The 143,846-nt window shown below is 47.9% G+C and overlaps 2 protein-coding genes across 7 annotated transcripts; one reads left to right on the forward strand and one right to left on the reverse strand.

Annotated features, from left to right (window-relative positions):
- Positions 1 to 20,678: 20,678 nt before the first annotated feature.
- Positions 20,679 to 69,614, reverse strand: IKBKB (inhibitor of nuclear factor kappa B kinase subunit beta). 5 transcript variants are annotated; one of them, XM_057537256.1, is made up of 22 exons: positions 69,501 to 69,614; positions 68,791 to 68,913; positions 58,257 to 58,351; positions 55,130 to 55,247; positions 52,712 to 52,781; positions 40,772 to 40,860; positions 39,652 to 39,741; positions 37,417 to 37,541; positions 34,100 to 34,207; positions 32,809 to 32,938; positions 32,332 to 32,526; positions 31,587 to 31,701; positions 30,835 to 30,958; positions 30,117 to 30,274; positions 29,903 to 29,964; positions 28,793 to 28,902; positions 27,398 to 27,447; positions 27,212 to 27,311; positions 26,872 to 27,019; positions 24,844 to 24,971; positions 22,599 to 22,689; positions 20,679 to 21,560 (listed from the first exon to the last, which is right to left on the reverse strand). In XM_057537256.1, exons 2-22 carry the CDS (start codon positions 68,893 to 68,895, stop codon positions 21,495 to 21,497), a joined length of 2,277 nt encoding a protein of 758 aa, XP_057393239.1. In that variant the 5' UTR covers positions 68,896 to 68,913; positions 69,501 to 69,614; the 3' UTR covers positions 20,679 to 21,494. The 5 variants fall into 5 exon arrangements, 4 of the variants coding, with proteins under 4 accessions (XP_057393239.1, XP_057393238.1, XP_057393240.1 ...); XM_057537255.1 differs by lacking the exon at positions 69,501 to 69,614 and adding an exon at positions 69,035 to 69,234; XM_057537257.1 differs by lacking the exon at positions 69,501 to 69,614 and adding an exon at positions 69,035 to 69,233 and having other exon boundaries at positions 30,123 to 30,274.
- Positions 69,615 to 120,115: 50,501 nt separating this feature from the next.
- PLAT (plasminogen activator, tissue type) lies at positions 120,116 to 143,282 on the forward strand. 2 transcript variants are annotated; one of them, XM_007182103.2, is made up of 15 exons: positions 120,158 to 120,229; positions 122,699 to 122,913; positions 130,981 to 131,078; positions 132,214 to 132,262; positions 133,860 to 133,997; positions 134,353 to 134,463; positions 134,774 to 134,948; positions 135,618 to 135,709; positions 136,902 to 137,076; positions 137,517 to 137,602; positions 138,477 to 138,672; positions 138,765 to 138,901; positions 139,039 to 139,179; positions 140,043 to 140,209; positions 142,450 to 143,282. In XM_007182103.2, the coding sequence occupies exons 3-15, from the start codon at positions 131,004 to 131,006 to the stop codon at positions 142,606 to 142,608; spliced, it is 1,701 nt and encodes a 566-aa protein (XP_007182165.2). In that variant the 5' UTR covers positions 120,158 to 120,229; positions 122,699 to 122,913; positions 130,981 to 131,003; the 3' UTR covers positions 142,609 to 143,282. The 2 variants fall into 2 exon arrangements, with proteins under 2 accessions (XP_007182164.2, XP_007182165.2); XM_007182102.2 differs by lacking the exon at positions 122,699 to 122,913 and having other exon boundaries at positions 120,116 to 120,229.
- The last annotated feature ends 564 nt before the right edge of the window (positions 143,283 to 143,846 follow it).

Here is a 143,846-nt window from a genome sequence, read left to right on the forward strand (position 1 = left end):
GGCCGCGATAGTGAGAGGCCCGCGCACCGTGATGAAGAGTGGCCCCCACTTGCCACAACTAGAGAAAGCCCTCGCACAGAAATGAAGACCTAACACAGCCATAAATTAATAAATAAATTAAAAAAAAAATCTTCTAACAAACAAAAGTCCAGGACCAGATGGCTTCACAGGTGAATTCTATCAAACATTTACAGAAGGGCTAACACCCATCCTTCTCAAACTCTTCCAAAAAATTGCAGAGGGAGGAACACTCCCAAATTTGTTCTACAAGGCCACCATCACCCTGATACCAAAACTAGGCAAAGATATCACAAAAAAAGAAAATTACAGACCAATATCACTGATGAATATACAGGCAAAAATCCTCAACAAAATACTAGCAAACAGAATCCAACAACACATTAAAAGGATCATGCACCATGATCAAGTGGGATTTATCCCAGGAATGCAAGGATTCGTCAATATATGCAAATCAATCAATGTGATACACAATATTAACAAATTAAGGAATAAAAATTATATGATCATCTTGATAGATGCAGAAAAAGCTTTTGACAAAATTCAACACCAATTTATGATAAAAACTCTCCAGAAAATGGGCATAGAGGGAAACTGCCTCAACATAATAAAGGCCATATATGACAAAATCCACAGCAAACATCATTCTCAATGGTGAAAAACTGAAAGCATTTCCACTAAGATCAGGAACAAGACGAGGAGGTCCACTCTTGCCACTCTTGCTCAACATAGTTTTGGAAGTCCTAGCCATGGCAATCAGAGAAGAAAAAGAAATAAAAGGAATACAAATTGGAAAAGAAGAAGTAAAACTGTCACTGTTTGCCAATGACATGATACTATACATAGAAAATCCTAAAGATGCCACCAGAAAACTACTAGAACTAATCAATGAATTCGGTAAAGTTGCAGGATACAAAATTATTGCACAGGAATCTCTTGCATTCCTATACACTAACAAGGAAAAATCAGAAAGAGAAATTAAGGAAACAATCTCATTTACCATTGCAACAAAAAGAATAAAATACCTAGGAATAAACCTACCTAAGGAGGCAAAAGACCTATACTCAGAAAACTATAAAACACTGATGAAAGAAATCAAAGATGACATAAACAGATGGAGAAATATACCATGTTCTTGGACAGGAAGAATCAATATTGTGAAAATGACTATACTACCCAAAGCAATCTACAGATTGAATGCAATCCTTATCAAATAACCAATGGCATTCTTCACAGAATTAGAACAAAAAATTTTACAATTTGTATGGAAACAGAAAAGACCTCAAATAGCCAAAGCAATCTTGAGAAAGAAAAACGGAGCTGGAGGAATAAGGCTCCCCAACTTCAAACTATACTACAAAGCTACAGTAATCAAGACAGTATGGTATTGGCACAAAAACAGAAATATAGATCAATGGTACAGGATAGAAAGCCCAGAGATAAACCCACGCACCTATGGTCACCTAATTTATGACAAAGTAGTCAAGAACATACAATGGAGAAAAGACAGCCTCTTCAATAAGTGGTGCTGGGAAAACTGGACAGCTACATGTAAAAAATTGAAATTAGAACACTTCCTAACACCACACACAAAAATAAACTCAAAATGGATTAAAGACCTAAATGTAAGGCCAGACACTATAAAACTCTTAGAGGAAAACATAGGAAAAACACTCTTTGACATAAACCACAGCAAGATCTTTTTTGACCCACCTCCTAGAGTAATGAAAATAAAAACAAAAATAAACAAATGGAACCTAATGAAACTTCAAAGCTTTTGCACAGCAAAGGAAACCATAAACAAGACGAAAAGACAACCCTCAGAACGGGAGAAAATCTTTGCAAACGAAGCAACAGACAAAGGATTAATCTCCAAAATATACAAACAACTCATGTAGCTCAATATCAAAAAACACCAAACAACCCAATTAAAAAATGGGTGGAAGACCTAAGTAGACACTTCACCAAAGAAGACATACAGACGGCCAAGAGGTGCGTGATAAGCTGCTCAACATCACTAATTATTAAAGAACTGCAAATCAAAAGTACTATGAGTTATCACCTCACACCAGTCAGAATGGCCATCATCAAAAAATCTACAAACAATAAACACTGGAGAGGGTGTGGAGAAAAGGGAACCCTCATGCATTGTTGGTGGGAATGTAAATTGATACAGCCACTGTGGAGAACAGTATGGAGGTCCCTTAAAAAACTAAATAGAACTACCATGTGACACAGCAATCCCACTACTGGGCATATACCCTGAGAAAACCATAATTTAAAAGGACACATGTACCTCAATGCTCATTGCAACACTATTTACAATAGCCAGGACATGGAAACAACCTAAATGTCCAATGACAGATGAATGGATAAAGAAGATGTGGTACATATATACAATGGAATGTTACTCAGCCATAAAAAGGAATGAAATTGGGTCATCTGTAGTGAGGTGGATGGATCTAGAGTCTGTCATACACAGTGAAGTAAGTCATAAAGAGAAAAACAATTATTGTATATTAACGCATATATATGGAATCTAGAAAAATGGTACAGATGAACCTATTTGCAGGGCAGGAATAGAGACGTAGATGTAGTGAAGGGACGTGTGGACACAGGGTGGGAAGGGGAGGGTGGGACGAATTGGGAGATTAGGATTGACATATATGCACTATCATGCATAAAATAGCTAGCTAGTGGGAACCTGCTATAAAGCACAGGAAGCTCAGCTCGGTGCTCTGTGATGACCTAGAGGGGTGGGATGGGGTGGGGGTAGGAGGGAGGTCCAAGAGGAGGGGATACAGGTATACTTATAGCTGATTCACTTAATTGTACAGCAGAAACTAACACAACATGGTAAAGCAATTATACTCCAATAAAAAATAATAATTAAAAGAAAAAAAGAAGAAGAAACACCAGAGTCAAGCTCAAGGAAAAGCTCTCCAGAGAAGTGCCCCTTGAGCTGAGCTTTAAGGAAGGAGTTGAAAGGGGGGCAGTTGGGCAAGGTGGCGGCAGGGGAGGAGGATGGAGGAGGGAGGAAGGATGGGCCTCCAAAGGACATGTCTGAAGGCCCAAGGCTAGAAATAGCTTCTTTTAGAGAAGTTCAAGTAATTCTTTAAAAAAAAAAAAAAAAGCAATGATTTTTTTTTTTTTTTTTTTTTTTGGCTGCGTTGGGTCTTTGTTGCTGTGCGTGGGCTATTTCTAGGTGCGGCGAGCGGGGGCTACTCTTTGTTGCGGTGCGCGGGCTTCTCATTGCAGTGGCTTCTCTTGTTGCGGAGCACGGGCTCTAGAGCGCAGGCTCAGTAGTTGTGGTGCACAGGCTCAGCTGCTCTGTGGCATGTGGGATCTGCCTGGACCAGGGCTCGAACCCGTGTCCCTGCATTGGCAGGCGGATTCTTAACCACTGCACCACCAGGGAAGTCCCAAGTAATTCTTTAAAGCAGCTACAAAGGGTAAAGATGAAAAATAAAGGAATAGTGGGAAATACAGCTTAAGAAGCAGGAAGAAGTTATATCTTGAAAGGCCTTGTGTGCTGAATTTGAACTTTGTCCTGAAAGCTATGGGAAGCTCTTGAAAGATTTTAAGTAGGAAATAGATGATACAATTTGCTTTTTAGAAAGATCATTTTATCAGTAATGTTGAGGACACATAGGAGGGTTGAGTAGATTGTAGGGAAACCAGTTAGAAGACTACTGCAGTAGTGCCTGATAGAGGTGATGAGAGTCTGAATTTAGGCAGTGAGAGTGGCTGTAGAAATGAAATTGAGGGAGGACAGGGAGCGAGGGAGGGACTGATACAAGAGATAATAAAAAGAGACTTGGGAGAAACTGATGACTAATTGAGTGTGAGGGATGAGTGAGAATGAGGAATAGAGAAAGATTCCCAGGCTTCTAGGTTAGGTATCTGGAGATTGGATGATGCCATCTACTGAGAGAGAAGCCAGAATTGGAACAGAAAGACGATGTGTTTGGTTTGGGACATATTTAATTTGGTGTGTCTATGAGACATCCAAGTGCAGATGTCAGATAAATAGATATCTGGGTCTGGAGTTCAGCAGTGATAAGGGTTGAAGATAAAGACTTAGAAGTCACCAGAATAAAAGTGGTAGCTGAAGCCCTGGGTTAAGGAGAGTGCTTAGTTAAAAAACAAATTAGGGAACACCAACTTAGCAGGCCATCAGAAGAAGAGGAAGCCTTGAAAGATATTAAGAAGGAATGTCCAGAAAGGCAGAAGGAAAACATAATGGTAAGCACCATTTTGGGGGATACCTATTGTCTTCTAGTGAATGGCCTGGGACCTTTATATACATCATTTCACTGAATTCTTATGGCAACCCTAGAAGGTAGATGTTTTCAAACAGAAAAACTTAAGTTCTGAGAAGTTAAGTAATTTGACAAGAGTATGTTTGGCCTCTGGAGTCAGATGAAACCTAGATTGAAATCCCACCTCCCAGTAGCTATGGGATGTGCGCAAATTTGTAATCTCTCTGAGTCTCGATTTCCTTGTCCACATAGGATACAAATAGAACCTACCTCTGAGGACTGTTGTGAAGATTAGATGCGATAGCATATGTAACGTGCCTGGCACTGAGAGGGTACTCGATACCTGATAGTTACTATCCTTATTAATAACTATAACCACATATAACTATGTTAACAAGTTACTGTCTCTTCTTTAGCTCCAAATTCTCACCTAAGGTCCTTAGTGTACAACTGAGACCTGAGCCAGGTGAAACTATTATAAGGCTTTGCTAAAGACTTAGGCATAGCTGGATGGGAATGAACACAGAGAGCAACGTAATGCTTGATAATCTGAAAGTGTATCACTTCATCTTAGGATCCCCTACAGGGGGGTACTGCCTTCCTGCCTAGCCCTTGGGAGAAGCCATTTTTCCATACCACCAGGGAGCATCATCAAATAGTCAGTACACCTAAAAGCCCAGCAAGAGTGTGGTCCCACAGGAAGTCAGGAGTTCTCACCCAAGTCTAAGACCCACCTTCCAAGATCTTGACATCGGTCTGAGGAACTGCCCCTTCCAGATGATTGATGCAGGGATGCTCACTGTCTTCAGAGAAGATCATGTCTACCTTGACGAGGATGGCCTTACACTATGGCCTCAACAGTAGAGCCTTATTTGAACACAACAGAATAAGCCCAATGAGGGTTATACCCTTTTCATAATTCCTAGAAAAGATGAGATTCCTTATACAAACTCTTCTTAATCTTTCAAAACCCTTCTACGCAAAAGTCACTCTGAAAAGTGAGTCTGGATAAAGCCAGAAACTGACTATAGTCCAAGTACAAGAACAAGACATATAGCAAAAGGGACCTACCAGATTCAAAGTAAGAAAAATGTTTTGTCAGTATAATCGAGAAAGAACCATAAATGTATGTCTTAAAAATTAAAAGATGTAAGTAGATATAGAAATGAATAAATTATTGATTAGTGTTCAAAAAATTGTAGAAATAAAATATATTGGAAAAAATGGCCTAAGTTACAATAGAACAAAACAACAAACTGTCTAGAAATTTTTTTAATGCACAACATCTACATGGGGAAAATATTTAAGTTATTTAAAGCTTTACGGAAGACCCGAATAAATGGACAGATACAATACATGGATGAATCTCACAGCCATAAGTTGAGGGAAAGAAGTCAGACACCAAAGAGTATATACTATGTGACCATATATATATGTGACTACAAATATATACGTATATACTATGTGACCACATTTATGTGAAGTGCAAACAGGCAGAACTAATCTACAGTGAGAGAGGTCAGAACACTGGTTCTTTTTGGTGAGGGGGGTAATTGCCTGGGAGGGAAGGTCCAGAGGGTGTTAAGTTGCAGGAGTGGTGGCTCAGACCCCTTCAACACTAACCGATGTTGCTTCCTCTTCCTCTTTCTCAATCCATGCCTATGGTCTCTTGGGGGTGCTCTTTATGGCCAGTGGACTAAAGAAGAAAATACTGAAGCCTGGTTTGTGGATGGCTCTGCATGACATGCTGATACCACCTGGAAGTAAATAGCTGCAGCACTACAGCCCCACTTGGGTAGCTCAGAAGCACAGAAGCGAAGGCCAAGCCTCTCAGTGGGCATTACAATTCTGAGCATTACAATTCTTGCCCATTTTGTCTGGAATAAGAAATGGCCAGAAGTATGGATCTACTCTGATTCCTGGGCTATCACTCATGGGTGGCTGGATGATAAGGGACGTGGAAGGAGTGGGCAAGGGGGGTTGGAGGAGAGGCACGTGGATGAACCTCCCAGGATGGGCAGAGACTGAAGATGCTTGTGTCTCCTGTAAACGCCCACAAAGGACATCCACCGCAGGGAGCCTGTTAATAACAAGGCGGGCAAAATTACATGGTAAGTGGATGCTGGTCAGTTTCTCTGCCCGGCCACCACACTGTTTGTTCAATAGTATGACCTTCCTCTGACCAAGGCAGAGCTGGATAATGCTGCTGTTAACCGGCCAGCAGAGACTCCCACGAGCCCCCAGCGTGGCACTGTTCCCAGGGAGACAAGCCAGCCAAATGACGGCAGCTTGATTATAGTGGAAGAGGCAGAGATTCATCCTGGGCATCATTCCACTGGAACAGCTCCGCATTCGGGATATGGACTTGCTCTCCCCATCTGCCTCTGTCAGCACCACCGTCTGCGGACCCACAGAACCACACTCCCTACAGCACTGCTTCTGATGAAGGAGCTCATTTCACAGCAAAGGAAGTGCAGCCACATACTCTATCGTCCAGAAGTGGCTGGGAAAACAGAAATTGGAGGGGCTTAATGAAGACACAGTTTCAGTACCAGTTGGGACACAACATCCTGAAAGGATGGGATTCTGCCTTATAGGATACAGTTTATGCATTGAATCAAAGGACATTATATGATGCTACCTCTGCCATAGTGAGAATGCATGGGTCTGGGATTGAAAGGGTGAAGGGAGAGACTTTGCTCACTATATATACAAAAAAAAGCCTTGCAGAATTTTTGCTTCCCACACTGACAGTCTTGAGCTCTGCTGGTCTGGAGGTCTTAGTGCCCAAGGAGGGAACACTTCAACCAGCAGCGTTCCATTGAATTGGAGCATGAGACTGCCACCTGCCCATTCTGGGTTCCTGATGCCACTGAGCCAACAGGCCAGGAAAGTGTTTACTCTACTGATTAGAAGGATTGATCCTGATTGCCAGGAAGAAATTGAGTTGCTGCTATACAATCGGGGCAGTGAGAACTGTGTCTGGAACCCAGGGGTTTCTCTGGAGCGTCTCTTGGCACTTTTATGTGCAATAGTTAAGATTAATGTAAAATTACAGCAAAAAAAAAAAAAAAAAGGCTGTATGATTTTGGATTTGGATTTTTTAGGAATGAAGATTTGGATCACAGCACCTGGCAAAGAATCCCGACCAGCTGAGGCTCTGGCTGAGGGAAATATGGAACGTGTAGTGGGGAAAGAAAGCCATCTGGTCAATTCCAGCCTCATGGAAGACAAAGGTATCAAGTACAGAAACAAGGACACAGGGGCTGTGTGCATTTTCTCTTTGCTTGTTACGTGTGTGCTTATTTGTACATGCAATCCATTTTCTTCTCTCTCCTTCTTCCCAATATTATTTCATATACAGGTTGTTGGAAATAAAACTTTATAATTTAGTGTGACTGAATTTGGGGAGTCATTCATATAGCTGGTGATGGATACAGTGACTGTATCTCTTGATTTGGTGGGAAGGGTGAGAACATTTTCACTTCCGTGCAGAATGGTCATATCTTGTTAGGTGGAAACAGTTGTTTTGTTGTTGGAAGGAAGTTTAAGTGTATGTGGGAGGACAGATATGGAAGCTGATGGCCAAAGGGCTGGACTCTGCATCACCGGCTTATTGCGTGTTCATCCCAAATCCACCCTTCATGGTCCTGTTTTTGATGCTGGAACGTCTCCGCCTTGCCGGCTGGCCCGGTTATCAGCTTTGTCACCGGGAACACTGGAGGGACACGGAGGAGGAGGGGCTCTTCCTGCTGTTTGGATGTGCTCCTACTGGGGGCCCACGCCCGGAGGCAGTTTCTCAGTGAGTTGTGTGCGGTGATCCACGCAGGAATGCCACATCCCGTGAGAGCCAGCATCATTCCAACAAACTGGGAGACAGTCTGTGATGGGAAAAATCTGACTGCTGCCCTCACCCCACAGCCAGCTCTTCCTGGAGAGGGAGAGCCACTTCTGAGAGACGTCCTGGGCCCCAAAAGAAGATCACATTTAATTTAAGCTGATTACAGCCCCAGTTTCCTCATGGATAAAATGAGGATAATGATAGCACTTAACCACATCAGAATTGTGAGGGCTACCAAGGGCTGTATTTTAACAACCTAAACCCACTGAATTGTAAGAAACACCATGATTTTATGTACCGGTAAGAAAAAATTGCCGTCAACTAAACTTTGGCACCACGTCTTAGCAGTAATCGCCATGACAAATGAATGAGTCACACCAGCCTCTTGTTGCTTTGAGTTTTTTCAGCTACCCTGAGGGACCTGGCAGTTTCTCTTGCCTTCCGTTGCATTGCTTGGCATGCGAGATAGACTTTTGTCCTTTGGCTTGTGTTTCAGTGACAGACAGTCTTGCCTTTTTGTAGGTATATTCTGTTCTTATGACCCATTAGAATTTGGTAGAATTATGGTCATATCTCCACATGAAATATTTATTTGACCCATATCAGATTTATGCTCACTGCTGTTCCTATGCGTTTCTGCGTACACAATACACTTCTGTGTCAAGTTGAATCAAAGGGTAATCTTTCTGAGACTTCCCTGGCGGTCCAGTGGTTAGGACTCCGCGTTTCCACTGTGGGGGGCGCGGGTTCGATCCATGGTTGAGGAACTAAGATCCCTCATGCCATGTGGCGAGGCCAAAGGAAAAAAAAAAGAAAAAGGGTAATCTTTCTGAAGAGATTTTTAAAGGCAATTAGATTCAACGTGGGTAGTACCAAGTGTACATGGCTCAACTGAATGACAGCTATGACCAAGTTCACACACGCAAATGACAACTGTAAGTCAACAACCATAACTGTGACATGACATTGATCCAAAAACATGTCCCACGTTGAAAAAATTACACACTTTTTATCGCTGATGAAACATATTATTTCAAGTAAAGTTAGTTCAGTGCCCGGCATATTTCAACCAGTCTACACATGCTGGTCCTGCTCCAGATACATCTTTCAAAGACAGTGTTTTCCTTCTAGAATGCACTGTCCAATATAGTAGTCACTGGCTGCACATGGCTATTCACATTGAAAATGAAATTAAATAAAAAGTAAGAAGAAAAATCTAGTTCCTCAGTTGCACTCACCACATTTCAAGTCTCAGCTGCCCCCTACCTGGACAGTGCAGATTAGATGGCTCTTGTTGCCACACGAAGTTCTATTGAGGAGCACTTTTCTAGAAACTTCTATTAATACGGACATATATATATATAATTTTTGGGGGGGGATAAAATTGAAACTTTATTCTTCATAACATATGCAGATATTATTTTAAATTAAATGCTAAATATAGAAAGCTTCTAAAAGTAAATGTAGATTATGAAAATATCTTCAGCAACTTGGAATAGGCAAAAATGCATATCTTTGTTTTTAACAATTTTTAATCTCACTGAGATTGGCGTCAAGATGACACGGGGTGAGGAGGGTAAAGAGGATGCTACCTATTATTTATTAATCAGAATGGGTATAGAAGAAAAGGATAAGATAAAACCAGCATTGCTAACTAGAAAACAGATTGTCAGTTTGTATTGAGCACTTCTTTTTTTTTGAAGTATAGTTGACTTACAATATTATATTAGTTTCAAGTGTACAACATAGTGATTCACAATTTTTAAAGATTAAACTCCATTTAAAGTAATTACAAATCACGGCCATATTTTCCTGTGCTGTGCAATAGATCCTTGTAGCTTATTTATTTTATACATAATAGTTTGTACCTTTTAATCCCCTAACCCCCATCACATTCCCCCCCTCACCGTCCCTCTCCCCTCCCCCCTCCCCGTAACCATTGGGTTGTTCTCTATATCTGTGAGTCTGTTTCTGTTTTGTTATGTACATTCTGTTTCTGTTTCTGTTTTGTTTTGTACATTTGTTTCTGTTTGTTTCTGTTTCTCTTTTGTTATGTACATTCGTTTGTTTTGTTTTTAGATTCCACATATAAGTGATAACACAGAGTGTTTGTCTTTCTCTGTCTGACTTATTTCACTAAGCATAATGCCCTCCTGGTCAATCCATGTTGCTGCAATAGACATACACTTCTTATATACACAGAATATATTTCTAAGTGTCCATGTCACTCACATTCTTTCCATTTCTACCATTACCTTCTCTCTGCCCACACCTTCCTCTTCTCCCCAAGCCCCAGCCCAACACCCATCCACAAAACTGGGCTTCTACCTCCGGGGATTTTTTGCTCTTTTTTAAAAAAACTTTTAATTTTAAAATAACTATAGATTCACAGGAAGTTCCAAACAATTACAGATTTACAAGAAGTTGCAAATACACTATAGAGAGGTCCCACACACCCTGCACCTAGTTTTTCTCAATGGTTACACCCTGCACCTAGTTTTTCTCAATGGTTACATCTTGTAAAAACCAGGTAACTGACACTGATTCAATGTGTGCGTATAGCTCTGTGTCATCACAGGCAGATTTGTGTAACCACCACCAGAATCAGGATACAGAACCATTCTATTACCAGAAATATCTCCCTCGGGTTATCCCTTAAACACCCCCCCTCCACCCCTCCAGCATTACTAATTCCAGGAAATCACTAATTTCCCTTTATTCTCCAACTCATAACATAGTCATTTTGAGAACATTATATAAATGGAACTGCACAGTATGTGACCATTTGAGACTGGCTTTTTTTTTTACTCAGCATAATGTCCTTGAGGTCTATCCAAATTGTTGAATGTGTCAGTAGTTTGTGTCTTTTTATTGCTGAGTAGTACTCCACGCTATGATGTATCACAGTCAGTTTAACTGTTCACCGGTTGTGCGAAATGTTGCTTCCAGTTTTTGGCTCTTAAAAATAAAGCTGCAATGAACACCTTTCTGTGTGGACGTAAGATTTCATTTCTCTAGGATAAATGCCAGGAATGTGATTGCTGAGTCATATGGTATCTATTTAGTTTTTTTAAGAAACTGCCAAACTATTCCAGGGCACCACTTTATACACCATGAGCAATGTCTGAGTGAATCAGCTCCCCACAGGTTCACTAACACTTGATATTGTCACCATTTTAAAATTTACTTCCTTTGTAAGTGATAATGATATTGTATCACTAATTATTTTAGTTTGAATTTCTATTGAACATCTTTTTACATGATTGCCACCTGTGCATCCTTTTTTCGTGAGATCTCTCTCCATGGCTTTTGTCCATTTTCTAATCAGATTGTTAGTAAAAAAAAAAAAAAAAAAGTTAAGTTTTGAGAATGCTTTATATGTTTTAGATGAATCCTTTGTCAGATATATGGTTTGCAAATATTTTCTCCAAATCTAGAGCTTGTCTTTTCATTCTCTTAAGTATCTTTCACAGGGTAAAAGTTTTCAATTTTGATGACGTCTACTTTATTGATTTTTAAAATTTTTCAGGCCATGATTTTGATATAATGTCTGAAAACTTCACCAAGCTCTACACCCTGAAGATTTTCTGTATTTTTCCTAAAAGTTTTATAGTTTTACATTTTACACTTAAATCTATGATCCATTTTGAGATATTTTTTATATAAAGTGTGAGACAGGTCAATTTTTTTTTTTTTTGCTAATGGATATCCAACCATTTGTTGAAAAGACTAGCCTTCCTCCATTGAATTACTTTTGCACCTTTGTCAAAAATCTGTTGGTTGTACCTGTGTGGGTCTATTTCCGGTTCCTCTTTTCTGTTCAGTTGATCTGTGTGTCTACTCCTCTAACCACTAGAATGTCTTGAAACTGGTAGAGTCATTAATCCAGTTCACTCTTCTCTTTCGGAATTATTTTAGCTATTTAGCTCCTTTGTCTCTTCATATAAATTTGAGAATAATCTTGCCTATATCTACCAAAAGTATTGCTTGGATTCTGATAAAAATCGTGTTAAACCTGACTATCAACTTGGGGAGAACTGATACTTTAAAATGTTGAGTCATCCAATCCACAAACATGGTCTTTCTCTCCATTTATTTAGTTCTTTGGATTCTTTCATCCGCATTTTATAGTTTTCAGCATACAGGTCCTATACATGTTTTGTTAGGTTTACACCTAAGTTTTTTTTTTTTTTTTGCCTTTGGATCCATTTTTATTTTATGATTTTCAAATTTCTTATTATTCTCATTTTTTTATACAATTTTAAAGGTTACACTACATCTACAGTTATTACAAAGTATTGGCTCTATTCCCCGTGTTGCACACACACCCTTGTAGCCTGTCTAACCCCCAGTAGTTTGTACCTACCACTCCCCCTCCTCTATGTTGCCCCTCCCCACTGCCCCCCTCACTGGTAACCACCAGTTTGTTCTCTACGTCTGTGAGTCTGCTTCTTTTTTGTTATATTCACTAGTTTGTTGTATTTTTAGATTCCACATATAAGTGATATCATACAGTATTTGTCTTTCTCTGTCTGACTTATTTCACTAAGCATAATGCCCTCCAAGTTCATCCATGTTGCTGCAAATGGCAAAATTTCACTCTTTTTTTCTATGGCTGAGTAGTATTCCATTGTATAGATGTACCACATCTTCTTTATCCACTCATCTGTTGATGGACACTTAGGTTGCTTCCATATCTTGGCTATCGTAAATAATGCTGCTACAAATAGTGGCGTGAATGTATCTTTTCATTTCCTTCAGATAAACACCCAGGAGTGGAACTGCTGGATCATATGGTAATTCTATTTTTAGGTTTTTGATGAATCTCTATACTGTTTTCCACAGTGGTTGCACCAATTTACATTCCCACCAACAGTGTGCAAGTGTTCCCTTTTCTCCACATCCTTGCCAACATTTGTTATTTATGTTCTTTTTGATGATAGCCATCCTGACAGGTGTGAGGTAGTATCTCATTGTGGTTCTGATTTGCATTTCCCTGATGATTAGCGATGTCGAGCATCTTTTCATGTGCCTGTTGGCCAACTGCATTTCCTCTTTGGAAAAATGTCTATTCAGTTCTTCTGCCCATTTTTTAATCAGGTTGTTTGTTTTTTTTATATTGAGTTGTATGAGTTGTTTATATATATTGGATATTAATACACCTAAGTATTAATTTGGTTTTGAGTAATTATAAATGCTAGTGTATTTCTAATTTGGGGTTTCATGTGCTCATCTAGTATAGAATTTTGAATGTTTATCTTTGTATTCTGTGACTTTGCTTAAGTCACTTTTTAGTTTTAGGAGAGCTTTTGTAGATTCTTTGGGATTTCTACATAAACCATCATGTCATCTGCAAATAGGGACAGTTTTATCTCTTCATTTCCCATCCCTATGTCTTTTCTTTCCTTTTCTTGCCTTATTGTGCTAACACTTCTACTACTATGTTGAACAGCAGGGGTGAGAGAGGACATCCCTGCTTTATTTGAAATGTAAGGGGAAAGCACTCAGTCTTTCACCATTAAGTAAAGTGGTTGCTGCTGGGTTTTTGTAGATGACTATTTATTCAGTTGAGGAAGTTTCCTTCTATTTCCATTTTTCTGAGCCTTTTATCTTGAATGGGTGTTAAATACTGTACAGAGTTTTTCTGCATCAACTGATACGATTGTGTGATTTTTCTTCTTTAGCCTCTTAATATGTGATTACACTGATGGATTTCCAAATATTGAACCAGCTTTGTATCCATGGAAAAAAAACCCACACTTGGTCACGGGTTATAACACTGCTGAATTTTCATTAATATTCTGTTAAGGATTTTTGCATCTATATTCATGAGGATGTTTATGTGTTAACTTTCATTTTCTGTACTGTTTTTGTCTAGTTTGGTACCATGTTAACAGTGCCTTCACAAAGTGAATTGGGAAGTATTTCCTCCTATTCTATTTTCTGCAAGAGATAGCGTAGCATGTGTTAATTCTTTCATTGTTTGGTAGAACTTGACAATGTAACCATCTGGGCCTGGAGATCTCTTTTTCAGGGATTTTTAAATTACAAATTCAATTTCCTTCATGGCTATGAGGCTATTCAAATTATTTCATATTTGATGAGTTGCAGTAGCTTGTGCTTTTCAAGGAATTGGTTCATTTAATCTAAGCTGTCACATTTATTGCATAGAGTTGTTCACAGTATTCCTTTCCTATTCTTTTGATATCTGCAACATTGATAATATCATCTTGTTTTATTCCTGATATTGATAATTTGTGTCTTCTCTCTTTGATCTTAACAGAGAAGCAGCTCATTGTTTTATTGATTTTGTTTTCCTTTTTGTCAATGCCTTTGATTTCTGGTCTTGTCTTTCTTGTTTTGTTCCTTCTGCTTGCTTTTGATTATTTTGCTCTTCTTTTTTTTAAGTCCTTGAGGTCATTTGGTGTTATAAATTTCTCTTTCAATTGGTTTAGTCATATCCCACAAATTTTGATATGTTGTATTTTTATTTTCATTCAGTTCAATGTATTCTTAAAATTTCCTGTGAGACTTCCTCTTTGGTCCATGAGCTATTTAGAAGCATGTTTTTTAGTTTGCATATGTTTGGGATTTTCCTGCTATATTTCTGTTACTCATTCCTGGCGTGATTCCACTGTGGTCAGAGAACACACTCTGTATTACCAATTTTTGTAAGTTTTTTGAGGTTTGTCTTATGAGCCAGGATTTGGTCTATCTTAGTATATGTTCCATGGGTGCTTGAAAGGAATATGTATTCTGTTGTTGTTGGGGGAAGGCTCTATAAATGTTGATGAGATCCTGTCGGGTGATGGTGCTGTTGAGTTCTTCTATATCCTTTATATATTGCTGATTTTATACAGTTGTTCTATGAATTGTTAACATCCCCAACTATACTTGTGGACTTGTCTTTTCCACCTTGCAGCTCTGTCAGTTTTTGCTTCCTATATTTTGCATCTCTGTTGTTTGGTGCATATAGATTTAGGATTGTTATGTCTTTTCATGGACTGCTGCAATTTATTACTATGATGTTCTTCCCTGTCACTGGTAATTTTCTTAGCTCTGAAGTATAATTTATCTGATATTAATATAGTCACTCCTGCATTTTTTGATTAATGTTTGCATGGTATATCTCTTCCATCCTTTTACTTTCAACCTGCTTTGATCATTATATTTGAAATGAGATTCTTGTAGACAGCATATATTGGGGTCTCTTTCAGATCCACTCTGCCAATATCTCTTTTAATTGCTGCATTTCAGTCCATTTACATTTAATATAATTATTGATGTGTTAAGTCTCAAGTCTCCCATTTCATTTTTTGTTGCTTTCTGTTTTTTCTCTGTGCATCTAGCTTCTCTTTTTCTTTTTTCTCCGTTTCTGTAAGTTACTTGAACATTTTTTAGGATTCCATTTCAATTTATTTATGGTGTTTTTGAGTGTACCTCCTTGTATACCTTTTCCAGGTTGCTCTAGGTATTCTATTATATATGCATATCTTATCACAGTTTGATACCTGAGCCTAAAGTGTTAATTTATGAATTCCCTCTGAATTCAAGTGAAGTATAGGAACCTTGCCTCTCTTTGTATCTTTTACTCTATCCCAATTATAGTAAAATTGTCTTAAATACTTCCTGTACATACACTGAGAACTATATCAAACCATGTTATAATTTCTGCTTCAACCACCAACATAACTTAGAAAACTCCAGAAAAGAAAGTCTATTACATTTATCCATATTTTTAGTCTTTCTTTTATTCTTCCTAACTTACCGAAGTTCCAAGAATGCTTCTTTTATCCTTTTCACTCTGTTTAGAGAGCTTCCTTTAGCCATTCTTTTAGGGTGTGTCTACTGGCTACAAATTCTCTTCATTTTCTTTGATTTGAGAATGTCGTGACTTCCCCCTTCATTCAGAAGACATTCCTGAATATGCCTCTAGTATATTTTAGCTGGACACAGGATTTTGGGTTGACAGTTCTTTTCTACCAGAATCTGAAAAATGTGCCACTTCTTCTGACTTCCATGGTTTCTGATGAGAAATCTGCTATCATTCAAATAGTTTCCCACCCCCCATAACTAAGGTGTATCTCTTGTAGTTTTACACATTTTTTCCCCTTTATCTTCAGCTTTTAGGGGTTTGACTGTATGTGTCTTCATATACATTTCTTTCTTTGTGACAGTTTATCCTGTTTGGGGTTTGCTCAGCTTCTTGAATATACAGGTTTATATTTTTTGCCAAATTTGAAGGATTTACACGTATTCGTTCTTTGAATACTTTTCAGCTACACCTCTTTTCTGCTCTCCTTTTTGGGACTTAGATGACATAAATATTAGCTCTTTTGTTATAGCCCCACAGGCCTTTGAGGCTCTGTTGTTGTTTTTTCCCAATGTTTTCTCTCTGTTGTTCTGAGAAATTTCTATCGTTCTATTTTCAAGTTCACTGATTTGTTCCCCTCCATTCTGCTACTGAGCCTATCCACTGATATTTTTACTTCATTTATTTTACTTCATGTATTTTTCAGTCCTAAAATTTCCACTTGGTTCTTCTTTACATCTTCTGTTTCTTTGCTGAGACTTTCTATTTTTTGTTTGTTTGTTTCAAGCTAGTTCATAATTATTGTTTGAAGCATGTTTAAATGATGGCTGCTTTGAAATCCTTTTCAGATAATTCCAAATCTCTGCCACTTGGGTGCCTGTGTCTGTTGGGTTACCTTTTCTCAGTTGAGGTTTCCTAACTCTTGGTATGATGAGTGATTTTGGAATAAGACCTGGACATCTGAGTCTCAGGTTATGAGACTCTGGCTTTCATTTAATTCCTGTCTTAGCAGGCCTCCTCTGATACCCAGTGGGGGAAGCAGGGTGCTGTCTCATCACCACCAAGTGGGAGTGGAAGCCCAGGCTTCCCGAGTGGGAAGGGCTCTTCCTCACTGTTGGGTGGCAATAGGAGTCCCACCTCCCCAGTAGGTCTGCTGTCACCTGGGGGCAGGAAAGCCTCGTTCCTGCTGGGCATTCCCCACGTGGTCTCCCCTGATACCAGCAGGAGAGGCCTTGTTACTGTCCAGCATCAATGAAAGTCCCAGTTCCTCACCCCATCCCTCCAGTGGGGCACTTAATTATATGGCCTGATGTGTGTGGAAGTTTAAGTTTCCCCCTTGGTCTTTGCAAGCAGAGGTGGGGCAGTATGTTTTGTGATGTTCGGCTGCCATAGAGTGGTTATCGTTTACATTTCTCCTGTTTTGCGAGGCTGCCCCGTCCTGACCCTTCACCTGATGTAGTGAGTTGGGTGCACACCCCTAAAGGCATGTCCATGTCCTAGTTCCCAGAACCTGTGAACATTACCTTATACGGCAAAATATGTGATTCAGTTAAGGACTTTGAGAGGAGGAACTCACCCTAGGTTATCTGGATTGGCTCTAAATCTAATGACAAGTGTCCTTATAAGAGATGCACAGGGGAGATTTGACGGATAGAAGAAAAGGCAATATGATCACATTGGCAGAAACTGAATAGATGTAGCCACAAGCCAAGGACCACCTGGAGCCGCCAGAAGCTGGAAAAGGAAAGGAACATATCTCCCCTACAACTTCTGGAGGGAGCACAGTCCTGCCAGCATCCTGATTTCAGAGTTCTGGCCTCCAGAACGGTGAGAGAACACATTTCTCTTGTTTTAAGCCACCCAGTTTGTGGCAACTTGTTATAGTTTGGTACTGGAAAGTGAGGTGCTACTGTTAAAAAACTCTAAAACTGTGGAAATGGTTTTCAAATTATATAATGGTTAGATGCTAGAAGAATTCTGAGATGCATGAGAGAAAAAGCCTAGGTTGCCTTAAACAGACTATTGGTATAAATGAGTGTTAAAGAAATTGATGATGAGGGCTCAGAAAGTGAGAAGCATGGTAGAAAAAGTTTCTAGTGTCTCAGAGAATACATACATTGTCATGAACAGAATGTTGGTAAATGCGAATGTTACTTGGCTCTGCCATTGTGTTCTACCATTATGTGGACAGCAGAACTTGTGAGCAATGAACTTGAGTATTTTACTGCAGAGATTTCCAAGCAAAGTGTTGAAGGTGCAGTGTGATTTCTCCTTGCTGCTTATAGTAAAATGCAAGACAAAAGAAATAAATTGAAGAAAGAACTGTTAAGAAGAAAAGCAGCAGCATTTGATGATTTAGGAGATTCTCCATCTATCCATATTGCAAAGGATGCTAAAATTAAAAAACTCACTGTTGGAGAGAAGTCCAAGAGTGCAGCTGGACAACCTTTTGCTGAAGAGATTATTTGTGTGACTCACAGACCCACTCACTCATCTCAGCAGAAGCCAGGAACAGAAGTGGAGTTCTGTGGAGTTAAAGAAAGACCTGTGGATCTTTTGTTAACGGTGTGGACTCCCATGACATACACAGGAGACCCACAAGATTATTAAGAATGTTATATCAGCAGAAACAAGCTTGGTCTGAAAAGGACAGAGGGAGGATGGAATAAGTCTATTGGACTTCTAAAACTCAAGAGCTAGGAAATGGTTGACAGAGTTACTTGGTTGTAAACATGTGCTAGCTGTCAAGACAAAGGAGGAATGACTCTGAGGGCAGAGCCATGGGTGCAAAGGAAGAGACTGGAAGAGCAGTTACAGAGGCAGTGGGTGCAGAGGCAGAGGCCTATGAAGCTGCCTTGGGTTTGGTGGACAGAGCCTCAAGTGACAGAAAATGATTCTCAGGACTTGAAACCTAATGGAATTTACCCTGGTAGATTTCAAACTTGCTTCAGGCTAGTGACTCCTTTACTCCTTCCAATTTCTCCCCTTTGGAATGGGAATGTCTATCACATGCCTATCTCGCCATTGTATTTTGGAAGCAGATAAACTGTTTTCTAGTTTCACAGGCCCACAGATGGAGGGATTTTGTCACAGGATGGATCATGCCCAGAGCCTGCCAAACCTGATGTAGATGATGAGATTCAAGACTTCTGAGCTGATGATATTTAGATTTTGGTCTTAGTGTTGATTCTGTAGTGGGTTGAGACTTTTCGGGATGGGGTGAGTGTATTTTGCATGTGGGACGAATGTGAATTTTGGGGGGCTAGATGGTGGACCGTAGTGGGTTCAATGGTGGCCCCCCAGGAAGAAATGTCCACATCCTAATCCCCAGAATCTATAAATATCGCCTTATATTGTAAAACATGAGATCGAATTAAGGGTCTTGATCAAATTATGTGCCTCTTAGGCACTTATCTTGGATTATCCAGCTCAGCCCTAAATTCAATCACGAGGGTTTTTTATGAAAGGTACACAGGGGAGATTTGACAGATAGAAAAAGAGGTGGCAATGTGACCACAGAGGCAGAGATGCAGTCACTAAGTCAAGGATCTCCTGGACCCACCAGAAGCTGGAAGAAGCAAGGAACAGAATCTCCCCTAGGGACTTTGGAGGACTTGATCTCAGACTTCAGCCTCCAGACCTGTGAGAATAAATGTCTGTTTTAAGCCACGTAGTTTGTGGTGATTTGTTACAGCAGACCTAGGAATCTAACACAGTTGGAGAGCAGCTTCTTTGTTTGTGCCATTGGTCGGCATCTCCAGCCTCCGTCAGGGACACAGGAGGCAAGAGGAAAACCCAGGGAACTCACCACCACCTCACCGCTCAGGGCCAAGGTCCCTAGCTGGTCTGCCTCCTTCTCACTACCTCTTGGGGGTCTTCTTATCTTTGTTTACAAATAACGTCCAAGGATCTCAGCTTTACTAGCAGGAGGAATAGGAAAAAAGTACATCTGCTCCACCTTTTGGAAGTGGAAGTCTTACCTCCAGAATTTTCACTTTTTCAACCAATTAGCATATTCCAGTTACATCACTCGTTTTAAACATTAGCTTTGGTGATGTCCTTCCTTGCTCAAAATTCTTCAGTGGCTCCCAAATGCCTATAAAATCAGCCCCTGACTCTTAACTCCACATTCATTCCCTCCCTAATCTGACCCCGTCCCAGCCTACCTTTCTGGTAATAATGTCCCACTGTGCTCCTCACCGGTGTTTCCAAAATCACGCTTTATCAAACTCAGTTCTTTGGGACGTTAATCAATGTTACATGCACCCGGGAGAAAAAAAAAAGGCTCTACTGTCAAATGAGTTGGGTAAACAGTGGATTTAGGCAGATTTAAGCCAGTTTTTTATTATAGATCTTTCAGATTCTTTAATAAACCAGTGCACAAGGTGAATCTCCAAGAGGCAGTTAAAGCATGAAGCGTTTCCCAAACTTCCCTGACACAGAACCCACTGTACCGCCTCCATGGAAGGCACTCTGTGAAACTCTTCTCGTCCCACTTTCTTCTCCAACCAAACTTGCCTGTTTGTTATCATGTGAACTCACTTTGCTTTCCTGCTGTTAAAGGAAGGAGCAGCTTTTGTGAAACGTCAAAGAGGCAGTGCTGGTGCTCTGGCACTGTTTGATCAGGCACCCTTCAATTTCATAAAACTTTCCATTAAAGTTGGACTTTGAGTTCAGAAGTCCCAACCAGAGGTATTATAAAAATAGACTGTGGGATTTGAGTCATGCTACAACATAGAGAATCTGCTTTTTAAATATAAATCCATTTAATAATACCGTTGGATGATACGAGGGATGGGAACTGCCCCGTCCACCCCGCCACACCCATGGACAGGGGGTGTGGGCACAGGGGTCAGCAAGCTGGTGGTTGACAGACACCTTCCTCTTCTTTCCCTCTTCTCCATGGCAGCTGGCTCCCGGGGACTCTTTGGGACCCACAGGAAGGGAGATGCTCTCCCCTCCTGGCACCAGCGACTCACTCTGGCTGGAGAGACTCCGGACGGGGAAAGCAGCACTCACCCAACCTGGCCCAAGGTCGTAGGCAGAAGGAAAACGTTAGCAGCCGTGAAATCAGAAGAGGAGGGAGGACCGGGCCGGGCCGAAGCCACGGTTTCGAGAGAAGCCGGATCCCGATGAAACCTTAGCTGTGAAGACAGGTGGATGAGGCCTCTGGAGATCAGGAGGGGTCAGGAGAGCACAGCTAGCACCAAGTGCCGTTCACACTTCGTCCTGAAAGTCAGTTAGACGTGCGGCCAGTGGTCTGTGCAGCCAGCGTACTTGGAGCACTTGTCTCCGCGCAGAGGCAGCGGCCGCCGTGGCTCTATCTCCCCAGACGCCGCGCTCGGCATCCACGTCTGCTGGGCCTCTGTGGCGGAGGACGTCCGGCGTGCAGACGAGCTGCTGGCACTGCCACGGAGGGCTGCACCCTCGGTCCACGGCGGCGGTCACGGCTGCTGGGGAAGCGAGGTCTCCATCTGGGTGCCGAGGACACCGGGCGCGATGCAGCGGGGCCCCGGGGGCCTCGGGCCGGGCAGCCCAGCGGGGTCGGGGCCGCCCACCATCAGGAGGCCCGCTGCAGGCTGTGCGGCTCTTCCTCCCCCGACTGCAACCAGCTCCAGTCTAGAGACTGAAAGTCAACGGGCACGTTAAAGACACCGAGGCCACCCAGACATCCGCCTTCTTCGGGAGGCAACCAGCACCGTTTAGAAGGAAATTAAATGCCTCTCATTAAGACATTCTTGTTTCTGCAGGGTACCCCTGAGCTAGAGCTACGTCTGCAAAACCGTGCTGGAGCTTTTCTTCGGATGGGCTTGGAGCCCTGAGATTCCGGGAAGGCGATTCAAGTATTATTACTGCAGCTCCCAGCACCGACTCATGCTCACTGCGGGCAGCTGGTACCCTGGGCTAATCTCAGCTCTCGACCTCCAACCTCGCCAGGTGAAATGGCCTGGTCAGACTTCCTTTTCCTCTGACAGAAGTGCAAATGGGCAGTGAAAGGATCGGAATATACACGGCTCGGAGGAGGAAGAACAGCAAGAAGAGACACAGAGAGCCCCAAACCAGAGAAGGACACTTGAATAAATAAGAAGTGATTACAACGACCAGTATCCCCTCCGATTCTTCCCCAAAATAAGAAGTTCCGGAGACGCTAGCATGTGACTGTATCGGCAGGAAAAGGCCAAAGAGCCAAGCGAATGATTTAGCATCCTCTCAGCAACTTCAGCTTTGTCTTAACGTACCTGCATCTGGACTCGTTTTTCTTTAGGTCAGCTTCCCTACAACTAGGACTGCTAAGCCCCGAGTCCCTGAGAGGCGGGGTGGTGACGGGCTCTTGCTCTGTTCCCGGAGCCCAGCACTGCACCACACACACAGACGCCCGGCAATTGTACAGAAGGTGCAGCAGGGGAGAGGCCTTCTCACAGTGATGCTACCTTCCTCGTAAGGATCAAGTATAGTGAGGATGAAATGAGATAAAGCACATAAAGTACCTGCACACATTCAACAGTCATCAGCATTGTTACCATGGGGAATAAGAAGTATGCACTAGAAAATCCTAAGCGTACACTGAGATCGAGGAAGCACGGCATCGCCTTTCGATCTGCTTTTTCTCGTTTGCTGCAGAAAGAAAGGACATGGAGCAGCGGGGGTTCCCACGGGCCATTACCCTTAAGCTCTGGTCCTGCTCCTTCATGGTGTCCTGTAGGGCGTTTTCCAGCTGGGCGCACAGGGTGTGTGCTTCAGCCACGAGGTCTTCACTAAGAAAAATGATTGAATTATTAGAACGTGGTCAATGTTAACTTTTCAAAAGTGTTTGCAAATATGCTAAAGAGCTTCTGGAAAGATTTTAAAAATTAAATAATTATTCTGAGGCTGAGTGTCTTAAAACACCATGTTATTGCCTAAGTGATTTCATCCATCTAGTTGAGTGCTGTTACAGAAGCTCGAATCCAGCTACGAGCACCGCTGTTCACAACGTGGAAAAGCAGCGATCCGGCTTAATACCAAAGCTCTTTCTGACTTAACTAGATTCTCTCCAAACTGCCACAATCTGAAGATCTCTCCCAAATCACCTGTTTTCCACTTTTTGAATTGGACAAAAATATACACACCATGCAATTTCCTCAGGTGTCCCCAGCTCGCTGAGATCTGGGGGAAGCAAGTTGTGGGAACTGATTTGTTTACTGCGCTCTCTCCTTCTCTCTGATGAGAAATGCACGTGTCCCCCTGAGAACCGGCCGCGGTGAGAAACAGGAGAGCAGAGCGAGCCGTCTGTCCTTTCTAACCTTGGCTTGAGGGCGTGGAGACACAGACAGCGGCCTGGGCCCCCGGGATGACTTCTCCAGAGCTTTGAGGATCTCATGGAAAGAGAGTGACAAATCCAGGAGGAAGGGCCCTCGATCCCCTCCTCTCACTGTGAAGGGGGCACTGATGGAAGGAACAGAGCACAGCGCTGCCCAGACTCATCCATGGGCTACTAACCAGGCTCCAGGCTCCGGGCCGGCCCCAGAGGCCCCGTGAGAGGCGCGGGACCTGGTTACCATCCTCAAGGAGCTAACAGTAAGCTGGCGAGAGAATTAAGAATCCAAAACAGGGACTTCCCTGGAGGTCCAGTGGTTAGGACTCTGCGCTTTCACTGTTGAGGACCCGGGTTCAATCCTTGGTCAGGGAACTAAGATCCCGCCAGCCAAGCGGCAAAAAAAATAAAAAATTAAAAAAAATTAAACATAAAAAATCCAAAACAGTACAGGCTACAAACCCCCCAAGTACAGGAACAGGATTTTTAAAAACACCTGTATTGAGATAAATTTACAAACCATAAAGTTCACCCATTTAAGGTGCACAATTCCATAGTTCGAGTACATTTATGGAGTTGTGCAACCATCCTGGTCATCCAGTTTTGGAACGTTTTCATCACCCAAGAAGAAACCTTGTACCTGTCGTCAGTCACTCCCCATTCCTGCCCTGCGCCCTGCCCTCGGCAATCATTAATCTGTTTTCTCTTCTATAGATCTGCCCACAGGAACCGATTTTAACCATGTCCAGGAGGAGAAGGATCCCTGTGCTCGTGTGTCAGGGCCGGGGAGGAGGTGGGCGCAGAGGGAGGATGGCTCTGGGGAAAGGTGTCAGCGGAGCCGAGGTTCTGGAACTTCAGGGTGCGGGAGGGTCAGCCAGGGCTGGTTCAACAGGACTGCTCGGCCCCACCCCGAGCTCCTGATCCCGAATCTGCATTTCTGGCAAGTACCCAGAACCGCCGATGCTGCTGGTCTGGACCAGACTTTAAGACCCCTGACGGCAGAGCCAGAGTCTGCCTGGGAGCAGTGGGTCAGAATGGGGAGGTGGCGTGAAGGCCTGAGAAGGCTCAGGCTTGGACCCCGAGGCAGCAGGAAGCCGTGGCTGGTCCCTAAATAACTTGAGGAATAACTCGATCAAAATGGTCTCCTGTGAAGACTGATTTGACCAGAGGAGCCTGGAGGCAGCACTAGGGGGGAAGCAGGGAGGGAAAAGTTCACCAGAAGGGCTCTGGGGCTCTGCTCCCAGCTCTGCGGCAGGGGTGCAGGTGATGAGTGGGGCAGGGAGAGGCCACGGGAGGGACCAGTGACACTCGACTCAGGCGTGGAGGCCAGGGCACGCCCTCAGGGACCTGGTTCTACGAGCAGACCGCGATGGGTGGACTCGCGGGAAGCGGGGAATGGCCAGCACTTCCAAGGCTCCCGTCCAGCAACGAGCAACCTGACCTCAGACGAGGAAGCCTTAGTCAGCAAGTCAGGAGGAGCTCTGAGAGCAGAACGCCACATCTGTCCCCACAGCACCCGGCAAAGGGAACAAACACCGAGGAACACGCACAGACCCGCCGACGGGTGACCGACGCGCCCTGACTCCTGCACTGGGCGCGGTGAACGGGGACGCACCTCTTCTTGACGGCCTCGGGTAAGCTGTCAGGGGCTGAGCAAGGCTGCGACAGCAGCTGGCTGGGCTGACTCAGGCGGGACGTGTTCATGCTGTCCGGGCTTCCGCTGACGGGACCTCGGACCTTGCTCTAGATGATAAAACCAGGAAGAGAGTCAGCAGTTTTGGAGCAAACAGATGTTTCAAATTTTGCATTCACACCAGGGTATTTTCTTTTTTTCAAGTTTTTTTTTTCTTCGATGTGGACCCTTTCTAAAGTCTATATTGAATTTGTTACAATATTGCTTCTGTTTTTTATGTTTTGGTTTTTTGGCTGAGAGGCATGTGGGATTTTCGCTCCCCGACGAGGGATCAACCCACACCCCTGCATTGGAAGGTGAAGTCTTTAACCACTGGACCGCCAGGGAAGTCCCAGTCACCACACCAGGGTATTTTCTCATGAGACAACTGGCCATGAGACACAGGCTCTTCCTGGAGAGATAGGTCAACATCGCTATTCGATGGTTTGCATTTCAGTTTAGAAACTGTTTCTGTATCTATAGGTGTGCTTTTTGGTAAAAGTTTCTAGGGGCTTCCCTGGCGGCGCAGTGGTTAACAATTCGCCTGCCAATGCAGGGGACATGGGTTTGATCCCTGGTCCGGGAAGATCCCACATGCTGCGGGGCAACTAAGCCTGTGCGCCACAAACACTGAGCCTGCGCTCTAGAGCCCTCGAGCCACAACTACTGAGCCCACGTGCCACAACTACTGAGCCCACGTGCCACAACTACTGAGCCCACGTGCCACAACTACTGAGCCCACGTGCCACAACTACTGAAGCCCCTGCGCCTAGAGCCTGTGCACCACAACAAAGAGTAGCCCCTGCTCGCCGCAACTAGAGAAAGCCCGCGCACAGCAACAAAGACCCAACACAGCCAAAAATAAATAAATAAATAAATAAATAAATAAATTTATATTAAAAAAAGATTCTAAATACAGAGAGATCTGAGGGCTCTATTTCATTAGTCGGGTCGCTTAACAAACTCTTACAAGGAAATTAGAAGGAAGGTGTGTTTACTCTTTCCAAGTAGAAGACAGACACACAACGGTCCTAAGTGACTTTCTGTGACTTGCACCATCCGCGGGACAGAAGGAGACCAAGGTGTTCTGACGCCCCAGGCTGCGGCGGCCACTCCACCTTATGCAGCCGTGCGCCCCTGATCCGTGACCAAGTCGCTCTGCTGTCACCTCCTCAACTTCCCTGCAGCCCTCACGGCGGCGGGGTCTGTCCCACCAGCTCGCTTCCAAGACACGGCTTCTACCCGGCTCGTCTCCCTTCTCTGTCCGGGGCTCTCTTTTGTGCTGAGGGTTCTCTCTGAGCAGCACTCAGTGGGATCGCAGCGACGCTGAGACGGCGGGCACAGAAAGTGCGGGCTGAGTGCTGCACGGCACAGGCACGGCTCCGGCCACATGGGCACGCACCGCGGGGGCTGCATGCAGATCTCCAGGAACCTGGGCGTGTGACCTCGCCTGGAAAAAGGATCTTTGCATGTGTAGCTAAGGAGCCTGTGATGAGGTCACCCTGGACTATCTGGGTGGGACCTGAATCCAGCGACAAGTGTTTTTACAAGAGATACTCAGAAAAGAGACGCAGAGAAGAGGGTCACGTGGAGACAGAGGCAGAGACGGGAGGGATGCTGCCACAAGCCAAGGAGTACTGGGAGCCGCCGAAATCGAAGACGAGGCGAGGAAGGAGGAGGGATTCTCCCCTCCAGCCTCCAGAGGGAGCCCGGCCCCGCCAACACCTTGAGGGCGGCCTTCTGGCCTCCAGGACCGTGAGAATAACTGTGATGATTTATCACAGCCGCCACACGCACAAGTAACACAAGGACACAGGCACCCACCTCGCCCCTCCCCACTCACACCAAGTCACGGAGCAGAGAAGTAGAAAGTGAGCGGCAGCAGCGGAGCGCTGGCGGGGGCCCCGCGGTCCCCACGCCAGGTGTGTGGGCGGGGGCCGGCAGCACAGGGCCCGGCCGAGGGTCACTCACACAAGCGATCTTCAGGAGGTTCCAGAGCTCCTTCTGCCGCTTCTCCTGCAGCCGAACCACAGTCCTCTCATCCTCGCTCATTAAGCTCACCACCTCTTCCACCTTGGGCAGCAGCTCCAGAGCCTTCTGCTTGCAGACCACAGTCTTGCTGTGAAGAACAAACGTGACAAGCTCCAGCGGCACGTGGGTCGCAGGAAGCAGGACGCAGCCCCGGCAGTTAAGGCTCCGCTCGGCCGCTGCAGGTGGAGGTCCCGCGGGGCTCAGGTGAGTGGGCGAGGCCTCACACACAGCCCGCCGCCCCTCCTCGCTCCGCCCCGCCGGAGGGAAGGCGGCCTGATACCTGAGCTGCGTATAGATCACTCGCACTTTCTTCTCAAAGCCTTGGATTGCCTGCAGGAGCAGCCGTACCATTTCCTGACTGTCGCCATCGGTTCGCTGGTCTGCAAAGAGGGACGGTGTCGCACGGTCCGCGGGGGGCTGGCCTAGGTGCCCGGGTAGCGAGGGACCCGGGAGGTGGCCCACTCACCTCGGGGCTTCTCCCTCAGCCTCCGGTAAAGCTCCCGCGCCTGCTCTTCTCTGAAACACACGAGACAGCAGCTTCGTCAGCATCGAGCAGAGGTCAACAAGCTCACCTGAAGCGCCGGGGCCAACTCCTGCCGGCAGCACTACTGATTTCTAGAAGCCAGACGGGCAGCACATCCCGACTGGAGCAAACGATCGTTCCTGGTGATGTTACAGGTGACATCCATGACAAGGGAAGGCTCGCCTCATTATCAAAACTCAAACACCTCCAAGGCCTAGTGAGAATCTTCAGGACAGGAGTCTCCTCTGAATTCCCTGCCCGCCCGGCTCCTGCCACCGGGACTCTGGGTGCGGTCTGTTGCTGGACCTGAGCCCGGAGAACGCGGCCCCCAAAAACTCAAGCCCAGGAGCAGACACAGACGCCCTCCCAGTGCCCCTAACACAGTGAGACGGGCTGATATTTTCAGGGGTGACTTTCGTTTGAAAACCAGAGGAGAATAAAGGGTTAAATGACTTGAGAAAATATGGACTACAAATAACTAAATTTCTGATGTTCGGCATCTGGTCCTAAGAATCCTAGTAGAAGCGTCAGAGGACACGGCTGAGCCCCAAGGAGGTAGCTCCTGAGGGGCCCCGAGGCTCACCTGCCCCTCCTGTCCGCTCCCAGGGCTGCAGGCGGGGCTGCTCTGCCTAGGCACCCCCCTGCCCTCCCCCCGCCCCCGGAGCCAAGGCCAAGTTCCTGATCAAGACTCAGATGAAGTTTCCACATCCCACCTTCTAAGACTTGCCAGGCTCCTCCCCTGTTCTACTTTCTGCTCCTCGGGCCACGCCGAGTGAGGATGGGCTGGGCGGCCCTGGCGTCTAATCTGATACTTTGGTCAAGCAAAGGCTCCTGGGACGGCAGCCTCTGTAGTTCACGAGCCACCACTGGGGGCATTATCTGAACTGGTCCCCGTAACTGTGAGGTCAGACAGCGCTTCCCTATCCTGTGAGGCTCAGAGTGACGGAGGTGTGTCCGTGCTCATCTCTGCACGTGCCGAGATGACCCCCCAGGGGCCGAGCTCCGGGGGGGAGTGGGCCCATGGGGCTCCACTGGGACCGCACTCGAACCAGCCCGACACACACACTCATGCCCACACAAAGAGAGAGAGACACACACACACACATTCCCATACAGGCTCACTCTCACACAACACACACACACACACACGCTCCCATACAGACTCACTCTCACACAACACGCACTCACACATATACATGCACACACACTCACATACAGACTCACTCTCACACAACACGCACTCACACACACATACACACACACACACGCTCACATACAGACTCACTCTCACACAACACGCACTCACACACATATACACGCGCGCACACACACACTCACAGGTCGTCCAGCGTCCCGCCCTGCTTCCGGCCCATGGGGCTGCGCTGCAGGTCCACGATGTCCGTCTGCAGCGCCATCATCCGCTCCACCAGGTGCTTCACCTCGTTCTCCTGAAGGAAGAGCGGTGCTGAGGCCAAGGACGCAGCGAGAAACTCCTGGGACACGGGGTTCTCGGGGGAGCCCTCCGGCCCCGCCGCAGACCCTCAGCCGACCAGCCGGAAGGGACACGGACTTGGAGCCCTGCAGTCGGATCTGGGGTCGGCCACCTGCCAGCTGCGTGGCCCTCAGGCAGGTCACCTGACCTTGCGCTGCAGTTTCCTCCACCGTGAACTAGGCTCTCAAAGGGCTGCGTTAGGGTGAGAGGAGACAGAGCAGGTGGGGGCCTGGCCTGGTCCTGGCGTGGAGAAGCGGCCGGGGCACCTTCTCTTCTCCAGATTCGTCCGCTATCTCAGGGATTACACCCACGAGTGCCCAGACTGGGGGTGCGCCCGTGTCCCCGTGGTTGAACAAGGTACTGCCGACGGGCACCCACCTTTAAGAAGGCACGTCGGCACTGATTTATCGGAACAGATGTTAAGACTCGGAGGTGAAACTCCCTGCCCAAGTTCACAGGGAAAATGGTGACAAAGCCCAGGAAAAAGCCTTGGAGTCCACAGTCTTCCATTTGTGTGAGGTCTGCCACGTCACACCCTGGCCTCATAATCGACACTTTTCAGTGGCATCTGATTTACACTGTCCTAAGACTTGCCCCTTAGACCCATTCTTTCCTGGGGATTTCATGTCCCAAGGAGGTTAGGACAACCTCCGACAAGACGGCGTGTTGCTCCTTCATCCAAGGCCCCTTCTCGTGGAAAGAGGACACTTCACGTCGTAATCCTGACTCCAATCTGTGCAGGTCCCGGACCTGCCACGGCAGGGCCCCCTGCACTGTCCCCCACCCCCTGCCTCTCCCCCTCTTTCCAGCAAGTCCTAGCTGAGGGCAGAGAGCTGGGAGAGGAAAATTTCATTTTCGACATACAAGCTCAACCGAGCGCGCAGAGAGAAAGGGGAGGACGGCAGTGAAGAGCCTCGCGCCCTCGGCCGGGCTGGGGACCCCAGGGCGCCTCCTACCCGTCCACAGAGCTCCACGGCCTGCTCCATCTCCCTCCAGGCCAGCAGCAGCTTGTCTGACGCTGGAAAAAAATGGAAGGAAAATAAATTAAAAGCAAAACGAAAACATCCCCAAACCAAAACAGAAAACAAGCGATTCAGTGGCAAGGGGACAAAAGACACCTCGGAAAGAAGAGGAAAGGGACGCTCTCTCGAGACTCATCGCAAAGCGTACACTCACTGATCCCAAATTCCTTCTGTTCACTGTACTTCTCCAGGTCAATCTGGATGCTGGTTTTAAAGAAATCCAGCTTGGCCTTGAGCTGCTGAGACATAGAGGCCATGGAATTCTTCATCTTGGACAGGCAGCTGTTGTTCCGGAGCAGATTCATCCTGCAGGGGCCCCGAGAAACAGAACTGTGGGGCGTCTCTGGCGTCCAAGTACCATTTCCCGGACAATAACAAAACCACCTTGAACACCACGGCAGGCCCCTGCTATAATTAGCATAACCACAACAAGAGCAGCCACCTATAACCGTAACAACAATCTCCTGGCCCTCGGCAATGGCTGAGGTTCTGCTCCCAAACTGGAATTGGGCCAAGTACCACACGAAGCGACCCAAAACCAGCCACAACCCGGGGAAAGAGTCAGCCCGGCCTGGCAGGACGGTCAGGGGAGGGCGGCCAACCCACGCCGCAGCGAGCCCTTCCGCGGTCCCGGTGCTGCCCTCCGTCCGGCAGCCCCACCCTGTCCACGCCCCTGCGCCGCCCGCCCGCCGACCACACCGGCCTGGTCGGGTCTGACGGAGCCTCCCTCCATGCCACCCTTCCAGACTAGCGTTCCCCTGCTCGCTCTCCCAGCGGCCACCCCCGGGCCCTCGCCTCTGCCACCGTCCTGCGGCCGGGCCACCGGGCAGCTCTGAGCAAGCGAAGGCGAACCGCCGGGCACGTACATGGCGGCGCGCTGGCCCTGCTGCAGGCGGCCGCAGTCCTCCTTCAGGGCCTGGACGCTGTGCCAGACCTGACCCCACACCTTCCTCAGCTGGAAGAACGGGAGGCTCCTCTTGGGCTCTTGCACTGCCAGAGACACACACGACCGTCAGGGAGCGGCGCCTGCGACGGACCGCCTCCTGCCCGCGGGGCTCGCAGGCACGTCTACACTGCTCCGTTGTGTAATGCTCTGCTGCTGCACAACCGTGTCGGGTGCCGGGCCTGGTTACGGTTGCAGACGTTTTTGTGCCCTGGTAGAGCACAGGCACGTCAAAAGTTACAGACGCACAGAACACCCCAGAAGGTTGACCCAGGAGTCAGGCAGCAGTGGTTCCCCTGGGGAGCCGGGGAGCCAGAGGCACTTACTGCCTACCGTACAATCTTTTTGACTTTTTGGTATCGCGTGCACGTATCGATTGTTAAAATATGAAGACGACTTCAAAAATCAAGAAAATGGTCACGTGGGTCAAGTTCAGTGGCCTGTGGGCAGTACTGTCTGTCCTCTGTTTAAATGAGGTTGACATTAATTGAAGATGGATGTCCTTTCCTCTCTTCACCTGGGCTACTCCTCGCGGGTGCAAATGAGGAAGGCTGCCTGAGGGCCGGAGGGACTCATCTTCTCAGGGGGGACCCCTCCCTCGGTCCAGGGCTCTCCCTCCAGCCTCGTCCCAAGCACTGTAAGTAATTATCTTTTAAAAGATCACGCTGTTCTTACGGATACAGCTGACGCTTTCAGGCTGGGGCCGTGGGGAGATCTGGGTCTCATAGGCGACCCTGCTGTTGTCAAAGAGGAAAACGAGATCCATGTCCAGGGTGCGGCCCTCGTTCAGCTGCAAAGGGACAAGAGCAAAATGAGGCCTCGTGGACCCAGCCCCTCCTTTTCTCAAGCAACAACGGGGGGAGTCTCCAGAGGGTCCCGACAGCACCGTCCTCAGAGAGCAGGTGCCGGGCGCCCACCGAGCCTTTCCTAGGGGCCGCGGCCTCTGCTTCCCTTGGCTGTTCCTTTTACACTTATTCCCAAATGCAAACCTTATCTACAACTTACTCTGTTCTGTTTTATTCTCTGATTGTCTTTATTGTGCAACTTAGATGGTTTGCTTTACTGTCCAGTGACTCTCTCTCCTGCGTTAACTTTCCAGCTCTTTCTGTGCAGCTATCAGCACGGTTCTGCACACACGAGGTGTGTCAAAAATAGTTTTGGTTGACTCGGAAAAATGAAGCATCACTTTAGCAGCAAAGGCAAAAGAAAGGCACTCCCAGTGGTCTGGAAGGAACAGGTGAAGCATGGGGTGACTCAGATCTCCTATCAGGTTCACGGGATCTCGCATTCCAACCTCAAAACAGGCAGGCGCCTGCCCTGCGTGGTAACAGACTGCCTGGCACGACGGAGTGGGATGGGATGGGCGAGCAGCTTCCCGGGGTCGGGTGGGGCTGGGGCGCCTGCAGGAGGCCAGTCTCACCTTGCCGTCGGAGGTGCACTGAGCGGCAGGCTTGTCGGGGGTCAAGGCCAGACCCGCTTCCTGCAGCAGCTCCTGGTCCTCCTCGGGGATGCCTGTGTCCTGCTGGATCCGGGCCTTCAAGCTAGGCAGACTCTCGTCCTCTGCCACGGGGTAGGTGTGAATGGTGCCCGTGACCATGTTCAAGACGTGAACCAGCTGCGACACAAGCCAGGACAAACCACTTGACGGACTCCCGCCTGCTGGCCCGGATCCTCTGCCACTCCCCACACCTCCCAGCCTCCCAGAGGCCCGGCCTGGGGAGGAAGGCCAGCGCTGGGCCACACACAGGAGGCGTCTTCCCACTCCTGTCCGGCCACAGCTACGACCTCGTGACCCACGTCGGTCAGCGAGGGGTCCCATCACCCTCTCAGGCGGAGACGCCCTCACGGGAGCCTGCGTTTGCCCACCGGTCGGGCAGCCCACGGCCCGCAGGCTCACCTTCAAGTTTAAGATGTCGTCCAGGGCCCGGAAGCAGCCGTTGGGCCCGTAGACGGGGTCGGTGCCCCTCTGCCGGGGATGCCACATTAGCATCAGCTGCAGCCACTTCTCCAGCCGCTGGGCCAGGACGCTGAGAAGAGGGGGCCGTGCGTGCGTGTGTGTGCGTGCGCGCGTGCGTGCGGGCCCAGAGCCAGCCTCAAGGCCCCGCGTGGACGCTGAAAGGCACTCACACCTCACACGCACGTGACCATCACGCAGACGGGGCCAAAGCGATCCCTGAGGATGGACTAACCTGAGGAAAGACGAGCCTTTCCAACAAAACGACTCACTCAGGCGCTCACCCCCCCCGCCCCCGGATCCGCGCCAACACCCTCACAGCAGGGCTGTCTCGGCAGGTGGCTGTGCAAGAACCTCAGGGAGCTTTCTATGTGCTTCCCAGGCCCGCCCCACCTCAGGAGAACCGCCCACACGATCCAGACCTCTCGCTGCCGATTCGCTTTGTCGGTCGCCCCGGGGACCCCTCGCGGGGTCCACACGACAAAGTTCTCACTTCTCCCAGCCCGGCGGGGCCCCGCCGGCACCCTCAGTGGCCCTCGCCGCGCCCCCAAGAAAGCCCTGCAGAGGCCAGCACCGCTACGAGCTGCCGCTCCTGGGCCCCCCCACCCCCCATCTTTCCCATGTCTGTCCTGCACGTCTTTCCAGATCCTTCCAGAAAGTTCCAGCCCGCCCAGTCATCCCGCGCAGCTAGTCCACTCGGTACCTCTCTCCCCGTCCTCCAAACACTCATGGTCACTGTGCTCCGTGCTCCTCAGCTGTGTGTAGCCGCCTGGCAGCTTTCCTCTGTACTAGCCCCCAGTTCTGATAGGATTACCTGACTGCTCACATTCTGGCTCTAAGACCAGACGGCAGTGCCGTTCACACCGAAAAGGTTTGTTTGTTGACAGTAACACACGATTAGGCTGCAGGCAAAGAGAAATAAAGCGTAATCCCCTGGCCGTCAAAGGCTTACAGCTGACCAGAAGGTAAACCCTCTGCAAAACCAAATGTCACGCGAGGTAGAAGCTTCTTGGAGTGATGAGAAGTACAGACAGATTGCTGTGTGAATTCGGGAAGGAGATGACTTCTAGATGGGGTCGGGGGGAAGGCGTTCTAAGTTTAACACTGAGACGGATTATGCCAGGTGCTGGCCACAGCAGGACGTCCCCACATCAGAGCTACCAGGACGTCGGCTCTGACCTCCACTTCTAAAAAAGGACGGACACGACGCGGAGGGGAAGGCCTGGGGCCGTACCTGTTGAGGTTGCTCGGTTGGGGTAACGAGCTGGAGAACTTCACGGCTCCGTTCAGGTCCTCACTCACCACGATGTCCATCTCACTCTTCTGCCGGACTTTGGAGTGCCTGCGGACGCAGGGCCTGGTCCGTCACGCCGCTCGTGATGACCCTGCGTCACCCAGCAGCCAACAGCCCCTCTACACCGGTAGCCTTCCACTTGACAACCGGACGGGATGCCCCCGGGTCGCTAGCTAACCCCTTGGGATGCCGGCCAGTGCGTCTGCGTCCTGCTAGGATGCTTCTCTGAGCGTTTAAGGCCGTCAGCACTGCCCGGTGAGTGTGACTGACCTTCAGGCTTGTCCTGCTGACTCCTGGCCTCACCCTGGCTCATCCTTATCTTTCTTCTACTTTTCATCGAACACCAAACTCTCACGGTTTGGTAGAGGATGAAATTAGGGCGTGCACACCAAGATTGCTGCACAAGGATCCTGTTCCCGTGAAACCTGCAGGCACCACACGCTTCCCTCTTAACGCGTGTGGCTAAGCGTTACTTCTGATGGTGAATGAACGGTTACATTTCCCAACCTAGAGACCCTTTTGATGTATCTGAAATAGTATTTGAAGGAAGCAAATTTTTACACTGGTTTCAAATCTTCTCGGGGACAAGGGTGATGACGTAAGTCTGAATAATGCTTCATAGATAACCAAGCACTGACTGCGAACACGCCCTTCTCTGCCTGATGACCCCATGTGGTAGACGGTTTTCAGCCAACCATTCAGCGGTGAGGAAGTGAAGATCAGGGGACCTGCCCAAGGTCACACCACCGGGGACTCAGATCCAAAGTCTGGTGCCCCTTCTACCCTGTCTAAATGCCTACATCCTTCCTTTTCAAAAACACGTAAGAAATTCAAATGAAAAATGCTTTAGCCCTGAAGCCTCACTGGCAAGGGGTGAACCGGACCATGTGGAGCACACGTAGCCTGGAAGAGCTGGGGTCCAGCTGGAACCTGCCTGCTCTAAGTCAGGCTGTCATTACACACAATGGGATGGTCCTCTGATAGAAACTCGGTCTGTCAACGGGAAACTATATAGATAAAGAAAAGGACACAGTAAGTGAAATGCTTACTGCTTAGGCCAGTCCTAAAATGCACTTCACAGTAGCTCAGTGTAGGATAATAAAGCTCAAATTGCATTTGTCCTGAAGTTACTATCTACCTGCCACCTGAGATGAGAGTGAAATTGCTAAAGCTGCCTGAGGCATTACAAGGCAGACAAGACAGGCATGTCTCACAGCTACTGGGTTTCAGAGATGTCCGCCTGCAAGTGGTCACCCGGCCTCCCGGCTCTGTACAGGAGGCTGGCTCTGAAGACAAAAAACTTACTATGAAGATGCCAGGCCATTAGGGATAGCTTCAAATAGCATTTCTTCTTCTAGTTCTAATGGACTTTAACTCATCTTGTTATAAATAATGGAAACGCTCGACATTTGAACTGAAAAAAATGCAGTAATTCCTTGGTTAGTTAAAAACGCTATAGATGTACAGACATTTAAAGTTTTTGTCGTGATGGTTACATGATAAGGTGTGACTCTCATGTAATGAGCTAATTCAACACTCCAGAACCCAGCTCAGGAGCGCTGCCTCTCCTAAAGTCAGTCCCCACAGGAGGGCACTCTCTGCCATGTCACCAGGCTCCTCAGGAGCTGGGACCGTGCCAGGCTCATCTCTTCCAGTGTCTGGCATGTGAATGGTGACTGAACTGGACCGCGTCACACAAAACTACTCTTCTGGAATTGATTTCAAAGGCTACATCTTACTCTTATAAATAAACAATCTCATGATGTAAGTACCTGTCCCTTGAAAAAGTCAATGTTTTCGCTACTTCCAGAAAGATACTGAGAAACGTGACAACAGCCATTGTGGACCCACAAAGGGGCAGCTTCGTACGTTCCTGGTGGAAACGTTATTTATACAAACTTTTTGTGGAGCAATTTGTTAGTGCACATGGAAGACCTTTAAAATGCGGATAATCTTTGATCTGTTGATCCCATTTCTAGGAATTTATCCCAGGGAAATAACTGCGGACGTACAAGGATTTCCCTACAATGATGTTATTCTTGGTGTTATTTTAAGAAGTAAAAATTATAAACCACTGATTCTTCCAGTAATGGGGAGCAGGTTAAACCAACTACAGTGGAACAGCAAACAGATGTGACAAAGACCATGGAAGAACAGAAAGCATTTTCAGTAGCAAGTCTGAAAGGCAGGTTCTATGAGAGTATGCATGGTAACCTACTTTGTTTTTTAAATAAACACAGGCACAATGAAGAATCTGGAGACACAGAGACATGTTCACAGCAGTCGGAGGAAATTCTCAGTGTAAAAATCCTGGAAGAGCACGTACAGGGCAGTGTGCGTATTACACTGTCACTGAGGTAAAATGTGGTGGCATACATAAATGAGTTAACAAACAGGTACATGCCCATTTGCTTGTACACGTACAAGACATCCTCAGAGGTGGACCCAAAATCAACGGGACCAGATGCCTGTGGGGAGGAACCATGACTTTTCACTTTTATGCTCTGAAGTTTGAACCACATGAACTTACCACTGCTCCAAAAAATAAAAACTGGAGATAAAAAAATAATGTTGAACAACAGTAGCATCATTTCAATTAGTGTGTGGTCTCTCAACCTAACTGATTTAGGGGGGTGTTAGTTTTTAAATGATGCATTTCAGTAATGGTTAACTTTTATGTATGCAATGAACCACACGTTAGTATTATAATCAGAAAAGAAGTTTCAAAATATAAAGTAATTTTTAAAAACTTAATTGTATCCTTTGACTTGTTTTATTAGAAAATCTCTTTTTGGAAATGTATTCAGTTCACATTTTAAGCCACTTTTTGATGCTTTTAAAAACAGTAAAATTTGTCAACAATAAATTTTCATGTAAATACAGCTCATAATTTGTCATGTGAACATGCTGTTTACTAATGCACAGTGTTTTCGGTGTAAGCGTACACTACACACACACTCTGTAAACACAATGACCTCCTGCCCTGCACAGAGCAGGCATTTACACAGTACTGGATTTAAAGCTGTTAAGGTTCAGAACCCAGGTTGACACTTAACAACCTTCCATCTTTCCAGGCTTTTGGAGCTCAGACTGCCCACGTGCCAGGTCTTAATGGGACTTCCTCTGGGCAACAGGTTACAGGTGTCTCAGGCCCAGCCTGGGGCGCCCAGTGAGACAGGACAGGCGAGGTGACATCTGACAAAGACAGGGGGATACCGCCCCTTCGGGTGGGCGGCCCGCCCCGAGCCCTCACTCACCACTGCACGGGCTGCCAGTTGGGCAGGAAGGGCCGGAAGCCCGTGATACACTCGAAGGCCAAGGTGCCGAAGCTCCAGTAGTCCACGGTCACCGTGTACTTCTGCTGCTCCAGCAGCTCAGGGGCCTGCGGTGACAATGGCGGGACATACCTGAGCTGCTCCCCATCCGAGGGTCTACCACGGAGCGGGGCACCCAGCCTCTCATCGTGCCCCGTGCTCCCTGGGCCCCGCTCCAGGTGAGGAGGAGACCACGTGTTCAGCAGGTGGTACCTAGGATCTCTCTGGACCTCATTCAGTCCCGGTGCTGAAACAATGGCCTGGGGGTATTTCAGGTGAACCGGAGTGCAGCGTGTACCCTTTTCCCAGCACTGTGCAGGGAGGGGAAGACAGGGCACGGACAACAAAGGGGAGTGACCCCGGCCATGCACACCTGTTCACAGCACACGCACTGCATGTCAGCCAGTCCCCTAAAGTGGCGAGGTCCACAGCATGCGGTCGGACAGCGGGACGGGTTGTTGCAGTCAGGTAGGAAAGGCCAGATGCGTGGCTGCTGCCCAAGCAGAGAGGCGGGGACGACCGAGGGAAGCTTCCCAGCGCAGGTGGGACAGAACGGCTCAGAGTGCCTCAGGGCAGACAGCGCAGGGAGGACCATGACAAGCGAAGGCGTGGAGGCAGGACTGCGCCCGGGCTGGCTGGGGGCATGACACTCATGAAGGACCACGGAGTCCCAACCAAGAGGAAACACGTGGGGACGCACAGGTCAGCCTCTGTGTCCGGTTACGGACAGAAGCTTTAGGCCCGCAAGTGAACAATTTGGCCGAGCACCCTTGTCAGAGCCTGGGGTCCTCACTAACTGCTGCTGAGCTGACGAGGGGTCCAGAGGACGCCGGGCAGGAGCTACAGGGTCACGTGATGTGGACACACGTGCTGAGTCACAGCCTCGAGTTCCCGCTCTGAATCCCCTACTCCCCAGGGCAGGTGATAAACCGGCAGGCCACTGCCCGGTTGTGGGGTTAGTGCAAAGTATGGATACACTCAAAAGGACCTCAATAATGGCTTTCTCTCTTTCTATATAAGAACCACGTAGGATAATTAAGCTCGTCGAGCCCAGGTGGCTTTCAACCTTTTTTTTGTTTTTCTTTTTTAAATTGTAGACTCCTTTAATCAACATGTACTGGCTATCATCTGCAAACAATCTACTACCGAGTCCTGCTGGGTCTCTTCCAGGCATTTCTTGAACCATCCTCTACATCCTCAAGGCCCTCCACCAGCTCGGACCAGCTCAGCACAACAGCCTCCTTACCACTCCCCCACTACCTGCAATTCACCCTCCACGCGGTACCAAGCATGGTCTCTTCAAAAGGTAAACCCGATCCCTCTCACACTTAAAAACCTTCCATGTCTCTCCAGAGGTTTCAGGATAAAGTTTAAAATCTCTAACCCAGCCAGCAAGGCTGTGAATAATCTGTCCTCTATCTCTCTCTCCAGCCTCAACTCGAGATACCCTCTTCCTTCTTCTCTGGTTCCTGCCACACCTTCTGGTCTCCCATGTCCTATCCCTTTACCTGGAACTTCCTCTCTCTCCCCCTCCCCCAGTCCCCCTTTCCCCCCCTCATCCTTCAGGTCCCAGACCAGGCTAGGTCTTCCTAAAATATTTTCTCATAACACCCTGCACTTTCCCTTTACAGTACTTAACACAATTGTAATTTCTTCATTATTTGTGTTATCAGGGTGATGCCTGCTTTCCTCCTAAACTCTAAAACTACACTTGACCAATATTTCTTGGATGAATGAGTGACAAATAGAACCGCAGTATTAAGACCAAATAACAAAAAGAAAGGGTGGGAGCTCGAAGCTCAGCCCTCTCCTCCATGGCCCCTGACATGCTGCGTGGAAACTGAGGCCCCCTGCAGACCAGCAAGAACCTGGTTTAAACTCTTTGTCCTCAGATAAAATACTGCAGCATGAGAGGTTATGGGACTCGTGCGAGGGCCCAGGAGCAGAGTCCTTTTGATATGAGAAGACGACCACGTCCCTCCGTAAGGCCTCTGCTGGCAAAACGTGCTGACTTGAATGGATTATGATTCTGACCTCATACAACAGTTCCTAGGCATCCAGGAAACATCCAAAGAGCCAGCAAACTTAGATGGCAGAAGGCAAGGATGGAGGAAGAGAGCCACAGACACGGCCATCAGACAGAAACTGACACACAAACATGGAAACCCCGTCTCTTACCAGGTACTGCAGGGTCCCCACAAATGAAGTGCACAGACTGCCCTGGTCCAGCTCCTTGGCATATCCTAGGTCAATAATTTTGTGTATTAACTGAAAAAAAAGGGAGGAGGAGAAACCTGATGGTTATGAGAGTGCACTGTCCTTCACAAATTCTGAATGTCTCTGTTAGAGCAGAGGATGTTTCTGAATTCCCAATCCTAAGACCCTAAGTTCCAAAGGACCACCAAATACACAGGAGAATGCCCTAGACATGGTAGATTTGGGCAAAAGGAAACAATGTAAAAACGCCAGGCACATGTTCCCCCTTGCTCTGCGACCAACTGCCAGAGGAAGGTCAAAATTAGCAGACCACGCACCAGCCCTCAGGATTGCTAAACCTAGACGCAAAGGAGGACCAGGCCAGTTCCTTCTCAGTAAATACCTTTAATTCTCAAATCTTAGAACTGGCAGGAATGAGCGTGAACTGGGCCAAAGGTGAGAGCTAGGACAGGCATGGGTCACGCCTAGGATGCTGGAGGAAGCTGCGTGGAAGAGGTCAGACGGTCCGGGAGCTGAGTTACTGCATTCCACTCCGCTGAGCCCCTGCCCGTCACCCAGCTGAACAAACAAGGCCAGGAAGAGCACAGGGCCGAGCCCTGAGGGGAGGTTACCCCACACCTGAGCAGGGGGCCCCGGAGAAGGTCCCTGAGAGCTCTGGGGAAACTGCAGGCTGGACCAGGCCCCATGGGCAGGTGCCAGCTCCAAATGCCTCCTCTCGGCCACGTCCAGAACCAACTTATAGATGGTCTCCCTGTCAGCTTCAAAAGCTGAGGCTCTCAAACAGATGGAAAACAAAAAGTCCACTTCCAAGAAGTGCAAGTCCCAAAGGCTGGGGGTGTCAGCTGGAAGACAAACATTATTTTTCTTATCAGATTCCTGCAACTTGGATGACTAACAATGTGGTCCATTCAAACTTGCCTCAATCTGCAAGCGAGAACTTTTCGCTGAATTTCGTTCCAAATCAAAAAGCCTTCCCAGAGGATCAAAGCAAATATGTGAGCAAAGAAACGCAAACACACAAAGCGGGTTCCTCCCCCGCCCAGCTGCCACCCGCCCTCCCCAGGCCCTGGAGGTCACTCACTCTCTGCTCCCCTTGCTGCAGGACGATGTTTTCTGGCTTTAGATCCCGGTGGATGATCCTGTTTTCGTGAAGGTATCGAAGTGCAGAGGCTGACAGGGTGGAAAGGGGAGTGAGTTTTCGTTAAGCCTGGACAATGCTTTTCACTTGGCATCGCCTACCCAGTGAAAGATGATTACCGCGTGCCCCCGACACACACCCTGACGCGGTGCAGGGGATCGCAGTGGAGGGATGGGGTCCGGCACACAACCCTCCGGTGAAGGGAAGGGGACCCGGCTAGGTGAGCAGAACTTGGACCAGCACCAGAATCTGCCTCGTTCACGCAAAGAACTCTGAACCTTCCACCCACGAGGTCACCAACTCCAGTCTTGAGCGGCGGTTCTCAAGCTGCACTGCCTGGGCCTGCAGCGTGCACACTTGTTAGAAATGCAAAACCCTTGGGTCCCAACCCAGACGAAGTGAATCAGAAACCTGGGGTTACCCCACAATGTGTGTTTCACCAGGCCCTCCAGCTGATGCTGATAAAGACTGAGAAGGGGAACTTCTCTGGTCTAGAGGCTCAAAAAAAATCTAAATTCTGCTGGGCAGGTAAGGGAGAAGGGCCCCCTGGACAGAGAGCACTTGGTCATCTGATGTAGAGTCCGCAGGGCAGAGGTGGCCCCAAGGAAGAAGCGGGGGGCTCTGGAAGGAGAGAATGGGGGCGCCTTCAATACCTCTGACAGTCCAACGCGTGCCCGTTACGCGCCCCGTTCTCTGCTGGGTTCTGGGGGACATGAAATCAGGGAGGACACGGTCCCCAACTTTACAGGGCTCAGAATCTAGCTGGCAAGGAAGGAGCCTGCACAACCTGGCTGTGAAGTCACTTGATACCACGGCTTCTGCCGTGAAGAGCAAACATGACGATGCGACTGACCCAGGACGGCCAAGGCTAAGACTCCAAGCAGGACGTGATTTTTACCCCTAAGAGAGGTTTAATAACTTCAACAGAAGTCCTAACAACCTGTACTACAAAAGAAGAAAATGAAGAAGTATTGGAAAGAGATAAAATCACCTTTATTTGGAAATGATCTGACTATATGCCAGGAAGACTCAACAGACTGAAAACTGGGAAAAATTTAGTAAGTTGTCTGGAAGCAAAACAAGTATATACAAATCAATAGTTTTTCTCCCTGTCATAGATCCAGTTGAAAGGAAAAAGAAAATAAAATCCCATTCACATTAGCAACAAAAATTCTAAAACACCACGCGATAAATTCAGCAAAAAAAGTAGTGTCATATGAGGAAAACTATATGGCATAAAGAAAAGCAATACAAATAACATAAAGAGGTTTTAAAAATTTATGGCAACTACGGAAAAGAGTACGGAGGCTCCTTAAAAACCTAAAAATAGAGTTACCATGTGATCCAGCAGTCCCACTCCTGGGCACTTACCCGGAAAAGACGAAAACTCTAATTCAAAAAGATTCATGCACCCCAGGGGACTTCCCTGGTGGCGCAGTGGTTAAGACTCCGTGCTCCCAATGCAGGGGGCCCGGGTTCGATCCCTGGTCAGAGAACTAGATCCCACATGCATGCTGCAACTAAGAGTTCACATGCCACAACTAAGGAGCCGGCGAGCCGCAACTAGAGTCCACCTGCTGCAACTAAGACCCGGTGCAACCAAATAAATTTAAAAACAAACAAAAAGATACATGCACCCCAATGTTCACAGCAGCTTATATACAATAGCCAAGACATGGAAGTAACCTAAGTGTCCACTGACAGACGAATGGATGAAAAAGATATGGTACATATATACAATGAATATTATTCAGACATAGAAAAGAATGAAATAACACCATTTGCAGCCACATGGATGGAACCAGAGATTATCACAATAAGTGAAGTAAGTAGAAAGATAAAGAGAAAGATAAATATCATATGATATCACTTATATGTGGAATGTAAAAACTTATTTACAAAACAGAAATTGACTCACAGACATGGAAAAGAAATGGTTACCAAAGGGAAAGGCAGGGGAGGGATAAATTAGGAGGTTGGGATTAATAGATACACACTACTATATATAAAACAGATAAACAACAAGGACCTACTGTATAGCACTGGGAACTCTATTCAGTATCCTGTAATAAACTACAGTGGAAAAGAATCTGAAAAAGAATGTGTGTGTATATATATATATATATATATATATATATATATACACACACACACACATACACACACACACACACGCATGTATGTATAACTGAATCACTTTGCTGTACACTTGAAATACTATAAATCAACTACATTTCAATTAAACAAAAAAGAAAGAAAGCTTTATGGCAAAAGACACTATACACAAAGCAAAAGACCAAAAAAAGGGAAAAAAATATCTGCAGCACATATGCCAAAAAGCATATACCTAACAGACAAAAGCTACTACAAATCAGTAAAAAAGCAACCCAGATGTTAGGGTAGCAAGAAAACTTTTGTTTTTCCTTTTTTGAACCTCTATTTTTCAAAATCATAATGTTACGTTACTTTTCTAATGAAAAAAAATACATAGCTTTTTACTTTAAAGGAACATATAAAAAACAAAGAGGTGGGTTAGACAGGTGGCTCCAAGGTTTTTGGATTCAGACCAGTAAAACTAAGAATAAAAACTGAGGATGGGGTCCAAGAGAAGATTACTATATTTCTATTTTGCCAGGTTAAGTTCATCTAAAAATAATAAATATTATCTACTATCAACGTAATTTAGTAATTAATAATTTAAAAAAGGAAAGACCATTTTAACACATACACACAAAGAAAGCAACCCAGTAGAAAAAAGGGCAAAGAACACGTGAAGCGGTAACTTACAGGAGTAGAAATGAAATGCAAACCGTGAACAATTATGCAATTATGCACAAAGTCGCTCAAGCTTACTGGCCATCCACAAAGTGCACATTAAAACAACACTGAGGGACTTCTCTGGTGGCGCAGTGGTTAAGAATCCACCTGCCAATGCAGGGGACACGGGTTTGATCCCTGGTCCGGGAAGATCCCACATGCCGCAGAGCAACTAAGCCCGTGTGCCACAACTACTGGGCCTGCGCTCTAGAGCCCGCAAGCCACAACTACTGAGCCCACGGGCAACAACTACTGAAGCCCACGCGCCTAGAGCCCATGCTCCGCAACAAGAGAAGCCCCTGCTCGCTGCAACTAGAGAAAGCCTGTGCACAGCAACGAAGACCCAAAGCAGCCAAAAAAAAATACATTAAAAAAAAAAGCCATAATGAAATGCCTTTCACCTCTTCAGCTGGCAGGAATTTTAGATGAGAGATAAAAGGCACTCCCTACGTTGCTGGAAGGAGTAATAACTGCTGTGCAATTGGGGGAAAGAAATATGGCAAAAGCTATTAAATTTTTAGACATACATATCATTTGACCCTTCATTTCCGCCTCTGGTAATCCAGCTTACAAAATCAAAAGCACTATCACGTACAAACACGGATGTGGACTGCATAGTGTGGAGTGAAATAATTAGAAACTAATGGAAAGTCATCAATCAGGGAACGGCTGAACAAATTATCGGAGATCCATAATATAACAGGCAATTATCAAAAATTATTTAGGTTTATACTACCCAGCTCAGAGGGATATCAATGATGTAATGGTATGAACCTTTTTTTTATTAGGAAAAAAAAAAAGGTAAAAAGCAAAAGTGATCACAACACTAAGAGAGGTTTACTAACGGGTCCTCGGCCAGGGCACAGCAGGGAGGGAGCAAGAGAGAAGCCCTCCGCAGAAACCAAGGGATCAGATATGCTGTGTAAAGACTTTCATGCTGAATGTTTCCTGTAAACACTGGAGAAAGTCTAACTGAGAGTTAAACACCCAACTTCAGGGACTTCCCTGGTGGGTCAGTGGTTAAGAATCTGCCTGCCAATGCAGGGGACACAGGTTCGATCCCTGGTCCGGGAAGATCCCACATGCCGCAAAGCAACTAAGCCCGTGCACCACAACTACTGAGCCTGCGAGCCACAACTACTGAGCCCACATGCCACAAGTACTGAAGCCCACGTGCCTGGAGCCCATGCTCTGCAACAAGAGAAGCCACTGCAATGAGAAGCCTGCACACCACAACGAAGAGTAGCCCCTGCTCGCCGCAACTAGAGAAAGCCTGCGTGCAGCAATGAAGACCCAATGCAGCCAAAAATAAATAAATTAAATAAATTAATTTAAAAATAAATAAACACCCAAATTCCATCTTCTCGGGGGTGTTCCATCTGCACATTAAGTCAAATCGCAAAACCTCTCCTTAAATCTGCCCTTTTAAACCCAGCCTTTGACCACAGAGTTTCAACATTTCACACCTGTTCCCTCTTTTCTTTTCTTTCATAACTGGGTACAGTGATTGGCTTAGGTCCAACAAACGTCCAAATGAAGGAACATACTCGCTGCTTTCCAAGTGTGCCCCCCAAATCCCCACAAACCTTGTTCTCGGTTACGGTAATTTTTGAAAGACATGCTTCTTACCAGTACTTTCATTTTTATTTTACTAATCTTTATTAAAGAATCAAAGCAACGTGTAATAACAAGTACTAATAATGGCACAGACACGACATTGCACACAGGGTGCTGCTACTGCTGCATGTGAACGAGTGGCCGGCGGGAGCACCATGTGAGAAGACCGGGCCTGCCTGCTCAGTGACTGAGTCACAAAGGCCTGCTTGGGTATGTGACACAGTGTCGGGGTGTAATACATGAAGGCGTGGGTCAGTTTGTTCAAGAGCAGGATATATGAACGTTGACACTCACTGTATTTAGAGCAAGTAGAAACACAGACTAAGGCAAGGCCTCTGAAGCTAGATGTGAACCTCTCAGAGCCAGTGACACGGGGCACGAGCAGGGGAGGTGTCCCAAGAAGCCCCCAGGGAGAGCATCCAGATCACACGGAGAGGGCTGCTCTCGACACTACAAAGATTGAGAGTTGTCACCAGGTCTTTAGGGAGGACGGAGGGCAAGCTGGTGACCAAGCCAGTGATACCTATTAACAGCTGTCTCTTGTTATGCTTAAGCAACTGCACATGAAAAACTTGAGTCCTCATTTCAGGGGAGTCATTTATTCTCAAATGCTTTTTTGTCAACTTAATAAAGCCCGGAATTAAAAAATCCTATAGGTGTTGTTATACACGGTTTCTTGGACTGAGTGAAAACGGTCAAAACCTTGATGGGCAGGAGCTCTTAGACAGCTCCCCTTACGGCATCAGTCCTTAATAGGCTTAGTTCAGTCTGACGGTGCCTTGTTTTACACAACGGTACCTCAGGAGAGTGTCACGAATCGGAATTGTCTCAAGCCAAGAGTATCTAATTTGATTTCAGTTGGATGGAACATAAGAATTTGAGATGAAGACCAATACCTTTGTGTCTGAAAGTTTCTTAAAAATCGAAGCCCCTAACAATAGAGGTACTACAAGTGTACAGAAACGGAAAAGCACACCACAAAGCAGAAAAGCCTGCAGGTTAATTTCTCATGTTCCAGTGACAGAAAAGTGTTGCCAGGCAGTACTCCGTGTGAACTTGTACACCACGCAGTGGCACTTCCTCGGACAGACGCTGCTCAGAGGGGTCCGCACCTGCCCCCTCCTGCTGTCCTCGTCAGGAACAGCACCCAGGTCTGGACCCCAGCTTTCCCTCAGCTCAAGAGGGAGACACAAACATTAAAACTGAAGACTGCGGCACTCCTGGAGTTCTTACTGATGAGTCAGAATCCCAAACCACACTCCACAAATTAGGGAACAGACAGGACCAGCTAGACTCCCGTGTCGAGAAGCAGCTGTGTAAGGATCGTGTCCATGAAGCCCACTGACCATACCCTGAACTGAAAGAGATTACTAAGCTCTCTTGAGAATACTGTTGCTCGGGATACAGTCCCGAGCAACGATGGAAGAAATGGAAAGATAAATGGACCAGAGAGCTGACGCAGAGATCAGAAGGGAAAGAAAAGACAGTTACCAGTTGGTGGTCTGAGTCGCCAGTGCGGGGGAAGGGCAAGAGGACGTTCGTTCACGCAATAAAAACTGGCCGCGCGCCTACTATGTGCCAGTCGCTGTGGTGTCACTGGGCTTTCCAAGCGAGACAGGCCGGGAGGCCAGGTGCAGACACGTGGAGATTTTAGTCCAGCGAATGGTTTCTTGGTTAAAAGAGTCCCTATGGGGGCTTCCCTGGTGGCGCAGTGGTTAAGAATCTGCCTGCCAATGCAGGGCACACGGGTTCGAGCCCTGGTCTGGGAAGATCCCACATGCCACGGAGCAACTGGGCCCGTGCGCCACAACTACTGAGCCTGCGCATCTGGAGCCTGTGCTCCGCAACAAGAGAGGCCGCGATAGTGAGAGGCCCGCGCACCGCGATGAGGAGTGGTCCCCGCTTGCCGCAACTAGAGAAAGCCCTCGCACAGAAACGAAGACCGAACACAGCCATAAATAAAATAAATAAATAAATAAATAAATAAAAATTTTTTTAAAAAAATTAAAAAAAAAAAAAGAGTCCCTATGACTCATCAGCAAGGTAGCAAGGCAGTCACACCAAGTGCTGAGAGAAAAGTGCAAAATCATTCTCTCATTCATTCAACCATCCTCAGGAAGTGTCTTCATACATAAGTGTGCCAGGTGTTGTCGAAAACGTGCCACTGGATCGAACCGTTTTCGTCACTTACTGCACAAACTGTCTGGTAGGTGGGCCCCAAACCCAGAAGTCAGTCCCTACTGTCAAGCACAGGCAGAGGTCACATAACAACAGCAGGGAAACCAAGTCCTGAGTGGAGGAGGCCACGAGGGCAGAAGAATCCCGAGAGGGAGACCACTGTGCGCGCCAGGCCAGGGCGGTCCCCACGGAGGGTCAGGTCGAAAGCGCAGGGTCGTGGGGAGCGGCCAGAGCAGCATTCTAGAAAGGAGCGTGTGGACAAAGGCTCGCAGGGGGACCGACAAGTGGGTTCTGAGGTTGGCTAGAGTGGATCAGGAGAGATGCGAGGCTGTGAGGTTTGGCCTTGATCTAGTGGTGGATTATGACGAAAGCATCCTTTCAGAAGCATGAAAGATGGATTAGTAAAACGGGATCAGGACTCCAGGTAAGTGATGTGCTGCGACACTGAATGAGCGGAGGTGGTGGGAACAGAAAGGGAAAGTGGGATGCTCAGCACGAAGGAAAGGATGGAGGCCCTTTAAGTGGGACGGTGCGGAGCAGGAGGAGGGCAGGTTCTAAGAAGAGACGAGATTCGAGGTCGGCACCCGTGTCGGGTAGCTGGCAGAAAGACAGGGCCAGTGACACAAGAAAGAGGACGTCAGGAAGGGATCAGCTTTAAGGAAAACGTCTAGGACTTCAATTTGGAAGTGACTTGGGGAGAAATATTGTGTAGACGTGGATATGGAGCTGAGGGTGGAGGTCAGCGTTCAACATCCAGACTTCGGAAAAGATTTGGTGGATAAAGATGTCGTGAGGATGGCCCGGCACACAGAATACTGGAAGCAGTGGGCGGTCACCCAGGTGCAGAGAGGGACACACAGGCTGGGGCAGGAATAGACAGACAGCATCAAGACAAGGTTCCAGGCAGAAGACGATGCGTGAGGAGCGCGGGAAGCAGTCAGGCTGGGGCAGTGCAGCGGATGTCAAAGACATGCTGGGCAACCTTTCTGAAAATCAGAACCTGAACCACGAAAAAGCAATATTCAGAGTCAGAAGGGCCCCTAGGGGTCACCCAGCCCAAATGCCTCATTTAAAGTTGAAGACGCGCAGGCCCAGAAAGTCACCTTGGTTTTCCGGAGAGGAAAGGCCCTCGTCAGAGGCAGCAGAGCTGGAGAGGCAGCGAGGCCAGGACTGAGAGCAGCTGTCTTCTCTTTTATTATGATCACATTCATTAATCTGGTTATTTACGCCTTTCCATGTATTTTATATACAAATGACCTGGATTGCTGAGACCAGGTAGTCATCTTTTATTATAATCAGCAGTGCAGTCAGAATGTAAGTATTCAACAGAATAAGCAAGGAAATCCACAATTACATAAACACAAAGCAGAGAGCCCAGTGTTCTGATTCCCTAAAGCCCTGAGTTCCCTCTGGAACCCCCTCCCTGTCCTGTAAGGCGGAAGGGCTGGACGCCTGCCAGGAGCAGCTCTAACAGGGACGGAGATGGTGACTCAGAGAACGGAGCACAGACAAAACAGGGAGAGGGGGCCCTGAATGCTTAGAGGACAGGACGGTCGGCCACCACGGTACCCCGGCCACCTGGAGAGTCAAGATGGGTGCAGAGCTAAGATCCGGAAAGGCCATGGTGATCGCTCACCGTCCTGCCCAGCTGGCCTGGGTGTGGGCAGGTCCCCGCTCTTTGGGCAGCAGAGACCTGGGCCTCCAGAGTGCACAGGGGTTTGCTGTCAGCTGGCAGAGGGAAACACATGGCAACGTTTTCCAAAGGATGATGAGCACACTGCTTAAATAGAGTCCACTGAGATACAACTTCCTGGAGCTATTTTAGGGTCGCTTTATGTGGAAGACAGATCGCTTCCAGCTGCCTCTGCCACCTGTCCCCAGACCTCTTACTAGCCTGAGAGCAATGTTCTAACAGGCCTGTCCGTCCTGGCACAGGAAACGGGCTCACCCACGTGCTTGCCGGGCGTCTGCTCCCTCACTCATGCGTACTCTGCAAGATCTTCCTGGGCAACGTAAAGCTCACTGGAAAAAACCCTGCCTACATCTATCATCCTGACGCTGCTGTGAGTGGGCATCTCTGGGAGGCCAGTGACACCGAAGAGGTTAAAGGCAAGTAGGTGTCACCCAGAGGAGAAGGTCGTGAATCTGACCTGGCAGGCAAGGGTGGGGCTCTGCCCTTATCTGAAGTCAACCTGGCAGGGACCAGCAGGGCAGCTCCACAAAGGGGACGTGCGGCCGGCCCTTGGGACAAACTGGAACAAAACAGGCTCAGGAAATGTTCCAGAATACAAAAGAGTTATGTTAGATGAACTCCCAGAAAAACTTTTGGACTCGGGCTCTGTGACGACATCCGTGCAAAATAAATAAACTTCATGGATCTCATACACAAATCAGAAAAGGGACTGAAAGTACCACACAGGCTTATCAGCTACCTCCACCGAAGCCCCCGAATCAGGGGGCCTGATGGCATCCCGGAGGCAGCCACTTCCGGGAAGGGACGTCTCAGAAGACAGCCACCCGCCTGGCTCACTGGATCCCAGCCTCAGGTCACAACCCAAAGGAGGGCGACGGAGGTTTTCTAAAAGGGGTGCTACGAACCCAAACCCGGGAGGAAGGACAGGAGGAAGGGGCGAGCACGTGCTGACTGCACGTTAACACGGCAAGCAGAGCACGTGCTGGGATTACGTGTCCCACCTCCCTCACTCCACCCTCCTCTAACGGTTCTCACGTGGTGAGTTATGTTCCCACCTCACAGCAAATAAAGCTGCTGCCCTTAAGAATTAAATAACGTGCCCTAGGTCACACCGCCAACAGGGGGAAGCGCTGGTATTTGACTTGGGAGTGTTAATTTAATTATATGTGGACAGCGGTTCTTTTTTTTTTTTTTTTTTTTAATTATTTATTTATTTATTTATTTTTGGCTGTGTTGGGTCTTCGTTTCTGTGCGAGGGCTTTCTCTAGTTGTGGCGAGCGGGGGCCACTCTTCATCGCGGTGCGCGGGCCTCTCACTATCGCGGCCTCTCTTGTTGCGGAGCAGAGGCTCCAGACGCGCAGGCTCAGTAGTTGTGGCTCACGGACCCAGTTGCTCCGCGGCATGTGGGATTTCCCCAGACCAGGGCTCGAACCCGTGTCCTCTGCATTGGCAGGCAGATTCTCAACCACTGCGCCACCAGGGAAGCCCAGCGGTTCTTTTCAATTAAAAAAAGAGGTCCTTATTCTAATTTCCTTTGGGATTTATTTCATTCGTTTGACAAATATTTACAAAGAAGCTGCTACATAAGGTACTACTGCTGTTCCAGATGCCAGAGACACAGCAGTGACTAAGTCTCGGCCTTCACGGACTTAAGTCTAGTTGACTAGTACTTCAAAGCCTCATTATTTCCAACCTGGGGCCACAGAGAGGAAAGATAGGGAATCAGCGACCTAAGGACCTTTGATACTCATCCACCGACAGGAGAACAGAGCCACATAAGCACGTGGAGTGAACCTGTCTCCTGTCTTCATGACTGTGATTTACATGTAACTTACACACAGACACCTTGAATGCATCACACGAAAGCTACCGCAGGAGGCCAAGGTAACTGGATGTGACACGTGCCCACACCAAGGGACACGTGACCAGCAGAGGCTCCATGAATGTCACCACAGTCACCCGAGGCAGTAGAAGGCTGCATGAGGAAGTAGACAGTTTCGTGTGCTTGAGCCAATAACTTAAAGACTTTCTTAATAACGATCTCCTGAATGCACAAATAATCTAATGAGGGGAAGCACGATATTGGAGGGAATAATGTACAAAAAAATGACTTGAAGCAGCTCTAACCAGAGAGAAACAAAATCAAAGTTGCCCATGAAGAGCAAAAGAATATTCCCCAACCTTCTAACCTGCCTTCAACCCGACGGAGAATAAACTGATGACGTGGCCACCGGGGCAAAAAGCAGGTAAACGTGTAAGCACAGCGTGGACGGGCCAGGGTGGGGCAAGGTGTCGAGGGGACAGGTGGGATCTCGGCCGAAGGCCTGGACGCCCTAGGGAATCAGAGAGGGCACCTCCCACACACCCACACGAGGGAAGCAGTCTGGCCAGTGACGGACGGCCGTGCTGGTCACGTAAAACCGCTGCGACGTTTTCACGCTGCGCACCTGAAACTTACACGTGTCACCTGTCAGTTATACCTCAGTAGAGCTGGAAAAAACCCCCAAACTGGCGCCAGGTCGACTTGCCCTCACCGTGAACCCCATCCACAGGACAGGGACACCGGCTACAGGGGGAGAGGGGATTTTCTATGTCCCACCGCTCGGATCCTAACCTTAAGCATGTCATCCCTCGGTTCCGCTCACTTCCTTCTTGCCCAGAGTGAGAGGGAGGCAGGCCCGGAGCCGCGGGGACCAGAGGCCCCCTGCCCTCCCAGGCCAAGCGTCAGCTAACACAGCTTTACAGACGTGGCGAGACGGTAACAACTGGTGAACCTGGGTGACGGGTGTGTGGGTTTCACTACTCTTCCGACTTTCCTATATGTTTGATATTTTCCTAAAAAGAAAGTTTGAACGCATAGAAGGAAAAAAGAAAAATACAGCTTCGAAGAGGTTGTGGTGGCAGAGGGGTGAAAATGATGTCATTCCCCAAATCTGGGGGCAAAGGCTCAGTGATGAACTCTGGGTACCTCTAAACTTTAGATCCTTGCACTACCAACCTTGGAGGTTTACCCCTAAATAATAGCAGGTGCCAGGGTGGAGGAGACTGGATCTGACCCCTGCAGGCTGAGGTCAGGCTCCCGCTCCCCAGGCCAGCCGGGCCACCAGCCAGGCCTTCTCCGAGGGCCATGGACACCCTCCTCGGAGGACACCAAGGGCACCAAAGGGATAAACAAGGCCCGTTTTTCCTAAGCCTGCGGCCAGCAAAAGAACCGCCAGTGTGGAAGTGGAAAAATTCATTGCCAAGGGATGAAATTCATTCAAAGGACAGATAACCTACTCCATCACTGGCTGTTCTGGGAAAGTAGTGAGTGGAGCTTTTAATGGGAAAGGAAATCTGTTACCCTATATACACCATCATTCACTTCATGACTTAGTCCGGAAGGAAGGGAAATCTATTTGAGTTCAGCGCCGGCCCGACTAGGCCCTACTGACATCCCCACCGTCCCCAGTCCTCCACCACCGTCTGCCCCCGACAACCCCACCTCCGTAGAGACCGGAGGACCAGTCATCTCCCCTCCTCGCCCCCAGAGGCCTCTCCCCGGAGGGCACGGCCTGACTTCCAGGGCTGGGATTTACCGATGTCGCTCAGCAAGGTGAGGATGGCTCCTTCCCGCAGGCCACAGCAGTTCTCAAACTGGTTCAGGTACTGTCAAGAAGGGGAAAGAGGCGTCAGGGGGAGCGGTCACCAGCCACCAATGCGCCCACAAGTGTCCTTCACCAGCCGAGGCCGTCTGAGCACTCCCCGGGCCCTGGGCCTTGGGGACCTGGGCGGACAGCCAGCCCAGGCAGGACGGGCAGGGTCGGCCCAGGCGGGGAAGGAGGAAGCACCTGAGAGCTCCTAGAAGCGCTCCCGTGTGTAACCCTGAGTCATGCTCAGAGTCTCACCTGTGCCGGTCCCAGGGGAAGCAGGCCCATCTGAGCTCAGCCACAGTTGGTCCACTGCTCCCGAGCCCAAAGGAGCCACTGAACACCTCCCTCCGACCCCTTCCCCGACGCGGCCTTGCTGTGGGGTGGGGATGACAGCAGGGACCGGGCAGGGAGCACTTAGTACATGCCGGGCACCCGGCAGAGCTGCGTGGACGGGCTCAGTGCAGCCTCACCTGCCCCGTCTCACTTCACCCTCCCTCCCGCCCACCCCCCCACCCCAGGCCAGCACTGGCGGCATTTCCACTTCACAGGTGAGGGTGCTGGACGGGAGGGGTTCAGCCATCCGTCTGCCACCACGGCCGCTGCGCGGCAGAGCTGCCATAGGACACAGGTCCACCTGAGGCTCGTGCCCAAACGCTCAGCCCCTGTGCCCTCCTGGCCCTGGCAAGCCTGTCGAGGGGCTCCGTCTGCTGCTGGAAGCCGGCCTCAACTTCAGGAAGTAACTTCCCGACAGGGTGCCCCGTCGTTAACTCACACCCACCCCCACGAACGTCCGCCAGCCGTTCCCTGCGACAGGCACACACACGGCACTCCTTCAGTCAGCTCTGGCTTTTACCCTCGCTCCCGTGCTGGCCAAACTTGTCTCCCCAGACCAGGTGCGGATTCTGAACTTTCTAGAGGTGGGAAAGACGAGCCACCTCATTTGGAGAACAAAGAGGACAGACCGCGGGCACCGGGGCAGCAGCGCCCTCCTCCCAGGTCCCCTGGTGACCGCGTGGGCCAAGGCCCCGTGGGGTACAATCGTTTCCCACGTCCCCTGCACCATCCTGCACCCCGTGCCAGGTCAATCACACCAAAGTCTGTGTCAGCTTCTTCCCTGGCCAACTGGCTCCCTGCTGCCTACAAGATGATGTCCGAAATCCTCTGCCTCTGTAAGCTGGTCACCTCCCACCCCTCCCACGCTGCCCTCTAAGGACTGTCCACTCAACTACAATGACACAGCTTTATCTCACTAAATAGCTGCAGTTAGGAATCAGCTGTCAAAGGTTAGGAAGATAAAGAGGAAAATGGAAGCGTTGTCAAGTTCCCCATTTGTCATCGGTTATCAGTCCCCGGCCTGGGGGTTGCCGACGACTGTGCTCACATCCTGCCCTGAACCCCAGGACGAGCCCATCTCCCAGGACGGGAGAGCCACCCGGGCACACCAGCCCTCATGGAGAGCCTCCTTTGGAGAGGGAAGGCAGGAGGGGCCGGAAGAGTGCTGGGAAAGCACGCGATGCCGGGTCCCGGAAAGTGCTGAGTACGGATGGAAGAACCGCCTGGCTATCCTGACCGTGCCCCCGAACAATGCAGACCTTTGTCCAGAGCACGAGGTGAGGGGGGTGGAGACGAACAGGCAACCTCTCTTCAATACAAAGCCAGCTTCTGCCCAGAGCTTTCACGGTCCTCGTGCGCTGGGCGCTATTCCCTTCACAGACGGAGGGGGGCCCGCGGCTGGGACCCACCGGCCGTGACCCAGCCTCTGCCGCTGCAGCTGTGTGAGGCCCGGACACCCACGTGGGCCCTCGGGGCCGCGGGGCCCACCATTCACACGGGATCCCATCCGTTTTACCCACGTCACGGGCTGCTGAGAATCACACGAGGCCACGTGTAAGAGCGGGTCGTGACACTGTTCCGGAGATCGCTGGGGAGGGGGACACACAACGGTCCCCGACACCCACCCTGCAGCGTGCGTTCTGGCAAAGGGACATAGTGGACGTGGCGGGAAGAAAGGGAGAGGAGCCCAGAAGCTGAGTCAGTGGGGCTCTAGGTCCCCAGCCCGGCTGGCCCGAGCCAGTCCCTTCCTGCCCCACTCCAGGACCCCGGGCGGCCACATCTGGGAGAAGCCCTCCGAACCGGGACAGTGGCCACGACGACACCCAAGGGCTCAAGTGGCCCCAGCGTGCCGAGGGAGGAAGGCCCGTCCTGGAGTCTGTCCGGCCTCTCCCTGCGCTCGGACCTGGTGGGTCTTCCGCGACACGTCAGGGACAGCTGCACAGGGTGCACGGCAAGCCCCTCCCTGCCCTCCGTGCACCCGCGACCCCGCCCCAGGCTCCCGAGCGCCCTGCCCGGCCCCCGCAGCCTCACCTTCCGCAGGTCCCCTCCCTGGCAGTACTCCATGGCCAGCAGGGGCAGGTCGTTGGGAGCCAGGCTCTGCATGCCCTCGGGGACGTCCCGGGCGGCCACCACGTTGGGGTGGTTCAGCCTGGGGGGAGGGAACCAGTGAGGGAGGGCCGGGCTCCGGCTCCACCCCAGCCCCCCACGGCCTGCAGGCGCTGAGGGCCCTGGAGGGTGAGCGGCGGGGAGACGCGGGGCTCACCACTCGCCCAGGGCCCGGCAGCGCTACTGTAGCACCGTAGCCCCGGCTCTGGGCGCCCCGTGCAGAGCTCCGCTCTCTTCAGAGGGCCCCCGGCAAGTCCTCCCTGTATCTCCACACTGCTCTGAGGCAGAGAGAGCAGGGGGACTTCGGATCTCACACCACTGGGTGGGGATGGGGTGTGTGGTGTGTGTGTGTGGTGTGTGTGTCTGTGTGTGGGGTGTGTGTTGGGGGGGTGTGGGGGTGTGTGTGTGTGGGTGTGTGTGTCTGTGTGTGGGGTGTGTGTGTGGTGTGTGTGTCTGTGTGGGGGGTGTGTGTGGGGGGGTGCGTGTGTGTGTGTGTCTGTGTGTGTGTGCGGGGGGGAGGTGTGTGTCTGTGTGTGGGGGTGTGTGTGTGTGGTGTGTGTGTGGCGTGTGCGGTGTGTGTATCTGTGTGTGGGGTGTGTGTGGGGGGGGTGTGTGTCTGTGTGGTGTGTGAGGTGTGTGTGTGGGGTGTGTGGTGTGTGCGGTGTGTGTGTCTGTGGGGGGGTGTGTGTGTGGGGGGGGTGTGTGTCTGTGTGGTGTGTGGGGTGTGTGTGTGGGGTCTGTGTGTGGGGGGGGTGTGTTTGGGGTATGTGTGTGTGTGGGGTGTGTGTCTGTGTGTGGTGTGTGTGTGGGGTGTGTGTGTGTGGTGTGTGTGTGTGTCTGTGTGTAGGGTGTGTGTGTGTGTGTGCGGGGGGGAGGTGTGTGTCTATGTGTGTGGTGTGTGTGGGGTGTGTGTGGGTGTGTCTGTGTGGGGTGTGGGGTGTGTGTGTGTGTGCGGGGGGGAGGTGTGTGTGTGTGTGTGCGGGGGGGAGGTGTGTGTGTGTGTGCGGGGGGGAGGTGTGTGTCTGTGTGTGGGTGTGTGTGTGTGGTGTGTGCGGTGTGTGTGTCTGTGTGTGGGGTATGTGTGTGGGGGTGTGTGTGTGTGTCTGTGTGGGGGGTGTGTGTGTGGGGGTGTGTGTGGGGGGTGTGTGTGGGGGGTGTGTGTGTTTGGGGTATGTGTGTGTGGGGGGTGTGTGTGTGGGGTGTGTGTGTGGGGGGGTGTGTGTGTGGTGTGTGTGTGTCTGTGTGTGGGGGGTGTGTGGGGGGGTGCGTGTGTGTCTGTGTCTGTGTGTGTGTGCGGGGGGGAGGTGTGTGGCGGTGTGTGTGTCTGTGTGTGGGTGTGTGTGTGTGTGTCTGTGTGGTGTGTGGGGTGTGTGGGGGGTGTGTGTGTGTCTGTGTGTGTGCGGGGGGGAGGTGTGTGTCTGTGTGTGGGGTGTGTGGGGGTGTGTGTGTGGGGGGGTGTGTTTGGGGTGTGTGTGTGATGTGTGTGTCTGTGTGTGGTGTGTGTGATGTGTGTGTCTGTGTGTGGTGTGTGTGTGGGGGGGGTGTGTGTGGTGTGTGTGTGTGTGTGGGGGGGAGGTGTGTGTCTGTGTGTGTGGTGTGTGCGGTGTGTGTGGGGTGTGTGTGGGTGTGTCTGTGTGGGGCGTGGGGTGTGTGTGTGTGTGGGTGTGTGTCTGTGTGTGTGTGCGGGGGGAGGTGTGTGTGTGTGGGGGGGGGTGTGTCTGTGTGTGTGTGCGGGGGGAGGTGTGTGTGTGGGGGGGTGTGTGTGTGGTGTGTGTGGTGTGTGTGTCTGTGTGTGGGGTATGTGTGTGGGGGGGTGTGTGTGTGTCTGTGTGGGGTGTGTGTGTGTGGGGGTGTGTGGGGGGGGTGTGTGTTTGGGATATGTGTGTGTGGGGGGGGTGTGTCTGTGTGTGGTGTGTGTGTGGGGGGGGTGTGTGTGTGGTGTGTGTGTGTCTGTGTGGGGGGGGTGTGTGGGGGGTGCGTGTGTGTCTGTGTCTGTGTGTGTGTGCGGGGGGGAGGTGTGTGTCTGTGTGTGGTGTGTGTGTGCGGTGTGTGTGTCTGTGTGTGGGGTGTGTGTAGGGGTGTGTGTGGGGGTGTGTGTGTGTCTGTGTGTGTGTGGGGGGGAGGTGTGTGTCTGTGTGTGGGGGTGTGTGTGGGGGGTGTGTGTGGGGGGGGTGTGTGTGTGGGGTGTGTGTGTGTGGGTGTGTGTGGGGGGTGTGTGTGTGGGGGGGTGTGTTTGGGGTATGTGTGTGGAGGGTGTGTGTGTGGTGTGTGTGTGATGTGTGTCTGTGTGTGGTGTGTGTGATGTGTGTGTCTGTGTGTGGTGTGTGTGGGGGGGGTGTGTGTGTGGGGTGTGTGTGTTTGGGGTATGTGTGTGTGGGGGTGTGTGTCTGTGTGTGGTGTGTGTGTGTGGGGTGTGTGTGGTGTGTGTGATGTGTGTGTCTGTGTGTGGTGTGTGTGTGGTGTGTGTGTGATGTGTGGGGTGTGTGGTGTGTGGGGGGGTGTGTGTGGTGTGTGTGGTGTGTGCGCGCGCACGTGCACCTGTAAACAAGGGGACGCCTCCCCTTTCCCTGAGCTCCAGCAGGGAGCCCCTGTTTGGGGCCCGACGGTCTGTGAGCTTCCCCACGTGCCTTCCTGGCTGGGAGGGCACCCTGGAGGAACGGACAGCAACAGGCTCAGGGCACGGGAGACTCACATACCAGCTCGGAACTGGAAACACTGGAGAAAAAAGGACTTTTGCCAACAAAGGAAAATTCACTGTGATGGCTATTTTAAATAATTTAACCTAACAAAGAAAACCCCCAAGAGCCCTTGGCAAGGCCCAGTGGTGGGCTGTAACTGCCACTCCTCCAGAAGCCACCCTTCTGGACAGTTTGGCTGGGGTCCTTATTGAGGGGCTGGGATGCACGGCTCTTTCCCAGACAGAACTGGGGCTGTTGCTCCACATCCCAAAGCTCGGCCGCCTAGCTCCCTCCAGAGTCATTCCACGTCCCAGGCCCCCGGCCCTGCGGTCCCGCACCCCGCACCCGGGCCCGCTCGTGCCCCAGGCTCTCACCTCCTCATGATCTGGATCTCCAGGCACCAGCGCTCGCGGTTCCGGGGACTAAGCTCCTGCCGGCACTGCTTGATAGCGATCTGCTCGCCCGTTTCCTGCAGAGGACACGTACGGGAGGATCAGAGAAAGCCGAGGGTCAAATCCGAAGTTGTCTCCCTAGGACCTGGAGCACAGACCGCCATCACCTCCAGGCTCCCAAGGTCCGCATGGGTGCCCACTTGAACAGATGTCCCCCAGTCACCTCCAGCCCGTCACGCGGGTCCCCACCAGCCCCACCTCCCAGCCTGCCCCCTCCCCTCATCTCTATCCATCCCAAGTCTGCACCGAGGCCTTGCTCCGTCCCCACCTCCTCCACGAGACCTCTGCCGGCCACTCCTGCCCCAGAGGGTCCTCACTCCTCAGACCCCAACGCTGCTGGACGTGACCTCCGACCCATGCAAAGGGCACTCCCCTGCACTTCAACCTAACAGTTAATGCCCTGGCTTCAGGCTTCATGCTTCTCCCTGTGGGGGGTTCCTCTCTCCAGAGAGAATGCAAGCCTGGTATAGGAGATGGAACACAGGCTGATTCAAATCCCGATGCAGCCATGTACCAGCTCTGTGACCCTTGGCAGACCACGAGGTCTGGCTCAGTGTCTTCATCTGTAAAATGGGAACATTGACACCCACCTTTCAGGGCTGTCATGGAGCTAAGCCCCTAGCAGTGTCCAGCCCTTACGGGTGCTCAGTAACACTCTTGGGGACAGACCCATGTCACACAGGCACTCCTGGCACGTAAAACCCTTCCAGGCTGGGCTCTAACCTGCCTTTCCATCATCCCCCATCGACTCCACCCCAGGCGTCTGATGCCAAGTCTAGGTCAGACCACCGGCCCGGTCCTGTGCTCTAGGGTCTCTGCTCTGGCTCGTGCAGATGCCCAGGCACCGGCCCCCCCACTCCTTCATTGTACTTACCTACCAAAGACTTACTTTCCGTAGGGTCACAGGGTTATTTTCTCTTTTCTCTGTTAAACTATAGGCCTGTCCCTCCTCGTGCGTTTAACCTCTAATGCAGTACCTGGCACAGTACCCTCGATGCAGGCTCCGTGAACGAAGGCAATCACTACAATTCTCGTGAATGAGCAACTGCCTGGGCCCCGAGAATTAACTCTTCCCTTCCCCCAGGTGTCTAGACAGAACCCAGGACAGTGCTCGGCCGCCACCTCCTGGCCCATGGGGCTCCCAGGACGGCCGAGGGTCAGCAGCTGCCCTGGCCACGGCTCTGTGGCAGCAGCCTGGGTGCTGGCCCTGCCATCAGCGAGCAAGCCGACCCCCACCCCTACCCCGCGACCCCTACACGCCTGCGGCGAGACCCCTTCCCCCAACAGCCCGCGTGCCACGAGCCCTGGAACAAGCCCCAGCCGGTGGGACGGGCGGAGTGTAAATCCAGCAAGAAAAGGCTTCAGAACGGTACCAAAATCCTACTGGTGCCCAACTGAAGGATGGGTGTCCTACTGGCCCTGTCGGACCATTTTCTCTGTTTATGAAAATGCATACTGTAAGGTATCATAAGCTCTGTAAGTGCAGGAGTTCATTCGGTACAGAACGGGACTTCACAGAGGCATGTCGAGGACGTGGCAAGGTCCCCAGGAACACATGCTTCCCAAGGGCGGCAGAAGCGCACCGCGGTCACACGTCCACCAAACTAGCCACTATCCCTGTGAACAAGGACCCACCCGGGAGGAAAAGGAAAATGGGAGTCCCGGACGGAGACAGACGGTGTCCACTAAGACCCCTGACTCGCTGGTCAACAGACCCGTCCCTAAAACCGACATTCAAGAACAAAAGCTTCCGGGAGAAGGCGGAGGCATCTTTTGACCGTGATGGCTCCAAGGCCCAAAGCAGGTACTTGCCACACCTCCAGGGCACTCTCAGAAGTGGCTTTTATCAAATCCCCACGTGGCTGTGGGTAAGCCTCTGTCATGCAGTCACCTCACGTGCTTTTTTTTTTTTTCAACAGCTCTACTGAGCTATAATTCACATACCATTCAATTCAACCGTTTAAAGCACACATGTGGGGACTTACTTCCCTGCTGACACAGTGGTTAAGAATCCGCCTGCCAATGCAGGGGACGTGGGTTCGAGCCCTGGTCCGGGAAGATCCCACATGCCGCGGAGCAACTAAGCCCGTGAGCCACAACTACTGAGCCTGCGCTCTAGAGCCCACGAGTCACAACTACTGAGCCCGCGTGCCGCAACTACTGAAGCCCGCGCGCCTAGAGCCGGTGCTCCACAACAAGAGAAGCCACCGCAATGAGAAGCCCGCGCACCGCAACGAAGAGTAGCCCCTGCTCGATGCAACTAGAGAAAGCCCGTGTGCAGCAACGAAGACCCAGCGCAGCCAAAAATAAATAAATAAAGCCTGCACGTTAATGGCTGGGGGACATTCAGAGTAACGTGGCCAAAGCCACCGTCGGTCTTAGAACACGCACATCATCCCCCCAAGAAACCCCACACCCGTCAGCCGTCACTTCCCGTTTCTCCCCAATGCCCTCCAGCGCTAGGCAACCACCCATCTACACTCTGTCTCTACAGATTTAGCTGTTCGGACATTTCATCCAAGTGCGGTCACACAAGGTGTGGCCTTTCGTGACGGCCTCTCACCCAGCACAGTGCCCCCAGGCTCACCCTGCGGTGGCCCACGCCTGCCTCTGCGCCAGCGCTCCCTAGTGCCAGGCAGGCACTGATGGCCAGGCTGCGCCACATCGGTCACTTACTTTGCTCTCAGATTCCTGATCTCTGGCCTGGATTCAGAAGCCCTATTGAAGAAGAGCTGACCTCTTTCAAAAACTGTCAGTCCTGTTGCTCTTGAACCCATCAGTACAGCCGGACGAGTGAACTTGGGTGGACGTTCAGCTAATACTTGTCAAGAGTTACGGTGTGTGTCAAGAGACCACTATTTCTTTAATCGATGTACAAACAGACTTGAGGTACATCTCACAAGACGTTCCATCCTCTACAGCATGAACTTCCCGATTCCTCTGCTCTCGAACTGATTTGAATCTGCTTTCGAGTTTCACTTCCCACTAAGCGTTCAGACTAGAACGTTTTCACCCAGTTCTCTGGTAACTTCACCAACAGCTGCTCTGACATGTGTCTAGATGCTTGTTTCCAGGTGGGCGGGATCGCACAGGGACCCAGGCTGGGATGCCGAGATCTACCAATGAGAGAAGACTGACGGCCAGGCTGTAAAAGGAGGTGACGCTGCTGGGAGCGTCCACTCAAGCGTGTGACGTTGTGACGGACAGTGTTTTATGCAACAGTTTCGAAGAAGATACTGCCACGCATGGTGTGTTACCTCAGAATGTCTCTGAGAGTTTAAAAATCTGCACCTATTTTAACTTCAATACACAGAACAGTGTATTCGTTTTCTATTGCTGCTACAACAAATTGCCACCAGCTTACTGGCTTAAAACAACACAAATTTATTTCGTGATAGTTCTGGAGGTCAGAAGTCTGGCAAGCAGCTCACTGGACTAAAATCAAGATGTGGGCAGGCCGTGTCCCTTTCCGGAGAATGCACATCCTCACCCACCCCAGCTTCTAGAGGCTGCATTCATCCCTTGGCTCATGGCCCCTTCCTGCAGCTCAAAGCCATCAGTGACCAGCTGAGTCTTTGTGGTTGCATCACTCTGACACTGACTCTCCGGCCTCCCTCTTCCACTTTTAATGACCCTTGTGGTTACAGTGGGTCCACCCAGATCACCCAGGATAATCTTCCCATTTAAGTCAGCTGATCAGCAACCTTAATTCCCTCTGCCACGTAACCTAACATACTCACAGGCTCAAGGGGTTAGGACGCAGACATTTTGGGAGGCGTCATTATTCTCCCAAGCATAAACAGTATGCTTCCTTCATAAAGATAACAGATAAATCAAACCCAAAGGGTAGACTTATTAAGTGACTTAGAAAATATTTTATAGACTCTACCTGTATATGCTGGGTGATTGTAGATAACTGTAGTCTTTTGCCCAACACAAACACCAGAGCTAACACACAGCCATCACCTGGCCCATCCCAGAATCCACAAATAGATTCTGATGTTGAAGACTGATCCGATATTGGTCTCAACAGCCAAACCAAACCTAAAGAGCCAACTTAACGATATGAACATGGAACACATCACAGACTAAGTGGGCACAGACACCAACACTGACTCCGGACAGCTCAGCTTCGTCCTGCAGCGGCAGGGGAAATCCTGACTTCCTAGGCCTGAGTGTCCCATACAGACACAGAGACACAACTTTTCTTACCCGGTGGCCCTCTAGCAAGTACTCTAAAACATTCCCGTTTTTCCATGAGTAATGTTTCATTTGAAACAGAAACCCAAAGAGAATGACCTTCCATTGCTAAAAGCATACTGGCTCTGGAAAGCGAAATTCAATTCATTGTAAACAGACTACGAAGAAGTTTTTGAAACTCGGGGGGCAGGGGGCTTGGTTCTCCAGCAGCAATGCCACTCGAGGGCACAGATGACTTTCTCCACTTGGCTCGGAACCCTCCCACTCTCAGCTCAGTTCTCTGGAAACCCAGACTCGGCCCAAACCATCTCAGTATCCAGCTCCTAGTAAGTTGGGGCAAAATTTAAAAGTGATGTGTACTTTGATAAAATGGAGAAAGGGGCCCAAAGTGGTACCTACATCAAAGGCAGTTGATTATGAAGGTCCTTCGAGTGTCTGCAACTCTGCCTTTTGTACAGGAAAACACGAACCTCGCGTATAAACGTGGGTATACTCTGAAGTGAGGGCGGCAGGGGGCATGCATCCTCAGACTTCTGAGACCGTCGGATGGTGTTCTTCTAACGACAAGGGGACATGCACAGGAAGCCAAGAGGTCCCTCCACACCCTCAGGTCAGAAAGCCGACTCTTGTTACCACGGCAACCACCCAACAGGCCTCTGTGGTCCAAGAGGGGGGTCAGAAATACCTTCCTTTTTCCTTCTCAGGTCCTCCCTCCAAGATGAGTGTTTCAGGAAGGAGGTGCGGAGCTGGGCCCAGAGAGATCCTAGGGACAGAACCCAGGCCTGAGAGTCAGAAGGCCGAGGTCTGGCCGCAGCTTCACCCCTGACTCAACGCCGGTGACCAGTCTACGCCGAGACGGCTGACTCCACCCCATTCCCTTCGGAGTCAACACCTAACGGGCACGTCGGCCTCCAAACCCACCCACAGGGGCTCAGGGGTGAAGCAGGTCAGAGATCATGATCCCTGTACTCCGCCTGGCAAATGTGCGACCTTGAGCCCATTGGGCCTCTGGGTCTTTATCCACAAGGTAGAGGCGACCCTACCTCTGCCGGTGCTGTCAGTTAAATGAGACGCAGCATCTGATCCTTGAGGGCCTGGAGCACATTCGCGCAGCACCGTTCCCTTCCTAGGCGCGTGTAGATGGTGCTCTCCCCGTCCCACCACCTGCACTCCACCTCCCGTGAAACCCTGCTTTGACAAGCCTCCGGTCACCTCCGGGCATCGACGAGACAGCATGGGTAAAGCACCCAGCACAACTGGCAATGACATTCCCGATAAACAGGAGCCGTGATTACTTCCTCACGATTTGGTGCTCATATTTACACTCACTTGATACGTTCCTGAGGATTCACTTTATCCCCTCGACTAGAGCACAGTACGTCAGGGTCACCTCCTTTTTTCCCTGACGGACCCCTGATGGCCTCAGGCCCGTGCTCAAAGTCTTTAAGACCTGAAGACACACAGACAGGCTAAAGTGAGCTTAGTGTCGTCCAGTGAGGGGACAAGTAGAGCCAGCGCCACTTCTAGAGGGATAACCGGTGTGTCCTCAGGGACCAGGGCAGCAACTCCCAGCCTTTCCCATCACAGTGCACAGAGTAAGTATGTGGTATCTGTGAGGTACCCTGGGACGTGTCCAGAGGCTTCCAGGGCATAGCAGCGCCACATCTGGCCCAGACATGCTGAGAGCAGAGGGGATCGATATTGCAGCTTCTTTCAAATCCATGTGGGAGGCTGTGGCCCAGAGCCCTGAAGCTGCCGACACCAGAGCCAGGACTTGAGCCCAGGCTGTGTGACTGCAAGTCCTGAGTTTTCTCCCCCTCGCTCCCGAAGGGGGCTGCAGCTGAGGTCACTGAGGTCCCCTCCTCTTCTTCTTCTTCCTTTGTGTTTGACAAACACCTTATTGAAAATATCAGCCCATCTAGAAAGTACTGACCCTTGGGCTGAAGATTTAAGGGAGTATCCACACAGCAAGGATTGTCAAGGCCCATGCTTGGTAAGAGAACCAAAAAACTCATGGAGACGGGTAGGGTCATTTGTTGCACTGCCCTTCCTCCCTGGGAAATATTCACTTTAGGGTTCTCTGTTTAGCAAGGAAGACTTATACATTTTGTCATCCAAAGGGGGCTTTTTCCTTTAGTCCTTCAACTGAGCCTGTTCCGGGGTGTCCCTGACCTTGGATCCCCACCTTGGAGAAGCCACAAGCCAGTGGAGGAGGCATGAGGCTGGGATTCAAACAGATGTAGGTTCAGAAGATTCCAGCTCCTTTACTTACTAGCTTAGCCTCTCTGGGTAAGGGGTTAACCTCTCTATGCTTCAGTTTCCTCAGTTATAAAATGGGAGTAAAGACAACAGTACTTCCATTTACGGTGGTTGAGCAGACTGGAGATAAAGCATGTGAAACACCTCGCCCATGCTGGCGTACAGGACGTGCTCAATAAATGATGGGTCTGGACTTCCCTCACGGCGCAGTGGTGAAGAATCCACCTGCCAGTGCAGGAGACACGGGTTCAAGCCCTGGCCCGGGAAGATCTCACATGCCGCGGAGCAACTAAGCCCGTGCCCCACAACTACTGAGCCTGCGCTCTAGAGCCCGCGAGCCGCAACTACTGAGCCCGCGTGCCGCAACTACTGAAGCCCACGCACCTAGAGCCTGTGCTCCGCAACAAGAGAAGCCACCGCAATGAGAAACCGGCGCACGGCAACGAAGAGCAGCCCCTGCTCGCCACAACTAGAGAAAGCCCGCGTGCAGCAATGAAGACCCAATGCAGCCAAAAATAAAAATTAATTAATTAATTAATTTTAAAAATACTGAGGAAAAAAAAAATGATGGGTCTGATCATTAGTCTGACTCATCTGACTGAGGACACCACTGCTTAGGCTCCTTCATGCTTCTCCTACGACGAAGGACAAATACTCTCTCTTGCAGACAAGGTACATGGCGTATTAGGAAAACGTACATGGTTGCCATGTCGAACATAAGCAATTACTCTGCTCGACTGGAGTTAAGCCACCACCACCCTATGCCAGCTGCTCTCCTCCAGAGGTTCTGAAAGCAGGGGTGTCCCCCCGGAGAACACGCTCGTGTTCTGACCCCGAACACCGATTAAAGACCCTCCCCTAAGCACCCAGAGCAGCCCAGGGATTTCCCCAAGGGGGGGACGCCCGGAGGACCTGGAGTGCTTCCTGGACGGAGCCAGGCCCCGAGCCAGTGCTCACGACACACCTGGGAACGCTGGACACCTCTCCCCCAGCCCCTCACCGTCCACTCCACCCCTGTGTCCTGCCAATGTCACCCTGAAAAGCTCTTAAATCTGCCCACTTCCCCCCACGTCCACCACCATCAGCCCAGTCCAATCTTGCACCCGGACTGCTCCGGAAACCTCTTACTTAACTGGTCTCCCCAACAGACGGGGCAGTGCCAGTGGGGTCCCCGTACCGGCTCCCGAGAGCTGACTGCTAATACTCAGGAATCCGGTGAGAAAGGAGGTTAAACCGCCAGCAGCAAGAAACAAGTCGCAGTGGGAGCCGTCACGCTGCAGGAATCAGGGATTTTTTTTGGAGAGCTGACTTCCCAGCCCAGCACTGCCTGGGCCCCACCAAGTGTTCCTGCAGCCCGAGCGGGGCTCCCTGCAGCACCCCTTCCCCTCGCAGCCCTTCCGCTCACATCCACCTGCCATGACCTACCCCTCCCAACCCCCCCGGCAGGGGCTCCGAACAGGCCGCGCCCTGGGCCTGGAACCCTCCTCCCGCCTTCTCTGCCCAGCTAGCTTCCACCATCCCTCAGGTCTCCCATCCAGCGCTGCCTCCTTGGGGCAGCCTTCCAGACCCCGTGACGGACCCCGGCCTCCGGTACAAGGTCTCACTGCACCGGGCCCCTCTCCTGGGTCGCAGTGATCAAAGCTGGGAGCTTACATTTATAACACTTGATGAATGGCTCTTTCCCTTTTCCAGAAAGGTCTTTAGCCAAGAGTGGATGACCCTGTGCACCTAACACACCTGTAACACCAGGAGAGTCTCTGGGTGGGGAGTGAAAGAAGCCCAAAGCCGGGCAGAGCCCAGGCCGATGGGAACACTCCTAGGCAGAAAACCACACCGCGCGAGGCTGCCCGAACAAGCGAGGCTGCAGGGTTCAGTGAGAACCAGCTCCCGCGGGACGAGGGGTCCTGCCGGCTCTGTGGGAGGTGGTCCACACGGGGTCCTGGAGGCAGGGGCAGAGTGCACACAAAGATGTCCAGGAGAGAGGGGCTCGTCCCGCACAGGGCTCAGCTGGGAGCCGATGGGGGAGAGGCGGGGAGTGGAGGGGCCGCAAATGGGAGAACGAGAGCTCGGCCTTTGGCTTTCTAAAAATTAAGGTTTCTGAACAGGAGAAGATACTGGAAAGTAGCAATTCTAGAAAACAAGTCCATACACACACACACACACACACACACACACACTCTTGGGCTCGCAGCTATAAAGCCAGAAACAAACTCCATCTGACAAGCAGATCCCAAGCCCAGAGAGCAGATGGAGGCCACTTGGGGTGAGAGACGGCAGACACGCGGCACAGCCTGATAGAACTCTTCCTGCAGGAAACCAAGATGTCTCCAGTTCAGCTGCAGCGGGACACTTGCTGTAGTCAAGACTCCAGAAGCCCTGGCCTGTCTGGAAGCAGCCCGGCCCAGGTCTGCGTGGGGCTGTGGAAGGATCTGACTCTCCTGTCCTGATGCCAGGCCCCTGGCTGCACCCCCTGCCCCCCTCCCCTAGCCCCGTCCCAGCTACAGGGTTTGCTGGAATTGGCGTCTCCTGGGTGAGTGTGAGAATGACCAGATGCAGGACTGTCCTCTGCCCTCCGGCTCTGGCTCTCACATTCCTCCAGGGGCTGCCCCATCCACTCAGAGCTGACAGGGTTCAGGGCAGGGCCTAAAGTGTCCTCCAGTTGATACAGGAGGGTGGCTGTCTGAGACGGCCCTCTGCCGTGGCTGGCCGGGAGCCTGCATGACCCTCCCTGCCGGCTGCAGCCAGGCTCCTGGGAAGCGGTACGAAATTTTCCATCTCTTGAGTCCAAAAAGATGCTCGTGGCCCTTGATTAAGAAGTAGGAGGCTTCTTCCCTCCGGGGCTCTGGGGTGTCTGAATTTTGGGTCAAGAAGCTAGTATTATCTATTTGGTGAGAGGGGCTTTCCTCGAGCAATGGTCTCCAAATTGGGTATATGTAGGGGTTTCCCAAGACTGGAATCCAAAAAATAAACACGAAATGAAGCTTTCCTGCTATTAACCGTACAGCACTGTCCTCAGAGCATCTGTCAGGTCACATGCCGCTTCTGACACTCGAGGGATCCCAAGGAAAATGGGCATTCCACAGGCAGGGGATGGAGGACGTGCTGCAGGTTCCGTGTGCCCCACTTTGGTAGAATTATGGATGGTATTATCTGATTTTAACAAAATAACTCTCATAAAATGGACGAATGGCTGAAAGACACTGCTGTGGAGAATTTCAGTGCATGTAACACCGGTACACACAAACAGTAATATGGAAGACCTAACGCTTGTGGGGTGAGAAACTCACGTCAGACACATAAGGAATAAAAACAACGGGGATCACTTTGTTATACAGCAGAAACTAACACACAATCGTGAAGCAATCATACTCCAATAAAGATGTTTAAAACAAAACAATGAAGATCTAGCAGAGCTAAAAAGAAATCGGTCCAAAGAATTCAAAACTATAAAAATTATTTGAAATAACGGATGTTCACCCACCATCCTTAACGATAATTCTCACTTTCGTGTGTCTCTGTATAATTCGTGCTGTGAAGTATTGCAAACAATACTGGGAAGACATCGTAATTGGTAAGTACTTCAAATATTTTTTAAATTAACTTTTCAAACATTTAAAAATATTTTATTATTTTCACACTTTAGATTTTTCTATTTTTGCACGTTTCATAACGTGTAATAGATTACTACACAATGTATTAGTAGGTGTTAGTCTAAGGTTAGCATAGATATATAAGTTTCAATATATATAACTGAAGCTGACAGCTTAAACTTTTTTTTTTACTATTTATTTAGGTGACACAGTCAATAAAGCTTGGAGACCACTAACCTAGAGTCAGCTTAGGGGCCCGGAGGCCCCGTCTCTCACTCTCCCCCAAGAAGCCCATGGCCAAGGTGAGCCCCGTTCACCCAGGGAGCGCAGGGTCACACAGAGGCAGTGAGGGGGGAGCCTGCCCCCAACCCCGCCCCCCCAGCTCTTCCCAGCGGCACCGGGCCTACCTGATTGTGCCATCGGATGACGTTCCCAAATCCCCCGGTCCCAAGCCGTTCTTTCATTTCCCAGGCCCCGCATGTCTGGGTTGGCAGGGAAGGTGACCAGCTCATACTGATGTCCTGCTAACTCTGTAAGCAATTCGGCGGTGGGGGACAAAAGGCGGAGGTTAAGGGAGAATGGAACGCAAGGAGATGGACAGGAGATACTACAGCCCTTCCATGTGAAAGAAAAATCGGAAGTGGTTTTCACCTCGTACATAACCCAGGTTGCTTGGTTTGGTTTTGGTTTTGGTAGCCAACTCCGGCCTTTCGCAGCCCCTCCACCGACCCCCCCCCGCTCCCCAATTTGTATGGAAGCAGCAGGGAGGAGAGTCCCTCAAAGGACAGGGCGCCCCACTGCCCAGGACCTGCAAGGGGATCCCCAGCCGGGACCCCGCCCGGGCGCCCTGCCCGCTGGCCGGGGCGCCTCCCCTCCCAGCTCCTCGCTGTCCCTGCGTCACCGCGGCGCGGACGAATCACCGCCCCGTCCCGGGCCCCCGCCTCGCGGCCGCCACCCGGCACCACCCCGCCGGGGCCGGGCTCCGGGGCCTCCCAGCTCCCCCCGCCCAGGAACCCCTGACTCAGGACCCGTCACGGGCGTCTCCGCGAGCCTCGGAGAGGAGGGGTGCGAGCCCGCCGGGCAGGTGACACCGGGGGCGCCCGCCCGAGGGACTCACCTGGCGGCGGGGAGCGGGCGCCACCCAGACGACATTAAAGTGCGGGAATCTCAAAACCGCCAGCCGAGCGCCACTTCCTCAAACACTTCCTACTCTGACGTCACGGAGCACGTGGGCTGCAGCCTTAAAGGGACTGCGTGGCCCAGGCCCCGCCCCGTTCCGCCCGGTGACCAGCCCTGAGAAAAGCCAGAGCCCTTTTTAGACTTAGCGACTTCGACCCGAGCGGCTTCTGGGACAGGGAAGATGGGGATTTCCTCACCTGGCACCCCTGGAGTCAGCCTGACACGCTTCCTAGACTTTGAAGTGGGGGAATTTCCCGGCCCCTGCTAGGACTGGTTTAGGGACAGTTTACAAGAATTGCCCTGGGCCTCCTGTTCTCGGGCTGCGCTCCCTCCCCTCGTCTGGAGGCTCCTTGGCTCATATCGAGAATGATAAGTCACACCTGTCGTTCCTAGGAGGAGTGACAACCCCCGTTTCCTCCTTAAAAAAATAAGGTCAAGGGAAAGAATCCAGTAGCGTAACGCAGAACTGCAGGTTCAGCCCCAGTGACTAACACAAAACTGCAGGTTCAGCCCCAGTGACGTCTGGAAATTGTGAGAACAGCTGTTAATTGGTCATCTCCTACCTACTTAGCGTCATAATTAGGTTTTTACTATTCACTTTCTCAGTTCGAGGGCCTCATGTTAGCAGACAAAGGAGAGGCCTGTGTGTGTTGGTATATTTACTCAAGCAGGAAAAAAAGTATTAAAGGCAACCTGAAGATAATAGCTCACTTTATAGAGTGCTTACTGAGTGCCTGGCACTGTCTAAATTCTGTACTTGGATTTCCTCATCCAATTGTCAAGACCATCCTACAAATTGGACAGTACTGCATTATTATCCCCATTTTACAGATGAGAAAACTGACGCACAGAGCGAAAAATCTTTATCCCAAAGTCACAGCCTTATAAGAGGATGATGATCTGATGTTTAAACCCCAGCAGCTGGTTCTTGGGTGCAAGCTCTTAAAAGTAGCATACTAGTAAGTTCAGAAGGGAGCAAACTGGACTTTGAATCCGGGTACTGTTATTGAGAACCTCTGAGAATTTAGGGCAAGTTATTGATACTTAGACCATTCTAAGCAGCCATTTCTTTTCTTTAAAATGTAGGCAATATTAATGGATGGACTTGGAGGGTATTATGCTAAGTGAAATAAGTCAGACAGAGAAAGACAAACACTGTGTGATATCACTTATATGTGGAATGTAAAAAATACAACAAACTAGTGAATATAACAAAAAGAAGCAGACTCACAGATATAGAGAACAAACAAGGGGCTACCAGTGGGGAGATGGAAAGGGGGAGGGGCACGAAAGGGGTAGGGAATTAAGAGGTACAAACTACAATGTATTAAATAAATAAGCTACAAGGATACATTGTACAGCACAGGGAGTAGAGCCAATATTTTCTAATAACTATAAATGGAGTATATTCTATAAAAAAATTTGAATCACTATGTTGTACACTTGAAACTAATTATATTGTAAATCAACTATACCTCAATTTTTTTTAAAAGGTAGGCAATATAAGGGTGAATTGCATGAAATTATCATTTTTTAAAATAAAACAAAACCAGTTGAAACATCAGCAACAAAGATTAGCAGTTTCATCTGGTTCAGCCTAAAAGCAGCAGGAGGTAAGAGGGCACACAAGTCAGAGACAGGAGGGCTGGGAGGGCGAGGGTGTTGTGAAGGACAGGTGATAAGATGGTAAGAGCCGTGCCTGACACAGAGGACGCTCCTGCCTGGACAGAGCCTGAGGCTGAAGTTTACTCTTAGGAACAGACGTCAACCCAAGCAGACGGGTCAGTGTGCCCAGGGCTGCCCTAGCCACGCCAGGATGCTCAATTTCTCCACTTATCCTATTGCTTCTGCTAAACAGCACGCTGGGCCTCAAAGCAGGAAGAGAAAAGAACATGAGTAAACAGTTGTAAAACACTTAGAATAGTGCCTGACATATTCTAAGTGCAGTGTAAGTGTCTCTCTTTTTTTTTTTTTTTTTAATATTTGGCTGCGTTGGGCCTTTGTTGCTGCGCGCGGGCTCTCTCTAGTTGCGGTGAGCGGGGGCTACTCTTTGTTGTGGTGCGCGGGCTTCTCATTGCAATGGCTCCTCGTTGCGGAGCATGGGCTCTAGGCACGCGGGCTTCAGTAGTTGTGGCACGCGGGCTCAGTAGTTGTGGTATGCGGGCCTCAGTAGTTGTGGCTCGTGGGCTCTAGAACGTAGGCTCAGTAGTTGTGGGGCACGGGCTTAGTTGCTCCGCGGCATGTGGGATCTTCCCAGACCAGGGCTCGAACCCGTGTCCCCTGCATTGGCAGGTCTTAACCACTGTGCCACCAGGGAAGTCCTAAGAGTCTCTTTAATAATCAATTTTTAAAATAAATTTATTTTCATAAATAAAATTTTACTGAGTTCCTACAGGTGCTGGGCCCTCTCTAGAGTATGTTTCCTGTATGACATCACAAAAGGTTTCTCTTTAATCCTGTCACCACTGAAAATCACTGTCCCTGAGAAACTTAGTGAGACATCCACAGATATGCCAAAGGTTCACTCTGCACCACTATAATTTAAGAATTCTCATTTGCTCAGCTAAAAATACCTTGGCTTTCAACTGAATATAAATCTCTCTGATAAGTCACATATTACTGGATTTTTTAAAAAAAAATTAATGATGGCCCAGGAAGGAGTCTCTGGGTTTTATCATGTCCTGAGATGTTTATCATGTTAAGTCCCTTTTTCCCTCCAGATAAGACACGTCCACTGCCTACGTCTGGTCTTTATCCTGTTCTAGAGATGACTGAGCAGATTTTTTACAAAAAATATTTTCAGATGCAGCAGAAAAGTCTTCCTTTTCCTTCCTGTTTTGAGGCTGAATGTGCTATTTAGGGTAATCCAGAAACACTGAGCAGCCTGAGTGCCCCACACAGCCCTGGGTACCACTGGTCCAGGGTATCCAACTCTCATTAGAGGCACCTAGAATCTTACTGGAGGTGTACGACTCACTGAGGGTCCCCAAGTGATGAGAGATGGGACCAGGCAATACAGTGTCCAGTGCTAATTTGTTCTGCTGTAGAGGCGGTATGGTGTTGGTGATAAGGATAACGTTTCCAATGGGGTTATTGTAAAATAAAAGTCTTCTTCACAGGGTAAGTAAAAAATAACTATCCTCTTGCCCGATCTTTGAGAACAAAACAGCACTGAGCTCCTCTGAGTGAGAAAAGGATTGTTTTCTGAGCAATCTGGGAGCTGAGTCATAGTAAGAGAAGCCAGCTTAAAAGATAGGAAAGCGATAAAACAGACCACTCGGAAGAGGGAGGATTTCCCCAGGCCCCCAGCCCCAGAGTCAGCTCTGGTTCAGTGATTTCAGCAACTCTTTCACTATCCTTCCAAGTTTGTTTTACCCCAGCCCTGCAGGGAGAGAGCTCTGCAAGTCAGGACCTGCTCCTTCAACAAACAAAAAAAATCTTTTGTCGCAAAAGTTGGAAAACTTGCAGTTGGAGGACGTAAAGAAATCCGCCTTTCTTCTAGGGGAGATCGTGGGAGGTGGGAGTGGGCTGGTGGAGACTGATGGTGAGAATGCACTTCAGCCCAGACCCTACACGGCTCAGCGCAGAGCTGGCTGCAGTGAGGAAGGGAAGAAAATGTAGCTAACTTCTCCCTCTGTGAATGAGACCTGGGCCAGTCTGGCCATCGTGCTTCAAACCTTGGGTGAAACACGGAAAGCTGGGGATTTGGGGCCCTGAGTCCCCCTCCTGAGAGGGATTATAGCTGGGGGAGGAAATCAGCTTGTAAGCTCCTTTCATTTGTACATGCACATGTTTTTATTCCAGTAAATTCAAATTAAAGAGGAAGGCGTTGCTAAAGCACAGCCGCCCATCCCTTGGCCGTGGTGGTGGGGAAACCGTGGATGTGGGCTGGGTGTGTGTGCTCGTACCTTAGGATGTTTCTTAGCTCACCTTAGTTCTGAGCTCTTACCTGTGCTCTATGGGAGCAGAGATTTTATTCCCTGCTGTATTCCTAGTGCTTGGAACATCACAGGTGCTCAGTAAGAATTTACTGAATGAATGGGTGAATTGGCCAAGGCAAAGACTTGGTGATACTGCACCCTTTAGCATTTGGTTATAGGTGGTCTCTGGAGTCTGAGAGATGTGGTTCTAATCCTGGCTCTGCGTTTTCTTGGCTTTGTGAACAGGCAGTTCACTGGACCTCACTGAGCCTTAGTTTTCTCATCTCTAAATTGGGGGCTAATAATCATTAAAAAGTCTACAAATAATAAATGCTGGAGAGGATATGGAGAAAAGGGAACCCTCTTAGACTGTTGGTGGGAATGTAAATTGATACAGCCACTATGGAGAGCAGTATGGAGGTTCCCTAAAAAAGTAAAAATAGAGTTACCATATGATCCTGCAATCCCACTCCTGGGCATATATCTGGAGAAAACTATAATTCGAAAAGATACATGCATCCCTATGTTCATAGCAGCACTGTTCACAGTAGCCAGGACATAGAAACACCCTAAATGTCCATTGACAGATGAATGGATAAAGAAGATGTGGTACATATATACAATGGAATACTACTCAGACATTAAGAAGAATGAAATAATGCCATTTGCAGCAACATGGATGGACCTAGAGATTATCATACTGCGTGAACTAAGTCAGAGAAAGACAAATACCATATGATATCACTTATATGTGGAATCTAAAATATGACACAAATGGACTTATCTATGAAACAGAAATAGACTCAAAGACATAGAGAACAGACTTGTGGTTGCCAAGGGGGAGGGGGGTTGGGGAGGGATGGAGTGGGAGTTTGGGATTAGCAGATGCAAACTATTATATAGAGAATGGATAAACAATAAGGTCCTACTGTATAGCACAGGAAACTAATATCCTGTGATAAACCATAATGGAAAAGAATATGAAAAAGAATATATATATATATATATGAGTCTGTATAACTGAGTCACTTTGTTATACAGCAGAAATTAATACAACATTGTAAATCAACTTATACTTCAATAAAATTAAAAAAAATAAATTGGAGGCTAATAAAACCTACTCCTCATGGTTATATGGTTTAAGTGAGATAAGAACTATAAAGTGCCTAGTACAGAGCTTGGTGCTTATTAAAACCTGTTTGAATAGTAGTTATTAATACTTTTTTGTGTTTTTTTGTCTTTCTTTTTCGGCTACGTTGGGTCTTCATTGCTGCGCACGGACTTTCTCTAGTTGTGGCAAGTGGGGTCTCTACTCTTCATTGCGGTGTGTGGGCTTCTCATTGCAGTGGCTTCTTTTGTTGCAGAGCATGGGGTCTAGGGTGTGCAGGCTCAGTAGTTGTGGCTCGCGGGCTCTAGAGCGCGGGCTCAGTAGTTGTGGCGCACGGGCTTAGTTGCTCCGCAGCACATGGGACCTTCCCAGACCAGGGCTCGAACCCGTGTCCCTGCGTTGGCAGGTGGATTCTTAACCATTGCACCACCAGGGAAGTCCTAATACTGTTAGTTTTTAAATGCAATAATCCAGAATTCAGCTGAGATCCTCGTCCCTTGTGATTCAAGTTAAATGAGCTCCAGCCGGCCCCCACTTAACGGTGAAAGGCCCTGTGTCCATTCACCTGTCACGTCTCTCCAAGAATTTGATGTAAGAAGTGGTGGTGTTAAAAGATAGTATGCTTTGCAGCCTCCTCTGATTCTGAGCTCCTGCTTTTGCTGAATTCTTGACTGTCCTTTCTAAATCGGTCTTCCTCTCCACCACAGCCAGCGATTTTGTCACCACACTCTCTTCTAGTCCTTAAGAGCCATTATCACTAATTTTTTTAAAAAGACTTCAGGGTTTTTTTTAACACAATTGTGTATTTATTTATTTATTTATTATTTATTTATTTTTGCCTGCATTGTGTCTTTTTTGCTGCACGCAGGCTTTCTCTAGTTGCAGCGTGGGCTTCTCATTGCGGTGGCTTCTCTTGTTGAGGAGCACGGGCTCTAGGCGCGCGGGCTTCCGTAGTTGTGGCTGGCGGGCTCTAGAGCGCAGGCTCAGTAGTTGTGGCGCACGGGCTTAGTTGCTCCGCGGCATGTGGGATCTTCCCGGACCAGGGCTCGAACCCGTGTCCCCTGCATTGGCAGGTGGGTTCTTAACCACTGCGCCACCTGGGAAACCCCATCAGGATTTAAATTAAATCCTTTTGCCCCCCTGGGTTTGTGGATCCAGTTCTCTGCCCACACCTGGAAGACAGCCTTTCAGCTCGAATTCACCCAAATCATCATTCGCAGGACTCGTATTTACAGACTTCGCCAAAGGTTTGCAGAGATGGAGACATTTACATCCCAGCACCACAGGCGATTTGAAATAAGCATCAGACAGCTTCTCTTGAGCAGTTTCCATTCCCACCACCTGGCCCAGCTTCCCCCATCTCCATCTCCCACCTGCCCTGGCTGCCCAGCTCCAGGCCTCCTGCTCCTGGACAAAGAGCCAGATCCCTCTGACATCTCGGGCAGAGCAGCCCACCCTTCTCGGCCACAGCCCCGTCCTCAGTTAGGTCCCCAACAGAGCACAGCCAGGGGCCCTCAGGCGGCCAGCACAGCTTCTAAACTAGATTCAGATCCGAACGCCTTAGGCTGAGGCCTCAAGCCTGTCACCCGGAAAGGGCCCACCCACTCACCAGCTGCTGCTCTCAGGCTGCCATCACCTCCTCCAGACGCTCCGTCACCCCCTGGAGGCCTCCCCTTCACGACAAAAATCCTGGGCTGAACGAGGGGACGTCTACACTCTAATTTCTTTCTCTGTCCCTGCAGAGCCACTACCCTCTAAGAAAAAGGGAACTGCAGTGATTCGATAGGAATTCTGCCTCCCCTTAGAAGACAGAAACACCGACAGACCATTTTGGGTCCTAAGTAATAAAAATTTTCCCCTCTCTGCTACTGCTACCTGCCAGTCTGGATCAATTCACACTGATCTGGTGGGTGGGTCTGTGAAGTGGGCAAAAAAATGGCAGGACCCGGAGGGATGGTTCTTAGGAGAAAAAATTGTAGACCCTATTCATTTTATTACCAGAGGATGTCAGATCACTTAAACACATAGATAATCTTTCTACTTCCTTTTGGTCATTAAAAAAAATTAGGTTTATAGAGATACCATTTACATACCATAAAATGTACCAATTTTTTTTTTTAAAGGATTTTCTTTTTTATTTATTTATTTATTTATTTATTTATTTATTTATTTTTTGTCTGTATTGGGTCTTCGGTTCGTGCGAGGGCTTTCTCCAGTTGCGGCAAGCGGGGGCCACTCTTCATCGCGGTGCGGGGACCGCTCTTCATCGCGGTGCGCGGGCCTTTCTCTATCGCGGCCCCTCCCGTTGCGGGGCACAGGCTCCAGACGCGCAGGCTCAGCAATTGTGGCCCACGGGCCCAGCCGCTCCGCGGCATGTGGGATCCCCCCAGACCAGGGCTCGAACTCGTGTCCCCTGCATTAGCAGGCAGATTCTCAACCACTGCGCCACCAGGGAAGCCCCAAAATGTACCAATTTTAAGTGTACAATTTAAGGAGTTATTTTACAACTGTGTGTAACCCAATAACTCTCATGAGAATCACCCCGTAGAACATCTCCATCACCCCAAAGTTTGCCTCCCCTGGGGCCCCTTGCCGTCCACGCCTCCCCGGCTCCAGGCCCAGCACCCCGGCCAGCACTGGTGCAGTCACTGCAGTTACTCAGTTTGGCCCATGTTCATGTAACTTCCTCGCAGCTACCACTTCTAGACAACTGTTAAGGTGTGGCCAGCCTGCTGAGTTGGGCTGGATTTCTCCTGCTGAGAAGTCAGAAGCTGGAGATGACCAAGTGGACACACTGGGAAGGGCCCGGGTCAGCGGCTCCAGACCCGGCTGAGTCAGCCACGTGGGGAAGAAGGGCTCACCACTGAGCCGCCTGAGCCAGGAATGAGGAACAGAGAGAAAAGGGAAAGGCCGGGTAACTCCAGAGGGAGGAGGCGGAAGGCCACAGGGCCACAGAGATGGGAACTTTAATTAAAGGCCTGCACTGTGTTGCAATTCAACTGTCAGACCCCAATCCACCCCAAGCCCAGGCTGCTGTCAGCACTTCCCCTGGTCAAGGGTGTTTGTCCCACCTGCCTGCCCCGTCCCAACTTCTCCTTTCTTCAGGAGGCTGCGGGCGACTCCGGGCGGCCAGATCTCCAAATAGGTAAAGCGGATCTCCATCTCGCCACCCATTTCCTGCCTCCGGACTGGGGCCTCTCTCTGTCTGAAGACATCTTACCCAACTCCTCTGTCCCCTGGGCCTCTGTCTCCAGCTTCATGCCCTTTTCTGTGAGTGGGACCCTTTGCAGTGGCATTTGAATTTTTTTTTTTCCACCGCGCCCCCGGGGCATTTGAATTTTAACTGGAAAAAGAAAAGGAAGTAAAATCACATGTCTTGAACAACTTTTACCAGAGGGAAAGAAAAATTCAAACAGTAACAAACAAAATTAAAAGTAAAAATTCTCTCTCCAGGTCTTAATTCCCAGTCTGTCCCCCAAGAGCCAACACATCAATATTTCTTTTATGTCCTTTGTAGGGGGAAGAGGAGATACTGTCTTTTTCTTTTTTTTTTAATTTTTTTGATGGGGACCATTTTTAAAGTCTTTATTGAATTTGTTACAATACTGCTTCCGGTTTTTTTATGTTTTAGTGTTTTAGCTGCCAGGTATGTGGGATCTTACGTCCCCGACCAGGGATCAAACCCTCACCCCCTGCATTGGAAGGCGAAGTCTTAACCACTGGACCACCAAGGAAGTCCCGGGGATATTGTCTTAAAGCAGCATAACATATGCATGGCTCTGTACCTTCCCTTTATCACTGTATAATCCGTCTTGGAACTCTTTCCATGTCAGCATATATATTAATTTTGATATAATTTCAAACTTGCAGAAAACCTGCAAGAATAGTAGAAGGAATTCCTGTACACCCATGAGCCAGATTCACCAATTATCGATATTTCACCCCTTTTGCTTTATCTGTCTACCCACCTACATATTACTTTTCTTTTTTTTAAGTTGAAGTGTAGTTGATTTACAATGTTGTGTTAATTTCTGCTGTACAGCAAAGTGACTGAGTTATACATATATATATACATTCTTTTTTATATTCTTTTCTATTAGGTTTATCATAGGATATTGAATACAGTTCCCTGTGCTGTACAGAAGGACCTTGTTGTTTATCCATCCTATATATACTAGTTTGCATCTGCTAATCCCAACCTCCCATTCCAACCTTCCCTCAAACCCCTCCCCCTTAGCAACTGCCAGTCTGTTCTCTATGTCCTTGAGTCTGTTTCTGTTTCACAGATAGGTTCATTTGTATCATATTTTAGATTCCACATATAAGTGATACATATGGCATTTGTCTTTCTCTTTCTGATTTACTTCATTTAGTATGATAATCTCTAGGCCCAACAATGTTGCTGCAAATGGCATTATTTTGTTCTTTTTTAATGGCTGAGTAATATTCCATTGTATAGATGTACCACATCTTCTTTATCCATTCATCTGTCGATGGACATTTAGGTTGCTCCATGTCTTAGCTATTGTGAATAGTGCTGCTACCTATTACTTATCTGAACCATTTCAGAGAGACGTTAGAGACAGTCTACCTCTTTACACAGTTTACCTCTAGACTGCGGGATCTTAGCTCCCCGACCAGGGATCGAACTCCCACCCCCTGCACTGGAAGGTGAAGTCCTAACCACTGGACCACCAGGGAAGTCCCCTTCGATGATGTTGTAACTCTATCGTTCCTTACAGTTGGTATTCTACTGTAAAGAACTTGGTTTTTTAGCTGGCATTCTACTGTAAAGAAGAGCTTTCCCTTCTCCACCATTTATTTATGTATTTGTTTTGTTTATATTAGTATAAACCTTTGGATTCTTGTTTTATTCAATGAGTTGTAATCCAATGCTATTACTTTTATTAATTTTGATACTTAAATTATTTCAAATGGCCAGTGGAAGCCACTTCACGTTGGCTCCTTTGTCCGTTTGATGGGGTCTCATCATTCTTTGAGCCCTTCCTTATATTCTGGTAACATTCTGGCAACAAGGTGTTCCAGGATTATCTCACACTTTCTACACCACCGTCCTGGAATCAGCCTTTTCTCCAAGGAATCCTGGTTCCTTTTAGTGGAAAATGTTATTTGGAAACCAAGATCAGGGTGCTGGCAGCACATACATTTTCACCTAATCGATTTATCAGCTGGATATGATTCTATTGTATGTATGTAACATGATTTATAACCAGTCACCTGTTCATGAACATTTGTAGCGTTATCAGTTTTAGCTATCACAAAAGTGCGCTGCTGTGAATACTCTTGGCTTACATTTGGGAATATACCTGTAGAGCAGATTTCTAGCAGTGAAATGCTCGAGCAGGTTTATGCATTCAAAAATTTGATAAGATTACTCAGCCATAAAAAGGAACGAAATTGGGTCATTTGTAGAGACGTGGATGCATCTAGAGACTGTCATACAGAGTGAAGTAAGTCAGAAAGAGAAAAACAAATATCGTATATCGATGCATATATGTGGAACCTAGAAAACGGTACAGATGAACCAGTTTGCGGAGCAGAAATAGAGACACAGATGTAGAGAACAAAAGTATGGACATTAAGGGGGGAAAGTGGCGGGGGGAGGGTGGTGGTGTGATGAATTGGGCGATTGGGATTGACATGTATACACTGATGTGTATAAAATGGATGACTAATAAGAAAAAAAAATTTTTTAATGCAATATAAGCAGAAGGATTAAATTAGAAACAAGCATTCCAAGGATTAAGAAAACAAGTAAATTGAATTGCTCAGAGCGGTCATAAGTAAGGGAATAGAACTTAAAAACTAAAAATAATAAATGAAGGACCAGGCTAAATTTGAATTGATAATTTGTATATTTAATCATATGAAAATATGAACATTACCCTACCCACAAGGTTAACTAGAGGTTTAAAGTATGTTAAATTCACCCATATAATACCCCAGAATCTTTGTTATAGAAAAGTCATAAAAAGGCAAGCGTGAGAGTCAGAGATGGTATGTGCCAGGATTTATTCAATTTATTTTAAGCTAAATTCTTTCTATTTTTAGATTACATACAATATCACAGTTAAATACATAGGGATGAGTGGTACAATTGAGTAGGGTAAATAAAGACGAAAACTTAAGAAGAAAATACGGATAGAAAACATGTTATATGATCAGATTCTAAACATGGAATCAGCTGGGCATATTGATCCTTTATTAGGTCCTTGAGGCTACTAGGGATTTATAGATGGTTTCTGTCTCTAAAGTTTACACAGAATTCCCTATTCTTTTAAAATCACCACTTTCACTCAAACCACAGACTGCAATTTCAGTAAGTGCTGAACTTCACTATTTTGAGATCATTTAAAAACTTTAAGATTTCCTCAAATTGTCCAGTGTCTCCACAGTCTGCTGCTCTCTAGAAAATACTTCTCACAAACACACACTAGATCTTTTAGCTTAATCACTGAAGAAGCTACACACCTACTTCTCATGAAAAATGGATTTGTTTGTTCTATTAGCAAGATCAGCAGAGCAGTGATGTGCTCTGCACGGGGGCAGGGGACAAATCTACACCCACTTGGTGTTTGTCACGGTGAGAGAAGGTTGAGGTCAGTGGCTCCAGTAAGTAAGTATCTTTAATTTCACATGTACACTAAAAAACCAAGTTAGTCAGATTCCACTGAATAAAACATATCCGACTAACATGTATGAAAATTTCAAAAATGCTTAGGGATAAATGGCCAAGCAACCATTAAAACTAGCACGTTATTTACAATAAATGTATAATTATAAATCTTATTGATACAGATTCACTTAAAGATTCACATTTGAAAATTTAGAGCAGCTTTATAAGGTTTGCCAAGGCTTCTTCAATAAAGGTGGCATTTAAATGGAAAACAAATGTGATAAGGAATATGAAAAAGAACGCACGTATATGTATAACCGAATCACTTTTCTGTACAGCAGAAATTAACACAACATTTAAAATCAAATATACTTCAATAAAATAAATTTTTTTAAAAATGTGATAGGTATTTTCAATTATCCCTTGAAAAGATTAGAAAAGTACACTGATTCACTCCACATCAACGATGGAGTGTCTATTTATCCAAATCTTGCTAACTCTAAATACTATCAAAAATTTTCAATTTTGTCAATTTGATTATGGTTTTAAATGGATTTCTTGTGTTACAAGTGATATTGACTATCTTTCATTGGTTTATTGGCCATTTGTATTTCATGCTGCCTGGTCAAATCCTTTTCCCATAAATAGACATTCTCTTTATTCTTACTGATATATACCTTCCTTATAAATGAAGACATTAGCCTTTTGACAAATTTTTTCCCAATTTATTTTCTGACACTGCTTGTTGTGATTTTTTAAAAAACATTTCTGAGAGCCAATTTGTTGACATTTTGTGGCTTCTAGGCTTTATATTCTGATTAGACAAGCCTTCCCTACTACAAGATTATCAATGAACATCACTCAGATGTTCTCTTTATACTTTTGTGGTTTCTTTTTTTAGGTTTAATAGTCTATTTAGAATTTCCTTTTGTGTAAAGAATGAGGTAGGGATTCAGCACTATTTCCCCCCCACAAGAGGCTAGTTCCAGCCGTTTATTTAAACATCCATCTTATTTCTCACTACACTGAAGTTCACCTTTATCAGAAACTTCATCCTCATTCGTTTTGAATCTATTTCTGAACTCTATTTTGTGTCATTCAGCTCTCTTTTATTCTCCAGGGAGGAAAAACTATTTTAATGATTGTACTTTATACTGTCTGAATATCTGGAAGATGACACATGATCTCATTTAAACCTCAAAATAACTCAGAGAGAAAAACGTTTCTCCCATCATTGCTAGTGAGGAAATGGAAAAGAGGACAGGCAGCTTGCTCCAGGCTGCAGAGAAGTTACTAGGACCCCAGGACCCACCCTAACTTCTCCATCGCTCTCCGGGGCTTTTTTGAATGTGAGGTCTTCCAGCACGGCTTAGTTGGTTCTGATGTCCTGCTAGGGCTCAGAAGAGTCATTGGCTTTACCCTGTCACAATCAAAGGTCTTGCAGTTCATCTTAGATAGTCCCAGTTAATAGAAATATTCCTTGCTCTATGTAACAGATGTTTCCGAAAGGTCATATTAACCAATTTTTACAAAGTAAATCCTTTTTCAGATGAACCAGAGGAGGGTCTCTGTTGAAAGAAACTTCAGCGATCTAGCACAGCAGAGTCCTCTTGCAACTGTAAAATTTTCTCCTTCACTGATCTTTTTGTGATTCATATTTGGAGCAGATATTCGGACCTCTTAAAAAGAAGCATACCTGCCCTCTTAGAGTCCAGTAGCGTATGGCAAGTGTGCCTGAACCAGAGATATTGATGAAAGGAGCAATGAGGTTGGACCCCAAGGTAAAGATGAGTGTTTCCTGGAGAACACCCTTCTTCTTTGTCAGCATCTGAAATTCACTGAAGGGTTGCCTGTGAAAATGACCAGCAAGCTAATGAGAGTATGGTGTAAGAAACCAGTTCATCTTCCTTAGACAGGAAACTTGAAATCGCTTTGTAAGGACAGTCAAAGGGCGGAAAAGCTGCTGAAGAAACTGTTTTCCACTGGCTCTCCTGCTGAGATGAGTGGTTTTCTGCACCAAGATCAAGAAGGTATCTATCTAGTTGTTTCCTGATACCGCAGAGCTAAATTTTAGTGAGTATCACCTCATGCCTGATCTGTGCTAGGGGTTTTATAAATCTCATTAGATCCTTAAATATAAGTTTTATTGTATACACCTTTCCTATCTAAACACGTTTTAAATGGAAAATATATATCTCAGGGGGGAAAAAAACAGAGCAATACAGAAACATATAATTCGGAAAGTGGAATTCCCACAAGGCAACTCACAGAGATAAACTCTTCTGCAATTTTCTTTCCAGTTAATACTCTGTCTTGAAAATAGATCTGTGTCAGTTCTTATTCTTTTTAACAGCAGCTTCGTATCCCATCGGATGGGATGTACCACTTCTTAACTGTTTTCCCATTGGTGGGTGTTCCACATTTTGGCTATTGTAGCAGTGCTGCAATAAACATCCCTGTACGTGTATCTTTGCACACATGTCAAAAATTTCACAGAAATCCCTAGAAGTGGAATTGAGAGTTCAACAGCCATGCAGATGTAAATATTTTAACAGTCATTGCCAAATGGCTCTGCAGAATGCTTATGTTTTACAGGCAAACTCCAGATAAGGGCTCTTGTGTCTCGTGAGCTGAGGGCTGCCTTTCCCCTCTGAGCCTGAGGGTCCTAGATTCCCTTGTGATCACAATAAGATGAAACTACGGGCTACAAAACACAGGGGCTTCCTCTCCCTTTACCTTGTTGCCACATGCGTGCCCAGTGGTGTCCAGATGAAGCCCTCAGTGCCCTCTGCCTGCCCATGTGATTCTCAAGCAGCCCGAGGCTTCTCCGCCCAGAGCCGGGTGGCTCCCAGGGTGGTGCGACAGGTGGCTGGTGACCTGTCGCTGGGCCGTTGTGTGCACAATCCGCCTGCAGTACTGAGGGGGTGAAGTGTCCTGACCTGTCCCGTTGCTCTCCTCAGATCAGAAGATGTAGACCCACGGCTTCATCCAATCGCGATGCTCCCACTGCTTTGGGAGTACTGGCGGGAAAGGGAGAGGTATTCCTGACTTGTACCGAAGCATTAAAAGTGTGATTTGTAACCAAAGGGCCTAAAAGCCCCTTTAGGCCAGGGCTTTCCAGATGTTACCCCTTGTTGCTGATGTGTCCTCTGCCTGGGGAAGAGCGCACAGACCTTGGCACAGCTGGCTAAGGCAAACCACAGCTTACGTATCCCTCTGACTTCCGTTCAGAGGGAAAGCGCATTTGCAGGAGGCTTACCTGGGGGTTCCCCATATATCTCTGGCCTAGTCAGTGGAGGAATCAGTATCTGAACCCAGGTCTTACTGATTCAAAAGCCTGTCTAGAGAAAGGACAGTCTATTCAACAAATGGTGCTGGGAAAATTGGATATCCACATGCAAAAGAAGGAACTTGGACCCTTACCTTATACCATATACTACAAAAACTAACTAAAAGTGGGCCATAAACAGCTCAATAACAAAAGAACAAAATAATCCCATTAAAAAATGGGCAAAGGATCTGAATCGACGTTTTTCCAAAGAAGACGTACAAATGGCCAACAGGTACATGAAAACGTGCCCAACATCACTAATCAGCGGGGAAACGCAAACCAAAACCACATGAGATACCACCTCACACCTGTTAGAATGGCCGTCATCAAAAAGACAAGAGATGACAAACGCCGGCGAGAATGAGGAGGAAAGGGACCCACCATTGGTGGGGTTGTAAACTGGTACAACCACTATGGAAAACAGTACGGAGGTGCCTCAAAAAGTTAAAAGTAGAACTACCATACGATCCAGCAATCCCACTTCTGGGACTATATCCAAAGGAAATGAAAACACTCTTACGAAGAGATATCTGCACTCTGTTGTTCATAGCAGCATTATCTACAGTAGCCAAGACACGGAGACCACCTAAGTGTGCACTGACAGATAAATGGATACAGAAGATGTGGTATCTATACACAAGGGAATAAATTCAGCCATAAAAACAAGGAAATCCTGCCATTTGCGACAACATGGATGGACTTTGATGACATTATGCTCAGTGAAATAAGTCAGACAATGACAAATACTGTATGATCTCATTTATATGTGGAACCTAAAAAAACAACAACAACAAAAAACCAAACTCACAGAAAAAGAGATCAGATTTGTGGTTACCAGAGGCAGGGGTGGGGGGGGTGGGGAAATCGGATGAAGGGGGTCAAAAGGTACCAACTTCCAGTTATAAGATAAATAAGTACTGGGGATGTAATGCACACCATGATAAATATAATTAACACTGCTGTATGGTATATTTGGAAGCTGTTATGAGAGTAGATCCTAATAGGTCTTATCACAAGGAAAATAACGTTTTTTCCTTTTTTTTACTATCTACATGAGATGATGGATGTTAATTAAAATTATTGTGGCAATTATTTCACAATATATAAAAGTCAAGTCATTATGCTGTATACCTTAAACTTATACAGTGCTGTGTCAATTATATCTCAATAAAACTGTGGGGGGAAAAAGATTTTAAAAAATGAACTGTAGACCTAAATGTAAGAGCTAAAACTATAAAACTCTTCGAAGAAAACATAGAAGAAAAGCTTCACAATACTGGATTTGGATATGACACCAAAAACACAGGCAACAACAACAACAAAAGAGATAAATTTGACATCAAAATTTTAAAGTTCTGTGCATCAAAAGTTTTAATCAATAAATTGAAAAGGCAGCTCATTGAATGGGAGAAAATATTTGCAAACCATCTATCTAATCCAGAATATATGGAAAACTCTTACAACTCAACAACCACAACAAAACCCTATTAAAAAATGGGCAGAGGACTTGAAGAAGTCCGTTGTCTCCAAAAAAGGTATACAAATGGCCTAGAAGCACATGCAAAGATGCTCAACATCACTAATCATTAGGGAAATTCAAATCAAAACCACAATGAGATACCACCTCACATCCATTAGGATAGTTATCAAAAAACAAAAACAAAAACCAGAAAACAACAAGTGTTGGCAAGGATGTAAGAAAATTAGAACATTTGTACACTGTCGGTGAGAATGTAAAATGATAGAGCCACTGTGGAAAACAGTACAGAGATTCCTCCAAAAAAAAGAAAAATAGACCTACCATATGATCCAGCAATCCCACTTCTGGATACAAACCCAAAATAATTGAAAACAGGGACTTGAAGAGGTACCATTATTCCCAATAGCCAAAAGGTGGACGTAACCCAAGTGTCCACTGATGGACGAACAAAATGTGGTCTATACACAATGGAATATTATTCATCCTTAAAAGGGTAGGAGATTCTGACATGTGCTACGACATGGATGAACCTTGAAAACATTACCACAAGTGAAATAAACCAGTCATAAAATAAAACAAATAATGTATGATTCCAGTTATGCGACGTGCCTAGAGTAGTGAAACTCATAGAGACAGAAAGTAGAATAGCGGTTACCAGGGGCTGGGGGAGGGGAATGGGGAGTTCTTGTTTTATACTGTTAATATTGTTTAATGGGTACAGAGTTTCAGTTTTGCAAGATGACCAAAGTCCTGGAGATGTATGTTGGTGCTGGTTGCACAACAATGTGCATATACTTGATACCACTGAACTGTACACTTAAAAATGGTCAAGAAGGTAAATTTTATATTATGTGTACTTTACCGCAATTTAAATTTGTTTAAGTTCACAATAGTTCTCCTCCAATGTAGGAGGAGAGCAACACTTTGTTGCTCAAAAGTGTGCCTCAGAGACCATCAGTTTCTTAAAAGTTCAGATTCCTGTGCCTCACGCCCGACGTATGGAATCAGACTCTAGGAAGAGCAGCCCAGGAACCTGCCTTTGGATGAGTTCAGACGGTTCCTAAGCCCACCAGTTTGAGAACCACTTCCCTACAACCAAGTGGCCAACTGAGGAAACATAGCAGCTTTCCAACACATCCCTCAGCCCAGGAAAAGCGACAGCTCGGACTTTGAAAGCAGAATGACACGCAAAATCTCGTTGCTTTTGCCGCAGGGCTGTGGTCTGTGAGCAGCCAGCTCCCCGCCTGCACTGCCTCCCTGGAGGCTCAGGACTCGGCCTTCCAACCGGGGCCTCGTCCACAGCTGACCTGTGTCACGCCTGGTTCTGACGTAACCGGTAAAGTGGGGGATGATCACTGCCTCACCAGGTTGGTGTGAGGGTGAAATGAGAAACGCCTACAAACTCTGCTTTGAAGTCGTATGTAAATATAAATTATTATCTTGCAACTCTGAGAATAAACCGTTTTGGCAACAACACACTCTCAGATCAGCATCTCGAATGCAGCAAAAGACCTTCCTCAATATGGTATAGAATAGAGCACAGGGACAGAACTGATGCGCGGTCCAGCCTGGTACAATTTAGGAAATAGTTCCCATCATGTTTCCTGCCTTCCAATCCCTGGACCAATTACAAGAGCAGCCTCGTGCCGCTGGATAATCCATTGATAGCGGACAACTTAACATATGAAATTAATTGTGAATTACTTCTCAAATCATTGCTATACCAACACAGGAGTACGGTAAAGAAGATTAAAAGAAGCAAAAGGAACTTGGCACACTTAAATCAGGCCTGTTTGCTGCAAACATCACCTGGAGCATCGCATGCATTAGAGGCTCTGCCTGTCCCATCACGTGTCTGGCAACCACAGCACTGGGATGGCCAAGGACACAGTCCCCCTTATTTTCTAAACAGGAAAGAGAATGGACTCTGTTTTACTAGCTCCTTCCCTCAATCAGGGATCAGACTAGAAAACTGTGACGGTTTCATTAATCCATTCACATAAAATTACCGCACGGATATGACACACACATCGGCCTGGATTTCCACATTTTGGTTGGGAGACCCCAAAGCATGACAAACGCCCAAATAAAATAATTATATATTTAAAGAAAAGTGTTCATACATCATCAGTGGAACCAAAACATGATTACTAGAAGTAGTTACCTCCCAAATAATAGGAAACCTGTTTTGGAGCTTATATAGACTAGAGGGTGTCCAGCCCTGAAGTCATATCAGTATCCCCCTCGTGGAGTCACTGCTAATAAAGCCAGAACCCCTCGGTGACCAACGGCCTGCATCATCGGAGTTCAGCCGAGTTTCTATCTATAGTCTAATTCTTTGAGTATAAACAAAATTTGAGACAACATGCAGGTCTAAAAGCTCAAATATTATGTGTCCAACTACAGATACTCTTAAAATGATTAACCAAAGGACCAGGACTGTTGATCCTTATTTTAATGCTCTGAACACCAGCCCACCACCGAGCTCGCCTGCAGTTACAAACTTGGGGTTCCTGCCAGGACTGTCCGCCTCCCTGAAACTCAGTCCTGGTGTCCGACTCAGCCTGGAACCCTGGGGCCTCGTGCGGGGCTCTGAGCAGTAGCGCTAGCAATTTCATCTGAAGTGACGCCGTCGATCATGCTAATTAACAGTGGTTGTTATTATTATCAATCCTGACCACATCTCAGGGGGTTGGTGAGACAGGATACCCCGGAGATGTGTGGGGCTCTGAGGACACAGAAGCCCCGTTCCCACGTCCGGAGAGACCTGCCCATTGGCAGCAAGCCTGGCACCATAGCAGTCATGTGGAAATGGTGACTAGGCATGTCCAGTGCCCCGTGTCCCACAGCCCTCCTGGACAGCACTAGGAGTGACCGGGGGAGGGTCCAGAGACCAGCAGGAGCCTCTGGGCAGGGATGGGGGGACGGCATTCGCAGATGTGGCACGGGCTTTCCATGCTAGAGGCTACAGAAGGATTGTGGGCAGCGACAAACGCTGCAAAGAGTGAGGACAGTGACCAATGACCAGGCAGAGTGGGTTGACATCTGTGGAGGGTGGCAGAAAACAGCATGGACCAGAGTGCTCCCCTACCTGCTACAGAACTCAGCCAGAGTTCACTGACCAGCCACCAGTATGGAGTTTTCCTTATACCTTTATTATTTCTTACAGGGGTCCTTTATACATCCCCTCGACAACATCTACCCTAATCTCTCTGATTCTTCTAGTCTTTTTGCTGCCCAGTGCTGCTCTAAGATGAGGCTTGCTAATAACAGCATCTAACATCCTCAATATTGATTCTATTCAAAATCTTGGCTGTTTATCAATGCTAGAAAATTTTATCCCAACCACAGGGCTGATGCTCTAAACCATCCCTACTGTAAATGGATGCTCTTTGTTTTGTCATATTAATGCGCCTCTCTACTGCGATGTAAGTACATCAGGGATCTGATCTGAGCTCAAATCCCACACTCACCAATGCCACCCGTGCTCTCTCTCTTCTCCTCCACTGTTAACAGCAGGGCTTTTACCACTATCGCTTATAAGCACACGAGTGTAGATTTCCATATTAACTTTTTATTTCTTTTTTCATTTGTTTCGAGTGTGTTTGTAATCACTCACTGAAGCATTTTTATGACAGCACTCTCAAGTCTTCATCAGATAATTCTGACACCTCTGTCAACTCCGTCTTGGCATCTATGGATGGTCTTTTTTTACTCAATCTACTGATTGTTTGAGATCTTCCTGGTTCTTGGCATGATGAGTGATTTTTGGTTGAAAGCTGGACATCTGGGGTATTATGTTATGAGGCTCTGGATCTTTTTCAAACCTTGTGTTTTAGCATGCTGCCTCCGACACGACGCTGGCAGGGCAGTTGGCTGGCAATGGGGGGAGGTGCCACCTCATTACAGCCAGGATGGGTAGGAGTCCAGGTTCCCCCACGGCCAGTGATGATCCCCGAGGGGGGTGTCATTACTGCTGGGGGGGGGTTCCTGCTCCCCACGTGCTTTCCATGACCATGACCCAATGTGGGGTGACCTTGTTACCACCGGGCGGTGGAGAAAGTTCTGGCTCTTCCCTCTGCTCCTCTGACAGCCCCTAGGAGGGAGACAGGGGCACGTGGATCCAGCCAGGGGAGGGCGGAGGCCCAGGACCCGCCTCGGGTGGCTGTAGGTCCACGGCTTTCCTTCAGTGTTTGGCTAGGGTACAGGTATTGTCTACAGGCTTCCTGTCTTGCTAGGCTGACGCTTCCCTGCTCCTTTGGTACAGGCAGCAGCCTTTTCTCGAGGGTTTTGTATTGTTTGTTTTTTTGCACCTATTGGCGTTTCCAGGGGGCTCACTTCTCCACCTCCAAGTCTGGGAAATAGACGAGGCAAACAGAAAACCCAGAGAACTCACCACCCTTCACCACCTGGGACTTGTGACCCCCTAGCCAGTCTGCCTCCTCTCCACCTTCCAGACTCTTCTTAAGTTTATGTGTAATGTCCAGGGTTTCCAGTGGTATTTAGCAGGAGGAATACAGAAAATCTGTTTATTCCATCTTCCCACAGCAGAAGAACCTATCCGTTAAAAATTAAAATACTGCCTTTTGGGGATACACACACACACACACACACACACACACACACACACATATGTGTGTGTGTATATATATATATATATATTTAAAAAATTTTTTTATTTGGCTGCACCGGGTCTTAGTTGTGGCACACGGGATCTTTTGTTGTGGCGCACGGGCTCTTCATTGTGGCACTCGGGCTTCTTTCTACCTGTGGCAAGCAGGTTTTCTCTCTCTAGTTGTGGTGCGCAGCCTCAGTTGCCCCGCGGCATGTGGGATCCTAGTTCCCCGAGCAGGGATCGAACCTGCGTCCCCTGCACTGGAAGGCGGGTTCTTTACCACTGGACCAGAAGGGAAGTCCCGGGGGTATATTTTTTAAAAGACTTAAAAAAATCACAAATGGCTTCTGCATCAGCAACAGTAACGGCAGCACTAATTCAAGCATATGAATGTTTATAGGGGCAAAACCTCTTATGATCGTTCATGATTTAACATCTATATTACTTAACTGGTAATTCAAATTATAAGGAAATTTATAGTAGTGCTATTTATTTGTGTGAGGATTATAAACATTATTGTCAGCTGACTTAACAAGCCTAGCTTTTCCCCGCCTATTAATCTAATTGGGACAAACTTGTAACTAATGATTCTTTCTTTTAATCGAGCATTACTGTTTTACAGATAGGTCTAAATTTAGTAATGACAGCTCGTTCTAATTATACAGTCTTTATAATAGAAAGTAGCATATGTATTAATCATTTTAATTGCACTAAACCATCTTTTGTATATAGACATGCTCACATAAATTTATATGTAATCTCTCTGCTACTCCTATAACTCAATCCTAAAATTATTCATGGGTTCAAGTACTGTAAATACAATTTAAATTAAACCTTGGATCATGATTCTATGAAGAGAAGCTCATTAGTTCTCATTTACTAAGAAAAATTTTAAGAATTTCGAATTCCTGTTACTTTATGTAACAGTGGTTTTTTAAAGATTTTAGATAATAATTTTTAGTTTGTTCGTTTGCTCAGGAGCCAAAAACTTGGTAATGCTCCAAACTAAAAAGTATTAATATACTAATACTTTAACAGTAATAAACCTGATGGTCACTTTTCCTACGTTATCCACACATTTGCACGAGTCATATCAATATTCAAATAGCTCTTTCACATGCCTTTTTAACCTGTCCTCTTCTTGGTCTTACATTTACTAATGCAGGTCAGATGACTACCATTTCAAACCCACATTGACCAACTATGCAAATATTTAGGCTCTTCATAAATGTTAAATTTGATTATATTTCAGTAATCTTTATTCCACCTGCCTTTTAAGAACATGTTCAATTCTGAAATTTTAAAAAATGGGTACATATTTACTCAAATATTAATCAATTACTCAAAACATTTACCCTGATTTATGATCACTATAACTCTTATGCCTAACGATATTTTCAAACTTTTTATTGAGTAAGAAGGCACAGTAGTCATGTCATGTTATTAACTCGTTAATAATACGGTCAAACAGTTGCAAACACAGCACCCCTCCAAGCAGTTCTCGGCAACTGTGTTGAATTGTCAGCTTTGAATCAGGTTTTGAAAAATTTATAATTAACTCTACTTCATAAGCTTATAGCTAATTTTTGTAATCAACCCTACTTGGCTTCCCATTTTAGGTTTCCTTGAAAGACCTGAGAAGTCACCCTAATTTGGGTCTGGCCATGACTGCCTCATACAGTAGAAATCTTCCACCCTAACAGCCCTACCTCATTACAGGACAAGAGTGGAACAGGATTTGTTTACACTAATCTGAGTCTAATATCACCTAGAGAAAACAAAACAAAACAGAACACTCTGTTTATGAGCCCAGATAGCAATCTAATTTTCACGAAAACATTAGATTTTTAAATTGTGGCTTTTCAACCTTTGACCTACTAAGAGTACTAATAACACTGAGACAGGCTGGGACCTGGGACCTGGGAGCCCTTGCTGCAGGGCTTGCATCTCCTCTAGCAGCAAAACACAAAGAAACTATAAGGGACTAAAAATCACTGCGTATATGGGCAGTTGGGGCAAATTATGGACAACAAGATACAAAAATACCAAAAACCCAACTGCCACTTCTGAAGAGCCAGGAGCAAAAGCAGGGCACTGCGCATGCCCCCTGCACAAAACACCACCTAAGGGGTGGGCAGACCACCTAAGCCTCCCCTCCTGCCCAACCCCTGGACACACCCCTACACTCACCCCATATGAGGAACCAGCTTGCACCACCCCCCTCCCTTCCCACCCTGCTTGGGGTGCAAGTAAGGGAAACTGTTACTTGTTTTTGCTCCCCGCTGCTGCAGCAGGGTCCCCAGTAAAGCCTTGCCTGAATTTCTTTTTTTTTTTTAACATCTTTATTGGAGTATAATTGCTTTACAATGGTGTGTTAGTTTCTGCTTTATAGCAAAGTGAATCAGCTATATGTATACATATATCCCCATATCTCCTCCCTCGTGTCTCCCTCCCACCCTCCCTATCCCACCCCTCTAGGTGGTCACAGAGTACGAGCTGATCTCCCTGTGCTATGCTGCTGCTTCCCACTAGCTATCTGTTTTACATTTGGTAGTGTATATATGTCCGTGCCACTCTCTCACTTCGTCCCAGCTTACCCTTCCCCCTCCCCGTGTCCTCAAGTCCATTCTCTACGTCTGCATCTTTATTCCTGTCCTGCCCCTAGGTTCCTCAGAACCATTTTTTTTTTTTTTTAGATTCCATATATATGTGTTAACATGTGGTATTTGTTTTTCTCTTTCTGACTTCCTTCACTCTGTATGATAGACTCTAGGTCCATCCACCTCACTACAAATATCTCAATTTCATTCCTTTTTATGGCTGAGTAATATTCCATTGTATATATGTGCCACATCTTCTTTATCCATTCATCTATCGATGGACACTTAGGTTGCTTCCACGTCCTGGCTATTGTAAATAGAGCTGCAGTGAACATTGTGGTACATGACTCTTTTTGAATTATGGTTTTCTCAGGGTATATGCCCAGTAGTGGGATTGCTGGGTCATATGGTAGTTCTATTTTTGGTTTTTTAAGGAACTTCCGTACTGTTCTCCATAGTGGCTGTATCAAATTACATTCCCACCAACAGTGCAAGAGGGTTCCCTTTTCTCCACACCCTCTTCAGCATTTATTGTTTCTAGATTTTTTGATGGTGGCCATCTGACTTCTCCAAAGAAGATATACAGATTGCCTGAATTTCTTGTCTGGCCTCTAATCAATTTCTATTGATTAAGGAGGCCAAGAACCTTGGTCAGTAACAATACCAATTGAAAGTAATCAAACCCACTTAAAAAGAAGACATACAGATGGCAAACACGCATATGGAAAGATGCTCCACATCCCATGTCATTAAGGAACTACAATGAGATACCACTACATACCTGTTAGAATGGCCCAAATCCAGAACACTGACATCACCCAATGCAGGTGAGGATGTGGAGCAACAGGAAATCTCTCCTTCGTTGCTGGTAGGAATGGAAAATGGTGCAGCCCCTTGAGAAGACAGTTTGGCAGTTTCCTACAAAACTAAACATACTCTTTATATGACTCAGCAATCATGCTCCTTAGTATTTACTCAAGTGAGCTGAAAACTTACGTCCACACAAAAACCTGTGCATGGACGTGTATAGCAGCTTTATTCAGAATTGCCGAAATTTGGAAGCAACGAAGATGTCCCTCAGTGGGTGAATGGATAAGTAACCGGTGGTATATCTCAACATGGAAATTTATTCAGCACTAAAAAGAAATGAGCTATCAAGTCATGAAAAGACATGGATAAACCTAAAGTGTGTATTCCTAAGTAAAAGAAGCCAATCTAAAAAGGCCACATACTATATGATTCCAAATATATGACATTCTGGAAACGGCAAAACTATGGAGTAAAAAGATCAGAGGTTGGCAGGGGTTGGGGGGAGGGAAGAGTGAATGGGTGGAGCACAGAGGTTTTTCAGGGCAGTGAACTACTGTGTATGATATTATAATGGTGGATATATTTGTCCACATCCATAGAATGTACAACACCAAGTGTGAACCCCACTGTAGACAACAGACTTTGGGCAATAATGATGGGTCCACGTAGGTTCATTAATTGTAACAAATGTACCACCTGGTGGGGGATGTTGATGGTGGAGGGGAGCAGGGTGTACATGGGAACTTTCCATATCTTCTGCTCAATTTTGCTGTGAACCTAAAACTGCTCTAAAAATAAAGACTTTTTAAACATTTAAAAAATTGTTGTTTTTTCAGCTTTCTGCCTATTAGGAGTAATAATATACCAATTGGAATGAAGCCAATGTACTTAAAAATCCTTTGCAATAAGCACATGCTTTTTTTAAAGCAATTGTATTCGTGGCTCTATTAATCGCAGATTTACGGATGAACAGATGTTGGCGAGACAGGAAACCTAGTATCATCCTTCCTTTTTACTGTGTCATCTTTAGCAACTGATAGCCTCACTTAATATTTTTTCCTTTTTTTCCATTCTTTTGTTTTTCTTTTTTTTCCTCTTTTTTTAAGCCTCACTTTAGTCGAATGCTTTTTCTGTATATTTTTAAATTATAAATTGTGAAATATTTCAACCTTCAGGAAAGTAGAGAAATAATGTAACAGACAACCACACATCCACCATTAATTTCAAAAATGGATATTAGCACTTTGCCATACTTGCTTCATTAACATCTTTACAAGACCAGGTGCATTACACTTTCCACATCACATACTATTTGTAACTTTATCACCATGCATGTCACCTCTACATTCTTTCCTTGATCAGCAAACTCATGAGAAACCAGCAACCCTGATGGAGAAGATCCTTCTTGGCCTGGCCTGCTGTTCAAAGTAATTTCTAAGCTGAACTATGGCTGGTCCTTCCTTCAAGATCATGCAATCTAAAACTGACCTTAATTCCTCTTAAATGAGACATCATGACAATGAACTCATGACTAATTGGTCCATAGTCACACATAACTATCATTTCTTCAGTTGGGTATCTTTTGTTTTATTTTGTTTTAATGTAACCTTAACATACATACAGAAAAGTACATAAACTGTAAGACTGCAGCTTGACATCACTCAGATCACATGGTATCTTATTAAGTGAGGGAGATGCTATAATCCAGATACGACGTAAAAACCTAAATACAGTCTAAGAGCTTATAGCGTGTGATCTATGAATGCTATCTTCTTAATGTTTGAGCCATAAAATAAATCTTTATTTTATCAAAAGCAATGTGTAATAAAGATCTGTACATGAGCACAAATGTACATGAGGTAGTTAAGCATAAACTAGAAATAAATACAAAATTAAGTTAGTTAGTTTACCTCCTGAATTACCTAGCCCTATTACTTTTAATATCTTGTTAGACCTCTAAAGTAAGATTAGTATATACAACAGCAATAGCTACTATCCTGTATTAAAAGACTAATTTTTAGGTATAAATAATGTTAAAATTACTAATGTAGCCTACAGAATTTTTACCTTGGTTTTGCATTTATGTAAATTACCTGATTTTATGCTTCAGTACGAACACAGCACACAAACGCTTCCTGAGCTGATCTTGCTTATATTAAAGCTGGGCAACGGAAACACCCAGGTGGGCTTTCACAGGCCCATAAACCTAAAGGCGGGGCCTGGCTTTATCGATAGCGGTCAGCAGAATTGCACGTGCCAGCATTGGCACACCAAAGGGAAGGGGCTCTGGTCCACGAAAACTGAAAGGCTGCAGCGCCGAGAATACCATAAGGCAGCTCATCACATCTTGTTTGACCAAGTCCCCACGGAATCAAATTGTCAATAAATAATTTTAAATTATCGAACAATAAATGACGGTTTGACTAAGCTGTCCTGAGAATGGTAAATTTCATCCTAGCAGTTGAGTGCATATAGTTGATCCAAACCAGCATTCCCCCCGTGTAAAGCATGTCTAAGAATTGAAAAGTGAAGTTCAAATTCAACTGCATTGTGGATAATTCCAGCCGAAATAAAAATGAAGATACTTAATTTTTTCCCTTTTTTTCGGTTGGGGTGGAGTGGGTTTCAAACATACAGAAAAGTTGAAGAAATGGTACAATGAAAACCCTTGTACCTCCCACGCAGATTAAACATTTTGCCATATGTGTACCCTCTCTCTCTTTCTCTCCCAAACTCTCTCTGCTTCTGTCTCTCTAGTCAGATAGGTTTGATCCATAGATAGATGTACCGTTATATAATTTACGTTTATGTTTGGTTATGTCATTTGAAAGTAAAGTTGCAGACATGATGATAGGAGGACAGGTCATCCTAAATATTCCGGCATGAGTCTTCTAAGAATAAGGACAATCTCCTGTGTGACCACAGTCCTATTATCACACCTGAAAAAACTAACAATCATTCCTGAATAGCGTTTATATACACTCCATATTCAAATTTCCTAAATTGTGCCCAGGATGTTTTTATAGCTCTTATTGCCTTGGAATTGCTCGTTACATGTTCTTCAGTCTACCCACTCCTTTTTTTTCCTCCGTGACCTTGACTTTTTGATGAGTCCAGGACTGTTATCCTTTGGAATGCTCCACAGCCTGGATTTGCCTAGATTTGTCTAACTGGCCTCTTGATGTCACTTAACTTTTTCTCCCTCCCCTGTGCTTCCTGTGGACTGGGGGTTAGGTTTACAGCTTTGGTAGATGCAAGTAAGACATTTTGGACAGTCCTTCACGGGGGATGTTGGGTGCCTTTTGCATCCCACTGGGAGGCACATACACTCAGGGTGTCCCACTATTTGTGAGGCTAATGTTGATCACCTGATTAAAGGGGTGATCATCAGATTGCTCCATTATAAAGGTGTGTCTTCTCTTTGCAATTCACAATGAATCTGTGGATGGTACTTTGGTGCCATGAACATATGCTGTTCACTAACGATCTTTCACCTAATGGTTTCAGCATCTATTGATGATCATTGACTGAATGAATATGTGGGACTGCAAATTGGTGATTTTAAGAAAATGATTTTTGGAGACTATATAAGTCAAGACCCTGACAAGAATTAGATACTTTCCCATGCTTCATCCTAAACTAACACAGACAAAGCATTTTTTTGCCAGAAGACTGCTAGTAATGGCTTAAAAGCCAAATAATATGTGGTGGTTGTATCCCTCTGGGAGTCTCTTCTGTAACTGATACTCTCCTGTAAACCTCAGCTTCCTTACCCTTGTGATCAGCAGAGCCTTGGCATTGTAGAAGAGAAGGCACAGGACAGTCATAAAACTGTCAGAAAAGGTGCAGCATCTGGGTTAAGAACAAAGGAGCTACATCCTCTAGTTTATAGAGTATGTGGTTTGTGAATGTTTTCATGGTTAAATAGTCCAAAAGAGGATTTAATAATTAATTTAAAAAAAACCATCTATGAAGCACTCATACCCAACTTCAATGAAAAATCTGTAATTTGGGGCTTCCCTGGTGGCGCAGTGGTTAAGAATCCGCCTGCCAATGCGGGGGACAGGGGTTTGAGCCCTGGTCCGGGAAGATCCCACATGCCACGGAGCAACTACGCCCGTGCACCACAACTACTGAGCCTGTGCTCTAGAGCCCGCGAGCCACAACTACTGAGCCCACGAGCCACAACTACTGAGCCCGCTTGCCACTACCACTGAAGCCTGTGCGCCTAGAGAAGCCACTGCAATGAGAAGCCCACGCACCGCTCGTGGTTGTGCAAAGAGTAGCCCCCTCTGGCCGCAACTAGAGAAAGCCCGCAGGCAGCAACAAAGACCCAACGCAGCCAAAAATAAATAAATTTTTTAAAAAATCTGTAATTCATAATATGATGTATTTTATTGGAACCCACAGAGCAGATGGGTTACAACATGGTGAGCACACTGACAAGTATACTTGGATGAGTCAACTGTGGCTCAATCCAAGCAAATTCGGGGTGGTTTGGGGGACACCTGATTACACTGAACTCGCCCTAATCCTTTCCTAAGTCAAATTAAACTCTGCTCCACATTTCTTAAAACATTCATGTTCACTTAAAGAAGGGAAAAAACACTGGGGATTTTAAGCAAGTGCTGTAAGAAAATGGTAAACAATCAAAGTTAGCCAAGATCAAAACTTACGTCTTCGGCATGAAAAATTAACCAGAACTAGATGCACAAAATCTTATGGGTTTCAAATCCTGAATGTAACTAAATGAACAACTCATGAACAATTAACAGAATGAAGTCATCTATGTTGCAATATTATGAAAAGATTTATTAGGAAAGGGGAGAGGCCAACTCCACCCAGATAGTCAGTTATGGAAAATGGAATTTAAGTTAAACTTTAAATACGCTTTTAGCGGTAATAACCTCAAGCTTATTTTAATAGAAAAAGAAGGTACAGGTCTTTTGAAATTGAAAATATTTTTTGTTGATCAATGAAAATACCAAAAATTCATTGCAGGCATAAGAGAGGGTATCAGTTTAAGTGGTTTAATTCCCATAATCAACCAGTAGCCCTGACAAACTATTGAACTAATCTATATATTTTAGAAGAAATAATACTTATTATTAGAAATAATAGTAGTTAGAAATATGAAAATCAGATTTCTTGGCATACGTCCATTTAAAAGAATAAGAAGGCTGGAAGGCTGGAAAGGTGAAGGGGGGACCAGACAGGGGAGGCTTTTCCTAAAAGGTCTGTACATTCTCCCATGGGTAGCAGGGAGCCAGTGAATGTTTTAGAGCCAGGTGACTATATGAGGCAGGCATCGTTGAGCGATGACTGGGAACAACTCTTTGAGAAATGTGAGCGGCTAGTTTGCAGGCATCCAATAAGTGCCAGGCTGTGTGCAGGCCCGGTGGATATTCTCTCTCTCAGCCCCACAGCCAGTCTGCGGAGTGAACACCGGCCCCCGTTTACAAATGAGGAAACTGCTCAGAGAGCGTGTATCTTGCCCAAGGCCACGCTGCTGGCAAATTGTGGAACTAAGGTTCAAAACAAGCGTGTTGACTCCGAAGCTGGATGCTTTCCTCTGCCCCAGGCAGTGACTATGGAGAAAACACGTGGCCCGGCCAGCAATGCAGAGACCTGTCTTCTGTGCAAAGGAGAGCGTGGGCTGCGTCCAGGGCCTGGGGCCGGGGCTCGCGGGGTTTCTGCCCTCTTTCCAGGGTTAGTGCCGACACCAGGAGATCCTTCTCCACGTGCCCCATTGGAAAAGTCGCCTTGCCCTCACTGTAACCCTCTGAAGGCTGGGCAAAGGAATGAAGAAATAGGAAACAAGATAGACGTAAGATGGGAATTCAGGTCTGAGGTATTTGGCTCTGACTCTCAAATGTGTCACTTTACAGTTTTTCTACTCTCACTTCCTTCTTACCTATCCAACCGCCATCGCTATTGGAAATGTACCTAGTCAACCACCAGTGCCACTAGAAGCAGGGATGGGGCAGGTGCATACAAGGGACAGAACTGGGAAGAGGAAGAAACCTGGGCAGGGGGGCAGTTGATCATGTTTTCTGGACTCAGAATATATAAAGAATCTCTCTTTAGAGGTGATTTAAGGATTGAAATGGGGTTAGTGACCATTTCTGGGTACAGGTGCATAATCACATTCCCGGCGTTTCTCAAACTTAAATGCATATGAATCACCCAGGATCTTATTAGAATAAATATTCCGATTTAGCAGGTCCAGGAAGGGGCCTGGAGTTCCAGGTCAAGTTCACACCTGGGTAAACAGGAGCCAGACTTCTGTAAAGGACAAACCTCTGTAAAGTGGCCACAGAGGTCTCGGTGTGAAGCCAATGTGAAGAACCAAATAAAAGTTATTTGGATAAATGATACACTTTGATGTTAATTATTTAATTCACCAAGTGTCCGCTGAGGTACCCACCAAACACCTGGCAGATATGGAAGACAGAATTCCTGAGAATTACTCTCAATTTCAGAGCCTGGACTCAAAAAAGAACCAAAGTGTCCAGCAGCTAAGCAACCACGTAGACGGGGCCCAGGGCGGAGCTCTGTGGGTGGCTCTGTGCGGGAATCTCTGGAATTCTTCTTGCTCTGTGGCCTCGGGCACCACAGCCTGCTGCCAGGAGTGGGCTCCAGGTGGGCCCCAGCCAGGGTGATGCCACAGAGCAGGAGACCCTCGGCCACAAAGGCATGCCCTCCCCCCAGGGCACTGGCTTCCCCTGGCTCCCTGCCAGCCGCCTGGGGTGCTCCAGCCTGACCAGTGGGGTGACCGGACAGCGCCCCTTCTTAAGATCCCCTCCCTGCACTACCCACGGTTTAACTTTCTTCCAACTCTGAGAAATCTTGGCATCCTTTCCCCGCTGGCAGGGGAGGCCACAGGGGTGGGACAAGGGAAGGGGGTCCTCAGAGCTGGGACCCACGAGGGGCAGCGTGGAGAGAGCCAGGGGTCTGGCACCAAACACGTCTGCCACTCAGGGGAGGCAGTGACTTTTGGGCAAGGGTTCCCATCACGGAATGGGCTTAATAATGCCGACCTCACTGTGTTCTGTGAGAATGAAACTGAGATGGTTTATGTAAACTATCTGGAAGTGCGCTGAACACAGACGCCTCGGGCCTGCTTGCTCCTCTTCCCCTCGGCCCTGAGCACGGAGCCCCCCTGAGCTGCCTGCTGCTTCTCCGGCCTCCTATCTGGCTCCTGTTCCCTCCAGTCTAATCACGTTCCTGGGATGCGGCGGCCTGACGTCCCGTGCAGTGCTGACCTCAGGGCCTTTGCTCTGCCACACGCCTCCGTTTTCCAGCCACGCTGCCCCCAGCCCAGCCCACATGGTAGCTTCAACTCTTCTGTCAGCTCAACCCTGCGAGGCCTCCTTCACGAGGCCTGCTCAGTCCTGACGCCTCCTCGTTAAAAGTGCCGGCGCCGCTCTGAGCCTCCCCACACTGGGTGGTCACGTCTAGCTGGTGCACCACCCTCTGGGGCAGAATCGGCAAACCGCAGCCCACGGGCCAAATCCAGCTCGCCACCCGGCTTGGTCCATAAAGTTGTATCAGAACCCAGCCACGTTCCTGTGCTGACCACGTGGCTGCTTTCATGCTGCCGTGACAGCGTTGCATAGTCACCGTGGAGACCCTATGGCCCTGGATCATTCGGCACGTTGCAGAGAAATCTGCCAGCATCTTCTCTAGTACATCCTTGTCTCCTCTCTCTAGACTGTCAGCTACCTGAAGGCAGGGCGAGTGTCACCTGCCTCTGTATCCCCAGCACGTCGCACCCTGCCTGGCAAGTAGCAAGATTCTAGCCAATGTCTGAGAGATGGAAGAGCGAGCACATAAGTACTGGAATTGCGAGGCTCTGTCTTCCTTATCCCCCCGTGGAGTGGGGACCCATCGTGTGGCTTGAAAGTAGAGGCAGAGGATTTTTTGGGTTTTATTTATTTATTTATTTATTTATTTTTGGCTGCATTGGATCTTCATTGCTGTGCACGGGCTTCTCATTGCGGTGGCTTCTCTTGTTGCGGAGCACGGGCTCTAGGCATGCGGGCTTCAGTAGTTGTGGCACGCGGGCTCAGTAGCTGTGGCTCACAGGCTCTAGAGTGCAAGCTCAGTAGTTGTGGCACACGGGCTTAGTTGCTCCACGGCATGTGGGATCTTCCCAGACCAGGGCTCGAACCCATGTCTCCTGCATTGGCAGGCGGATTCTTAACCACTGCGCCACCAGGGAAGCCCGAGGCACAGGATTTTTGTGCTTGAGATGAAGTCTCCTGGACCCCAGCGAGCATATCTGAATGAAATGGTGACATAACGTAGCTTATCTGGATGACAAAATCTCCATCTCTGCCAGTGCTTCTGAGGATGCCTCCAGGATGCCCTGGGACTGCAAACAGAGTCCCTGGGCAGGAGGACAGCAGGGAAGCTGGGCAGGAGCTCTGCTTCCGTCCGAGGAAGAGTCCACAGTCAGTTTTGTAAAGAGGGAGAACTGGAGATCAGATCGGCGTGCTGTGACGTGGTGATGGCTTCAGGCATGAGGTTGCCCTGGGCTGTCTACACCTACTTCCGGGGAGGGTCATGCTGAGCCTTGCTCCGGATGGGCAGCCTCCTCACCCTGTAGCCGCATTTAACCTCGTCTAGTCATTTCTTCGGAGTGGCAAGGTGGATTTCGTGGTGTTCTAGAGAGAGCCCTGGACCGGGTCAAGGAGCACTGGGGGCCCAGTCCTACCACCACTGGTCCAGGGACATGAAAGTGTGGAGTGTGGGCTATAAGTCAAGTGGAATCCAGGGCTGCTTCTAGTTCCATAATTCTGCAAATCCGATTTGTTCTCCCTTTGGCTTGGGAGTACAAGAGTCCCCTCCCGTCCATGGGACTACGGTGCCAGGGCCTCAGTGCAGACGGGGACTGCTGTGTGATCTCCGAGGCAGCGTGCTGGCCACTGCTCCCGTCTTCCTGCACCCTCTCTGCTTCTCTGCAGGCCATAGTGATGGACACACGACCCAGGCTGGGCCTGTCCGCAGGATCTTTCTGTGGTGCCGGGCTATAAGGACTGTCATGTCTGCATCCCCTGGACGCGTGGCATGCCAGTCTGAGAGGCCCTGTGACACAGAGAGAAGGGGAGAGACGGTGAGCAAAGACCAGTGTCTGCTGCCCGACAGGCCAGTTTACCGGCTACTGTGCCAATAAATCCCCTCTGTGCTCAAGGCCGTGCGCGGGGCCAGACCTCCCGAGCACACAGCAGAGTCCTGGCCTTCTCACGGCGCTTCAGGCAGCTCAGGGCCCCACGGGGCCCCCTCCCCGATGCCCTTACTGCTCTCTCTGGGAGAGTCTTTGCTGGGCCGTGCTGCTGTTGTGGCTGCACAGGGGTACTCTGGAGTCAGGCTGGACTAAATCCTGGTTTGTCACTTACTAGTTGTGTGACATGCAGCTCTTGGTGCCTCTGTTTTCTCATCTGCAAAATGGGCGCGATCACAGCATCTCCCTCACAGGGCTGAACACGTGTGAAGGGCCTGACCGTGGAGGTGCCGTGTAAGACATGGCTATTAATATTCTCCCCAGGAACTCAGGCTATCTCTGTCTCAACCGAGGAAGTTTAGACTCTTGATGGAAACCCGTTCTCCCTTCGGCGTGGCGGGGTGGGAGTGAGTGCGTCAACAATTGTGTTTAACTTTTTGTCCAACCCCAGCCAGATAGGACCACTTCAGATGCATTTTTGTTTATTGCTTTACCTTGAATCACTTACAGGAATTCGGCAGTTGGGCACGATTTCCTGTTTAGGACACGCAGAGCGCTTAAGGGAAACGGTGTGGGTTAGCCGTTCCAGCCCTCTGTCTCCTGTGCCGTCCACCCCCTGCACAGCTGATGACCCCAGGGTGGCCTGAGAAAGATCCAGGAGCTGGGTAGCCAGGTGGGGTGTGCAGAGATAGCTGCACTGCCCTCTACGCCTGCCCTGCCCCTGCCCTCCTTTCTGACCTGTACCCTTTATGAAGGTATTTCATAGGGAGTCATAACTGAACTTATTTTTGCATAGCAAGGTCTCACCAATGATCATTCGATCTTCCAACACCCCTCTGAAGGCACAGCGTTGGATTTCATTCCCATTTTACAGATGAGAAAACTGGTCCAAGAGCTTAAGTGGCACCTGGTGAATGGCCTGGGGCCTAGTTTGATCTCTGGACTGTGTCTGCTAATAGAGGCACTCAGAGACCCTCTGGGCACGTGTGTTCCAGGTGTGAGCCTGTCCGTCCCACCTGCCTCCTGCCGTTTCTCTCAGGGGGAAAGTGCCAGGCGGGGCTGCCCCATCCCCCCAGGTGGAGCAAATCCTGGCTGGCAGAGCACAGCCGGGGGACCCATCACCACCACCATCACCACCACCACCAAAGCGGGACTCCCAGCCCAGTGGGAGGTCAGGCTAGGGGGCCAAGGTTAATGACTCTGGCAAGGGCACGCCTTCGGCATCTCTGGGGATGGAAAAAGAGTGACCCGTCCCAGGCCTGGCAGGGTGGAGGCAGGTGGGCAGGGCAAAGTCGTGCGGCAGCCTCAGCTTTTTGGCGTCGTGCCCTCCTCCTGGCCGGGAGGCTGGGGCCACTTCAGACCCAGGGACTTCCCAGGAGCCAAGAGGCCCAGGAGGAGACATGGGCGGTCACAGGATGCGGGCAAGCGGTCTTCTGTTCCCATCCGTGTGGGAGACGGACAGGAGGAAACACAACACACAGTCTCAGGAACGTTCCGTGGCGACAAGAGCCAGCTGAGCGGCTCTGCCTTGAGGACGTGGGACGCTCCAGGTGGCATTGGTTCCAGGAAGCCACTTGGTGGGCACACCTACCACAGGAGCATTCCTCTGGCCAGCACATCGGCTTCTGATGTGGTGTGGGTTCTGCTGGGGGCACGGCAGACAAAAACACCAGCACACTTAATCCTCGCTTGAGTTGCCGCCTGTGGGCGGCTGCTGCGGACTCCCTGCCTGCCCACCGACAGGTGGCCGGAGACCTCTGCTGTGTGCTCTCCTGGCTGAGCCCACATTCCGTTTCGGTTGACCTCGTTGGGCTCCCTCCGGTACCAGTGAACAATTCTGTGGCCACAGGCAAGTCCTCTCTGGGCCTCCGTCTGCTGCTCTGCAAATTGGGTCGAACACCATCTCTGTCTGGCTGCTAGGCGATCACATTTGTGAACAGAAGTGATCGTGTACCTGAAAGAGCTTTGTAAGAGACAAGGCACGGTATAAAATTAGTTATTACCACAACCCCGTGGTGTCTGCAAGGCCGGCTCACCCTGGAAGCATTTGGCATCTCCCTGTTTGAGCCTCCTTCCTCCCTCTATCTCTTCTCCAAATACTCAGCATCCCCTGGGTACCACAGCCAGGGACGGTGAGGCGGGGGACCACACTGCCAGCACCACCTCATCTGTAGCTTCTCCTTTCCTTCATGACTCCGATTACCTTTCATTTCCCAGCAAGGTTAGGGTTAGGGAAGGTGCCTTCCCTCCCAGCTTCATGCTGCCCCATAGCCATCCCCGTTCCCCGCCTCACGGTTCTCAAGTCTCCTCTGCTTTTCAGCTCCACCTATCCCAACCCCTGACTCCTTTGCCCTCTACCAGCCTGGACCCAACAGCCCATTAACAAGGTGTCCATGAACGTGCTAGAAACTCTTACGCTCTTACTCTAACTCCAAGCTTGGACCTGACCATCTCAACACTCCCTCGGAGGGGCTCACTTACTCCCTTGGTTTCAAATATTATTTCTTCAGCTACAACCTCCCCTCTCCTGTGAACCCTTTGGGGGGGGTGTGTTTTTTAAAAGTTGGCATCAGAATGCTTTGTAACCTGATTATTTCTCTTTTTAAAAGTTTTTAATTTTAAAAAATTCTTTATTTTTTATTTTTTTGTTGACGTGTAGTTGATTTACAATGTTGTGTTAATTTCTGCTGTACAGCAAAGGGATTCAGTTATACATATATATACATTCTTTTTCGTATTCTTTTCCATTATGGTTTATCACAGGATATTGAATATAGTTCCCTGTGCTATACAGTAAGACCTTGTTGTTTATCCATTCTCTATATAATAGTTTGCATCTGGTAATACCAAACTCCCACTCCATCTCTCCCCAATCCCCCTTGGCATCCACAAGTCTGTTCTCTATGTCTGTGAGTCTGTTTCTGTTTCGTAGATAAGTTCATTTGTGTCATATTTTAGATTCCACATATAAGTGACATCAGTGTCTGGCTTACTTCACTTAGTATGATAATCTCTAGGTCCATCCGTGTTGCTGCAAATGGCATTATTTCATTCTTCTGTTGGCTGAGTAGCATTCCATCGCATATATGTGCCACATCTTCTTTATCCATTCCTCTGTCGATGGACATTTATAACCTGATTATTTCTTCACTTTCCAAAGTAATTTCCCTGTTAGCCCAAACACATCAGCTAGTACCTTGAGAATGGGTGGGTCTCTGCCCTTGACCTGTTGCAGTTGTGATGTGATGACAGTTAGGTGGATCGGTGCTCACAGAGGTCTTTCTTTCGAATTGGAGGATAGGTCAGATTATTCCAATCAACAAGTGCGTGTTCAGTGTTCGGTGTTCTGGCAGCTTTCCTCAATCTCTAATCAAAGCTGTGGACTGAGCCATGCCTGAACCACACAGTGAGATAGGACAAGTGACATTTGGGATGTGATTAAAGCCACCAATCTAAAATCAAACAGGAAACCCTGTGCCCACTGATAAAGGGGAGCTGGGAAAAAATCTGATGTCAGGTTTGTTGGGATTGGTGCAAACGCCTCACAGGGGAAAGAAATGTACAGTCAGTCAGGATGAGTTAAAAGAGCATCTCCTAGAAAACACATCACTTCCCTGGGGTGGAGGAGACGGGCACTGGAGGCCACACCAGAGCTGAATTCACCAGGCAAAAATGCTGGACTCAGGAAGAGGCCGTGGGCAGGGGATCCTGTGATGCTGTGGTGGGAGGGGTCCAGCGGAAACAGCGTGTTCCTGTCACCCTGGACACATGCAGTTCCCCCACGATGATCAGAACTGACGTGGACTGCCTCGCCCACGTAACTGTGTCGTGTGGGAGGTGAGGAGGGCGTTGGCCCCCTCCGCGGGCCTGTCCCAGACATCACAAGGACCCGACACTGTGGGGTCATCTCGTGGGCAGATCCACATCCACTTAGTTTGGTTATAGCTGCTGTTGTTATTTCCAAACAAAAAGGAAATGACCAGAAAGGCTGAAAGGAAACAAATCAAATGTAGGCTTCCAATGAGGCCTCAGGTTTCGCTGGCACTGGATACAGTAGGACAAGTCACCGCCCAGCATCACCCACACAGCGACCCCAACGGTCACTTCTGAGTGTCCTCAGGTTTAAAGTTAAGCTCCTTTAGGTAAACTTAATGGACCACAGACACCCTCACAACCCGAAGACGCTGATAGAATCCTTACAGCTATGGATTAGATGGGATAGATGTGCATATAGTAGATGGTGGTGGATGGTTTCACAGACCAGTTAATCTCTGCCAAAAAACCATAAAAACTGGATTCTTAGTGTCATTTGAGGAAAATATTCAAAAGTTAGAGATTACTACAGGTCCATTGAAATCAACTGATAAAACATAGGCTTGGGGCTTCCCTGGTGGCGCAGTGGTTGAGAATCTGCCTGCCAATGCAGGGGACACGGGTTCGAGCCCTGGTCTGGGAAGATCCCACATGCCACGGAGCAGCTGGGCCCGTGAGCCACAATTGCTGAGCCTGCGCGTCTGGAGCCTGTGCCCCGCAACGGGAGGGGCCGCGATAGAGAAAGGCCCGCGCACCGCGATGAAGAGCGGTCCCCGCACCGCGATGAAGGGTGGCCCCCACTTGCCGCAACTGGAGAAAGCCCTCGCACGAACCGAAGACCCAACACAGCCAAAAATAAATAAATAAATAAATAAAATAGCTATAAAAAAAAAAAAACAAAAAAAAAAACATAGGCTTTATATCCATCTCTTTCAGATGTAATCTTGCCGTATTTAAAATCAATTTAAAAAGTAATCTTAGAGCTAAACTTTCTTGTTTACAATTTGTCAAATGTGTATACATGCATATAATATTATTATATAATTTTATATCAGAAATGGCCATCTTTTGCAGTTTCAGGTAAATATTTCTAAAATTAATAAACATTTTTAGAGAAGTTTTATTTACAGAAAAATTAAGCAGAAAATAGTTTTCTCATATACTCTTCTCTTCCTGCATTATTATCTTACATTTAGTGCGGTAATATTGTTTTTGAAAGAAAAACATCATTAGCATTGATTTTTTTCATAAGTGTGACACTCCTACTGCTTCAAGGACAGTCTGAGAAAATTTGAGGTAGAAAAAAGAGGGAGAGGTTTTCCCCTACAAAGGGTTTTCCATTTGAGGAAAGATATAAGAGGGACGAAGCTGCAAAAAAACGTTTATGAAATGGCTTATGAAATCACCCATAGCATGTCATCGGCCTGAGGGCTTTTTCTTTCCCGTGCTGTCTTATTTGAGTCAAATAACAACCCTGTGAATTTACGGCTCTCATCTGAAACAGAAAGAAGCTAAAGCTCAAGCAAACTGGCCACAGTGGTGCAACTGCTTTCAGAGGAAAAAGGGTGAATTTTCTGATTTACCCCCACAGGTTCTCACCACCGAGGCACAGCTCACATGCCACCGGGAGGACAGTTCACAGGGGCACAGTGGACACATGTTTATTTAAGGACTCCTGAAAGGTCGAAACTAGGGGTTATGTTTCAAACTCAATTTTTTAGGGATGGAAAGGTCTTTTTTTAAATTGAAGTAGGGTTGATGTACAGTGGTGGGTTAGTTTCTGCTGTACATCAAAGTGACTCAGTTATACATATACATACATTCTTTTGTGTATTCTTTTCCAGTATGGCTTATCACAGGACACTGAATATAGTTCTCTGTGCTCTACAGTAGGACCTTGTTGGTTAACCATTCTCTATAAAATAGTTTGCATCTGCTAACCCCAAACTCCCAATCCATTCCCCCCACCCACCTCCCCCTTGGCAACCACAAGTCTGTCCTCTATGTCTGTGACTCTGTTTCTGTTTCATAGGTAAGTTCATTTGTGTCATATTTTAGATTCCACATATAAGTGATATCACGGTATTTTCTTTCTCTTTCTGATGGGACAGAAAGTTCTGTTTTAGAGAATCAAGAGGCTAACCTGAGCAAGTCGATTCCCTCCAGGAAGGAACTGATTAAACAAGAGATGTATTCTAGGACTGTTTGAACATATTCACGGGTAACTCCATAACTTTCCATAACAGATTAAGGAAATTTCCTAACCCTCCAGCACACAAACCTGCCTCCTCTTGACCAGGCCTGCCCTTCCATTGCCTGAGTCAGAGAGAAACTGCTGGTCGCACTCAGACTAGCCTGGATCCAGTGCAAAGTCAGTAAGTCTCTTTTTATTAAAGCAATTTCACATTATTGAAAAAAAAATGCATCAAAAATTACAGCACTCCAGGGATTTCCCTGGTAGCGCAGTGGTTAAGAATCCGCCTGCCAATGCAGGGGACCCGGGTTCGCTCCCTCGTCCGGGAAGATCCCACATGCCGCGGAGCAACTAAGCCTGTGCACCACAACTACTGAGCCTGTGCTCTAGAGCCCGTGAGCCACAACTACTGAGCCTGTGTGCCAACACTATAGAAGACCGTGTGTCTAGAGGCCGTGCTCCACAACAAGAGAAGCCACCGCAATGGGAAACCTGCACACCACAATGAGGAGTGGCCCCTACTCGCCGCAACCAGAGAAAAGCTCGTGCTCAGCAAGGAAGACCCAGCACAGCCAAAAATAAAATAAATAAAAATTTTTAAAAAAAGAATCTGCCTGCCAATGCAGGGACACGGGTTTGAGCTCTGGTGCGGAAAGATCCCACATGCTTCAGAGCAACTAAGCCCGTGTGCCACAACAAGAGAAGCCACCACAATGAGAAGCCCGTGCACCGCAACGAGGAGTAGCCCCTGCTCGCCACAAGAGAAAGCCTGCGCACAGTAATGAAGACCCAATGCAGCCAAAAATAAATAAATAAATAAATAAATAATAATAACAGCACTCCATAATGAGAACCTGCTGTATAGCACAGGGAACTCCACTTCACTGTACAGTAGAAACGAACACAACATTGTAAAACAAATATACCTCAATAAAAATAAATAAATTAAAAAATTAAAAAAAAAATAATGCATCAATTTTGGTTCATTCATTGTGACAAATGTACCATACTAATTTAATATGCTAATAGGGACAGTAGGTGCAGGGAATATGATACATTCTCATTTTTTCTGTAAATTTAACACTGTTCTAAAAATAAAGTTTATTTTATTTTTTTTTTTAAAAGCCAGGTTTAAGCTTCTTTTTTTTTTTTTTTTTTTTAATTATTATTTATTTATTTATTTTTGGCTGTGTTGGGTCTTCGGTTCGTGCGAGGGCTTTCTCTAGTTGCGGCAAGTGGGGGCCACCCTTCATCGCGGTGCGGGGACCGCTCTTCATCGCGGTGCGCGGGCCTTTCACTATTGCGGCCCCTCCCGTTGCGGGGCACAGGCTCCAGACGCGCAGGCTCAGTAGTTGTGGCTCACGGGCCCAGCTGCTCCGTGGCATGTGGGATCTTCCCAGACCAGGGCTCGAACCCGTGTCCCCTGCATTAGCAGGCAGATTCTCAACCACTGCGCCACCAGGGAAGCCCAAGTTTATTTTTTTTAATGTAAAAAAAAAGAAATAACAGCACTCCACTTTTGATTTTCTCTCCAATCTTTATTACACTCATATGTGGTGCTTACATAGTTTATATCACAGTTCATATACAAATTTGTTTTCTACTTTTTTGGGTAAGGTAATTTATGATCGATTTTGATATTCTATATAATTACACTATAATCATCGTAATGGCTACACAATGTTGCATTATACTGACATATTATATAGAACTCTTCCCCAATTTTTGGACATATATCATTTTCAGTGTTTAGATAGGATAATGTCTTGCACATATTGTTTTCTTGTATGGGAATTTAAATTTTTTATTTCATTGGGTTAAATATTCAGAAGTAGAATTACTACTCCAAGAGAATAACTCAGTTTTTACCTATTTATTTTGAAGTAATTTCAAGCTTACAGAAAAGTTGCAAGAGTAGGTCAAAGAACTCGCAACCTGGTGAATGATTCTTAACAAGAGCAACCATTTTTAAGGGCACTTTCCAGGCATTGGGCCTGTCCTATTCAGCAGGTCACCAGAACAGCTGACCAATGTGAGAGTCTGGTCTGGATGAAGGCATAGAAAGGACACATCCAATGATACCATGTCATATCCATTGTGATTTTTACCCCATCCCTGAAAAACTAGATGGCTACCCAAATTAAACCTTCTTAGGGCTAGCCTCATCCACCAGAGGGCAGACAGCAGAAGCAAGAAGAACTACAATCCTGCAGCCTGTGAAACGAAAACCACATTCACAGAAAGATAGACAAAATGAAAAGGCAGAGGACTATGTACCAGATGAAGGAACAAGATAAACCCCAGAAAAACAACTAAATGAAGTGGAGAAAGGCAAGTTTCCTGAAAAAGAATTAAAAATAATGATAGTGAAGATGATTCAGGACCTCAGAAAAAGAATGGAGGCAAAGATCAAGAAGATGCAAGAAATGTTTAACAAAGACCTAGAAGAATTACAGAACAAACAAACAGAGATGAACAATACAATAACTGAAATGAAAAATAAACTAGAAGGAATCAATAGCAGAATAAGTGAGGCAGAAGAACGGATAAGTGACCTGGAGGACAGAACGGTGGAATTCACTGCCGCAGAATAGAATAAAGAAAAAAGAATGAAAAGAAATGAAGACTGCCTAAGAGACCTCTGAGACAACATTAAACACACCAACATTTGCATTATAGGGGTATCAGAAGGAGAAGAGAGAGAGAAAGTACCTGAGAAAATATTTGAAGAGATTATAGTCAAAAACTTCCCCAACATGGGAAAGGAAATAGCCACCCAAGTTCAGGAAGCACAGAGAGTCCCAGGCAGGATAAACCCAAGGAGAAACATGCCTATACACATAGTAATCAAAATGACAAAAATTAAAGACAAAGAAAAATTATTAAAAGCAACAAGGGAAAAACGACAAATAATATACAAGGGAACTCCCATAAGGTTAATAGCTGATTTCTCAGCAGAAACTCTACAAGCCAGAAGGGAGTGGCATGATATATTTAAAGTGGTGAAAGGGAAGAACCTACAGCCAAGATTACTCTACCCGGGAGGATCTCATTCAGATTCGATGGAGAAATCAAAAGCTTTACAGACAAGCAAAAGCTAAGAGAATTCAGCAACACCAAACCAACTCTACAACAAATGCTAAAGGAATTTCTCTAAGTGAGAAACACAAGAGAAGAAAAGGACCTACAAAAATAAACCCAAAACAATTAAGAAAATGGTAATAGGAACATACATATCTATAATTAACTTAAACGTGAATGGATTAAATTCTCCAACTGAAAGACACAGACTTGCTGAATGGATACAAAAACAAGACCCATCTATATGCTGTCTACAAGACACCCACTTCAGACCTAGGGACACATACAGACTGAGAGTGAGGGGATGGAAAAAGATATTCCATGCAAATGGAAATCAAAAGAAAGCTGGAGTAGCAATACTCATATCAGATAAAATAGACTTTAAAATAAGGAATGTTACAAGAGACAAGGAAGGACACTACATAACGATCAAGGGATCAATCCAAGAAGAAGATAGAACAATTATAAATATATATGCACCCAACATAGGAGCACATCAATACATAAGTCAAATGCTAACAGCTATAAAAGAGGAAATCGACAGTAACACAATAATAGTGGGGGATTTAACATCCCACTTAACACCAATGGACAGATCATCCAGACAGAAAATTAATAAGGAAACACAAGCTTTAAATGACACAATAGACCAGATAGATTTAACTGATATTTATAGGACATTCCATCCGAAAACAGCAGATTACACTTTCTTCTCAAGTGCACACGGAACATTCTCCAGGATAGATCATATCTTGAGTCACAAATCAAGCTTCAGTAAATTTAAGAAAATTGAAATCATATTGAGCATCTTTTCTGACCAAAACACTATGAGATTAGAAATCAATTACAGGAAAAAAAATGTGAAAAACACAAACACATGGAGGCTAAACAATGTGCTACTAAATAACCAAGAGAGGGCTTCCCTGGTGGCGCAGTGGTTAAGAATCTGCTTGCCAAGGCAGGGGACATGGGTTCGAGCCCTGGGCCAGGAAGATCCCACATTCTGCGGAGCAACGAAGCCTGTGTGCCACAACTACTGAGCCTGCACTCAAGAGCCCACGAGCCACACTAGTGAGCCCACGTGCCACAACTACTGAAGCCCGCGCGCCTAGAGTCCGTGCTCCACAACAAGAAGCCACCGCAGGAGTAGCCCCCGCTTGCCACGACCAGAGGAAAGCCCGCTCACAGCAACAAAGATCCAAAACCGCCAAAAATAAAATAAATAAAAAATTTAAAAAAATAACCAAGAGACCACTGAAGAAATCAAAGAGGAAATCAAAAACTACCTAGAAACAAATGACAATGAAAACATGAAAACCCAAAACCTATGGGATGCAGCAAAAGCAGTTCTAAGAGGGAAGTTTATAGCAATACAATCCTACCTCAAGAAACAAGAAAAATCTCAAATAAACAGCCTAACTTTACACCTAAAGGAACAAGAGGAAGAAGAACAATCAAAACTCAAAGTTAGTAGAAGGAAAGAAATCATAAAGATCAGAGCAGAAATAAATGAAATAGAAACAAAGGAAACAATAGCAAAGATCAATAAAACTAAAAGCTGGTTCTTTGAGAAGATAAACAAAATTGATAAACCCTTAGCCAGACTCATCAAGAAAAAGGAGAGGACTCAAATCAATAAAATTAGAAATGAAAAAGAAGTTACAACAGACACCACAGAAATACAAAGCATCATAAGAGACTACTACAAGCAACTCTATGCCAATAAAATGGACAACCTGGAAGAAATGGACAAATTCTTAGAAAGGTATAACCATCCAAGACTGAACCAGGAAGAAGCAGAAAATATGAACAGACCAATCACAAGTAATGAAATTGAAACTATGATTAAAAATATTCTAACAAACAAAAGTCCAAGACCAGATGGCTTCACAGGGGAATTCTATCAAACATTTAGAGAAGAGCTAACACCCATCCTTCTCAGACTCTTCCAAAAAATTGCAGAGGAAGGAACCCCCCCAAATTCATTCTACGAGGCCAGCATCACCTTGATACCAAAACCAGACAAAGATACTACGAAAAAAGAAAATTGCAGACCATGCAAAAATCCTCAACAAAATATTTGCAAACAGAATCCAACAACACATTAAAAGGATCATATGCCATGATCAAGTGGGACTTATCCAGAGATGCAAGGATTCTTCAATATATGCAAATCAATCAATATGATACACCATATCAACAAATTGAAAAATAAAAACCATATTTTTTATTCTTCTGATCATCTCAATAGATGCAGAAAAAGCTTTTGACAAAATTCAACACCCATTTATGATAAAAACTCTCCAGAAAGTAGGCATAGAGGGAACCTACCTCAACATAATAAAGGCCATATATGACAAACCCATAGCAAACACAATTCTCAATGGTGAAAAACTGAAAGCATTTCCTCTAAGCTCAGGAACAAGACAAGAATGTGCACTCTCGCCACTATTATTCAACATAGTTTTGGAAGTCCTCGCCACCGCAATCAGAGAAGAAAAAGAAATAAAAGGAATACAAATTGGAAAAGAAGAAGTAAAACTGTCACTGTTTGCAGATGACGTGACACTATACATAGAGAATCCTAAAGATGCTACCAGAAAACTACTAGAGCTAATCAATGAATTTGGTAAAGTTGCAGGATACAAAATTAATGCACAGAAATCTCTTGCATTCCTATACACTAATGATGAAAAATCTGAAAGAGAAATTAAGGAAACACTCCCATTTACCATTGCAACAAAAAGAATAAAATACCTAGGAATAAACCTACTTAGGGAGACAAGAGACCTGTATGCGGAAAACTATAAGACACTGATAAAAGAAATCAAAGATGACACAAACAGATGGAGAGATATACCATGTTCTTGGACTGGAAGAATCAACATTGTGAAAATGACTCTACTACCCAAAGCAATCTACATATTCACTGCAATCCCTATCAAATGACCAATGGCATTTTTTACAGAACCAGAACAAAAAAAATCTTCAAATCTGTATGGAGATACAAAAGACCCCAAATAGCCAAAGCAATCTTGAGGGGAAAAAATGGAGCTGGAGGAATCAGACTCCCTAACTTCAGACTATACTACAAAGCTACAGTAATTAAGACAATATGGTACTGGCACCAAGACAGAAATATAGATCAATGGAACAGGATAGAAAGCCCAGAGGTAAACCCACACACCTATGGTCAACTAATCTATGACAAAGGAGGCAAGGATATACAGTAGACAAAAGACAGTCTCTTTAATAAGTGGTGCTGGGAAAACTGGACAGCTATGTGTAAAAGAATGAAATTAGAACACTCCCTAACACCATACACAAAAATAAACTCAAAATGGATTAAAGACCTAAATTTAAGACTGGACACTATAAAACTCTTAGTGGAAAACATAGGAAGAACACTCTTTGACATAAATCACAGCAAGATCTTTTTTGACCCATCTCCTAGAGTAATGGAAATAAAAACAAAAATAAACAAATGGAACCTAATGAAACGTAAAAGCTTTTACACAGCAAAGGAAACTATAAACAAGAGGAAAAGACAACTCTCAGAATGGGAGAAAATATTTACAAGCGAATCAACGGACAAAGACTTAATCTCCAAAATATATAAACAGCTCATGCAGCTCAATATTAAAAGAACAAACAACCCAATCAAAAAACAGGCAGAAGACCTAAATAGACATTTCTCCAAAGAAGACATACAGATGGCCAAGAGGCACATGATAAGCTGCTCAACATCTCTAATTATTAAAGAAATGCAAATCAAAACTACAATGAGGTATCACCTCACACCAGTTAGAATGGGCATCATCAGAAAATCTATAAACAGCAAATGCTGGAGAGGGTGTGGAGAAGAGGGAACCCTCTTGCACTATTGGTGGGAATGTAAATTGATACAGCTACTATGGAGAACCGTATGCAGGTTCCTTAAAAAACTAAAAATAGAATTACCATATGACCCAGCAATCCCACTACTGGGCGTATACCCAGAGAAAACCACAATTCAAAAAGACACTTGCACCCCAATGTCCATTGCAGCACTATTTACAATAGCCAGGTCATGGAAGCAACCTAAATGCCCATTGACAGACGAATGGATAAAGAAGATGTGGTACATATATACAATGGAATATTACTCAACCATAAAAAGGAATGAAACTGGGTCATTTGTAGAGACGTGGATGGACCTAGAGACTCATACAGAGTGAAGTAAGTCAGATAGAGAAAAACAAATATCATATATTAACGCATATATGTGGAATCTAGAAAAAATGGTACAGATGAGCCAGTTTGCAAGGCAGAAATAGAGACACAGATGGAGAGAACAAACGTATGGACACCATGGGGGAAGGGGGGTGGTGGTGGTGGTGGGATGAATTGGGAGATTGGGATTGACATATATACACTAATATGTATAAAATAGATAAATAAGAACCTGCTGTATTAAAAAAAAAAAAAAACCTTCTTAGATTGTACACAACATTTCTGTCTTCTGGTGCCAGACCACCTTGTCATAAGCCTCTTGTCTGTCTCTCTTTTCTTTGAGTTTCCAGACATCACATCATTTCTTCCTCAGCTGACTGGGGTCTCAGCGAGGTCCTTGTTCTTGTGCCCATCCCTGGGTCCACTCGGGTGATAAGGGTTCGGGGGCTGGTGACTCGTGATGCTGCAGAGGAGGGGACCACAGCAGAAACAGCATGTGCTGGGAAAGCCCTGGAGGAATTCTGTAGGACTATTTCCTTCCAGTTTCCCTGTGCCCAGTTGGTCTCCGTGTTATCTGGGCCTGGGTTTTTATCTCTCTTCCTTGAAAGCAAAGGCCTTTGATACAATTTTCTCAGGATGTGATTTCATCAAGATTTATTTTCATTTCTTCTTTTTTTTTTTTCACAGGAATCTTGTGACTAAAATCAATGCTCCCATTGTCATCATAGCAGCCTCCCTACTCCCACTTTCCCCAGAATCTAGGAAAGAGAAAATCACTCTCATGCTTAGTAGGAACACAAAGGCCTGTTCCTAGGACCAGGATATTAACTGGCCTGAGTCATTTGGTTGTGTTTCAACAAAGCTCCGGGGGGCACCTGCTGGTGACCAGAAAACTCTCTCCTCTTTATCCGCAGCTCTTGGTCCACCTCAAGACCCCAGGCCACCCCGGGCCCAGCAGACAGCTCCTCCCTACTGGAGACCACTTTGAAGGTTAACTGATCCAATTTGCATTTTAATTGGGGCCTTAAAACCTAAGGGATCGTGTTTCTCTTTTTAATTTAATTTTTATTTTATATTACAGTATACAGTGGTTGATTTACAATGTTGTGTTAGTTTCAGGTGTGCAGCAAAGTGATTCAGCTATACATACATCCATCCTTTTTTAGATTCTTTTCTCATATAGGATATTACAGAACATTGAGTAGAGTTCCCTGTGCTATACAGTAGGTCCTTGTTGATTATCTATTTTATATACAGTAGTGTATACATGTTAATCCTAAATTCCTAATTTATCCCTCTGCCCACTTTTCCCTTTGGTAACCATAAGTTTGTTTTTGAAGTCTGTGAGTCTGTTTCTGTTCTGTAAATAAGTTCATTTGTATCATTTTTTTAGATTCCACATATAAGTGATATCATATGATATTCATCTTTCTCAGTCTGACTTTTTAAAAAATAATTAATTAATTAATTAATTAATTTTGGCTGCACCGGGTCTTAGTTGTGGCATGTGGGATCTTTTTTTTTTTTTTTTTTTTTAGTTGTGGCTTGTGGACTTCTTAGTTACAGCATGTGGACTCTTAGTTGCGGCACGTGGACTGTTAGTTGCGGCATGCCTGCAGGATCTAGTTCTCTGACCAGGGATCAAACCCGGTCCCCCTGCATTGGGAGCATGAAGTCTTACCCACTGGACCACCAGAGAAGTCCCCTGACTTACTTCACTTAGTAGGATAATCTCTAGGTCCATCCATGTTGCTGCAAATGACATTATTTCATTCTTTTTTATGGCTGCATACTATTCCACTGTATATATGTACTAAGGGATCATGTTTCTAAAGGTGAAATTGCAGGCACCCTGGCAGGGGTGGGGGCAGGGGTAGAATGGGGGGAGGACTCTCCCTACCCCCTCTTTAATCACATCCTGCCCCTCATCCCCTCCCCCGTAGGGTCTCTGCCCTGGCTTTCTGAGCCCTTACCCAGACTGCTGTCTCTATGTGATCTAAGCATTTAAATGGGATCATTCATCCTCTACAGGAGCCCAAATTAAAGTCCTATTACCACCTCCCTTCCAACCTGCTGAATAGAAATGGCAAAAAAAAAAAAAAAAAAAAACCCCTCCAAGCATCATCATGGCAAAGCATGTTACAGGAAAGTAGACCGTCTCGAGGCACAGCCCCTTCCCACTGCTGCAGCTTATCCGATGCTTGTCTGCAGATAATGCTTATCTGCAGCTTGCCTGGCTCCAATGCACCAGTGTACCTGACTCGATCCCCCATTGCCCCTTTCCTGTAACAGCCATTGGCGGACCTATGGCTTGATAAAAACAGTTCAACATTGCCCAGGCCTGACTTATTTTCCAACCTCTAAAGCAGCTCTCATCACTTGACAAATATGAGCATAGTTAGGATCAGAATACGGGACATCTGGCCAGTCGTCCCACACTTTCCTCATCCAGCCCCCTGCACCCTCTCTGGCATCCTTTCTCTTACTTCTCTCTCACCATAATGGTGCCTGGTGTTGGCTAGACATCGGCATAATACATGCCACCGACTGCACCCTGGGATATGCCAGGGATCTCGTGTGCAGTGTCTCTCTCTAATCCATACATGACCTCAGATGCGAAAGCTCAGCGTCATTGAAAAACTTGACTGAGGTCACATCCCTCATTCCTGATAGAGGTGATTCAAGCATCGCCTTTTCCCCTACACGGTGCGCCCTTATTATGAGTCCTCTGCAAGGGGTTACCAAGTCCAACTGGGGCATTTACATTTAACAACAAACTCCAGAACGCTGAAACGCTTCCCCAGTGTCGGGGGGGGGGGGGGGGGGGGGAGGGGTGGAATTTCCGGCGCGCGCAGCCACGTTTAGGCAGAGCCTCGGCTCAGCGCCCCAACCTGTATCCACAGCCCAGCTGGAGACCTCGGGAGCCGAAAAGACCTCAGCGACCGCGGATTCACTTTACAGAATGATTTCCCCCAAGATGACAGAGCTGGGGAGTGGCTGATTCCAGGCTGCGGCACTTTCCACTGCAGGTGAGCAGGTGGTGCCCACCCACCTGTTACCTGTGTCCCCACCCCCCAGGTGCTCCGGCTCTGGTATTTCCTCTGCCCGGAGGGCGGCCGGTCCACCAATCTAGCCGTTCCAACCTCTTGTGTCCGGAGGGGCAGAGTTACTGCTGGACATTCCAGAAGAACCCTGTCCCCTCCGCGTGTGTTTGTTTAGAATTGTAATCGCCTATTTTCCCATCGCGGGGCTTAGAGCTAGCAGATCCTCAGGGTCCCTTTAGGAGACGAGGCTAGGATTCTTCAGGTCCCGTCCAACTCCCAAATTGCTGTGATTCAAAGACATCAGGACCGTGAATAATCAGCCTGGCCTCAAGCCAGGATGGGCCGTGCTGCTTCCATGGGGAACTTCCTCCCCCTCGTTATACAAACAGGCCCGCCCTGGTTTGGCTCCTGCGGCCTGGTCCACTGGGCATCCTCCCGCCGCAGAGAAGCCCGCCCACCCGGGGCCACTGACCCCACCCCCTGCCTTGAAATTTAAAGGAGGCGGGAGCTGTGCAGGGAGCGCAGAGCCGAGGTCCTGCAGAGCCTGGGGCTGAAGGGGACGCCTCTCGGAGGAAGGGAGAAGGCTCGCGGCGGTGGTAGGTTGGATTCTGCGCCTCTCTGCACCCCAGCTCTCTTAAAAGTCTTTCTGAGCCAATGAAGGAATGTCTACACCGAGGGGCCGACTTTGTAATTCAGGCCAAAAGGGGATTAGCTAGAATCCTCGTCCAGGGGGAGATTTGTTTTTGAATGTGCATCTCGTTGGGATGGGCTGAAGTGTTTGCAGGGGCCAGGTCGTGAGGGGAAGAGAGAGGATAGAAGGGTTGTGTTTCCCGGAGAGGAAATCTCTGCTTGCAAAGGGGAAAGTGAAAAGAATGATACAGAAATGCTCTGAATAGTCAATGGGCACACCTTATGACTCACGGGCAAGAAATGTGAAATGGGCTGATGGGGTCAGAGCCGGGAGGGTCCCTTGTGTGTGGGGGGGATCTGAGCCCATGGGGAAACTGAGGCTGGGCTGGGCAGTGAGTGAGTTGCCCACAGAAGATTCCCCGGGAGGGAAGTGCTGGACGAGAGAAGTGGAGGACAGTCCCAGGGAGGCCTCTGGTCTCGCTCCTCGTCCCCCACCTCCACGGCAGGTTTTGTCCTCTGGTTTTTTGCCTGGGGTGCAAGAGGTGGGGCTCTTGGAGGACTTTTCAATTACAGGGGAAAATAACAGCAATGTCTTCTATTCCCAGAGCACTCTGCAGGGACCATATCAGGCTCTCTAGGCTTTCAGTGTTATTATCTTTATTTTCTTAACCTCCCAGGGAGGGAGGGTAGGAGGCGAAGGGAAAGGAAGGAGCTCTCAGGTAACTGATGACAAACTCAAGCCCAAAGCCGTGTGGTAGTGATGACTGGTGTGGATAGCAATGGTGGTCTCCTGCAGCAGCTGGTGGATGACAGAAAAAAATAACATGTGTGTGTGTGTGTATGTGTGTGCAATCCCATGAAGAAATTCTGAAACACAACTATTAAGTGGAATTCCCTCAGAAGGACTTCCTAGCAATTCTTGCCAGTGGACAGGAGACTCATCCCAGGATCTAGACACTGACTGGTCCAGAATCAATAGATGACGGTCAGAGTGAGCTGCCGGGTAAGTGCTTCCTGTGAGAGCAAAGCCAGACGGGGCACCAGCAGAGACGCCGTGAATATTGAAATAGAAATAGCTCCATCCTACCCATCAACTGATTCCACCTAAAACGTTCTCAGAGACACCAGCCTTGAATTGCTCTTGTCATGAGCAGGTGAGAGGCTGCTCTCTGCCTGAATGGCTCAGTCTCTGTGCAGACTCTCCAGGACCACCTCAGTTTATTTTGTGGATCCCCATATCAGAGTCTCCCAGTGATGGTGCTGGTCTCAGGTGCTTCTGCACCAGCCTGGAGAAGTTCCTGCTTCGAGGGCAAGATAAGTGATCCCGTTACTAGTTTTTGCTCATGGAGGCGGAACTCTTGGACCTGGGGACCTAGCATGTTGGTGAGCAGGGCTGGTGATCAGTATATTTCAAATGATTGTAACAAGCAACCGAGCCACACCCCTGGTGTTGTGACTTGAAGCCACCATCACCATGTAAGGTTTTTGTAAATGGGTGGCCAGGACCACAGAACATCTGGGCAAGTTACAGCCCAGGTGAGGTCTGTCACTAATCCACCTACAGGAGTTCCTCTGGTCCTGGGGTTTTACAGCAGTGTAAGGGGCCCTTTGGCTAGATGATCATTTGGGAAGAGCAGTGCTGGCTTTAGATCTTCCAAAGATTCCAGAGTTTGGGCAGTTTGTTTGGATCAGAGGTTGAGGTAGCAGCATGATTCATGGAATTAATAGTGGGCTTAGTTCCAGTCAAAGTTCAAAATCCATGTGCTTCTCTGAATACCGAGTATCTGGTGGGGAGGAAACATTTGGGTTTTGAGCTAAAGTGTTCAGTTTCGATGACTCTTTGGCATCTGCAGTCTCAGAATAAAATTCCTATTTTCTGCGAGTGATTTTCAGCTCTGTTCTGATAAGATGGCCAGGATAGACAATGAGTGATCAGAATATTCTGTCCATTCCTTCTTTGGGCCATTCGCTTTGCACAGAGAAAAATGCTGTCGGTAGTTTCAGGTGGTAAACCTCACCCTAGTCGACCAGCTCACAAAACCAAGTGGTGAGTCTCCAGTGAAGCCAGATAAAAAGCGAGGATGATTTAGACTCATGGAAAGTTCCAGCTAGAAAGAATCCTCAAGACCATCTGCCCTGGCTCAACCCCAAGTCCAGCTACATGGTCTCCTGCTATTGGCTTAGGTGTCTATTTACATATAAGGACAGCACATTCTTTTAGTGATATTTTGTGCATTTTACATTCCACTTTCCTTCCTGGGAAAAAGACTTCTGTAGAAGGGTGTAGAGGGAAAGATAAGCCTTTTGATCGCCTGAAAGTTAAGACCTATGATGAAGGGAAAAGGAACCAGGTGCGGAGTCCATAGCGGGCATTTCATAAACAGTTTTTGAAGGCACGACTCAGGCAAGCTCTGGTTCTAATCGTGATTCTCCAGGAAATGCTTGCGGCTGTTCTTCCCGTGGAACTGATCGAGGGTCCTTAGCAGCTGCCACACCATCCATACCAATGGCCGTGATCTGGAAGGTGAGCCTTGGCCATAGGCTCAGCTGAGCTGCAGAGGAGGGCTACGTGATGCTCCTGATAACATACACAGTGGCTTGGAGAGGTTTGGCCTGATTCCACCTGGAGCCTCTGAAAGACCACTTCAAGGTCAGGCTGAACCCAGATACTAGGAGATCTTTGTATTAAGAGCCTTTCTTGTTTCTTATATAGTCGCAAGGATTCCTTTAACTTACAATTAGACATTAGGGAATCCAAGTTGAACTCCTCCCCCAAGGCCCCTACATCCCTAGGACTCTTGGGCTTTCCAAGCCACACTTCCTCCTAGGGACGCCCTCAAAGGGAGAGCCTGGGGTGTGTGACTCAGACTCCTTTGCCCAAAGAAAGGTGTTCGTGCTGAATTTTAAGAGGCTCTGGCTGCTTGCTGCCGCTACCCGGGGCCCCAAACGATGGGCCCATCTTGGGGCTGTGCTTTGCCAGCGACACCTCTCCAGTGCCTGGCTCACTCCTGCCTTTGTTCGACAAACAGCTTATATAGTGTCCATTCCAGAAAGCCCACTTCGACCAGCGCCCACCTCAACAAGAGTGACCTGCGTCCCCTCCTTCACATCCCAGCAGGACCCCTTCTTCCTCTGTGTGCCCACCTTCCACCCACCCGACCCCCGCATATGACAGCACCGATCTGCGGGGTGTGCTTGTCTAGTTACTTGTCTGTCCCCTTCCTAGACTATGAGGTTTTGTGGATGGAGCGTATGTGTCCTTATACCACGGAGCCCGTGCCTGGTGCATAACTGGTGCTCAGGTCTGCGGGTGATACGCAGAGAAAGTCATCACCTGTGACTTCAGGAAGAGAGGAAACCAGAATGAGCCAGGGCTCGGGTCAAGGTGGATGGGATGGGGGGTCTGATGGAGGCCAGGAGGATGACACCCAGGAGGCTCCCAAGCCCCTCGGTTAGAGACCTCGGCAGCGGCAGTTCCTTGAAGGCGGCGGGAGGGGCTCGGCAGGACGCTAAACCCGGTATCCTACTATGAATAACGTAAAGCAGAAAGCCCACCGATAACTGGTCTCTGCTGGTTATTCACATGTGGTCATGTTCACACAAAAGAGGAATTTGTTTTATTTTGCAGCAAGAGCCAGTGTCTGCCACCTGGGCTGCAGAGAGAAAGGGGAGATCTGGTTTGCTTTGGTTTGGTTTTCTGAGAAGCTCCAGTTTCCTTATTTTTCTCGCCTAATGTCTCTGGTTTTCAAACATTTGCATGGTCTGCATCAGACAGCCCTTATCAGTACTGAGGGCCTGACCTTCCAGCTGCCTCGGCTGCGAACTCCACCTTCCTCTCAGAATCCAGAGTGGCCCTGGCATGTGTGGTGTAAGTAGGCCTGGGAAAGGTGAACAAAAACACAGATTGAAAATAGGATAAAAGACATTACCCCATAATCCAGGAAATAAGGGCTCCAGTTAATACTGATCTGTGCACGTAGCTGAAGGGCATGAAACTTGACTTCAATCGTAAAGAATCCAGTTACAGGTTATCGCAAGATCTCCAGATGATCTAGGAGACAGGATTTGGTATTAACACTTGAACTTGATGATGACCCCATAGAACTTGGCTTCCTTTCTAGTCAACGTTCCAAGCAGAAGCTGTAAACTTTGGCGCTCCCCCGTCCAAAGGGCGCTCCTGGCAGTAAGTACTGTACAGTTAACTCTGCTGTGCGCAGGCCGGTAACTGGGGGCTTTACCGGCTTCTTCGCTAATTGCCATCACAGTGAGGCAGGGTGGAAAGGACTAGCCCATTAGAAAACCGGGAACCACATACAACCTGTAAGCAGTGGTTAGAGTTTGAACTAAGGCCCCAGAGGCTATGCTCCCTGCATGCCAACCAGCAGCTCCTCTCCACAGCAACTCTGAGCACATTAACAACACGACAGTCCAGCATCAGGACCCAGTAAGAGTCGTGGAAAGAGCGACTGTTGGGTTTTCGGTAGAACCGGGTGTCTTTGAGACCCTACTCCTCCCTTTACAAGACGTGTCACGTCAGAGCAAGTTCCTTATACTTTTTTGAAGTTCAATTCTCTCATCCGCAAACATGAGATAACAATATTGACTTAAATGATTCAATGGATGCCTGGCAAGGGGTCACAACTCCCGTACCAGATGAGTAAGTGGCATTCATCCACACGCATTTCTCAAAAGTACGCTATCACAGTCACTTTCACGTGAGCCTCATAAAATGTGGACAAAGTTCCGCATGTAGTGATACAAGGAAAGCCTCTGATCATTTTTTCCTGATTTACGTGTGTTGAAATCTGGAAGGAGACTGAAGAATTATCAGATGATTGCGTATTTCATTCCTTGTAGTGATGCTTGCTTTAGGGAGTGGAAGGAACAGGAGAAACTAGCTCATTGCTGAACAAGATTCTCCCTTAGATTACCGTTCGATTGCAGGTTTGTTGAGATTCAGACTTGGGGATGACATGTCCTTGCACTGACTCGTGAAGTTAGCTTTGCCAGCTGAACCTTCTGTTTTCTTTGCAAGGGTCTAAGTTTATCAGGAAAGGATTTCTTTTGTTTTTACTGTACAGGAGGCAAGATGGACTTCTATTTTCCTAGACCCACAACTGCACTCCCTGAGTTCCTCCAGATAAGCAGGGTTACCTGGCAGACGGTGGAGAGGTGCGGCAATGGCAATGCTCAGGACAGATTGTTCTGAGTAGGTTGATGTCGTATAAAACTTGACACAGGTCATGTGCCTATATTTTGAAGATACTTTGCAGGGAATTCTGCCCTGAGTAACAGAGTGGAGATGGGAGTGGATAGTGCCAGGAGAGGATTTTTATCCTATTTACCTCATTGGAATCAATCCAGTTAGATAAGAAACAGAATCCTCTCTTTTTCCTTAGTTATAAAGAGCTCTGTTCAGGAAGAGAGGAAATAAGCTTTGGCACATAGAAAATTACTTTTTTAAAAAAAATTTTATTGGAGTCTAGTTGATTTACAGTGTTGTGCTAGTTTCAGGTGTACAGCATAGTGATTCAGTTTATATATATATATATATATATATACACACATTCTTTTAAAGATTCTTTTCCCATATAAGTTATTACAGAATATTGAATAGAGTTCCCTGTGCTATACAGTAGGTCCTTATTAGTTATCTGTTGATATTTTATATATAGTAGTGTGTGTATGCTGATCCCAAGCTCCTAATTTTTCCCTCCCCCCTCCATGTTTCCCCTTTGGTAACCTTAAATGTGTTTTCAGAATCTGTGAGTATGTTTCTGTTTTGTAAATAAGTTCATTTATATCATTATTTAAAATTAGATTCCACATATAAGTGATATCATATGATATTTGTCTTTCGCCGTCTGACTTACTTCACTTCGTATGATAATCTCTAGGGAAAAGCTAAGAATTGCTTCTGTGATGGCAGTTTTGGGAAATGGTTTTTATTCTGAGAGCATTAGCTCTATAAAAAGCAGGACCTGTATAGGTGGGACCAGAGCTACCAGGCTAACGGCTCCGGCCCCGGGCTCTGACGCTGGTCCAGACACAGGTGTGCTTTTGTGGGAGCTCAACTCCCTTTCCAAAGCCTGCTTCCTCCTCCCGTCTCACTTCATCTCTTGCCCTGACTTAGTGACATGCCTTTGCTGTTCCAAGGCGTTCTGACCTACTGTTTCTTTTCTAATTTGTTGGCATCCCTCCTGGGCATGGTGGTTGCCCCGGGGGTGGGGGGGGGAGGGGAGGGTGGGGCGGGGAAGGTGTTGTTTGTCTTAAGGTCCTGAGTCATTTTGGAGTATTGGTGTCCTTGGAGACTGACTTTCTCTTACTCAGATTTCCAGAGAGAAGCTTTGCAAAGCAATAACAACCCAAGAATCCTCTTTACCAAAGATTAAGGTAGCAAACCTTGCACACTGGTGCAAAATTTGATAACAGTATCAATTTACCTTCATCTTTCCCTTGCAATTTCCGTGGTCCTCCAGCTTGCTCACGTTTCTGCCTTTTTCTTGCTGCCAAAAGTAGAAACTGCAAGTCCTCAAGTTCTTTAACTTCCAGGCAATTGCACTCTTTGTACCTAGAATCACAGAACTCGATTGATTGACTGCATTGGTCCAGACCTTTATTGCAGGTCACGTTATGGGATGTGGTTGAGTGTTTACCTGAAAGTACTTATCCCCATGTACAAATGTTTCACAGTTCACACAGCGTCTGTTCTCACAATAGAAACCACAGAATGTCAGCCCTGGAGGAAGCCTTGAGAGTCTAGCCCTCTTGGTTTTGCATCCCTGGGGGCAGATTTGATGTCTCAAAATATAAACGCTTTTTGGAAGGGCAGCACGTTAATTTTTATGCAGTCACACCATAAGCGAATGAGCGTATCTGTTGTTTTCCTAAGAGCAGGAATTTCTAGGGGGCAGGTGGACAGAACGGGTCATTGCAAAGGACAGTGAAAGACCCTGAGGACAACCCTCCACTGCATTTCCCCAGACCCTTCCTCTGGCTGTCCTGCGGCCATTCCCATGGCCTCACCCCACCCAGACTCCAGCCGTTACGCACTGGTGCCCATCAGTCAGCATTCCCCGTGTCACCACTGCAGAAAGGAACCCTGTGCTTCTGGCTGGCGTGATTGGTTTCCCAGCCACAGTGGCACCCTTGGCTCCTGGAGGCTAACCCTCCCTCCTCCCTCGTTACCACACCATTGTTCTTCCCTGGAGCAGTCATCATTCACAGTTGTTCAGAGGTCAGAGAACAGAGTCACTTTGTCTCTGCAGCCAAGCAGGATCCAGCACCGCTTCTAGGCAGGTCGGGGGATGCCCTGGACTCAGAGGTTGCAGGCCGGTCCCACTCAAGGATGCCTGCCAGCGCAGCCTGCGAATCCAGGCAACGCTTTATTTGCCACGTGTCCTGATGTTTCTAATTTGCACAGATTCTTTGTCAACTTGCCAAGCTCTGCATCTACTGAACTCCATCCACTGAGAGGGTGCCTTTTGCAAATCTACAAAAATTGACTTTATGTGCCAGGGTGGGCCACCAGGGCTGGGGCCTTGGGAGCGTGGGGACCACGGGCCTTAGAATCATTCCATACTCCCCGCCATACAGGGATGCTTCCAGTGACTCAGGGATTCTAGTCCCACAAAAGTCAGTCATCCTCATGGTCTTCTTTTTCCTTGTCTTTCCTCCGTCCTTCCCTCCTTCCCTCCTTCCTTCCTTCCCTCCTTCCTTCCTTCTTTCCTTCCTTTCTCCTCTTGCTTCCTTACTTTTTTTAGTTCTTTGATTCTGGGAAACTATTAAATACAGCAAAAGGAGAGGAGCACAGAAAAAAATGACAAGTTTTGCATTTATAAAATGAACCTCCAAAGGACTTCTTATGCTTATTTCTCAAATCCCCCACTCCTACTGGCCTCACACAGGCAACCGGCACCTCTCCCTTTGGTGGGAGCTTGTGGTCCAGGGTTGAGGTCCGCCCTGGCATGGACCCCAGGGTCCTGGGTCCAGTCTGCTTTTCTGGGGTCACTTGTTCTTTGTCCAGGTGCTGCCCCCTGACCTCCACACCCCCTGCCATCTCTACAAAGGCAAAACCAGGACACAGTTTTCCTGCTTCCCTCTCACTCCCTTGTCTTGGGAAGGCACTGCTTGTCTGCAGGCGGGATGACTCATTTCTTTGTCATCCTCTCACCCCACTTGGCCCGTCCAGCTGCTCCCATCCCCTTTGTGCAGCGAGGATGGAGCCATCATGTGGTTTGTGTGAGGCTCTTAGGCACTGGATCAGCTCCAGGCCCAGCAAGGCCAAACGAAGCAGAGGACTGATAACGACTGATAGAAGAGAGACAGGCTCCAACTGTCCCAGAGCAGAAGACAAAAATACACTCCTTCTGCTGATTCTTTAGCTGCAAAAGGGTCTGAGGCCATGCAGCTGTCGGAGCCTTTACGCTCAGCCCGAAGTGCATCCCTCCCCCCACCTGGCTCCCCTTCCCCCATTCGTCCGGGGAATGCAAATGCCTTAATGCTCCACTTGTCACTTTGCAATTTTCCAGCATCTAGACTTGTGCTCCACTTAGGATGAGCTTGAGTTCTTGAAATTACGCAGTAACTTGACGGGCATCCACCGCGTATGAGGGCAATGAACTTGCTGGAAGCCCTGGCTGGTTGGCAGGCGAGATGAAGAAGAATCAAATTCCCTGTTCGCAGGCTGGTTCATTGTTTCATTCAGAATTTGCTCGTAAAGTCCTGAGAGGGCAGAGCTCTCCCATCGCCAAGGCTTGGCTGAGATAATGCAGCTGGGACAACCTATAAACGTGAAAAATGATTAACAGCAGGAAGAGAGAGGGGGAATGTGTTTAAGAAGACCTATTTTAAAAGGTTATAAGTACTGGGTTAAAATTAAGAAGGGGAATTGAAGAGGAATTTGGGGAAATTTTGAGAAAGGGGAAATTCGAGGAACACTGAGGAAGAAATTCTGGAATGATCGCCTGTGATCAGAAGACTCCCCCGCGGGCTCCTGTTCGGATGCCCTTGACCCCCTAGTTCTTCCTTCTGAAACTGCCTGGAACCAGTGTGCTGCAACAAGCTTCCTGCAATGAGTGAGAAAAGGGCCCCCAAGCAGCGCACCCTGCCCCGCCCCGCCCTGCCCGGGAAGGGGCCCTGGGCAGGCCGGACTGGAACAAAGACCCAGATCCTGGCTTCCTTCTGTTTCCTTCGCAGTAGGGGAGGGGCTTGCTGGCTGGCAGGACGCCCTCTGAGCCCGAGGAAAATCACCGCCCAGACTGTCCGGCCCCCTCCCCTCCCCCCCACAGCTCCGTGCCCTCCTCTGCCTGTCACCAGCGGCCCCGGAAGGTCACTGGGGCATAGAGCGTCTCCCACCATCTCCCTCTATGTTTTCATCCTCGCTCTGAAGGGAGCTTGTGGTTGAGGGGACAGCACCTCTGACAGGAAAGGAGCCCGAGCCAGCGCCAGGGTCAAAGTCCCCGACGTCTCTGAGTCCACGGGACCCTTCGGATGCTTGGGATGAGGGGGAGGGATTACACCAGAGTTGTTGTGACTGAGGGGAAGTGAGTCAAGGGAAGAAAAGCCCTGATTTAATTCTTGCGGACGAGGGGGTGAGTGGAGCTGCCAGACCACAAAATAACACCCCAGCCGACTAACCCACTTTGGGCTGCTGAGGGTGAGAGCACCAGGGCAAGGCACACGGAACCAAGGATGTGGGCCCAGGAAGATCTGAGTCCGATGACCAAAACCAGATGTCTCCCCTCCTTTCCGCAAATCTGCACTTCACGGGCCCCGTCTATAAAAGAGAGACTGGTTTCCCGATGGAGCCGTGGGGCTGGGGGGGAGTTGGGGACGGGAGACTTTCCTTTGTTGGACAAGGAGGCGTGCACGTTCTAAGTGGAAGAGCTCAGGCCATCTGAGGTAGGCTGGCTCTGAGATGTACCAGCAACAAAATTCCTATGGTTTCCTCTAAAAAAGTCAGAGATGAGACATTAGTCAACCCCAGGGCAGCAACTGGGTCCATCTAGTCAACCCCAGGGCAGCAACTCACTTCAAGGGAAACCAAACCAGCACCCTGAGGTCCCAGGCTGCCAAGAAGTGCCAGAGGTGGTCTCAGCCTTCAGCCCACAGAAATGTCTGGGCAAAATCATCTTCCGGCAACCCATGTCCATCATCAGATGGATGGATAAACAAGATGTGGTCCATGCAGATGGTGGCATATTATCCAGCCTTAAAAAGCAAGGAAATTCTGACCCATGCTACCATATGGATGGACCTTGAGAGCATTATGCCCAGTGAAATAAGTCAGACACAAAAGGACAAACACTATATAAGCCCATTTATATGAGGTACCTGGAATAGTCAGATTCATAGAAATAGGAAGTAGGATGGTGGTTGCCATGGGAACGGGGAGTTCGGGTTTACTGGGTACAGAGCTTCAGTTTGGGAAGATGAAAGTTTGGAGATGGATGGTGGTGACGGCTGCACCACAATGTGAAGGAACTTAATGCCGCTGAACTTACACTTAGAAATGGTTAAAATGGTAAATTTTGTTATGTGTATTTTACCACAATAAAAAAGGTATGCGAGAAGAAGACACCATCCTTCAGACCCTTGCTGTGGCCTCTCCTGCTGTGGGAGCCGACGCTGGGGGGGACCGGCGGACTCCCGAACTGTGCTGTCCTCTTGGTCCTCTCACATCACACGGTTAAGGTTTCTTCCCCTCTTCTTCCAGAATTCAAGGGACACTCTGAGGAAATGATGAACGCCATGAAGAGGGAGCTCTTGTGTGTGCTGCTGCTCTGCGGAGCTGTCTTCAGTTCCCCCAGCCAGGTGGGTGTGCCCTCTCGTCTGTGCTGGCGCACACCTGGACACACTCGCCTCGGTGGGCGACGCTCGGGGTCCAGGCTTGCAGCGGAACCCTAGGCACTCGTTCTGACTTGAGTAAACACTGCCTCTCAATGCCTTCTTTGGGGCTGTTTTTAAAGGATGTGTCTGAATGAATCCAGAAAGTATTTATAAAAGACAGTGCAGGCGCTGTGAGCCATGGAGGCGGGCGAGCTGCCCGTGTACTGTGTACTATCTACTTGGGGTGGGAGCTACACAGCACACGTGCTCTCTGCAGATGCCTGGCAGCTCAGGGCATCGTTCAGGCCACGTGAGCGATGCCCGCACAGCAGGATTTTAGAGAAGGGAGAGTTGGGGCAGCTACCTGGAGGAGATGGGATTGCAGGGCGGGGCGGTGCATGCAACCCCACTAACCCACATGTGGCTTTTTTTTTTTTTTTAATTAATTTATTTTTATTTTTGGCTGCTTTGGGTCTTCGTTGCTGCGCGCGGGCTTTCTCTAGTTGCGGCGAGCGGGGGCTACTCTTCGTTGCCGTGCGCGGGCTTCTCATTGCGGTGGCATCTCTTGTTGCGGAGCACGGACTCTAGGCATGCAGGCTCAGTAGTTGTGGCTCACGGACTCTAGAGCGCAGGCTCAGTAGTTGTGGCGCACGGGCTTAGTTGCTCTGCGGCATGTGGGATCTTCCTGGACCAGGGCTCAAACCCGTGTCCCCTGCATCGGCAGGCAGATTCTTAACCACTGCGCCACCAGGGAAGTCCCCGGCTATTTTAATTTTAAATTAATTAAAGTTAAGTAAAATTTAAAATTCACTTCAGTCACACCACATTTGAAGTGCTCAGTCGTCACATGTGACCAGTGGCTACCGCATTGCACGGCCCGGATGTTAAACATTTCCATCATTCAGAAAGTCCTTTTGGACGGGACTAGTCTAGAAGGGGGGAAAGAATTAGACAGGAAGGCAGGTGATGGACATTCCACCTGGACCCATTACCTGAGGGGGATGCTCTGGGCAGGTGACCTCTGATTGGTGGGTTGATGATGGTCTTCTGGTTTGACCACCCGTATTCCTGAGACACCCAGCATGTGCTGACTCTTCCTCCGCCCCTGGTTTCTTTGCAGGAAATCCACAGGCGACTCAGGAGAGGAGCCAGATCGCACAGAGGTGGAGGTGAGATGTCACTGGGGTGGAGGCAAGTCAGGCTCAAGGTCAGGGTCAGGGTCAGGGTGCTCTAGGCTCCGGCGGGGATTTTTTTCCACGTGACCTGCTTACTCAAGATCCGTGAAGGTGAGACTCTGCTAAGATGCTTCTGTCCTGTCTCACCACTCACACAGGCTCTGAGGGGACAGGAACAGGTCCTCAAGGGGTCAGGATGCCTGGGGGTCGCTCGCTGCTGGGAGCCTGCAAGCCCAGTGGCACAAAGGGAAGCGGATTCGAATATTACACGGATGAGAACAGAGCCCAGAGAGACGGAGTGACTTGCCCAGGGTCACAGAGCCGCCGGGCCGCACGGTGCTGGTCCTCCAGGGCCTCTCCCTGGGCTGTGATCCCCACCGCCTCGCACTCCATTTAGCATCTTTGTTAACTAGCTTCTCTGTGCCTCTGTTCCTTCAGTTGGTAACTCAGGGATGACTAATCTGGGTTGCTTCACGGAAGCACTGTGGGAAGACCATCTCTGTGAGGCCGTGTCTACAATTGAGACTAGAAACCCAAGGAACATTCCCACTAGAATCCCAAGAATAAAACGTGCTCACGGCCCGATTGTCTTGACTCTGATCTAAAGAGCTGCAGGCCCCATTGCAGGTCCCAGATCATCCCTCCTCCCTCATGACCTACCTCTTTTGGGGCTGGAAGGCTCTGCAACACCCATTCAAGGTGGAAGTTTTCCCAGAGTGAGTCACAGCTTAACTCTCACTGCTTCCGCGGTCGGATAGCACAGTGCTTCCTGCAAGCGTACCCTGGCCCCGACGGCCCTCTAAAGGAACAACAGTATTGTTGACAGTGAACGTATGTCACTGCTTCAATTCATTAAAAGTTAAAGATGTTTTAAGTTCGCATTCTGGGTTGCAAACAGAGAGAGAGAAAAAGGGAAAGTGTATTAATGGGAGTACTTCAACTATTTTCATTATACCAAAGTACTAATGGAAGTAGCAAATTTTCTGCACAGACTAAAATGTCAATTTTCTTTGTTTGGGACCAGAAATGCATCATCTCAGTGTGGTAATGCTAATATGGATCAAAAATTCTGGTAGGCAATTGTGTGCATGTGCATATTATTGATGAATTAAAATGAAAAATTAGAGTATTACCTAACAAATGTGTCTTGATAGATAAACTCTTTCAAAACAAGGGCCCATCAGAGGAAAAACAATAAAAGGGGTCTTTTTTATTGTTTTTCATAAGTGTATTTTATATTTCATTGAAACTAAAATAAGGAAATAGTAGAAATACACCATTATATTCTATTATATATTTCAAGAAAATAACTGATTTTCATAGGAAATTGAATGTAAAGATCACATAGTCATATGGAAAGTAATATTGGCACTGCCCCCTAATAAATTGAATCTGAAATTGTTTTTGAAAAATGAAAGGGGTCTTTGGTGACAAAATAAGGGGTATTTGTTGTCTTCTGGCTGAGAGCAAGGAAGGAATAAAGGACGGATTATCCCGAAAGTGAGCAGGATTGGCGGGTGGGGGAGGGGGGCATCAGTGTCAGTTTGGGGTGAGTTGGGCCCTAAAGAGGCCGGCCTGTCTGTCGTTACAGTGACCTGCAGAGACGAGAAAACACAGATGACGTACCTGCAACATGAGTCCTGGCTGAGGCCCCTGCTCAGGGGCAACAGGGTGGAGCACTGCTGGTGCAACAGTGGCCGGGCCCAGTGCCACTCGGTGCCCGTCAACAGTACGTGTTCACCCAAGCCAGGCTGTGAGCCTCGAGTCCAGTCTCACGGCCCCAGCCCTGTCTGTCACAGTCCCGGGCCTGTCTACCCTTCAAATGGGGCTGCAGGCACGCTCTGCCCTAGGCCAAGGTGAAGGTGCCGAGCAGAAAGCATGAGGCCGTGAGCCTCAGTTTCCTCATCTGTAAAATGGGAGAACAGTCATACAGACTTCGTGGTCGGCTGTGAGGAGTCAATGAGTTCGTTTTTGTGAAGTGCTCAGAATCGTGTGTGTGTGTAGACAGCACGCTTCAACTTTGACTCATATATTCTTGGGCTGCTTGGAAAGTAATTAGGGGTTCCCTTGCTTCTACTTGACAGGTTGCAGCAAACCTCAGTGCTTCAATAGGGGGACATGTTGGCAGGCCCTCTATTCCTCAGAGTTTGTCTGCCAGTGCCCTGAAGGGTTCATCGGAAAACGCTGTGAAATAGGTGAGTGGTAGGTGGGTGGCTGTGAGACAGGGACCCACCGGGGTGAAATCCCACCTGCAAACCTACCCAGAAAGGAAAGCAAGTGTGCAGTGACGGGGGAAGGATTGGGGTGGGATGGGATGGATCATCCGAGGGTGGTTAGGGCCTCGAGCACAAATCTGGAGCCTGGCGCGGTCCCCGTCAGCGGAGTGACCCAGTCACCCAAGCAGCTCAGCAGCTACTGCCTCAGTGGTTTGAGGTGAGAGCCCCTTTGGAAACTAATGACAGGAGGATTCACACGGGAGGTGTTGTGTGTCCTGTTTCCCCTCAGATGCCAGCGCCACATGCTACAAGGACCGGGGCGTCACCTACAGAGGCAGGTGGAGCACAGCGGAGAGCGGGGCCGAGTGCGTCAACTGGAACAGCAGCAGCCTGGCCATGAAGCCCTACAGTGGGCGCAGGCCTGATGCCATGAGGCTGGGCCTCGGGAATCACAACTACTGCAGGTGAGAGGGCCGCCTTCTGCGCCCTGGAGGGTCTTCTCTGCTGAGAAGCTGCCACAGGCGAGGAAAGACCTGCGTCAGCTCTGTCACGGTTTCCAGAGAAGTAATAGGACATGTGTATACATAAAGAGATTTATTTTCAGGAATTGGCTCATGTGATTGTGGGAGCTGGTAGGTCTGGAATCTGTAGGCAGGCTCCCCAAGCTGGAAACTCAGACCTGAGTCGATACTGCAGTCCTGAGACAGAGCTTCCTCTCAGCTTTTGCTCTTAGTGCCTTCAACTGATTAGATGCGGCCCACCCACACGTTGGAGGAGAATCTCCTTTACTTAAAGTCTGCTGACTGCAAATGTGAACCACATTGACCCAGCCCTTCCCAGCACCACCTAGATTGGCATTTGATCAAACAACTGGGCGCGACAGCCAAGTTAGCCCATAAAGCTCACCATCACGGTGCACCCCTTGTCAACGTGGCAGCCACGTGCATCTCCGTAAACCACACTTAATTTCCAAATAAAGACGATTACAAGGTCATACCTCCGCCCAACACGATCTGACTCTCCTGTGTACGACAAGCACGCGTAACTCTATCCCCGGAAGAGGTGCAGAGCCCTTGGCCCGAGAGGCGGGCCTCACTCTTCACCTCCCCTGGCCTTCCTGGCTGATTTTTCAGAAACCCAGACCAAGACTCAAAGCCCTGGTGCTACATCTTCAAGGCAGGGAAGTACATCCCCGAGTTCTGCAGCACGCCAGCCTGCGGCAAGGGTAAGTGCAGCCTCCCCACGGCCTCTGTAGCCTCACGGGGGGAAGGGTCTGGAGGACAGCGCTGATGGTCCTTCTGCAAACAAGGAGACAAAGGACTGGGCTGGTAGTTCATCATTTCAGTGTCAGAGGGAAGGAAGTCAAGAGGCTTAGGTCCTCACCCAGGCTTGGCATCTAACTAGCTGTTTGACCTTGAGCTGATCTCTGCACAGCTCTGACCCTCTGTTTCCTCATCAACAGAGAAGATGGGGCTGTATCGGTGATTTCCAGTCCCTTTGAGAAGGCATGGAGGTTCTCTCTTTTTTGATTAATGGATCTGTTTCTCAAGATCTCTCTCTGTCTCTGTAAAGACTTTTAATGTGAGAAAATTTCCCAGATTGAAAAAACACTCAGTTACAAAAAGGTACTGTGAATTCAGTGGTGCTTTTGCAAATGGTGATGTTATTTATCACAAGAGTAGGGAAAATATGTTTTAAAGTTCTAAATATACATTTACAAAAATGGTGTGCATTCAGTCTACAGGTGACGCCGATATTCCTGTGAATTTAAGAACTCTTTAGAGTAACTCTAAAGCATCCTCCCCACCCCCCAGCTCTGGTATAAATTGGGAGTCACTGGTCCCGATGATCTTAAAGGTCCCTTATCACTATGCTATCTGTGCATGGTAGTATACTTTGTCAGTTTCAAGTGGGGAGAAAAGAGGGTAAAATGGGACAAATACGCAGCATTTGAAGGTTCATACTCTCCCTTCCTTCCCAAGTCCAACAAATCCTTCAGGTCCCTAGCAGACAATATCTGAGAAAACTGGGCCTGCCCACGTGTCCCCCCATTGAAGCACCCAGGATCCCAGCAGCCTGTCAAGTACACACAAGGAAGCCCCTAATTGCTTTCCAAGCAGCTCCAAGAATAATCCCCACTAGCTGAACTCAGCACCCTTTCCTGCCGAACCTGAACATCCCTCAGAGTCTCTGTTAACACAGCCATAAGGAAGCCACAGCCCATGATGGAGGCTGGCACCTGATGGAAGCCGCTTACCACCCCGTGTGAAAGGGCTTGAAGGACAGAAAAGGGTGGTGGGCTGGCTGCCTTGGGCGTCCCAGGCCGGCAGCTCTGCTTTAGGCCCTGCTGCAAACCCCACCTGCCTGCTTTAGCGTTTAAGTGGCTTTGTTTCAGTTTGAGATTTCCTGTGTTCCAGAAAAAGATGGGGACTGCTACCAGGGGAAAGGGCTGGCATACCGCGGCACCCACAGCCTCACCGCGTCTGGGGCCTCCTGCCTCCCGTGGAGTTCCATGATCCTGATGCGCAAGATTTACACCGCCTGGAAGAGCAACGCTCAGGCCCTGGGCCTGGGCAAGCACAATCACTGCCGGTGCGCAGCGCAGGGTCCGGGGCGTCTGCGCAGAGGGCGGGGTTGGAGCGGGATGGGAGGGTCTGATGCTGAAAGTTACATGAAAGACCCAGTGGGTGGGAGGGAACCATGGATGTGACCCAGCCCAACCTATTCATTTGCACTTGTCGTGAAAAGGAAAGTCCTCCAGTTTCTTGACCCAAATCCCATGTTAGAGGGTCTGTCCTCTGTGCCGTCCTCACTTGGCCCCTTTGTTCCATCCTAAGAGTCTTCTCCCAGCACAGCTGGGAGATGAAGACGTAATGTTAATGACAGAAGAAAAAAGTTACAGTCATTTCCCTCTGGTGGGATCTGCGGCTGAGCCCAGCCCGGGGCTCAGGGTCCTCCTTCCCAGCTGGTCAGCCTTCCCCTCTCTTCCCTGGCTTGTGATGTGATTGGAAACCTTCCCTCCTTATGACTAGGAACCCAGATGGGGACGCCCAGCCTTGGTGCCACGTGCTGAAGGATCGCCAGCTGACATGGGAGTATTGCGACGTGCCCCAGTGTGGTAAGGCCAGCCATGGCCACCTCCCCGTGCCCAGCCTCATTCCTGACCGTGTCCTCTGCCGCTTCCCGTGTCTTCCAGGCTGCTCTCCCGCCTTCTCCCAGAACCCAGTTAACACAGGGGGACGGGGTTACCCAGAGGGGGTGGAGACCGAGAGAAATGCAGGTTGGCACACTTTGCTAAAAAATGAAACTTTAGAAATCGTCTGAGAACCGATTGTTATTACTCGGTTCCTGTGAACACGCAGATCAGCCAGACTGTTCCTCAGGGCACACATGCACATAGGGTTTAACTGGGCAGGTAAGACACAAACTACCAGCGAACTCATGACCAAGGTCACGCGTGGCTCATCCTCAGCGGGCAGTACCAGTGGGCTGGCAGTATTAGGAAAACTTCGTGAGGGGGCAGGCTGTCCCGTGGGCCTGGAAGGATGGGTAAGGCTCAGTCGATGGCAAAGCAATGGGGTAGACATTCCCCAGGAAGAAGCTGCAATGCCTCGTTATTTCTTAAGCCAGGAAGTGGCTGCAGGAAAAGAGTAGAGGTAACAAAGCATCGCAGAAAGACCCCCGGCTGTGGAGTCAGATCTGGGTTCTAATCCAGGTGCCACTGTGACCTCGGCAAAAAGGTCCCAGCCTCTCTGAAGCTGAGTGCTGTGAGGGTTAAGGATAGTGTCTATACAGTGCTTCGCTCGTCCGGGATACTCACCACGTGCAGGCTGTGGATTTATTGCCGTGGAAATGGCTCCATCCCTCTGTACAGCCTGCAGAAGTGCAGCAGGGGGTAGAAACCCGGGTTCCAAGACAAGGCACCAGGGTGGGGCTCAGGGACCTCGCCCAGGCCCACAGGTCTGACCCCGGCTCTGCCCTCCCCTCCCCAGTCACCTGTGGCCTGAGACGGTACCAGCAGCCCCAGCTCCGCATCAAAGGAGGCCTCTACGCCGACATCACCTCCCACCCGTGGCAGGCCGCCATCTTCGTCAGGAACAGGAGGTCCCCAGGAGAGCGGTTTCTGTGTGGGGGGGTCCTGATCAGCTCCTGTTGGGTGCTGTCGGCCGCCCACTGCTTCCAGGAAAGGTAGGGATGAGAAGCCGGCGGGCCCTCCTCCTCTCTAAGGCCTTAGACCAGGCCCATTAGAGAAGAGCAGCCTTGAGCCGTCTCTCCATCAGGTATCCTCCCAACCACCTCAAGGTGGTCCTGGGCAGGACGTACCGGCTGGTCCCTGGGAAGGAGGAGCAGACGTTTGAAGTAGAAAAATACATCGTCCATAAGGAATTCGATGACGACACTTACAACAATGACATAGGTAAGGTGTCTGGCTCTCCCTGCTGCCGTGGGAACTCCAGACTCACACGTGTGCAGTCCCACCTCCTCCCCCCAGGCCCCCGCCCCCTCCCTCCTCTCCCCTGACATCCTCGCTCTCTTCCTCGTCCCCCCTCCCAGCGCTGCTGCAGCTGAAATCGGACTCACTGACCTGCGCCCTGGAGAGCAACGCCGTACGCACCGTCTGCCTCCCAGACGCCAGCCTGAAGCTGCCGGACTGGACAGAGTGCGAGCTGTCTGGCTACGGGAAGCACGAGGCCTGTGAGTGGGAGGACATCTCGGCCCCGTCCTGTCCATGTGGGGGTGGACCGGAGCACAAGTGCTGACCAGAGGGAGGAAAAAGTGGTCCCACGAGTGTCCACCCTCGGGACAGGCGCCGCCGCCGTGACCGTGACCGTGAGGGCAAGTTCCTGCCTAGCGAGGCCCCAGCGTCTGCCCTCCCAGCCTCACAGGGTGGCCATGCAGGTCAAGAGGGGTCTGAGTAGCACAAGGGTTCTAAGAGCCTAAGATTTCAAGGAGGTTTTGGTAAGAAGTGGAGTGAGCATAGTTAAGGGGGTGGGGTGGCTGGACTCTGCCGTCGGGTAGCTCTGAGTTCAAATCCTTGCCCTGCACCTTGCAAGCAGTGTGATCCGGACATGGATTTTTATTTCATGATGCTCCAAGCCTCCGTTTACTCAGTGGCAAGAAAAGGATAGATTATGGGGTTTAATTGAGATATTAGGTTAAGCCAGTGGTTCTCAACTGGGGCGATTTTGCCCCTCAGGAAACACTTGGCAATGTCAGTTATTGTGACAACTCAGGATGGAGGTTTATACCAGCCTTTAGTGAGTAGAAGCCAAGGATGCTGCCGAACATCTACAATGCACGGGACAGCCCCCCGCAAAAACGTTATCTGGCCCCAATGCCACTCGTGCCGCTGTCGAGAAACCCTGGGTGAAACTCTATGAAACTGCTGTTTCTGTAGGTCAAAAGAATAAAACATTGGCCATTTCATAGGATTCAACTTAATATGTGTAAAAGGTTGATAAACGTTAGCTCTTATTGGAAAGTTCGGCTTTCTCTTTCCAAAAGGTTTATAAATAACTTTCCCTAAAACCACAAGACGCCTTCCTCCTCTGTTGCAGCTTCTCCATTCTTTTCCGATCGCCTGAAGGAGGCCCATGTCAGGCTGTACCCATCCAGCCGCTGCACTTCCCAGTATTTGTTCAACAGGACTGTCACCAACAACATGCTGTGTGCCGGAGACACACGCAGTGGTGGGGACCAAGTAAACCTGCACGACGCCTGCCAGGTAAACACGAGCGTCTCTCCTCCCCTGAGCCTCCCCCTCCAAGGGCAGAAGTGCTCCTCGGCCGACAGGTTCTTAACCAAGAAAAACAGTGATAGCCGGAAAGGAGTGATTCATCTCAGTGAGGTGCTGGGGATCTAGATGAGGACCTCAGAGAATAAAGCAACTGGAGCAAGGTCAAAGTCACCCAAACTCAAGAAATCTAAGCTGCAGGAAATCTCCCCAGTGTCAGCACCGGAGCTGCCAGCTGGTACAGGATTTCCTGTAAGCCCAGGCAATTAAATGACTATCAAAGTGATGGATAAAGCAACACAAATTAAGACATCTTTGACTTCTGTGGGAGCTGGGGAACTGGAGTCCATTGTGTAGAGGGGGAAGGAGGAATGGCAGCTTCCTGGGAAGTAGGACACAGATGATTTGTGAGATAAGTTTTAGGAACTCAAGTTCAGCCCTCAGATGAGGTTTTCCCCTGGGAAAGCGCACTCTTTTGGGGTCTCTGCGTTAGCGGCCCTATCAGAGCTAGTACGTACTTGTATTTCATGATAACTTGGGTGTAAGACACAGACCAACCCGTGTACTTAGGATCTAAATAGAGCCAAGGAGCCGTCCGTGCTGGGCTGTTTTCGTGCCCACAGCGTGCCGGGCTCCCCCCCGAGGCTGGGGAGGAGTGGATGGAGACAGCAGGGCCGGGCTCTTGCACTGAGGACTGTAGGCTTAGTTCTCATGCGGAGACCACACCAGCATCTCCCCCTCTTGGCTCCTTGAGAGCCTCTGGTCCCTCTTGGAAAGGTTTTTTCAGACACCTCCACCACCTAGCTCGACAGTCATTAAAAGGTTGTATGCAAGGTGAAACCATGATCTATCAGCTAGGGTTACCCACCGGGTGCTTGGCCTCCTTAATCAATGGAAATTGATCAGAGGCCTGATGAGAAATTCAGGCAAGGCTTTACTGGGGCCCCTGCAGCTGCAGGGGGGAGCGAGAACAAACAACAGGTTCCCTTGCTCACCTGCTTGCTGAAGGGGGGCGAGCTGGTTCCTTATACAAGGAGAGGGTAGGGTCGGGTCCAGGGGTTGGGCAGGAGGCGGGGCTTAGGTGGTCTGCCCATCCCTCAGGTGGTGGTGTGTGCAGGGGGCATGCGCAGAACCCTGCTTTTGCTCCCGGCTCTTCAGAAGTGGCAGTTGAGTTTTTTTGGTCTTTTGTATCTTTTTGTCTATAATTTGCCCCAACTGTGCATGCACACAGCTATTTTTAGTCCCATACAGTTTCTTTGTATTTTATTGCTCCAGCAGAGGTGTATCCAGGTGCAAGCATTGCAGCCAAGGGTCCCAGGTCCCAGCCTGTCTCACTAGCAGCAAGTTAAAAACGAAACCAGAAATCATTTCGATTCAATAAGACAACAACAGCTAACAATTACCAGGAGTTTTACTAAATGCCACACATTGTTCTCAGAGCTTTTCAAACTTTCTCTCAATTAATTCCCATAACCTTACAAGGGAGGCAGTATGATTTCTATTTTAGATTTTTATTATTCAGTATCATTCAGGTAAGAATACTGAAGCCCAGTTAGCCTGGGGCTTCACAGCTAGTAAGTGGTGGAGTTACAGCCTGGGTGGGGACCTGAAATGTCCAAGCAATGATCTCAATTCCGCTTTACCACGTAGCTACAACCTGATTCTGTAAAGGTCCAAGGTCACGGAGATAAAATTTCCCTCCCCGAACTGAGCACTTTGAAGAATACATAGGAAGGGCTTCCCTGGTGGTGCAGTGGTTAAGAATCCGCCTGCCAATGCAGGGGACACGGGTTCGAGCCCTGGTCCGGGAAGATCCCACATGCCGCAGAGCAACTAAACCCGGGCGCCACAACTACTGAGCCTGAGCTCTAGAGCCCACGAGCCACAACTACTGAGCCTGAGCTCTAGAGCCCACGAGCCACAACTACTGAGCCCACGTGCCACAACTACTGAAGCCCGCGCACCTAGAGCCCGTGCTCCGCAACAAGAGAAGCTACTGCAGTGAGAAGCCCGCACACCACAACAAAGACTAGCCCCCGCTCACTGCAACTAGAGAAAGCCCGTGCGCGTGCAGCAACAAAGACCCAACGCAGCCAAAATAAATAAAAATAAAATAAATAAATTTATTAAAAAAAAAAAAGAGTACATAGGAACACTACAAACATTCACCCTAACCTCCCCCCAAAGAGTCTGCATTTTTGCAAAGAGCTGACCTGTTCTCCCTTCTGCAGGGTGACTCGGGTGGCCCCCTGGTGTGTATGAAGGACGACCACATGACCTTGGTCGGCATCATCAGCTGGGGCCTCGGCTGTGGCCAGAAGGGCATCCCGGGCGTGTACACCAAGGTTACTAATTACCTGGACTGGGTTCGGGACAACACACGACCATGACCAGGGGCACCGGTTCCCTGCATCACGGAGACCCTGCTTCCTTCACCTCCGAGGATGCACTGCGGCGGGGGCTTCTTCACGCAGCACAAGTGGGGGAGGATGGATTTCCATAGGTACTTTCCGTTTTGGAAGTTTTCAGGGCTTCAGGTCTGAAACGTACTCTGTCGGACGGGAAGAGGGGTCAACGCCAGCCCCTCCTGGAATCCCAGTCCCCGGGGCAGAAGCCCACCTCCTCTGTCCACGTGAGCAGCTTTGCAAACGGGACCGCAAAGGTGAAAGCGTGTCTCAGTAGGCAAAGATAACTCGATCCTTCAGGAAAGAAGGGTTAGAAATATTCTATTAGGAATAGAATGTCTATTTCTAGTCACAAGGAAGCCCAGCAGGAGCTTCCTAATAAGGGATGGGCTGGCTGGCCAGATCACGTTCCTCAAATCCAGCCTTCAGATCAAGTGTCGGGTTTTCCCTTTCTCCGGCTATAGCTCTTGGAAGGAATCCTGTTGTGTAGAGTGTAATTCTTTCTCCTTTATAAATCTCATCATAGGACAGGAGACATGTATCATTTTAATAACTGATAAACTAGGCTCTAACATATTTATATCAGTTCATTTTTGTTTATACTCTTATACCTGTATGATACTGTACTGGATAATAAATTCTGATATATTTTTCACATATTTCCCCCGAATCAGAGTGGAATCGTTCTGTTACATGCAGTATCCCACAGCTTTTATTCATGTTACTTGTGTCCACGTTCTTTGACTCGTTGGAAATATTTCCTTTCATTCATTCAGAATAGCTGCGGCATACAAGGCCCTGTGCTGGGTGATGTAAATGGTACAGAGGGGGAAGAAAGGAGCTCTTGGTTTGACAGGAAGGTAGGGATTTAGAGAAATAAGAAGGCTGAACGCAGATGGACCACAAAATAGCAGACAGAAAGTTTTACTGAAATTCAGCTGCAGGAAAGATCTTTGAATTCTTGAGACGCAAGAGGGAGGAGATTATATGTAAATGTACAGCTGATTCACTTTGTTATAAAGTAAAAACAGAAAAATTAAAAAAAAAAAGAATCTTAAGGAAAAAATAGAATTAGGTAGGCTTTTCAAAAACTGGGCAAGATTTGGGCTGGTGGAGAGGGGTGGGAAAGGCATTCTTTTAAAAAATATTTTTGAAATTCTATTTTATTGAAGTACAGTTGATTTACAATGTGGTTGATTTCTACTGCACAGCAAAGGGATTCA

This window comes from Balaenoptera acutorostrata, chromosome 21 (genome assembly GCF_949987535.1).
Source record: "Balaenoptera acutorostrata chromosome 21, mBalAcu1.1, whole genome shotgun sequence".
Classification (NCBI taxonomy): domain Eukaryota; kingdom Metazoa; phylum Chordata; class Mammalia; order Artiodactyla; family Balaenopteridae; genus Balaenoptera; species Balaenoptera acutorostrata.

Excerpts from the sequence above, each read along its gene's own strand:
- IKBKB (XM_057537256.1), bottom strand. The coding sequence starts at position 68,895 with ATGAGCTGGTCACCTTCCCTGCCAACCCAGACATGCGGGGCCTGGGAA. Across the intron at positions 37,542-39,651 it reads TGGGGACCCTGCAGTACCTG|GCCCCTGAGCTGCTGGAGCA; the intron begins GTAAGAGACGGG and ends TTGTCACCGCAG. Across the intron at positions 22,690-24,843 it reads CCCGAGGCCGTCAAGAAGAG|TGAAGACCTCGTGGCTGAAG; the intron begins GTGCGTCCCCGT and ends CATTTTTCTTAG.
- PLAT (XM_007182102.2), top strand. The coding sequence starts at position 131,004 with ATGATGAACGCCATGAAGAGGGAGCTCTTGTGTGTGCTGCTGCTCTGC. Across the intron at positions 135,710-136,901 it reads CACGCCAGCCTGCGGCAAGG|AAAAAGATGGGGACTGCTAC; the intron begins GTAAGTGCAGCC and ends CCTGTGTTCCAG. Across the intron at positions 137,077-137,516 it reads GGCAAGCACAATCACTGCCG|GAACCCAGATGGGGACGCCC; the intron begins GTGCGCAGCGCA and ends CCTTATGACTAG.